Genomic DNA, 144179 nt, shown 5'->3' on the forward strand with positions numbered 1-144179 from the left:
AAAGAACCTAGGCAAAGCAATTAAATTATTTTTTTTATTGAAATTTGACCTCTGAAATTGCATAATTTTGTGTATGTGAGTAATCAAGAGATTTACCACTAGGATTAACGAAAAAAATCATAATTTCCAGGGGGGTGCCCTGGAAATTAGGATTTTATTTTACAGTATTAAAAAAAATAATACCTGCAGCCTTAACAATGTATGCATGTAGCAATTTTAATTCAATTTTTCTTGAAAATTTAACCTGTGAAAGTGCATAATTTTGAGCATATGAGTAGCCAGGTAGATTTAATTTTAGGTAGATTAAGTACAAAACAGGGAGACTTCACTTGGATCTTTTAGTGGTTAGGGTCGGTGTTGTCCTCCATCTCAAAATAGCTCATTTTTTTCTGTGTTATCGTCCTTTCACTTTCATGCTCTCGGTAAAAGCGAGACATTGTTCTTTGTTATTTTGAGGTCAGATAAGACATTTGTGGTTTAGCCTGTAAATCTGGCCACGAGTCCTGTCACTCGGCACATTCACACCTGCCCTGTTTGGTCTGGATCAAAACTAAAAAGTTGCGGTTTTAGGCTGGCGTGAATACAAAGCAGCAAACTGGTGCAGTCAAACAGCCACTCTGAGACCTCCTGGTCGCAAAGGTGTTGTCCACACTGTGTTTCAAACTAATTTTTGAATTACACACCTCTTAGCAAGTAACAGGTATCTATAGCCACAGACATTACAAATGTTTTTTCTGGTTTACAGTATGTCTGCTAACATGAGTTTGAGTCTGGGTTCAACATTGAGCTATAAAATGGAGGTTCGCATCAATACCTGCTGTTAGTCCCGCAAATGCTTGTTACCCTTCTAAGCACAAGTGCTGCAAGTGGGAGCTCCGTAATTGTTTACTTCCGTTTGACCTCGCACATATCCTTTTGTTCAATGATCGAACGATGTTTGCGAATGCGTAGGGTTGTTTTCAAATCTTAAGACCAAAATATATTTGGTCGGGACTACCAAAGAAAGCAGACTATGGACTTTCCTGGTGTGGACACGTAGCTAGTCATTTTTAACTTCTTGCTTTCTAAAGTTTCATATTGATGGACTTAAAACATGTCTTTTTAATCTTTATACAGTGGTACCGCGACATACGAGCAATTCGAGATGCGGGTAAAATTTTGGGCAAATATATTCATCTTGAGATACGTGACAAATTTTGATATACGAGCAGTCAGCGGACGCTAGATGCTTCTCATAAAAACATCATGGGCACTGTCTCTCCCCACAACTCCCTCATGTTATGTCTGGTCGCAACTCCCTCTTTGTAATGTCTCTGCGAGCAGTGTTGAAATTTTTCAGTGTTTTTTTTTTCCCCGTTTGCCCGTTAGCTTCCATTGGTGGAGTGATCGCTAATATGAGACTACTTCTCATTGGCAAGTGGTCGTGCATTAGCCTATTGTGAGGACATTTGTGTGCATCATTTTCGGAATATTTTGGAGGGAATACAAAATCAAACAGCCCATCGATAGTGAAAGTCAGGGTGGAGGCGAGGCAAATAGAGCCAAGAAGAAAGGTATGAAACTTAAAATTAGAATTAATTCTAGTGTAACGTTAGATTAAATTAAATTTTGTGTGTGTCTACATCGTAATCTATGTCCGTCTGTCTCTTCCCCCTTCGAAAACCGTATAATTTTAGTACTATTAAACACATTTAAGTAATATTAAACCACTAGTTGTGTGTTACTTTGGTAATAGTTGGCAAATTAGAACAAATAAAACATTTTTTTGAATCCAATATCCTGTTTTTGTTGTTTTTTCAGAGGGTTGGACCGAATTAACAAGCTTTTAGTTCATTTCATTGGGAAACATTTGTTTGAGTTAAGAGAAAATCGACATCTGAGCTCAGTCCCGGATTGAATTAAGATCGTATCTCGAGGTACTACTGTACATGGTTGGCTGGGTTTAAATAAATGTTACTTTTTTCAAATAGTCTTCTTTTAATATTTTTTCTTATTTTAACTTTTTACCTCGGGTGCATTTTTTATAAATTTTGTGGTCATTTTATTTATATTTTGAATTATTATTTTACTTACAATATTTTTAAATTCATTTTAATTACCTTTTATTTATCATTGTTAGTTTTTCAAAATCATCTCTTCCAATTAATTTAAAAAAAATAGACCAGTTAATTGATTTTTAAAATTGTTATTTTTATTTATTACTCATTTCAAATGAATAAATTTCAGTTTTTTTCCTATTCATGTTTTCTTTTATTTAAAAAAACATGTTGCAAATATTTATAGGTTTTTAAATTTAAAATTAGTCCCTGCTAGAAGATGAACAAGTCGCAAATTTAACAAAAATGCTGTTTATTTGTTGTTTTTAATGTTTTTTTCATGGGCAGTAAATGGAGATCCGCGAGTACCGTGAGGGCGACGGCCCCACCGTGCGGGAACTCTTCACGCTGGGCATGAGCGAGCACGTCCCGACATCCTTCATGTACGGCCTGAAGCAACCGTTGAGCCAGATGTTCTTGGCGTGCATCTTCTGTGCTCTGCTTGCCAGCTCCAAGTCTTTCCTGCTGCCCGTCTTGGCTGTCACGCTGCTGCTGGCTGCCGCCCGTCAGGTGCTGGTCCACAAGTTTAATGGCTACATTGACATGTGCTGTGCCGCTGACCTGTCCCACATCAGCGACATCTACATGTCCCCACCCAACGCCTGTTTCTGGGTGGCCGTGTGTGAAGGTCGCCTGTTGGGCATGGTTTCTTGCCTGCCCAGCCTTAGCCATCCGGACTGCCTGGAGCTCAAACGCATGTCGGTAAGGCGCGACTGTCGTCGAACCGGCGTGGCCAAAAATCTGTGCCGGACAGTGGCGGAGTTCGCACGCGCCCGTGGCTTTGCTGGTGTGGTCTTGGTCACTTCGGTGGTCCAGACAGATGCGCAGAAGCTATATGAAGGCCTGGGCTACAGCAAGGTGCGAGAGTTCGTGGAGTCTGACATTGCCGCCAAGCTCATGAACTTCTCTATTTTCGAGTACAGACTAGACCTCGTCCAAAAGTGAGTGTCAGTTTTAGTTTGTCGGAAAAGCCAGATTTTGTTTAGCATTCCCTAGGAAAGCGGTTGATCCTTGCTCCAATTTTCTTTTATATATATGTGTGTGTGTGTGTGTATGTATATATATATATAATTGTTTTAATACTTTTTTCAATTTGATGTCCTTTTATGAGCTTCATCATCTGGTTCAAAAAGCAGCACAATAAAAGTCCATTTAAAAATAGTCACCATGGAATGTCTTTACACTTTCGGATTATAAATGTTTATTTTGAGTGTCGACCGGTTATTTTTGCCATCAGTCTATTAGTCTTGTCATGGATTATCATTGTGTATATTTCTGCAATTGTGTTATCTTTTACAGTTGTTCTTTTAGATAGACTGAGAAATGATACAGATTAAAATATTTAATGTTTATTTTTTCCAAAGGTAGTGATTTTATTTATTAAATTACAAATGAATACATTCATGGGTAGCCCCGTGGCGCGAATGGTTAACGCGTTGCCTTAACAGCTCTGGGGTCCTGGGTTCAGGTCCAGGTGGGTCCACCTGTGTGGAGTTTACATGTTCTTCCCGGGATTGCATGGGTTCCCTTTTGGTAGTCTGATTTCCTCCCACGTTCTAAAAATATGCATGGTTGGCTGATTGGACACCAAATTGCCGCCTCTGACCCGGAGACAGCTTGGATTGGCCCCAGCACCCCTCACAACACTAGTGGGGATAAAGGGGTTCAGAAAATGATATTAGATGAATACATTAATCATTTATCGCTATGGAACCCTGCAAGTCCAATCAAATCAATGTCAATGGCAGCCAATGAGTCATTGTGCAATTTTGATCATTAAAATATCCTTGATACCTGCGTAGTGTGTATCTCATGCTATTATTGCATCCTGAGACCTGTTAGGAATGGTATTACAATACTAGACCGCTACGGACACACTTCCTGGTTTTACTGCTCACGTGACTTTCTTTTCGAATTCGTCCACACGCAGGCAACACTCTTTTGAAAATCCTGCAGACGATCCTTTTGATTCATACAGTATATCAGAAATACCACGTGCGACAAGTTTTCTTAAAATATTCTCAAAGTAACACTTTGTGCCCTCTATTAAAACTATGAATATGGAGGGGGAAATTGTGAAACAGGCGTCTTATACGAAACTGGCATCTTAAAGGAGAGATCGTAAAATTCAACAATTTTGAGGCAATTTCAAGGGTAGGGCTTATACGCATGTGAGAAAATACAGTAAACTAAATCAATTATTTAAAAATGAATAAGTACTAAAATAAAAATAAGTTGCAATATAATAAAATTGAATCAGTATTTTATTTTACTAACTGTCTACAATATATACTCCGACCTGGGCTACCAGTGAATGAGTTAAAATAGAGGTCAATACATGTCCACTGTAGTGACCCTTCACCATGAAAGGGTTACCATTTATTGTACATATGTAATATCAAGATGAAAAGTTATAATAATATGGGCCCATAACAGTTTTTTTAAAAAATCTGATCATTCATAATATTTAACTGATGTGCCACCATCGACAGTGTTAGACGTCCAATTGAACGCGTGGGCTGGTCATCAAGCACTTGCTCGGACTCCTGATTGGTTCTTCTCCGTGAAGGGCCGCTGAACCGAGTGGCATGCGACATTTTCCACATTAAAACATGTAGGCACCAGGTAGGTATTTTGCTTCATGTTGAAATAATGCTTGCCCTCACAAAACATAGCCACGGCTGTTTTAACTCATCTTCGGTCGTGTGTGCATTGAAATCGTGCATCTTTTGAAATGGTAAGCAAGGTAAGAGTAGCTAACCAGCTTGCCAATCGACAGTCGTTGTTTGACAGTCAAACTTGCTTCATGTCAATGAATTCATCCTAACAGATGCAACAAACCCATCTGTAGATGTAGACATACTGAGACTTAGTGTTGTTTTTCACAACAGCATGGCTTTAATGTCGGAGCGACAACTTCTTGATATCCAACTACTGCTTATAAATCGTTTTCCAGTCGGCAAAAGTGGGCACCAACTTGAATATTAGTTGGCGTGCTTCAGTCCGGAAGGAACTTCAAAACACAGAGCACCCCCACCCTTTATACCAACGTGTCCTATCACCCAGGCCTTGAGAATAATGGCATTATCCTTCAGGCTATAATTGAAATAGGTCCTACCTTCCTGGACATCCAGGACTAACCAGAAATAATTATGAGTCCCAAGATAAGGGTGGAATGTGTATTCTCCCAGGCCTCCGAGGACATACATTTTCAGTATATAATGACGTATTATAATCTGTTCTCTAGAGATTTCTTACGTTCAATGATATTTAAGTGTCAGGTCTCTAGTAATGCATGCTAATTCACTTTGATTCATATGTTTTATTATTGGCAATAATATGGGAGCAGTGTACCTCAGTGTTAATCATTCCCCAATGCAAAGTTTGCTGGTTTGATTGCTTGCCCCTGTGAGCCAAGTGTCCTTGAGCAAGATACTGAACACCAATTTGCTCATGATTACCAATTTCGTCATTTGCAGTTTCTGGGTGTGATGACAAGTAGGCTTTCGTTGTTGATGATGACGACAGGGCCTATGTTCAATTATTATTATTATGATGGATTGTTCATCAATCGGTCAATGACCAGTTTACCATCAAAGCACTTATAGTGTCATGAAGGTTAACAGCACTACGGTGCTACCTCTACTTATGAAATCTATTGGTTCCAGAAATAGTTTCATAACTTAGATTTTTTTGTAAGTTGAGCACTATTTTATATGAAAATTCTCAAATTCGTCCCATGGTGCTAAAAAAAACCTAACCAACTAAACTCTTTAAAACTGATGGTGTCCGAATTTTGTATGAAAGATTTGATTGGGGCCTAGGTGCTGAACTCGAATTCAGTATGGTGACAGCTTTTGGGAAGAAACTATCCTTGAGTCTGTTTGTCTTGGCAGTTATGGCTCTGTATCCAAAATGGTGGCTCATTAGCACATCATTGTGCAAAATGGATTGATGGCTGACTCAGCTGTGAGAGATGTTGGCACAAAAGTGACAAAATGGCCTCCAGGTTAATCTTAGCTTTGTGGCTTGACTGGCTTTTGTGTTGTGTTTGATGCTGAGCATGATGGCTTTTTGTCTTTCACTGATTCCACTTGATACCAGACGAAACTGTTTGCTGACAGTGTGACATACCTCATTGATCCCAAAACTATAGTAGTATATTTTCTGCAACAACTGAAGACTTTTTTAGCTGATATTTTTTTTTCTAGGAAAAAATTGAGGGATGAGCATTAACACCAAAAATGAGTATTGGATTTGATTAATGTGCAGGTTTTTCTTACGTTGATGGAAACAAAAGTCATTTCTACTGGTATTTGTCACTGCCACTGAAAAAAACAGTAACATCAGAGAAATACGTTTTACTGCTATTGAGGAAAGAACCACCCATGGCTCCTGAGCCGTGGGTTGGTTACTGATCTGTGGGTTTTAAACTTGATAAGGTTTTGGTCATACAGTATGAGAATATGATGTTAAACCTATTCAGGACCAGTGAACACAATATAATGATAAGAATATATACCTAAGAGATTTCCTGAAAATAATGACAAAATCACTAAGACAACAAATTTAGTTGTTTTATGTCACATAAACAATGATTTTAGAGATAAATGTTAAATTAGGCCGCCAGGCAGCTGACTGGTTAGCACGTCGGCGTCAAAGTGAGGGTCCTGGGTTAAGATCCAGATGGGTCCACCTGTGTGGAGTTAGCCTGTTCTCCCCGGGCCTATTTGGGTTTTCTCCGAGAGCTCCAGTTTCCTTCCACTTACCAAAGACATGCATGGTAGGCTGATTGGATACTCTAAATTGCCCCTAAGTATGAGTGTGAGTGTGAATGGTTGTTTGTCTCCTTGTGGCCTGTGATTGGCTGGCCAGCAATTCAGGGTGTCCGCTGCTTCTGGCCTGATGTCCTAAATTAAAGACCAGTAAAAATATTGCAAAATACAAGGTCATCAGATCATCTTGTTTGCATTCAAGAAATGGTTTGTTGACAAAAAAAGACATCATGCTCAGTTCCGATCATTAGTTGATTGTTTATTAGAAATGTAGACATAGACGAATGTATTTGCCAATTAGTTTACAGCAGACGAAAATCACAAAGGTGCTCAAAACACGTGAGTAATAGAATGGATTCTATCTTGTGACCAAATCTCATACTGTCCGATACTCCAAAAATAGTCAGTATCGGTGCTTGATACTGCATTTCGGAACAGGATATCATCAGTCGGAAAACAAATCAGGGATTGAACCTTCAATCTCATTACTGTGAGTTGGATGTGCTAAACACCTCCACCGTTCCGCCTAGCTTCATTCATTCTTCCATTTTCTGAACTGCTTCATTTAAACTAAGGTCCTGGAGGGTGCTGGAGCCTATCCCAACTGACTTCGGGCCAGAGGCGGGTGGACACCCTGAACCGGTGGCCAGCTGATCGCAGGGCACAAGGAGACAGACAACCATTCACTCCCACACTCGTACTCGTACTTACTTACAATTTTAGAGTGTCCAATCAGATTTCCATGCTTATATTTTGTGGGAGTAAACCGTAGTACCCGGAGAAAACCCACACACACTTGGAGAGATGCAAACTTCACACAGGTGGACTGACTTTCACTTTCAACATAAGCAACTTTTACTGCCAGAAACTGAAGGCTTTAGGACCACTCCTTTTTTTGTTGGACCATTGTTCATCCTGTCTCTCTCGCACAGACACATACGCACCACACAGTGATGCAGTGCTTTTAGCCTCTGCATTAACATCGCAGGCATTAAGCGAAAGTGGCGTAGTGTTTTGCTACTTTGCAGGGTTGGTAGTGGACTTGCTTGTTTGTCAACATGTCGCAAAGCAGGAGGGATGTGCTCGGACGGGTGAGTGGGCGACAAATGTTTTAACAGCCCTGGCTGTTTTATGTCCCATTTTGCTCATATTTTTTTTAATATTAGCGAGAGATAGGCTTAATCACTGATTATTTTTGCCATGAGTCAATTCATTAGTTCATACATACTAAATGACATGTTTTACTGATATTCTGGCCCTAACATTTCAGCATGTTTGATTCTTTACAATTTTTAAAATAATAAAAATGAATAGAGATAGAGATTCTACAATTTTTAAACACATCTCGTAATACAAAATAAGAATAAAAATTACTTTAGGAAGTCAAATTTTCAAGTGAAAAAAAGTCAGTAAGGAGGTGCAGAGGTAAAAAATTATCTGTAAATGATTAACCAATCAATCGTCAAATTGTATGATAACAATTAGGCTTTTGTCAAGTCAATAGTGATGACAATGCCTATGTCTGATTTTTTTTTAAATAGTAGACGATTAGTGTACACATATATGTGTGCGTGTGTGTATATACGTATTCATAGTCTAGTCTAGTCATACTTGAATAATGACAATAACAGCATTCAATTCAATATTTGTGTAATGTGGTTTAGCCTTTTAAGTTACCAGCTGAACATGCTGTCCCATTGTGGGTGTCTGGCAGCCATATTGAATGTGTCAGCTCTATGTAGTGATTCCCCCCCCCCCCCCCCTGTATTTTATATTGATTTGGTATTGGTGTATTGTATAGTGATACTTATTTTAAATAATTGATAATAAATGTTTGATTAGAAATGAAAATCAGTTTTGGAATTAATAATTGAAATGTAGAAAAAAATAGAATCTGGACAGTCATAAGCAAAATTAAAAGCAAAAGTAGCAAAACAGTGTCTCAAAAATAGTTCATTTATTGTCTAATTCCCCCAGGGCAATTTTTGTCAACCTAGTGATGTTGTGCAGCAGCGTAGCACTATTTTTATTTGATGGAAAGTCAGGAGAGTTAGAGTAAAGTGCTGAGTCACTATTTCCCAAATGGGCCACATCCTAGATTGGAAGTCAGTTGGACCGTGATGTCATAGCCAGACCCACGAGGAAAGCCTGACAGTGAATAATCATGTTTCAGTGCCATTGATTGCCCAGCCATTAGCTGGCCACCAATTTAGGGTGGTATCCCCCGCTCCTGGCCCAGAGTCAGCTGGGATAGGCTCCAGCCAACTGCCCGCGACCATGGTGACAATACAGTGGTTCAGAAAATGAGATGAGTGCCATTGATAGTCAATTTCCATTCCATTTTGTCTCAAGGCAAGCTAATGAATCAATGATGAGAGACTTAAAATATTAGTTTTTTTAAATGATTAATGAATTCAATTTGTTTTAACTTTATTCTATATTTCTTTTAAATTCACGTCTGTTTATTGTTTAAAATCTATTCAAATACATATGAAATATATTTTTCCAATGCAATAATATATAAGGCGATTCGACGGTCGAGTGGTTATCGCGTCGACCTCACAGTCAAGGGTTCGATCCCAGGTTGGTCTTCACTGTGTGGAGTTTGCATGTTCTTCCCGGGCTTGTGTGAGTTTTCTACGGCTACTTCCCCAAAACATGCAGATTAGACTGGTTGAAGGCCGGAGTCAGCTGGTATTGGCTCCAGCACCTCCCGTGACTCTAATGAGGATACAGCGGTTCAGAAAATGAAATGAGACATTGGCCACAGGGGGCGGCCCGGTGAATGAGTGGTTAGCATGTCGGCCGCACAGCTCTAGGGTTCTGGATTCAGATCCAGGTTGGTTCAACTCTTTGAAGTCTGCATGTTCTCCCTAAGCCTTCGTGGGTTTTGTCAGGGTACTCTGTTTTTTTCCCACATTCCAAAACACATGCACGTTAGACTCATTGGACACTCTAAATTGCCCTACTCTCCTTGTGCCCTGGGAGTGGCTGCCCACCAATTCAGAGTATCCACCGTAGTTAGCATTGATAGGCTCCAGCACCCCCGTGACCTTTGTGAGGATGTGGTTCCAAAAATGAATGTATATTATATATTTTTGTATTTGAAAAAATATTTAGTTTATTTGTCATATGGAAAAATGCCTTTTAATATGTATTTAGACATTTGTATTACTTATTATAGTTTTGTTTTTTAAAATATATTCATGCTGGCTTTTATCATTCGATCCATCCCAGACTTTGGAAATCTGTTTCTGTTAAATTAAGCCATAATTTGTTTTGCAAGTAACCTGTTGGAACCGCCTAATGGTGTAAAAAAAACACAAGGTTCAAAATGGCGGCCCACGGGCCAAAACTGGCCCGCCACATCATTCTGCAGTGCCTGAGAAAGTAATTGATGATTGCTAACTTTCGGTTTTATGATAAAATTCAAATGAAAATTATAAATGTACAGCAAATATATCCTGTTTCCCTTTTTATATCAATGATTGCAGACGATTTGCACTATAATTAGAATGTCCAAAATTGATCTTTTGATCAGCACCATCGGAAAAGCTGTCAATTAATTGATGAATTGATTTTGGCAGCCTAGTTGGAAGACATTACAGCTCTCCAGATGAAATTGAAACTTCGACGTGACATGAGTTTGACAACCCTGGTGTAAAAGTTCACTTGCCTGATTCCGGTACAGGCAGGCTTGTCTCCATTCCCGCTGGTGGCACTATGATTCTGAGTGTGAATGATCGTGCCCTATAGCTGACTGGCAACCAGTCTAGGGAGTTGTCTGCCTTTTGCCCCAAAGTCAGCTGGGATTCCTTTCAAAAACCCTTACGAGGATGCGTGGTACGGAAGATGAACAAATAAATAATCTGTTGGTTGCACTTGCCGTTTAATTTCAGACGGGCAGAATGAGGTCTGATGGTGGTGGTGGACGGATGCCCAAGGTTGGCTCCCAAGTGGAGGTGATCGGCAAAGGTCAGCATGGTATGGTGGCCTATGTGGGCGCAACCCTCTTCGCATCAGGCAAGTGGGTGGGTGTCATCCTGAACGAAGCCAAAGGCAAGAACGATGGCACTGTGCAAGGAAAGCGCTACTTCACCTGTCGCGACAGCCATGGCATTTTTGTTCGACAGTCGCAGGTACTTAAAAAAAAATGAATAACTATATTGTTATATTTAAGTGACAGTATTTTTCTGATACAGTGATACCTTGAGATACGAGCCTGATGTGTTCCAGGACTGAGCTTGTATGTCAATTTACCCGTATCTTAAATCAACGTTTCCAATAGAAATTAACTAAATACAAATTAATTCGTTGCCACCGTCTGAAAAAATTCAACAACCAAAAAACAGGATATTTCAATGGAAAAATATTTTTATTGGTTGTAATTCACCATCTACTAACAGAGTAACAAATAACTAGTGGTTATGATTTTTAATAACAAAAAGAGGCATTATTTTATACGAGTATTTCCTGGATGGGGGAGAGACAGAGAGAGTCACTTGATGGATGCGCTTGTAACTTAACTTTAAATTGAACATAAATTAACTTAAATTCCTATACACACTTTAAAAAAGTTTTAATCTTATGTTACATTAAATTAAAACCTTCTTGTGCAATAACCAAGGCAAAAAGGTTAATGTTTTCCACCGGCGGACTTCCTGCTTCTCCATACGTGTTGGCGAGCCAGCTCAGTCACGCGTACACTACTCATGCTTTTCGATTATTTTGTGCTTAATATCGATTATCATTAAACGCCTTTCCTTCGCACTACTCTTAATTGTACTAGCTTGCTTCGGATACACTGTGTTTCTCTAAATTCTGCACCGGCTAATGCAGCGATAACACGGAAAAAAATGCAACGCTCCGCCCAGTGCTCGAGATCTTTTCACGAGGGAAATGCGGCAAGAGAGACAGTGCAGTGAAATCATCAAGAACATCTTGCTTTCTGGCAAACTGGCTGTTTTAAATGCTCGTATCTCAAGGTAAACATTTGCTCGGAATTTTACTCGTATCTCAAATTGTTCGTATGTCAGAGCACTCGAATGTCAAGGTATTACTGTACTCAACTGACATGCAATATTGTCCACACATGCTTGCTTTGGAAAACACCAGAATACAAATTGCACTCTGGGACATGTCAACTTTACTTACGTAAAATCTTTGTTTAAAAAATATTTTAAATATTGTATTCAATTTTCACATCAGTCTAGAGGTGAATAGTGTGTCCGAGACTATTTTAAGCTGTAGATTTTGTGTATTACGGTGAACATTGTTAGTGTGCATGCTCTCTAAGGTAGGATGTGAGTTAGGGGAAAAATAAATTCTGGAGGGACTTGGATGAAGCGGTTAAGAACATTTATAGTAATGAGAGGGCATTGGTTTTAGGAGAACAATGTCCAATGTTCCCTCTAAGCTGCGCGCGTGCACAATTGCACACTAGTCTCATCTTCCCTGCGCAGCAGCAATCATATGGCGCGCAGTAAATAAAATCCAAACTTTTTATTTTTTGTTTTTTTCTACCCCTTACCCCATGATAGCGCCGTTTACGCGGGAGCTAGTGGAAGTAGCTCTGTCCCATCTTATGTTTTTGTGTTTTACAGCATGTTTTACATGACAAATTAGAGGGAGCATTGACATGCACCTGCTTATGGCATGTGTGATACTGGTGTGCCCTTAGCGAGCAATGTTGATGTCGCTCACACTGGTACTCAGTGCGCTCAGGGAGGTTGTCTTTCTGCCCACACCATCGAAAAATTAGAGATACTGTGTTCACACATTGCTGTGAAGAGTTTACACAAACCGATGGTCAAATAAAGGCAGGCACGTTGACCATGGTGAGTTCATTCCTGTCCCAGCTGACTTTCAGGCAAGCAGGAACATGCAAACTCCACAGAGGTGGACCGACCAGGATTTTAACCCCGGACGCCTGAACTGTGAGGCTGACGTGCTAACCATTCATTCACTGGGCTACCCCTGTAAGTACTCGGGTAAAATTATCAAAAATTGTATTTATCCAATATTACAGCAAGAAGCATAGGACTAATGTAATAATATCTAAATCTAATCTATATATAAAAAATGTAAATGTCTTAACCACTGTACTCAGAGTGAAAATAGTTCCTCTCCCCTTAATTTATTGAATGGGATTTGAATTGAATGCTTTTATTGTCATTAAACAAGTATAATGACATGAAGCTTTCACCATGTAGTGCACAAATAACAACAACAAACAGACGAACAAATAGGGTAAATAAATCGAATCTATAGTATATAAAAAATGTAAATACTTTAAATACTGTACTCAGGGTGAAAATGGTTCCTCCGCTTAATTAATTCAATTAAATTGAATGCTTTTATTGTCATTATACTATTATAATGAGATTTAAAGCTTTCACCACATAGTGCACAAATAACAACAACAAGCAAACAAATAAATAATCAGTAAATAATTAATAAATAAGTAGTCCAAGTGAGATCAGCAGAGTGGAGCGGTCTTGTTCCATTTGAAGTCCAGGGTGAGTTCCATGGTTTTGGAGAGGTTCAGCGCCAAGTTGTTTAGAGCGCACCACTCGCTGAGTCTATGGATTCTGCAACAGACAAACAAAGACAGATTATCAATATAAGTAATGATAAATAAGTAATCAACAAATAGAAATAGATAAATAAGTGCTCAACATAATAAATAAGTAGTATATGTAGTAGTAATAAGTCTTGATGAGGTCCTAGGTGCAGAACTCAAGTTGCATATGGTGACAGAAATTGTCCTCGAGTATGTTTGTCCTGACAGTTATTGCTCTGCATAAATGCCCTCTGTCTCCCAGAGGGCATTTATGATGCTCGCTGACGCTGATTTGGAGATGCTGGACAGGGCAGGTAGGGGGCAGTTGATCTTTTGGGCTGTGTTGATCATCGTCTGCATGTTGGTGTTCAGTTGCTCCTTCCTGAGTACTCAAGAAATGTAGCTTCTGCTGCGCTTCCTTGATCAGTGCTGTGGTGTTTGTAGTCCAAGTGAGATCAGAAGACATGTGGACTCCAAGGAATTTGAAAGTCTCGACTTGCTCCTCTTGAGAGCGCACCACTCGCTGAGTTTAAGGACCTCATCTCAGTAGGCCGTCTCTTTCACCCCTGTGATCATCCCCACCACCGTTGTATCGTTCGCAAATTTCACAATAATGTTCTCAAGCTGCGTGGGTATGTTGCCGGGTGTGTAGAGCGAGTAGAGTAATGGACTCGGCACACGGTGCTGAGCGTTCAGGCAGCTGACAGGTGTCGACCCAGCTCCACGTGCTGGGCTCGGTTCACCAGAAAGTCCTTAATCCAGGAGCTTGTGTAAGGTGGGAGCCCAGGGAATAAGAATGTCCGGTCTTATGGTGTTAAAGGCTAACTTGTAGTCGATGAAAAGCCTTCTGACATAGCTCCTCCCTGGCTCAGTGCAACATGGAGGGCGGCGGTTATTGCATTTTCGGTGTAGCTGTTCGGTCGATATGCAAACTGATGTGGGTCATGCATGAGGGGAAGACAGGCTTTTATGTGTTTCAGTACCAATTTTTCAAAGCACTTACTGATGATTGGTGTGTGAGCTACTGGGTGGTAGTCGCCCAGATTGTTAGCGAGTGACTTCTTGGGTATCGGAATGATGGTGGCCGATTTCAGACAAGCTGGGACGGAGGGTTGTTTGTGAAGACTGGTCCTAGTTGGTCAGCGCAGGCCGTAAGTAATTTGGTATTCCATGCGGTCCTGTGGCCCACAACAAGATGAAGCTGAGCATCAGTTCTAGTGCCGCTAGTGAGCCTCCACGGCAGACCAAGAGGCAGCGAAACGTTCCCTCATATAATTCAAGAGAATGATTGGTTATTTTCCGGAGCAAGTTTTTAACATAGATGGGGCAGACCCCTTTTGGAAGAGGATGTCTTCATGGACAATCTTATTTAAAGATGAACAGATTGTGCAGATCATCATAATGTGTGGGATTCCTGCTGGCTTCATGGTAAAGCCAGCCTTAATCTACAAGTTCGACCATCCTCATGCTTTAAAAATCAAGAACAAAGCCTTGCTGCCTGTCTACTGGATGAGCAAATGGAAAATATGGATCACAAAAGACTTCACTGGGTCTTAAACTGTTTCATCCCAAATACGAAGCTCAACCTCGCTGAAAGGGAGGTGCCTTTCAAGGTCTTCACTGTGTCAGAGGACTTGGACTAAAACTCACACTAAACTGTTTTTGGCGGATTAATATAAAACATAGACTAACAATTTTTTTCTTTGTGTGTACAGTTTTTAAAGTATTTAGATTTTTTTAATTTACGGATTATATTTATATTTAAATTCATAAGTCTTTTTTATATGCTTATAACTGTAGTTGTTACGACTCCCCCTGGGGTATGATATACCAGAGAGTCGCAACTATCACAGCAGACAGGTTCGGTCAAAGATGAGTTCGGACACACATTGCAAGTAGCCTTCAGTTATTTTTATTTACAATAAAGTCAACAAAACAGACTACGGGATAACATAGGGGAAGCACGAGATATTAAAGTGGCACCCTCAAATAAACACGGTAAAACCCCCTCCCAAACAGGTGTTCAAATGAACACCCACAAAATACAGGAAATCAGACCGAAGGATGCCACTGTTAAACTGATGTAATATAATCTAGACAGGGGAATAACTGTGTCTAAATGCACAAACTATATGTATACCCATGGGTGTCTAAACTTATCTCAAGTCCCCCTATGCAACCCAAAATCATTAACAACACATACAAAATATAACGGAGTAACATACTCACAAGCCTGCAACTCAGCAAGGCAAGGGCCAGGGCAAGAACCAGGGAAGAAGGCGTGAACTGACTACTGAAAAGGCTTTAAATAAGGGCAGGAGGGATGATTGGCGAATTAATTACAGCTGTGTTTGGCCTGGGCAGGGCTCGGTCACAGGGGTGGAGCCAGAGCTGGAGATAAAACACCTCCTACTGGTGTGTCCAGGCTGCCAGCCGTAACACCTCCCCCCTCAAGAGTCAACCTGTTGACGAAACCGAACCACCAACCTGCCCCAATCAATCAATACACTCCTGTTAAAACTCTCCTAAACTTGAGATAGGGCATTGTCCGGTGGGCGTCCGCGCCAGCCGATGACAAGGCGTGGCCGGTCTGGCGGGCGTCCGCGCCGGCCGGTGATGAGCCGTGGCCGATCTGGCGGGCGTCCATGCCAGCCAGAAACGAGACGAGGAAGAGGTCGGTCCGGCGGGCGTCCGCGCCAGCCGATGACAATGCCTGGCCGGTCTGGCGGGCGTCCGTGCCGGCCGGTGATGAGCCGTGGCCGATCTGGCGGGCGTCCATGCCAGCCAGAAACGAAACGAGGAAGAGGTCGGTCCGGCGGGCGTCCGCGCCAGCCGATGACAAGGCGTGGCCGGTCTGGCGGGCGTCCGCGCCGGCCGGTGATGAGCCGTGGCCGATCTGGCGGGCGTCCATGCCAGCCAGAAACGAGACGAGGAAGAGGTCGGTCCGGCGGGCGTCCGCGCCAGCCGATGACAATGCCTGGCCGGTCTGGCGGGCGTCCGTGCCGGCCGGTGATGAGCGGTGGCCGATCTGGCGGGCGTCCACGCCAGCCGAGGACAAGGCGTGGCCGGTCTGGTGGGCGTCCGCGCCGGTCCTTTAAGTCTTGGCCAAGCCCCCTTCCTTTAGGAGACACTAGAATTTTAGAACGGTCAGGCACCTTACCCTGGTTGTTCGGAGGGTCGCCAACTCCCTCGTCCAGGGGTGCCAGAGCTTTGCCGCTCTTGCAGTCGCCGGCACCATCATCCAGGGGCGCCGGAGCATTGCTACCACTTCTGGGCGGGCAGTCGCTGGCCAGAACGGTGCTGAGCAGAACAGTGCTAGAAAGAACTGTGCCTGGAAGGCCGGCCGGCACCGGAAGCCTGGTTAGTGGCTTCGGCACGGGTGCGACTGGCGGCCCCAGGGGCGACAGGAGTACTTTGCGTGGCCTCGGCACCGAAACTTGGGGTGCTTTCTGCAGGCTGATCTCCGCGGCGGACATTTTCTTCTTGCTTTGTTCTTTTTCAAGCCGCTCTTGCTCCAATTTTTTTCTTTCTAAATTTTCCTGCTCCAAAATATTTTCTCTTTCAATCAGTTCTTTTTCTTTTCGCTCTGCTTTCAAGGCCTTTTCTCTTTCTAGTCGATCTTGCTCTAAGGCCTTTTCTCTTTCTAGTCGATCTTGCTCCAAGGCTTTTTCTTTCTCTTGCCTCTTAAATTCCAAAACTCTTTCTTTCTCAAGCCGTTCTTGCTCAAGACGTGCTTTCTCTAGAAATGCTTTCTCTAGACGTGCAAGCTCCAAAGCTTTTTCTCTCTCTTGCCTCTTAAATTCCAAAACTCTTTCTTTCTCAAGCCGCTCTTGCTCAAGACGTGCTTTCTCTAGACGTGCAAACTCCAAAGCTTTTTCTCTCTCTTGCCTCTTAAATTCCAAAACTCTTTCTTTCTCAAGCCGCTCTTGCTCAAGACGTGCTTTCTCTAGACGTGCAAACTCCAAAGCTTTTTCTTTCTCAAGCCGTTCTTGAGCTACACGTGCTTTCTCTACACGCTCAAGCTCCAAAGCTTTTTCTTTCTCATGGCCAAACTCAGCCACGGCCTGTCCAGGTTTTAATTTGTGATTTCTGAACTTTTGGCGGTACGTCTCAGGCACCAGTCCGTAAACGCGCAACACTGCTCTATTTACCTTATCATATACCAACCTGTCTTCTATCGACAGTGTACTCAAAGCTTCGAGGCCTTTCCCTGACAGTTTCCTCTGTAAGACTAGAGCCCAGCCCTCTTCTGGCCATTTATTGGACAGTGCTATCCGTTCAAACGCACCAAACCACGCCTCGACGTTCGTCTCACTGAAAGGCTGTACAAGCGGAAGGCTTTCACTAACTTTAAACCCCCTACTTTCTACCATATTAGAACTCTTTGAGAGTTCAACTTCCCGCCTTTTTAGTTCAATCTCAAACTCCATTTTCTTGAGGGCCAGCTGATGAGCATACTGCAAATCAAACTCCATTTTCTTGAGGGCCAGCTGATGAGCATACTCCCTATCCCTAGCCTCATTTTGCATACGTAATATCTTTAGAGCAATGGGGGCATTTTCCCCAATAGATACAGCACCATATCCCTCTGGTTTTCCTTTTAAACGAGCCCTGGGGTTTATAACTAGAGCCTTTACATTCAAGGTGACACCATCCCTGCCTACCTCATCTTTCTCCATCCTGCCTTCACCGGCCTACTGCACATGCAGTCCGTACCACCAATGACCAAACTGCTGCTGTGATAACAGATCTTAATGATCTCCCGGACGAGCCCCCACTTGTTACGACTCCCCCTGGGGTATGATATACCAGAGAGTCGCAACTATCACAGCAGACAGGTTCGGTCAAAGATGAGTTCGGACACACATTGCAAGTAGCCTTCAGTTATTTTTATTTACAATAAAGTCAACAAAACAGACTACGGGATAACATAGGGGAAGCACGAGATATTAAAGTGGCACCCTCAAATAAACACGGTAAAACCCCCTCCCAAACAGGTGTTCAAATGAACACCCACAAAATACAGGAAATCAGACCGAAGGATGCCACTGTTAAACTGATGTAATATAATCTAGACAGGGGAATAACTGTGTCTAAATGCACAAACTATATGTATACCCATGGGTGTCTAAACTTATCTCAAGTCCCCCTATGCAACCCAAAATCATTAACAACACATACAAAATATAACGGAGTAACATACTCACAAGCCTGCAACTCAGCAAGGCAAGGGCCAGGGCAAGAACCAGGGAAGAAGGCGTGAACTGACTACTGAAAAGGCTTTAAATAAGGGCAGGAGGGATGATTGGCGAATTAATTACAGCTGTGTTTGGCCTGGGCAGGGCTCGGTCACAGGGGTGGAGCCAGAGCTGGAGATAAAACACCTCCTACTGGTGTGTCCAGGCTGCCAGCCGTAACAGTAGTATTAAATAGGTACATGATCATTTTACTTGCGTACTTGGACTTTTACATGTTTCATATCAATTATTTACCCAGGTGAAGTGTTAAGGCTTTCATGTTGTCCAAATCTTGTATTTTCATTATACCAGTATTGTCTCTGGAACATTAAATCATAAAAAAAATACTTGTAAAAAATATTATTTTCTTTTTCTTTTTTTTCTTAATAATGTATTTAGGCTTAAATAGTCAATTTCTGGCGACCCAGCGGCTTGAGAGGTTAGCATGTCAGCCTCACGGCTCTGAGGTCCCGGGTTCAAATTCAGGTCGGTCCACTTGTGTGAAGTTTGCCGGTTCTCCCAGGGCCTACGTAGGTTTTCTCCCACATTCCAAAAAAACATGAATGGTAGGCGGATTGGACACTCTAAATTGCCCCTACGTATGAGTGTGAGTGTTAATGGTTGTCCGTCTTTAACATATGTATCTTTATTTTAACTTATATACCTCAATGAAAACAACAATGATAAATTCAAGTAGAATGTAAAAAAAAAATGTTGTGTTGGTTTTTGTACGAGCTCCAAGTTTTAGAAGACAGCGGGGACACTCCATCTCCAGAGAATCCCGAGCTCGGCCTAACCAAGATGGCCAAGCGAGGTAACGAAAACCTCCTCATTCTGCCAGCCAATTATGAAAGAACTGTCCACGTGGTCACTTTGTAGGTTTATTGTTTGCCCCAGAATCATGAACATCCTTGTTCCTTTCTCTATCTCTGCAGACAACCTGGACACACCCAAATCGAACAAGCTGGTAAGTGTACACCCTTATATCTGACTAGTTAAGAGAGTTGTTAATTTTTAGGACAAGGAGGACTCATTTAATATTATAGAGTCATATGTAGCCAGCCGATAGCGGCATTTTATCTCGAAACAGACATGATGACATTCCTTAATACTGTCATCTTTCACCACTTAACGGCATCAACATTCAAGGCTTTAGTCTGTTGCAGTATTTTATATTAAGTACTCAGATTAAAATGTCATAATTCACGCTGATACTCGGAAGCTTTTTACAAAAGTGCGACCTCCGGGCAACCTTACGTCAAATGCTGTTTCCCTTATCTGATTCGCTCTGGACAGACTAGACGTCCGGGAGCCTTGGTGAGGGTAGATTTTTTGAGAAGTGCGAGGTCTGGGCAACCCTATGGCGGACCCTGTCACTCATATCTAAAAATAGAGTTCTCTGAGTGGACAAGATGTAGCGGGGTAGTGGAAATTAAGGGGGGATTTTCCCAGAAATGTTTCAAAGTACGAGCTATGGGCGACCTCACGAAAATGCCATGATCCTTATGAAAAAAATAGAGCGCTGCGGGCGGGCTGGATGTCCAGGAGCCTGACTTGAAATGGAGCTCTCAATTCATCATTTTCAATCCAGTTTATTCATACTGCAGAGGTCTCTCATCTTCATTTTCTTTTTGCAGAGAAGACCCATTGTCAGAGGTGAGTACAGTACTTAGAGTATTTATAATATATACAGTCGTACCTCTAGATACAAACTTTTATTGTTTCCAGAACTTTTTTCATAACGTAAACATTTCATAAGTAGAGCAATACTTTATATGGAAACTCTAATTCGTTCCACGGTCCTCAAACAACACCTTAAAATTGGTCAGTGTCCCAATTTTGTTTGAAAGATGGGAGAAATGAGAGAAAAATTATAACAAAATGATTTATTAATGTCTTAAAATGAATAACGGGCATACAAAATCTATTCGTGTTGAAGCATGATATGCGCATCATCATTTCCCTATGAGCCGATGACGTCAGAAAGCCGCCCACTTTGCAGTACACTTTAGACTTTTGCGTGTGCCCTTTGTGTGTGTGTTAAAATACTTGCCACCTTCCATTTGTACGTTTTTTATCACTTAATAAGGGGAATTGCACTCATCAATAAGGGGAGCATTTAGCCGAGGTTGACAGGGCATGATATGCGCATGCGCATTCTCCTTTGTCCCAGTTGCGTCAGAAAGCCGACCACTTATATACTTTTACCTGCCCCATGTGGGTAAATGTGTCCTATGTGTGTAAATATGTGCCAGGTTGATATGATATGTGCACACATTCCCCTTTGACCTGTCTGCGTCAGAAAGCTGTCCACTTTGTAGTAAATTTGAGACTTTTATAGTGAGGATGAAGCGGTTCAGAAAATGAATGAATCAATGAACATGTGCTCTATCTGCCCTATGTGTGTTTGTTTGTAAATATGTAATGCGTTGCATTGTAGGTTTTTGTATCGCTCAATGAGGGGAATTGCAATCATTAATAAGGAGAACATTTAGACGAGGTTGACAGGTATGTTAAATTAAAAGAGAGAATCTTGAAACATGGATAGTGGTTGTTGTGAGAGAGCCAATGAAAGCCCAGTAGAGTGTAGCGAGGTTCTTAAGTGAGAATCAATGCATCAGCGACAATATCTTTAAAATAAAATAACGGACAAGAAAATGCATTTACTTTTTGGGGGATTTCGTAGCTTGGAGATTTTTCGTATCTCGAGGCACTCATAACTTGAAAATTTCAAAATTAGAGGCATTCGTGAGTAGAGGTATGACTGTACATTCTATTTAAATATTAATATATTGCAGTATTTACATATGCATACATAACTTTTAATAACTACTCTCCTTGATATTATACTGAAGCGAAAACACGTGTGGTAGAAATAATAGTGCGATCCTACTTCACGTTTTTTTGATTATCGTGGCCATGTCTGCTGTACATGATCTGCACAAGTCAAGGGTATACAGTATACTGAATTTTGTCTGTGTATGCATTTATGGGCACATTGATGTCAAATGTAGGCTGAATAAATGGTTAACAGAGCAGAGATGAACAAAATTCACTTGAGAATGTTAAAAAATATTTTAGAGATGCATTTGGTTGAATATTATTAGCTGAATTGTTAGCATTTATTTGTGTTAAAGCCACTCGTAATGCTTGTCTGTGATTACCAATGACGGGCTTGCCTGCGCTTCTTCCTTTCCTGATTTCCTTCCCCCACGCAGCGAGCATTCAAGACCAAAAAGGTGGGACATGTTTCCCCGGCTTCACTCTACCGTCAAAACCGTCATGGCAAAAATAGACGGGAAGAGGCTGCACCCGCCGCTTTTGTCAAGTAACCACACCGTCACCTCTGGGCTGTTGACTTTTGCTTGACTTTGTTTCTTAGCTTACTTATATTTTTTATTTATTTTTGCGCTTTTACACAACTTGTGCTGTATATCACTCTTGTCTCATGGCCCCCCCACATTATTTTGAGTGGCTGGCAATAGTAAATCATGTGCATCAACTGGAATGAAATGCTGTAAATTCCACCCTTGTCAAGGGGTAGAGAGGGACATACTTGAAAGATAACCTAAAACAAGTTAAATTAGACAAAAACAAAATATTCCTCATTCTTGAACTTTTGAACCTTTGTCCACATTTAAGCCTTCAAACATCAAGATATGAAATTAAACTTTTTGTCAAGAATCAACAATAAGTGGGACACAGTCATGAAGTGGAACAACATTTATTGTATATTTTACACTTTAATAACAAACTAGCAGGGGGGACCTGCTAAGCCGGTCCCTCCTGCTTGTTTAGAACCAAAAGACAATTGTTGCGCTATTAAAAAAAACTCTTTTGAAAAGGGGTGTTTAACAAATAAAAGATTGAGTTTACACACTTAAGTAAAAAAATGCAATCGTCTATAAGGATCCGACAGCCGTTTCTGGCCACCACAAATGTTTTTTAACTTTCTACGTTGCACGTTTTGGATAAACAAAGCGAGAGCATCTCAACATACACACGCACACTCACACACCCATAAATCACGCTTTATAAGGATTATAGATTAAAAAAAAGAAGAATGTGGTGTGCAATAGTTCAGTGAGGATCTCTGAATGGTCCAATGTTGACTGAAAATGCATCTGCTCTGTAATAGTCTGAGGGTTCTCATTAAAGTGAAGAGAGCATCATGGAGATCAAGGAATCCACCAGGCTGGTTCTGTTGTGGAGAAGTTTGGATACAAAAAGATTTCCCAAAAGTCTCAATGAGTACTGCGCAAGCAGGGTTCAAGATCATATTGAAATGGAAGGAGTTCAGACCACTGCAAATCTACTGTGACCCGCCCCTCACCGTAAACTTTCACCTTGAACAAGGAGAAGCCTAATTAGAGATGGTCACTCTGGAGGAACTGGAGAGATCTAAAGCTGAGGTTGGGGAGTCTGTCCATAGGACAACAATCAGTTGTACACTTCCTTAATGGAAATGTGGCAAGTAGAAAGCCATTTCTCAAAGATATTCATAAAAGTTTTTCAAAGCCACCTCTGAGACAGTCAGCAAAAGACCTAAATCTCCGCCCCAGTCTTCCAACAGGACGATGATCCCAAACATAAAGCCAAATGTACAATGAAATGGTTAACATATAAACTTATCCTTGTGTTAGAATGGCCAGGTCAAAGTCCAGACCTGAATCCAATTGAGAATCTGTGGGCAGAGCTGCAGATTGCTGTTCAAAAATCCTTTTCGGAAGGAAGAATTTCAGTCCATCAGTGTGCAAAACTGATAGAGACATACCTCAAACGACTTGCAGGCAATGTTTCCTCTAAGCTGCGCGCGTGCGCAATTTTGCACGACTCTCGTCTTCTCTGGGCAGCAGAAATCATATAGCGCGCAGTAAATAAAATCCAAACTTTTTTTTTTACCCCTCTCCCCATGATGGCGCCGTTTATGCGGCAGCCAGTGGCAGTAGCTCTTTCCACTCTGATGTTTTACAGCATGTTTTACATGAAAATTTAGAGGGAACATTGACATGCACCTGCTTATGGCACGTGTGATACTGGTGTGCCCATAACGAGCAATGATCTTATTCTTGTTGGCATCGGTGAGGCAACTTGTAGTCGCCGGAAAATGGCGCTTAAGGCGGAGAGCTAACAAGTATGAATATGTCATAAATAAATGTCATAAATGTGTCTGGCCTGGGAAGACGAACTTGTGGAGAAGCACTATACAATTTCGTCATACGCTGCTGAGGGTATGATGACTACTGGGCTTTTTGTCAAGTCAATGATGACGACAATGCCTATGTCTGATTTTCATTTTTTTTTTTCATGATGATGTCGCTCACACTGGGACTCAGTCCGCTCAGGGAGGTTGTCTTTCTGCCCAGACCAACGAAAAATTAGAGGGAACATTGCTTGCAGGTGTATTTGCAGCAAAGGTGAGACTACGAAGTAGTAATGCAAGGGGGCTGAAGAAAATTCCACATCCCACTTTTCAGGTTTTTTTAATTGTTAAAAAAGTTTAACATATCCAATAAATTTCGTTAAACTTCATGATTGTGCCACCCTTGTTGATTCTTCAATATTTTCATCTTTATGGATTTGAATCCTAATTCTATCTCACATAATGTCAATAAAAGCATTCAATTTAATTAGCTGTCTCAAAATAACCACTATCCATGTTTCAAGATGTCCAATAAGCCTACCATGCATGCTTTTAGAATGTGGGAGGAAACCGGAGTACCCAGCGTAAACCCACATTTTGAGATCAATGTGTTTTGTTGAAATATCCCAGTCAGAAAATAAGTGCTGCACTCAAGGCAGATCAAGTTTCCACAGCAGTAAAAACAAAACAGATAACAGGAAGTCAGCATCGTGAAGAAGGAGCTGGGATTGGATCTTCTAAACAGGCAAAAGTATTGCAAAATTAATTTACCGTCCTTCATGTAAGGTCATGATTTCATAGAAAATGCAACAAACTCGCTTTTTTTGTTTCACTTTTGTTTTTTTAATACATGGTATTTATTTTGTGCAATATGAAGTTGGCAATAAGCATAGTGTAGTAATTCGAAAAAAGGTATTTGTTTGTCCTAAAGCTACCATCAACCATTGTGTACATAGTTGTCATTGGTTACGTCACAGATAATTCTTATCATTTAATAATTATAATCGGACATAGGCTTTGTCATCATCATTGACTCGACAAAAGCCTAATTGTCATCATACCTAGCTGCGTATGTTGAAATCGGTAGTGCTTCTCCATAAGTTACTTTTTCCCAGAAAAAAGCCCAAATAAGTGATAATTCAGACTCGTAATTTGGCATTCTGCCGTGATGGATACATCGCATCACCCCCTGAGCGGATCACTTGCCTCTCACTGTCTTTCACTTACATTCAGTCAGACAGTAAGAGGCAGATCACCGCACGTCTTTTCATGTTACCTCACCCCAAAGTTATTACGCAGAAGGGATTGTGTGTCGTGTTACCGCAAGTTTAGAGTCCTGATGGATGTGGGAAAAACTGTCATTAAGCCTATTTGTCCGAACTTTGTGAGACCTATAGCATCTGCCAGAGGGCAGCAGCTGGAACAGATTGTGACCAGGGTGGTATGGGTCCCCGATGATGTTCCTGGCTCTGCTGAGGTAACGAGGGCTGGCAATGTCTTCCAGTGAGGGCCGAGAGCAGCCGACGATCTACTGGGCAGTGTTAATCACTCTCTGCATGGCCTTTTTGCCTGCTGCCTTGCTTCCAGCGTACCACACTGTGATGCAGTATGCCAGGATGCTCTCCACAGTGGGTCTATAGAAGGTTACCAGAAGCTTAGTGTCCAAGTTGTTTCTCCTGAGTACCCTGAGGAAATGGAGTCGTTTCTGGGCCTTCTTCACTACTGCCGTGGTGTTTGTAGACCAGGAGAGCTTATCCGTGACGTGGACCCCCAGGAATTTAAAGGACTGGACCCTGTCTACACAAACTCCATTTTTGAGGAGTGGGGCCAGTTTTATCCTGTGTTTGCGAAAGTCCAGGATTATTTCTTTAGTTTTCGTGGTGTTCAGTGAGATTGTTCACCTGAGCACCACGAAGACAGTTTGTTGACCTCATCTCTGTAGGCCGACTCATCCCCTTCTGAGATGAGTCCGACCACAGTGGTGTCATCGGCAAATTTGATGATGGATTTAGACTGGTGGGTTGGTGTACAGTCGTATGTGTACAGGGAGTACAGAAGAGGACTCAGCACACAGCCTTGAGGGGAGCCAGTGCTCAGAGTAATGTAGGAAGAGAGGTGGGGAGCCAGTGCTCAGTGTAATGGAGGACGAGAGGTGGGGACCTAGTCTAACAGTTTGTGGTCGGTTGGTTAAGAAGTTCTTTATCTAGCACCAAATGGAAGAGAATAGTTCAAGGTGGGAGAGTTTGCCAGCCAGAATGTCCGGTATTATTGTGTTGAAGGCTGAGCTATCGTCAATGCAAAGCACCCTCATGTGGTGCTCCAGGTGGCACAGTGCTATATAGAGCTATGGCGATAGCGTCTTCTGTAAACTCTGATATGACATTTTCCATTAAATTTGCATTGGAAGCAATTATTATATGCTGAGAAAAGTTGGACTAGCAGTTTTATCCATTCATTTATTTTCCATCTCGTAACCGGATTCGCTAGCTCTCAAAATTATAATCAGACAGCTTGCCGAACAGACACATCGAGACTATTAGTATATTAATTGTAACTTCTTGTAAACTGTGTGTGTGTGTGTGTGTGCGAATATGTGACATGCTAAAGTGTTTAATTTATTATTTTATTAAACACAAAAGCCCGCGACGACGCCAGACAGCTCAACGAACAGACACATTGAAACTATTAGTATATTAATTGTAATTTCTTGTAAACTAGTCTAAAATGTGGGATGGGCACGGGCGAGGTAAGTTTGTCTACACACACTAGAACAGGACTTTTCGTTCGGTCACCCGGGAACACATATTGTAAAACATGTACACACACACCAATAAAATGTAACTTATTGATAATTTTCATATTAGATATTTAGGTACAGGGTCACCCAAAAAGATGCGTACCAATGGAAACGTTTTCGAAACTGATGGGTACGCATCTTTTTGGGTCACCCTGTATGATAAAGGTAACATAGTAAGCATAATCGACCAGAGGCGGTCGATCAGGTTTTTTATTTTGTTTTTGTGACTATTTTCCGTGTATGCTTTTTTTGCGGGAAAATCGCGTAGAATTACGTAGACAAATATTTTGTATCTATTTTTTGTAAATCTGCAATACTAAAAATATATTTTTGTACTCCCGTGATTGAGTAAGATTCCAAATTCCTAAAAAGAACCATAAACCAACAAAAATGAATTTTACGACGCGCACACGGGGCGCAGACACAGAATCCTAGCAATGTAAGAGTTCTGTAGATCGTCGATGCGATACCATAGTGAAGCAGCAGGGGGTGCGGACAATCTCACGACATTCGTCATCTAGTGATGTCATCTATTGACCAGCCAATCATGAATTTTACGACGCGCAGACGGGGCGTGTACACTTACAGAATCCTGCCTATCAACGACCTCTGGTCAAATAATTTTGAGGGCTAGAGATTACCTGGTTGATCACTTCAACAGTAAACTCTCTTTCTCTCTCGCTCTCTCTCATGATTGTAATTTTGAGAGCGAGCGAATCCGGCGACAAATTGTCCGTCCGACAAAATGTCCGACAGCGAATCCGGCGATGAATTGTCCGTCCGACAAAATGTCCGCCGGCGAATCCGGAGATGAATTGTCCGTCCGACAAAATGTCCGACGGCGAATCCGGCGACGAATTGTCCGTCTGACAAAATGTCCGACGGCGAATCCGGCGACGAATTGTCCGTCGACCAAACGTCCGTTCAACGAAACGTCTGGGGACGAAGTGTCCGTCGACCAAGTGTGCATCGACGGGTATGAATGTGAGCGTAAATATTTGTCCGTCTCCTTGTGCCCTGGGATCGGCTTGCCGCTGATTCAGGGTGTCCCCCGCCTCTGGCCCGAAGTCATCCAGCACCCTCCACAATCTCAGTGAGGATAAAGCGGTTCAGAAAATGAATGAATGTAGGAAAAAAAACACTTTATTCATATACTAGAAAGTAATCCTCCAATATGAACGGTTTTGTTCTCTTTATTTAAGTTTATTTTTCAAATGAATATAGATAAAAACAATATTTACTTTTTTCCATCTTAGAATAAAATTTTAAAATGACATTAAATTCTAAAAAATATGTATTACCAGTTCCATAATAAAAATAAATACAATTGAAGAATAAAATAACAGTGTAGAGACAAGATACTGTACGAGAAAATATACTTAAAACAAAGCCTTTTGCTCATATTTTGTGTTTTCAGCAACTCTGTTTAGTTTTTTTATCTAAATATTTATCATGCTAAATTTCATGTGTTCTTCACGTGGTGTCAGAAAAGACACACAGTCCATACAATTCATCCTTTGACCACAAAGAGTTTGTACATGTATGTATGAATATGTGAATGATTCCATCAAAATCTGGCTTAGCTTCCAAAGGCAGACAATGATTCAGGGGGGTAATGGGGTTGCTAAGAAACGGTGATGTCGCGCCTCATTTCTGCACTCTCCCTCCCTTCTTGTGTCTGTGTTTTTTTTTACATTGTTTGCATCACCCTCGGGCCCTGAGCATTTCACAGCACCGCCCTATCTAGTGATGGTCACCGCGAGGAAACGGTGGGGAGGACAGAGGGCGGTCGCATTGATGTAATGCGGGAGCGCAAGGAAGGTTAACGGAAGCAAAGTAGCCAGATGTCACAGTGTTGCTGGAAATAGAATCGCATTCGCTCAGTTGCGCCTCACCGTTTTCCCTCTGTCTGTATAGTCTCCCATCTTCCTGCCTTTGCGTTAGTGCAGTATTCTCTGGAAAATATGATGAGGGCGACGCCAACTTCCCGAAAGGTACAAACCCGTTGGTCTCGATGCTCGTGCGTTTGCCAGTGAGTTGTCTTGGATTCCTAATTTTGCTTGTATCAGGTATTCTTTTCCAATTTTTACTCATCAGGTTTATCTCTGTTGCTGTTTAAGAGGCTGTGAGCTCTCATTTTGCCTGGACTAAATTCCGCCCAATGTTTGATCTCACGCTAAATCAATAAAGCATCCCATGCGTAAGAAGCAAATGAGCAAGATGAGGGAAGTTTTATGTCAGAAGAGATTGGTTTGAGGAGATAAAGAAAAATACAAAGTTATTTTCTTCTTATTCCTCCTTTTATTTTGCTCTCAAGAAGAAGCAGATAGATATTTTCCAAAAGGATAACAAGTTCATTTTAACAATTTAAACCTCGATTGCTGTCAGCAATGCAATTATAACAAAAACACAAAATACTAGATTATTATGGAAAAATTGTTTATTGGCCAATCAAATGCATATGTCAATAACGTGAAAATTATAGTCCAATATTTCCCATTTAGCTCAACTCCCATATTGGACAAAACAAAACAAACCAGTTCTTTGACTTTTAACTAATGTAGTCCCCCAATCCACTGAGACTAGAAGCGTCTGGAACCGATTGTTCTATCACTACCAGGCACTTCCTGTCTCAATGGATTGGACTTCTAGCCCCATCAATGCAACTAAAACATTTCCCTAATGGATCAGCGAAATTGATGCAATATTCAATTTCTTTTCCGTCTATTGATCCATATAGAATTCTAGAAAATATCTTACCATCCATGACTAACCTTACTTGTTTATGTCCTTCCTTCCCCCTCTATCTCCCTCTTTCCACTCTGCATCTTCATCCTCCTCCTCAGACAACATTGGCCAAAAGGCCCAAGGTAAGTCAGTGTTTTATTTGGAGAAAACACAGCTCGACCTAGTCATTACTGTGATCCTTCGCCACCTCACAGCTTCAACTTTCGCTGTTTCAGTATATCACATTTCTTTTATATATTAATTTTTTTTTTAAAGTTTCTAAAATCGTCAAAATTCACCCTGAGACTTGGAAACGGAAAACAGGAGATGAAAATTATCAAGATTAAGGGCACCGCTTCTTCTACGGCGCTGGAATGGCATGCACTTGACGCAGAACAAGAAACGAAATTTCACCTTAGAAGAATGGCGTGCAGAATAATACAAATAGTCGAGAAGGACGTCGTGTTGCCTTTTCAACTTTTGCATCATGCACACAAAGATTGCGCTAAGCCTATGCCAGCATTGTATGGATTTTGAATCGCCATTTCAAATGCCTCCTTTTGCGTCCTGCGCCATCCAATAATAAATCTACCGAACGAAGGAAGAAAGGAAGAAGCAATGACAGCAGCACTTCCAGGAGTGAAGGTTATACTTCATTGCAAGCGAATGTATAATATTGTGCATCAACTTTTGGCGAAATACAGTATGTGTGAGAACAACATTGCTTTTCGCTTAATATTTGAAGATCTAAGTAATATTTGGAGAAAAAAGTTATATGATTCTGAGATTTAAAACATTACTACACTGATTTTTACATCACGAGAACCGGAATTTCTTTTACTGGCATTTGGTTTATGTGAAAAAGTAGATTTTTGACATACTTTGGGGGTTTATTTGTTCCCTGGAGATACATATTTGGTGAGAACGACTTTATGTAGTTACTTTAGGCGACTTAGTTTACAATTAGAAAACTTTCAACTTGTGGTGTGCCATGAAATTTTTTTCGACGCAAAAAGTGTGCCGCAGCCCAAAAAAGGTCAGGAAACACTAGTGAAGCGATTCATTCGCAGTTCTGAGATCGAGGGTTTAATCCAATGTTTGGACTTTCTTGTTTGGTGATTGCATGTACTCCCTGGGCTTGCATGGGCTTTCTCCAGTACTCTGGTTTCCTCCTACATCCCAAAACTACGAGGGTTACCCCTGGGTAAGAGTGTGAATGTGAATGGTTGTCCATCTCTTTGTGCCATGCGATTGGCTGGCCACCTGGTGCTCATAGCTAGCTGGGATAGGCTCCAGCACCCACCGCACCCTTGTAAAGATAAGCAGTACAGAAAATGAATTAATGTTTGACATCACAAAAAGCCATTTGAAACTCAGCAGTTTTTATGTGACTCAGGCTATTTTTCTTCAGGAGTCGAACCGTCTGGCAGGCTCCGTTGGGAAGGCACAAGGATCTGGCTTGGCCAGTGAGATGAGCAGCAGCGAGACCAGCACACCCGGAAAGATGCCATTAGCGCCACCCAACCCCAATAAGGTATCACTATACCGTCGGTCTTGGGCACTCAATATGGGATTTTAACAATGGTGGAGAAAGTACCAAAACATCTACTCTCACAATTCAATTTTACTCAAGTAAAAACATTTTTGATGAAATTTACTCAAAGTAAAAATAAATGGTAGTGATACCTCTACTTACGAATGCCTCCATATACAAAGTTCTTAGGTTATGAAAGACTTTTATATCAGAATAACTATTCCAAGTCACGAAAATCTGTGTTAATCTTGAATGCCCTCGCTGGACTTAGCTAGCTTGCCACTCACCTCATTCACAATATCAATGCAGTATAGGCTAATTGCCACTTATTACTTATACTTATTTAGAGTCATGAGTGCAGTACCCATCAACCCATGTCCAATCGAATGCATCACGGCACCACACACAAGCTGTAATACACATTTTATATCTGATATTATTCTTTATTTATTTTTTTTTTGCTGGAGTTAGTATATTATTACTGTCATCACTCACAAATTTGCGGCTTCAGTCTGTTGAGTTGTTTTCTATTTTAAGTATCCAAATCAAAGGTACCCATAAAATTGTCAAAATTGACACTGGAACATGTAAGCAAAAGACAAGGGATCGCCCAATGAACTCAGTGCTGAAGAAGAAAAAGGTCAACAAAGAAGAAAAATTCCTCTGAAGAAAAAAAAAACATCCATCAATTTAAAAAAAAATCCACCACAGAATAAGAATAGCCACGTGAAGGACAATGCCATTAATGCCGGGTGAACGCCGGGCAGATGCCGTTGGCCTTATTCAAAAATAAAGTTATCTGGGCGGACAGGATACCTGGGCGGACAGGACACCTGGGCGCACAGGACACCTGGGCGCCGCGGACGAGTGGAGAGAAAGTTAAATTTCCCATATGAGTGCGGGCAGCGGGCGTTTGCTGACACTCACCCGAGAATAGAAACCTCTTGGTGAACAAGACAGCTAGGCGCCGTAAAAGCAATGATGCAATGTATCCATAATGGCAGAATGCAAAATTATCACCTTTTTGGGTCTTTTGCCGGGAAAACGCACCTTATGGAGAAGCACTACCAATTTCGTCATACGCAGCTGTGTATGATGACAATTTGGGTTTTCTCGAGTCAATGATGATGACAAAGCCTGTGTCCGATTATTATATTATTATAAGTATTATTATTAGAGGTACCACTGCAAAGACTGTCAATCCTCCCAAACAAAATGGAATGGAAGCCTATTTTTCTACTATGGCATTTAATGTTAAAGATGCCTCAATCTGTAGTACATTAATGTAGTGCATTTTTTTCTGGATGTGATGGTGCTTAGGAGGAGGAGGCTCTTCGTGCTCAGGTGAAGGGCCTGGAGGAAAAGCTGGAGACACTGAAGTTGAAACGCGGCGAGGACAAATCCAGGTTGAAGGAGCTGGAGAAGCACAAGATTCAGCTGGAGCAGCTTCAAGAATGGAGGAGCAAAATGCAGGAGCAGCAGGCCGAGCTGCAGAAGCAACTCAAGGAGGCCAAAAAGGTACAACCCATTGTGATCTATTCACTTGTGTCTCTATGACAGTGCTACTCAATTGTTTTCTGTTGCGTCCCCGCCTGGAAGATAAAAACCGTATTTATTTGAGTGGATTGCACAAAATGTTGTACCAAAAAATCGAAGCGAAGTTTGTGTGCACGTTATACATGAGGTCTGCCCTCTGCTGGTGAAAAAGTCCCCTGGCACACGGTCTATTGCCCAAAGACGTTTATCTGACTGACGTCTGGGCGAGGGCCAACTCGCCGAGGGAGCATCTTGCCGAAGGTAGAATTAGCCGAACGACTAATTAGCCGACCGACCAGCCAGCCGAAGAACGTTGTGCCGAAGTGCTAGCCCCGGCCCCCGTCGTGTGTGTACATGTTTTTCAACCTCGGCCCCTGGGCCATATACGGCCCGGCCCGCGGGCCATATACGGCCAAATATTCATATCTAATATTCATTTAGAATAACAAGTACCAGATTCATTTAGAATAACAAGTTACAGATAACAACATTCGTTTAGAATAACAAGTTACAGATAACAACATTCATTCGGAATAACAAGTTACAGATAACAACATTCATTTAGAATAACAAGTTACAGATAACAACATTCATTTAGAATAACAAGTTACAGATAACAACATTCATTTAGAATAACAAGTTACAGATAACAACATTCATTTAGAATAACAAGTTACAGATAACAACATACATTTAGAATAACAAGTTACAGATAACAACATTCATTTAGAATAACAACATTCATTTAGAATAACAAGTTACAGATAACAACATTCATTAGAATAACAACATTCATTGAGAATAACAAGTTACAGATAACAACATTCATTGAGAATAACAAGTTACAGATAACAACATTCATTTAGAATAACAAGTTACAGATAACAACATTCATTTAGAATAACAAGTTACAGATAACAACATTCATTTAGAATAACAAGTTACAGATAACAACATTCATTTAGAATAACAAGTTACAGATAACAACATTCATTTAGAATAACAAGTTACAGATAACAACATTCATTTAGAATAACAAGTTACAGATAACAACATTCATTTAGAATAACAAGTTACAGATAACGGCCAAACAAAGTAGTTATAACAGTAAGTACTATAATGACAGAAGAAAAAAAAGAAGTTATAACAGTAGATACTGTAATTTACACCAGCATAGAAAACATTGAGATTAATCTTTGAATTAAGGTTCTGAGCAAATCATTTTGAATAAATATTTCCGAAAATAATGGGAAATTATTTAAAATTAAAATATTGTTCTTATTGGTACACATCACTAGAAGTAAGTGTGTTCAATAGCATTTTCATGTATTGTTCTCTAAGCCCTCTAGTCTGTATTTTAGTAAGTCCGGGAATCGTACTCCAGAAAATTTTAGACACATTCCCCGTGCAAAATGACCCACCAGAACCAAGTGGACCCGCTTTTAATACACACCTGTACGCACTCTAGACTGGTTTTGAATCAGCAGAACACTTCCACCTGATGGACAAATAATTTTACTGCATATGGGTCTGGTACCGGGTTAAAAGTGCCCTTTTTACTGGGGAATCAAGCACCCTGGGCTCGGTTCTAGTTTCTAAAAAACACCAGTACTTTTATTAATGCTGCAGTATTCGTCTTTTTTCATTTAATGCTGTTTTCGGCTGAATTTAAAGTCATTTTGTGCATTTTGGGGCTTTTCGCGGCCGCATTTGGACGTTTTGCCTCTCATGGCTGTTTTTTTGTCACGTGACTCTTGTCACGGAAAGAGAATTCAGGAATATTTTTATTAAGCAGCAGCACCATATTTGAACTTTGTAAGACATGCATTTGTCAATGTAAAAATAAAAGATATTTCCCCATCAATTTCTTTGCAATGTGGAATCTTCCTGCAGCCGTGAGAACAAATGAAGACAAAGTAGTAGTTGTTTAATTGATAACTCTTTGGAGTTCGAGATACGCAGAAATATATCGTAATTTTAAATAATTTCCCATTATTTTAGGAAATATATATTCAAAATGATTTGCTGAGAACCTTAATTCAAAGATTACTCTCAATGTTTTCTATGCTGGTGTAAATTTTCTGGATTAGCATTACAATTTCCTGTTATAACTCCTTTTTTCTTCTGTGATTATACTACTCACTGTTATAACTACTTTTTTTCTTCTGTGATTATAGTACTCACCGTTATAACTATACTTTTTTTCTCCTGTAACGTACTGTTCTGCGTGTGTTTGGCCGTGAATAAATGCCCTTGTTATTCTAAACAAGGCGGGCCGAGGTTGAAAAACATGTACACACACGACCGGGGCGAGTGCGTCGGCACAACATCCTTCGGCTGGCTAGTCGGTCGGATAATTATTCGATCGGCCAGATGCCCACTCGGTGAGTTGGCCCTCGCCCAGACGTCAGTCTTTAGGCAGGTAGATGGGCGAAGATCAAAAAGCATGTTTCTTTGTTTCTTGAGGCAAAATCTCCAAGGTATAGGGGCCCGCCCAACTATTTGAGAAGCACTTCTCTATCATGACCCGAGCTTTTGCCGACAGGAGGCTAAGGAAGCCCTGGAAGCCAAGGAACGCTACGTGGAGGAAATGTCAGACACAGCGGACGCGGTTGAGATGGCCACACTGGACAAGGAGATGGCTGAGGAGCGTGCTGAGTCGCTGCAGTTGGAGCTGGATGCCGCTAAGGAGAAGGTGGAAGAACTCACTGTCGACCTGGAGATCCTCAAGCATGAGATAGAGGAAACAGGTGTGTTCTCCGACCTCCTTCTGACCCAGCTCGTCTATTTACGACTCTCCCTGTCAGGTTCTGATGGGGCCGGGTCTAGTTATCACCTCAAACAGCTGGAGGAGCAGAACGGCAGGCTCAAGGAAGCTCTGGTCAGGTTCGTTCTCACAACTTCTATTTCTTTTTTACTCCTTTCGGATTTCAATCTCTGTTACTATTTCCCTTTTGTGTTAAATACCTTAACACAAATGAAAAATGTATATCTGATAAATAATTACAGTCATACCTCTTCTTACGAATGTCTCTAGGTGCGAAAGTTTCAGTGTTTTATATGCGACATACAAAAAAGATCGAAGTTACAAAATGTTTTGTTGACATTCCATTTAGCGCACCACGGTCTAATGGATGCATATTAACGTAACCCCAGCCTTTACTGTAGCGCCTTATAGTGCAGTGCGCCTTATATATGGAAAACATTTTAAAATATGTCATTCATTGAAGGTGCGCCTTATAATGCGGTGAACCTTATAGTGTGGAAAATGGGGTAATTTTAAAAAGATGCCTTTTTTGTCCACTACAATCAATTGCAACTTTTTTCCTTTAGATACTTTTTCCTCATATTTTATTGTTGGCTTATAATATATTTCAGTACATGCCACCCTAACTAAAACTGTAAACAATTAAAGTGTTTTTGAAAAATAAAATAAATGAAAAATAAAATTAACTTTTCTAATCAACTAATTTCACTCTAACCTCAAACTAATGTCTTACACATTCTCAATCTATAACGGACGGTCCTAGTTATTAAATAAGCATTATTGGGGTCACTTATGTTATGTTAACCAAGTGAAGTCTCCATGTAGTGTACTGTTCTCATGAATGCACGTGAGAAACAGTGCACAAACATTGATTTTTTTTTAACTGAACTTCACCAGGACTCTCACATCACAAAACACTAAGTACCCAAACCTCATTGCTCCCAATCCATTTGCCTTCTGGTAATGTTCGATGACACGACTGATTTTACAGACGTCTTTGCTGATTTCTGTATCTTTGGTGTTCTTTGCTGATTGCTTTGTGTACTTTAAACAACCCTTGTAGTCCACATGGCTCCTTTCACACACTTGAATACAGCAAGCATATCCCAAAATACGTTATTGATTGGCTAACATAGAGTAAGATGCCATGCTAAGCCAATTAGAGACAATCTAACAGTGTGGGGCAGTTCTTATTTGTATTATTGGCAGCTCTGTATGGAGAACAAAGGAGCACCTGTGTGAATACATACATGACTTGAGTGGTCATACAAACAAAATACAGACAGGCGAGAGTATACATTTTGAAGATGTAACAGTCTGCACTTTTTAAAAGTAACTTGAACCACATTCGCGGTCAACAAATTAAGTTTCACCCAGTCCTAATGGCTTTTCAATGGTGCTCAGGATGCGAGATCTATCGGCGTCTGAGAAGCAGGAGCACACCAAGCTGCAGAAGCAGATGGAGAAAAAGAATGCAGAGCTTGACGCTTTCAGAATCCAACGGGAGAAGCTGCAAGATGAACTGGCAGCCACTGAGAAGATCGTGGATGAGCTCAAAGAACAGGTCGCGCTCACCTTACCAACACCTCCAGTATTTCATTTGTCATTCTTAACATAGGCGTCTCATGAGCCAGCAAGAAACCACACATTTAAATCCACGATCTCAACATCAATAAAAAGAGCAAATCAACAAAGGACAGAGCTCAGAAACCACCTTGTTTTTAGGAGAACAAAAATAATTAACCCACAAATGCAGTAGTGCAGTGTAATGCATTTATATGTGCGGTACACATTTCAGCCAAAACTTTTAAATTGTCCATCTTTCAATATCTCGTGATCTCTCTACTTATAAAATTAATTTGTTCCAGAAGGGGGTTATGACTTATATTTTGCATAAGTAAAGACATATTCTATATTGAATTAGTGTAATTTGTTCCAGAATCATTAACTCTTACGCCATAATCGCTCTAAAAAAGTACTATACCAATTTTTATGGCATGTATGCAAATGTATGTATGTTTGCAAAAGAAAAAGAAACTTATTTATAAACCCATTAAAGTGAATATAAAATGTAAATACATTTTCCAATGGGGTGGAATTCCTAGTGCTTGCTAATTCAACATGCATACACATTCATGTAAACACACAATCCATCAAATTTATTTAAGTACTTGGAATTGGTGGCCTTATTACTGCAAAAAGGAAATAACCATACAATTGTAGCAAACTGTACCCAGAAAAAAACACAAATGTGAAGATAAGACATGTATGACAATGCTGATTATATTCAGGTGGACACAGCTCTGGGATCTGAGGAGATGTTGGAGACTCTGACAGAGAGGAACCTGGATCTTGAGGAAAAAGTCCGCGAGCTCCGTGAAACTGTGACTGACTTGGTAAATGGCTATTTGATGGAAATGTATGGGTTTTTATATCAGCAGTTAAAGTTTGTCCACCAATGGGAACCAAAGAATTAACCCCAAAAATAACTATCCTAACTAATTGGCTGCCATTGGTAGTGCTAGATGTCATCCCCACTTGGTACGAGAAGCTTCCATTTTAGTCCAAATAGTTTGGATGCCTAGTGCCTTCAATGGCATTAAAAGAGGATCATTGACTTCCAACAAGCTTATCGTTGCAGGAGGCCATTAACGAGATGAATGACGAGCTGGCGGAGAACGGTCGTGAGACAGAGCTAGAGCTAAGAGAGCTTCTGGATATGAGCGGTGCCCGAGTGCGTGAGGCCAACCAGCGGGTGGAAGCAGCGCAGGAGACAGTGGCAGACTACCAGCAAACCATCAGCAAGTACCGACAACTCACCGCTCACCTGCAGGTTACTGGCTCGGCCCCTAAATATGAACTGGGTGTTACAGTCAGGTGCTAATAAGGATGATTCTTGTGTTAATCCGATCGATAGGAAGTGAACCGGGAGCTAACCAGCCAGCAGGAAGCATCGGTCGAGCTCCAGCAGCAGCTGCCCGCAGAGATTTTTGACTTCAAAATCAAGTTTGCAGAGACCAAAGCCCATGCAAAGGTCAGGACTGATACATTTTTAACAATGTTTGAAGGCGTGTTTCTTATTACGTATGCTGTGCTCTTGTGGGTTTTTTCACTTAAACAAAATTACACTTGTCACTAGCATACAAATTAAATCATCATGCAGTTGGATACTGTAGGATGCTGTTGGGTACTATACAATGCAGTCCTATACAATAAAGTTACGAGGAAGTATAAACTGGAATGACATATTTATTCATATATTTTCCATTCGCTTATCTTCACAAGGGTTGTGGCACTGCCGGGGCCTATGAAAACTATTGTAGTAAGCTGGGGACACCATGGATTGGTTGCCAGCCAAATGCACGGCACAATGAGACAATCAACCATTCATACTCAATCTCATCCCTAAAGACGATTAAGAGTGTTTAATCAGCCTAGCATGCATGTCCTTAGGATGTGGGGGAAAACCTGGGTACTTTGATAAAAACTGGAAAACAAAACCAACTCCACACCAGGGATTTAAACCTTGATCTCAGAACTGTCGCCTCCTGTCTCTGCATGTGGTCACAGCAGCGGGGTGCCGGGATGGGCAAAGGAGCGGGGCACCGGGATAGGGGGCACCGGAATGGGAACACAGGAACAGGGCGCCAGAACGGGGCACCGAAATGGGAACACAGGGACAGGGCCCCGAAACGGGATCACATCGGCGGCTAGCTGGAATGGGAACACAGGGACAGGGCCCCGAAACGGGAACACATCGCCGGCTAGCTGGAATGGGAACACAGGGACAGGGCCCCGAAACGGGAACACATCGTCGGCTGGCTGGAATGGGAACACATGGGCGGCTAGCCGCAAAAGGAACAAACGGGCGCTAACCTCAACGGAAACATGAGCGGTTAGCCAGAACGGGAACACGGGAACATGGGAACAGGAACACGGGAACGGGAACACGGGAACATGGGAACAGGAACACGGGAACACAGGAACGGGAACACGGGAACACGGAAACACGGGAACACAGGGACCAGGGGTCACGGGGACTAGGGGTCACGGGAACATGGGAAAGGTAACACGGGAACAAGGGAACGGGAACACAGGAACATGGGGACACGGGGACACGGGAATGAGAACACGGGAACACGGGAACACAGGAACGGGAACACGGGTAAACCGGGAACGGGAACACAGGATCGGGAACGGGTACACGGGAACACGTCTATCTCCTTGTGCACTGTGATTTGCTAGCCACCAATTCAGAATGTCCTGATACCCATAGTTTGATAGGATAGGCTCTCATGTGTAAATGTCTGAGTGCTGGGCGGGCGGTTTTTTCAGTGTCCCCCCATTAGTCAATGCAGAATGGTGCTTGCTCGCCAATACGAGGAGTATACTACTTCCCATTGGTAAGTGGTCGTGCTATTGTGAGAACATTTGTGTGCATCATTTTCGGGATATTTTGAAGGAAAGACAAAAGCAAACAACCGTCGGTAGGTTCCTTTTAAAAACTGCATTTGAAAGTCAGGGTGAAGGCAAGGCAAATAGAGCAAACCCGGGAGGAGAAAGCTATAAAGATTTAAAACTAAATTAGAATTAAGTTTAGTGTAAGGTTAGATTAAATTTATTTTTCAGTGTGTCTGTATCGTAATCCAAGTTCATTTAAATTTGTTTGTTATTTTACGAGTACATTGCCGTGTAAAAAGTCTCTCTCTCTGTCTCACTGTCTCTCTCTGTCTCTCTCTGTCTCTGTCTCTGCCCCTCTCTCTCTGTCTCTCTCTGTCCCTGCCTCTCTCTCTCTCTTTCTCTCTCTATTCTGTCTCTCTCTCTTTCTGTCTCCCCTCCACAAAATCAGTCTAATTTTCGTACCATTAAACTTCATAACCACTAGTTATTTGTTGTTAATAAATAGCGAATAAGAGCAAATAAAATATTTTTCCATTCCAATATTCAGTTTTTTGGTGTTTTTTTCAGATGGTTAGAACAACCTAATTTGTTTCTATTTAATTTCTATGGTAAATGTGATTTGAACTCAGGCCATGGAGATGGAGCTGCGAAAGATGGAGGTGACAGAGGCCAAGCGGCACTTGTCCCTGCTCACATCCTTTATGCCTGACTCCTTTGTTCGGTGCGGCGGAGACCATGACGCAATCTTGGTGCTGCTGCTCCTTCCCAGGATGGTCTGCAAGGTAGCGAACCTTTGACACTTTGAATTACATTAAATCTTGCATGAATATTTTGTATGTACAAGCATTCGTAAGTGGAGACACCACTGTCTATATACACTAGACCAGGGGTCGGGAACCTTTTTGACGTAGAGAACCATAAAAAAATTCATATTTTCAAATGTTATTCCTTGAGAGCCATACTCAAAATTTTAAAGTAAAAATACACTAAAATGTTAGCTATTTGTAGTAATTTTACCACTTTTCATGTACAAATGAGATCTTTTGACAACATTGTCGCGCTGTTGCTAATCAATGATAATCAATGGGAGTAAGCATGCAGAATAATTTAATTGAAAAAAAAGTTTCAAGCTGCACTTCAGGTAGTGTCGGCGCCACAATGCTCACGCAATGCTCCTATTGATGCATTCAGGACTGTGCTTTCTCAATAGCGGTTCCCATATTTTACCTCACAGTTTAGCGGGGAGCCATATGCCCCTAGCAAAAGAGCCACATATGGCTCCCGAGTCATCGTGACTGGACGATTCGCCGAAATAGGTTTCGCCGACGGATGTTTGAACTAAGGACAGTTCGCCGAGGCGAAAGGATGGTTAGGGTTAGCGGGTTAGGGGGTTAGGGGGATTAGGGTTTAGGGGGTTAGGGCTTGGGTTTGGGTTAGGGTTTAGGGGGTTGGGGTTAGGCCTAGGCCTACCCCTACCCCTGAACTAGACCAAGGAGCACAAGCAAGTCTTTTCTCTGAGCGAGGAGGCACAAGGAAAAGTGTTAAACTGTTATGTATTTTGCTGAATCACAATTCCAAGATTACTATGCCAACCTGGGATGCCATGTCGTCCGGATTATAGCCTGTATTCCTGATGGTGCTGCATGAGCATGGTAGCATGGGTAGCCTGTGCACCTCGAAAGATACCATTACTGCAGAAAACTATCTTCATGTTATAAAACATTTTATGAAATGGACAGGCATGCAAGCTTTTGATGGACCATGCCTACGTGACAAAAGTTGCTAGGGTATATGATTGGTCAATGGGCAAATGAGGGCCAAAGGTTATTTGTCTTTTGGATGTTTGTTTAGGCAGAACTGATTAGCAAACAAGCCCAGGAAAAATTTGATCTCAAGGAGAATGGAGCGGTGCCTGCTGAACTGCGGGGGTCTGCAGGCGATCGCCTGAGCTTCGCTGCGGGTCTAGTCTACACACTGACCCTCCTGCAGGCCACCCTCCACAAATATGAACAGTACGTTGAATATTTAGCTGTCAAGCCGTCAATACAAACCCTTTGACATTGAGTGTGTGCGCACGTTTGAGGGCCTTGTCAGAATGCAGCGTGGAGGTGTACAAGAAAATTGGCTCATTGTATGCGGAGATGAGCATCCACGAACGCTCGCTCGAGTTCCTGATGGATCTCCTGTGCAAGGACCAGCTGGACGAGACTGTGAATGTGCAGGCGCTAACCAAGGCCGTCAATTACTACCAGCAACTCTACTCCGTTCACCTGTCGGAGCAGAGCGAGGACTGCACCGTGCAGCTAATCGACCACATTAAGGTGAGAGCCAAAAGCAGCTGACTAGCAAAGCTCGATTAATGTTAACCGGGACGACATGGTGGTAGTTCACACAGAATGCGCTGGACTGCGTGCGTGTGGAAGCCGGACGCCTAAGGTCCTTCCTACATGCCGGCCAGGAAAAGACAGACCTTAGAATGCTGTTGGAAGAACTGGAGACAGCCTGCAGCGACACGCAACAGTTTTGCAAGAAGATCCGACGACGTATGCCGGGAACCGACGCGCTGGGAATCCCGTCCGCCCTCGCCTTCGGGCCGCAGGTGAGTGTGCTCCCCAAAGCCACATTGTTTTGGTTCTTATGCCATTAGCTCTGGCAGCTAACCTGCAAGCTAAACTTCCAACACAGTTATATTCTACTCTCTGCTGTTTAGCCCAAAAAACAACCCAAGTCATTGGCCACACGTCATTTGTCATTGGTCAAAGCCAGTGGTGGGCCATGCATTTCACACCTAGGCCTTTAGTAGTGCGACATCTGAATCAATCCAAGCCTCAATAACTATTTTATAGCTACAAAACCTTAACTGTAGCATAAAACATAAAAAAAAACATCAATAATAACCTCATAAAATTGAAATATTATTTCGGAATAAAGCCACATTTTACTCACCAAAAATATTTGTTATTTGTACACAAAATCCATCCTCCTTTCTTTCCTCAAGAAGATTCCAATTACTCTGTCATACAGATTATCAATGCGTTTCAGTTCCATCAAGAAGTTATTTTCTATTGCCATCGAAGCAAATACTGAAAATCAAACCTGTCTTGTTGTATTTCTGGCACAAGTTTTTATTTGATTTAGGGCTAAAATATCCGTTACTGGTTGTAACAGGCTTGCTCACTACACCCTATCACTAGCCAATCATAGTTTGTGAAAACGCTGACGTTTCCCTATACCTGCGAGTAGGCATTGGTCTCGCCGACTCAAAATCTGATTGGTTAAAGCAACAGTTTTATTGACGCTTGTTTTATACAGAGGAGCCTGCAGAACTGATTGTGAAGGCTTCAAGGCAGATTTCTGACCCTGACAAAGAATAACAGCTGAAATGTGATTGGTTAGATGCTTAGATATAAAAACACATCAAGAAGCAGTGCAACCAAGGGAAAAGCAATGAAAGGAAGCTGACAGACAATTTGGAATTATTTAATAAATATTCATGGACAAAACAACAGTTTGTGATTCAGATTTTTTTTTACCCAGCAGAGAAGGTTTTGCATACACTGACAGTCCACCAATGGTCGAAGCAGTTTTGAGGCAAATATTTGGATTAAAACAACCGTATAGACTACTTACTGGCTGCTCTTCTTCCGTCTATGTGTTCAGTTCTCTCAGTTCAGCACTCAGTCGGACGGAAAAAACATTTATATCGGCAGTGTTTGTGTTGGGCCAGTTTCCTACACTTATTCACCATTTTATGATGAAACTGATTTCTTCGGGGGAAAAACTAAAAGCCACAGCCACGACCGTAATGAAACTAAATCAAAGAGGACATTGTGCGCAAAAAAACCCCATTTGCCAGTGACGTTCACTATGTAAGAACTGTATTTTTTTGGCCAACAGTGAAATGGGATTAAAACTGTTGTTTTGTTGTTGGTTTTTTTTAAACTTTTTTGTTTTTTTTCCCTTTTTTTGGGGTTAATTTTGCAAAGAATAAAACTATGGGTTGGGGCTCACCAAAGTCCAATATATCGCATTCAGTAAAGTGCCCCTCACAGGTGGCAGGCATATTAAATGTTATTTTTTTTGCCTTAAAAATATCCCTTTTCATTAAAACTTAACTTTTTCTTAAAAATGGACTGAATCATCAATTTTTTTTGTCTTCTCTGAGAAAATAATCTTGTAGACTATCTGTTTGGAGAGAGGGTCAGCAGTCAATTTTAGTCTTTTTTTTTGCACATGGCAGGTGTCGGAGGCACTGCGCGAGTGCCGCAAGCAGCTGACATGGGCAGTGGCACTTCTGCAGGAGGTGGCAGCGGCGGGGGCGCAGATGATGTCACCGTTGGGCGAACAGGAGGGAGGCCTACCAGCTGCCAAGCTGTACAATGTGGCCCTCAAGGCCGGAGAGCAGGTGCTCATAGGTCTTCTCCATCAGTAAAGAATTTTTTTTTTATTATTCTTTTCTCTCAAATTTACCTCGCTTCAGTTAAATTTTATATTTTCTTTGTGGATATCTTTAAGGTTTATGTTTTGACTCATTATTAACTCACTAACGAACTAAATTCGTACACGCATTCATGAATTTTTCATACAGTTTATCCTTATCAGGTTTCCGGGGGTGCTGGAACCTATCCCAGTCAACTACGGGTACCAGGGGACATCCTGATTTGGTGGCCTGCGAATCACAGGGCTCTAGAAGTTGGACAACTATTCCCGCTCACAGTTATACCTAGGATACTGTGAGGCGGCATCTCATCTCATTTTCTGAACCACTTTATCCTCATCAGGGCTGTGAGGGGTGCTAGAGCCTATCCCAGCTGACTTCAGGCCAGGGGACACCCTGAATTGTTGGCCAGCCAATCGAAGGGCACAAGGAAACAAACAAACATTCACGCTCACACATATAGCTAGGAGCAATTTAGAGTGTCAAATCAGCCTACTAAGCATGTCTTTGGAATGTAGGAGGAAACCAGAAAACCCGGAGAAAACCCATGCAGGCCTGGAGAGGACATGCAAACTCCACACAGGTGGACCGACCTGGTTTTCAACCCAGGTCCACCACTGTGAGGCCGGCATGCTAAGCAATTGTTTAGCTTTAAAAAGTTTACTTATAGAATTCAAGACAGAAATCACCTAAATTATTGTTGGGGAAAACTTGACAGATTTTTTTTCAAATCGTAACAATTAAAGAAAATTTTACTACAGAAATAATACAGTGTGATAACAGTGTTCTTATTATGTTTTTGTGCAGATTTACGGACAAATAGGCGCCCACCCGTACGAGTGCTTGCGTCAGTCGTGCCGCATTGTCATTGCGACTATGAACATGATGGCCACCGGCATGCAGGAGGGAGAGTACGATGCCGAGAGCCCCAACAACAAGGTGACTTGAGGTGACCTGTTTTTTTTAAAAGAGCCAACGCTGATTTAAAAAAAAAATTCTCATTAGAACCCACCTCCTGTGGTGCTTCGGGCAGCTGCTATACGCGCGGAAATGACTGACATGGAAGGCTTGGGGATTAAACTGGAAGACAGGGAAACCGTCATCAAAGAACTCAAGAAGTCGCTCAAAATTAAGGTGAGGATACACTTAAAGAAATGTTTAAAATCAGGCGTGTCAAACTCCCTTTGGTCTGCGGGCCGAATACAGCTTAATTTGAGATCAAGCAGGCCGGACCAGTAAACTCATTGCAAAATTACATAGAACTAACAATAAGCCCACTTTTTTACCTTTGTATTAGTTACTAATACTAATAATTAGTGCAAAGAATGAGTAAATTATCAAAATGTTTATTAACAGAATTTTCCTTTTACCTTATGAACAATATATTATGAACAAGAGAATAACATAAGAACATAAATAAAGTATGTGCAATTTTAACACCACTTTTACACAGTTAAACATATATTTAAGTGTGTTTAAGTGTAAAACACTGTGGATAATACAGGAACTACAAATTTTAAAGAAAATTCATATTTTTTTTATACAATGCAGCTTTCTTCCCCGGGCTGTACCAGACCACCAGACGGGCCGGATCCGGCCCGCGGGCCGTATGTTTGACACCACATGGTTTAAATCCTCGCAAATAAAAATATATTTTTTTAAATGCATTTTTTGGCAAACGTGGAATCAGATTTATTTTATTCTGTTTAAGAAGAATAGATGTACTATAATAGATGGGTTTTTTTTTTAAAGAGCCACTTACTTTTTTCATCTTTTATATTGATTTTTAAATGAAGTTTAATTAATATTTGTTTAATTAAAAAAGATAGTTATTTAAACGTTTTTTTCTTTCTAAAAGTTTTTTAAACCACAAATAATTTATTAAATTTTATTGAATCTAAGAAATAAGAGGAAATAATTTCTCTGGTTAGCATGTCGGCGACAGTTGGGGGACTTGGGTTCAAATCCACATTCGGACCTTTCTGTGTGGACTTTGTATGTTCTCCCCGGCCGGGCCTGCATGGGTTTTCTCCGGGTACTCCAATTTTCTCCCACATTCCAAAGAAATGCATAGTAGGCTGATTTGACACCTTAAATTGCCCCTAGGCATGAGTGTGAATGTGAATTGTTGCTTGTTTCCTTGTGCCCTGCAATTGGCTGGCTACCATTTCAGGGTGTCCCATGCCTCTATTATTATTTTTATTTATAAAAATAGATTTGTTTTGTCGATTCATCATTGCAGCAAAGTAATGATGGAGGTCTCTTTCAGGGCGAAGAATTAAGTGAGGCCATCATTCGTCTGAGCCTACTAGAGAAGAAGCTGGACAGCTCTGCCAAAGATGCTGATGAGCGTGCGGAGACAATCCAGACCATGCTGGACGAAGCTCACCAACTCCTCAGAAAGAAAGAGAAGTAAGATGACCTGGAATTATACTAAACCCGAGCCACCTGTCTCCTTCCGCCCACAGGGACTTTGAAGAGACGATGGACGCCTTGCAGGCGGACATTGATCAGCTGGAGGCAGAGAAGGTCGAGCTAAAGCAGCGCTCTAGTGTTGGCCCTTCGTCCCCACTTGACGCTCCAGGCTCAGTCGGGATGCCCGGTGAGAATGCCCTGTGTGTTACTAAATAGAATTTTCAAAATTCATTTTTAATAGCCGCCCGATGGCGCGTGTTGTACCTGTGTGGAGTTTTCATACCTGCGTGGTTTTCCTCCGGGTACTCCGGTTTCCTCCCACATTCCAAAAACATGCATGGTAGGCTGATTGAACACTGTAATTGCCCCTAGGTAAGGGTGTGAGCGGAAATGGTTGTTTGTGTACTTGTGCCCTGTGATTGGCTGGCCACCAATTCAGGGTGTTCCCGCGCCACTGCCCCGAGTCAGCTGGGATAGGCTCCAGCACCCCCTGCAACTCTAATGAGGATAAAGCGGTTCAGGAAATAAAATGAGAACAACTGAAGAGAAATAGGCTGTTCATTGCATGTGTTTTAAATAAATGCTGACACAATTCTGGAATACCAGCCAAGTGTATAGATAGAAGTGTATAGATAGTGTATAGATAGTTTTATTACACGTACAATGTACATAATTCCAAGGTTTTACAGTGTGGTGTGTAATTTAATCTTTAGTTGAGAACACTAACCCTGATGATAAATGCTGGGAGACAGCTGGGATAGGCTCCAGCACCTCCCGCGAGACTTATGAGCATAAAGCGTTTCAGAAAATGAATGAATAGTCCTTTTTAACCTGAATTTTATCAATTTGTTTGTCGTTGAAACAGCCCACATTATACAGGTGGTGGACTCACCGCTCATGACACGGCAGCTTGAAGCTCAGCGACTTTGTATCAAGCAAATGAAGAACCAAAACATGTGGCTGAAGGTAAGCTGGAATGTGTGTTCTAACTCATTGCCTGCGTTTGAAAAACAAGATCTTCTGAAAATAATTGCTGTGTGTGTGAATGCTTGCTTGTCTCATTGTGCCAAGTGATTGGGTACACACCCATTCAAGGTGTCCCCTGCCAACAGCCCAAATTCTGGTGGGATAGGCTCCACCACCCTCTCCACCTTTGTGAGGATTAGTCGGACAGAAAATTAATGAATAAATGAAAGCTGAACAGTCATTAAAATGTACTTACCCACTAAATAAATGGAACAACCAATGAATGTATTTAAAGTCGCCATAGTTTTTTTGGAAAATACACTGACCTTCATTTTTAGGCAGAATAATTGATAAAGGTAGGAGATGTTCTGATAGGTTCATTAATAATTACCCTTTGTAATTATCAATAACTGCAGGCAGATATCTTATTCAATCATTGACATTTAATTAAATAGATTGGATCACGGATAAGTAACCTTAAGGGAGGAGATCTTCCAAAGTATCCTCTCGAACAGTATTTTGCGTACAGCTTTAAGGCATTAAAACAAAAACAATCACGCCTTCATTTGACCTAACAATCATATAACAATTACATAAAGAAGCCCGAAGTGCGTCACGAGTGTTATGGACGTGGCAGAAACAACATCTTTGTTATGGAAATGGAAGATTTCCCGAGTCCTTGCCCGATCAACCACCCTCACAGCCCGATACTGGGTGAGATGTAGCGTCAACAATCCTTGGAGAAGAACATGTGCGAGTGGACTAGGTGGCAGTTTATGACCTCGAGACGAACAATATTAATGATTTAACAAAGAAATGAATTACTCCACATATATTTATAATAGTAACACAGAATAAACCCAACATGTTCAAACAATGACAAAAGTTCTGTGTCTCATGGACTATGAATTCACCAATTTCGTCATACGCAACTGGGTATGATTACAATTAGGCTTCTGATGGTGATAAAACCTTTGTCTGATTATTGGATAACTTTATTCCTCCCGTATTCGGGAAATTTCGATGTCACCGTAGGAAGAGGGTGACGATCCAAAAATAGGAAAGGCATTTAAGACATAAATAGATAGGTAACAAGTTAATAAATAAATACATGAATAAATATAAAAAAATAAATAACCGTGTTGCTGAAGTATATATGGTAGGTCCTAACATTATTATATGAATGATGATAACACTTAGTTGTTTTTTCTCTTTATAATTATTAAATCATCTTGAAACTGTTACCACTCGTCTGACTTCAGTGTAGGCATGCATTGGATGGATCCTGCCTGGTGATGATGTGATTGTGAATGTGAATAATGAATTGTCTGTCTCTCTGTGTGCCGTACGGCTGAGTGGCGACCAGTTGAGGGTGTAGTCTGCCTTTCGCCCAAAGCCATCTTAGATAGGATCCTGCAAATCTTGGGGGACATGAATGATGACTGAATGAAACCTTTGAGACGTCACTCTTAACATTAATCTGTTCGCCTGCCCTCCAGGCAGAAAAGATGCGTGACCAGCTGTCTGCGCTGCCTCCGCTACACCTTACCAAGCTGCCAATACATGGGCGTGGCCAGGATGAGGGGCCCTTCTCCGGAGCTCTCTATAGGAAGACAGAGCAGCTGCTGCAGACGCTGCTGCAGATGAGCGCCAACGTGAAAGTGGTCGACATAACTGGAAAATGTCCCAGTAAGAGTCACGCCAATAAAATCCATATTTTTATTGAGAAAATGTTTAAAATACTAAATTGTGTTATCTCTTCTTACAAATACTTCTACATATAAAATAATAAGGTTATGAAGGCTTTACTGTAAGATAAGTATTCCAAGTTACAAAACATCAAATATCATTTGAAGTATAAATTCTGGTATCTGTTTTTTTTTTTATTTTGAAATTGTCATAGTGGGGGATGGCGGATGAGTGGTTTGCACGTCGGCCTGACCGTGGGGAACCTGGGTTCAAATCCAGGTCCGTTCACCTGTGTGGAGTTTGCATGATCTACCTGTGCCTGTGTGGGTTTTCTACGGGTTTCCTCCATTTCATGCATCGTAGGCCGATTGGAAACTCTAAATAACCCCGAGGTATGAGTGTAAGCGGAAATGTTTTCTTGTCAACTTGTGCCCTGTGATTAGCTAGCCACCAATTCAGGGTGTTGTCCCCCGCCTCATTTTTTTATCCGGGGGGTGGGTGGGGACAATGCAGAAGTTGGAGAATGTGTCTACTCTCCTACTCTTCAAAGTTGTCCCCCCGCGCATCTCTGTGCCCGACAGCGTTTTATAAGCGGTAGATAACACGGCATAGACATCTCTCTAGTCACTTTTCTTCTCTTTCGGGGAAATGGCTTAATAGTAGCCACTGGTGGCAGTACGACAGCTAGACAAAAAAACTCTTTCTGGGCAGTTTCTTCAGGAACATGGCTAATTAGCTCCGCCTAGCAGTAAGTTCCTGATTTGTGTGTCTTCGTCATAAAGTTGTTAGTAGAAATTTTCGGAGTTTGAGTAACATCATTTTAAGTGTAAATTTTGTGATGAATCGGGTTCTAATTTTGAGGTTTTATTTGTATGCTGTTTTTGAGTGCCCTGTGTCCGTGATGAGAGAGCAAGACGTATGGATAATCTGGACGTAACGTTTTTGGTTTTGCTTTGGTTTGGCTCGGTGTTATTGTGGCGTCGGCACAGTGCACAGTAGCCGTGTTGTGTTTTTCAAATCCCAAAATGAATGGGTAAAATTTTGACAAAGCTGGCGACTTTCTACTCGATGTTACAATGTTTACTGAGCTGCCGTTTGCAATTCCATCCCATGACGATATGTTCTTGCATGTCTTATTATTCGACCAGAGGTCGTTGTTAGGCAGAATTCTGTAAGTGTCTGCGCCCCGCCTGCACGTCGTAAAATTCATGATTGGCTGGTCACTAGATGACGAATGTCGCGAGATTGTCCGCACCCCTTGCTGCGTCACTACAGTATCGCATCGACGATCAACAGAACTCTTAAATTGCTAGGATTCTGTAAGTGTCTGCGCCCCATCTGCATCTTAAAACTCATGAATGGTTCTTTCAATTGGTTCATTTTTAGTGGTTTATGGTTATTTTTAGGAATTTGGAATCTTACTCAATCACGGGAGTACAAAAATATATTTTTAGTATTGCAGATTTACAAAAAATAGTTACAAAAATATTTGTCTACGTAATTCTACGCGATTTTCCCACAAAAAAAGCATATGATGAAAATGGTCACAAAAATAAAATAAAAAACCTGATCGACCGGTCGATTATGCTTACCATGTTACCTTTATTTTAATGACTCAGGGGTTAGTATCAAAGATCATGAATAGTCACAAAAATAAAATAAAAAACCTGATCGACCGGTCGATTATGCTTATCATGTTACCTTTATTTTAATGACTCAGGGGTTAGTATCAAAGATCATGAAATAAATCATGCTAATTCATTGTAAAATATATTTCTCCAATTAAAAATCCAAGTTACGAAACTACTTCTAGAACCAATACATTTCGTAGGTTGAGCTACCATTGTAGGTACCGTGGAACAGCATAATAAAAGCACCCCACCTCGATATGAGCATTGTCACAAATGAAAATAGGTCTCATGATGTGAATACATTTTCACAGAGCCTCCATCCCAAGTGTCTCAGCATCTTTGCCACCAGTGGCATACAAACATATTGTATCAACAGAATCCGCCACCTACCCACCCTCTGCTCATCCTCGTTGTCTATTTTTACGTAAGTGCATTGGAATTTTTTGTAAGTAAAATTGAATATAAATAATTTCCCCCAGCTTCGTCACACCGAAAATGTAGTTGATGTTCGGCTAAGATGTGCATTAATTCTATGGTGCTTACTTTGGGAGCCCATCCTGTTGCTTGGCAGGCTCAATACTTTCATTGCATCGACTGATAGGAAGTGAATGACCAACCGTTCATCCCAATCAAAATTATTCAACATCTAGCATCTTCATTGTCACTGTAACCACAGCATTTTAAACCAGTATTCCTGGTTTGGGAACCTGCCTTATTTTCCACACTAGCCAAACAAATACACGATACGATGGAAAAATATACGTACAGGTTATAGATTTAAGTAATAGTAATAAAGCCAACAACAGACAAAATAAGCACCTGTAAATGTAACGTATTAACAGTTTTCTGGTTCACTATCGCCTAAAAAACAACATAAGCTGTCAGCGGTCAGAGTGAAAAAATTAAGACATAAACCAAACCTATGAAAAAGAGTGTAACATACAATCGGAGAAATACGATACTTTGATGACTTTGGGGAATTAAAGGTCACTTCCTAATACATTTTGGACATTCCGTGGTCAATTCTTATTCATTTCAGCATATTCCTGGGTCACTTCCTATTCAGCAAACCAAAAGAAACAGAAAGTGACTTGTAAATCCCCCCAAAATCAACAAAAAATGCGCTGAAATGCTATGAACTCACTGGCTACCATTAATGGTCACGTGTCCATTATATGCTGTCACAGTTGGGCTTGAAACATTCATTCATTTTCTGAACCGCTTTATCCTCACAAGAGTTGTGGGGGGTGCTGGAGCCTCTCCCAGCTGACTTCAAGCACAAGCCAGCCAATCACAGGGCACGGGGAGACAGGCAACCATTCATGCTCACTCATACCCAGGGGAAATTTAGAGTGTCCAACCAGCCTACCATGGATCTTTTTGGAGTGTGGGAGGAAATCAGAGTACCCAGAGAAAACCCACACAGGCCCAAGGAGAACATGCAAACTCCACATAGGTGGACTGACCTATATTTGAATGCTGAACCCCAGAACTGTGAGGCTGGCTTGAAACAACTACTTTGAATAGCATTGTGTTTGTTTGATTTCTTTCGGGCAGTGAGTCCAAGTGCCCAATTGATTGAGCAGACGGCTCGCTTGCAGTCATTGCGAGAAACACTGCACAAGCTCAAGGTGATTACACTAAATATCCGCATGCGCCATTCCCTCCCTCGCCCATTATCCCATTTCTTTTCTACTTTTCAGGACGAGGTGGCTGACCACATCATTCAGCGGCACCCTGGCGCTCGCATGCCGTCAAACTTTGCCACCTTCCCTACCGCCTCCTTTGTCAAGGTCAGGGCGTGCTCTTGCTTCCTCCTTGAAACGTGAAACATGATCCTGATCACAAAAGATATTTAGTGGAAGAAGTAACTTTTTATAATGTTTAAAATAATTTTCATTTGGTACACTATTTTTTTTATTGGTAGTATTGAAGGATAATAGTAGAATCAGAGAAACATAAATCCAATTGTATTTCATTTTTTTCCTCAATTTTTGGCGTCGGACGGCGTGCTCAGGCAAACCAGGAGAAGTACGACGACTGCGTGCTGGCGGGCCGCGTGCTAATCCCATGTCCCCGGGGCCAAGAGCGAGTCCACCGGCTGCTACTGACGCAACGTCAACTCCTCTATGTCCACGGACTCTTGCGTGCCTAAACCGACTGGTACTCTTCTTCAGCATTCTCGCCTGGGACGCCTCCAAGATATCAATGTGGATTTTAAAAATTTTATGTTGAAGCTAACTTTGCACATTACAGTACTGTATTTTTCGACTATAAGTCGCACTAACCAAAGAATGGAGAATGAATGAGAAAAACTATATATACACAGAGGTGAAAAAAATATAGAAGTCGCACTAGAATATAAGTTATGCAACATACATTTAAGTAATAGTAAGATAAGCAAATAAGCAACAAAGACAAAGTAAGAAACTGTTAATGTAACATATTAAGATTTGTTAATAACTACAGTCTAAAAATCAACGTAAGCTGTTGGCGGTCAGAGTGAAAAAAAATAGAAAACACAAGTTGCAGAGCCACCCAAGCCATTAAAAAAAAAGTGCGATTCATAGCCTGGAAAATACGGTAATCAAGTTGGTCAAATGTTGTCTAATAGTTTATTTGTGTACATTTAAGTAATAGTAAGATAAGCAAATAAGCAACAAAGACAAAGTAAGAAACTGTTAATGTAACATATTAAGATTTGTTAATAACTACAGTCTAAAAATCAACGTAAGCTGTTGGCGGTCAGAGTGAAAAAAAATAGAAAACACAAGTTGCAGAGCCACCCAAACCATGAAAAAAAAGTGTGATTCAAAGCCTGGAAAATACGGTAATCAAGTTGGTCAAATGTTGTCTAATAGTTTATTTGTGAGGCCACCAGTTTTTGCAGGATGGAAGAGTCAGAAAGGCAAAGTGGATGTTCTAATGCCGTTGGCACTTGGTCAACAATAGTGTTTTAAGTTTTTTAACTCACTGATTGACGTTAAACGTAGTAGACGTCAAACCAATTCAAAAACTGTTCAAACTAATTGGACGTTGAGGTCCGCAAATCTTCCAGCCATTAGTTTTTCCCGTATTTCAGAAAAACAGGCGTAACGCCCCCTTATAGATAAATTGGTAACATGAGGGTGGAGCTATTTTGTGAAATGTAGTTGTGAGCAATGTTCCCTCTAATTTTTCAAGTGTGGGCATATATCGTGACCGGACATCTCGTCGCCGGACAGTTCGTCGAACGGACAGTTCGTCGAACGGACGCTTGGTCGACGGATTCGCCGCAGGATATTTCGCCAAACAGACGAATCTGCAACCAAATCCATTTGTTTTTTTCCATCTGCCATTGTGGGTGGAGTTTGCGATCTCTGGCTGGCTCACTTTGGCTTTGGTCCGCTTACTAGCCAATCATAGTTGGTGAAAGCGATGACGTATCCCTCCGCCTGCGAAAGGGCCTTGGTGTCACCAAATCGAATTCTGATTGGCCGCAAAATCGATATAAAATGTAGGACAATGTAAATCAAACTGTTATCATGATTTTACATTAATTAAATATTGTGTTATTGCAAACTATTAAAAAAGTACAGCATTCTGAAAATAAGTTTATCTTTGTGTTTGGGTCCTTCTATGTGCGTTTTACAGTCAGTAATTCCAGCATGTGTCACGCTGAGGGATACCCGGTACATTTCGTCGCCAGACAGTTCGCCTAACCTTAATCACTATTAAAGAAGAAAAAAGAAAATCACATTCTTTATTAAAGAAAATAAAACAGCAAAAACTTGCTCGACAACACAAACACTAACATTTGGGTGTGTGCAAGTACTAAATGTGCTCGTCTCTAAACATGCTATGCATGAAACGGTTCCTACGTTAGGCGCTCTACGTTTGGAAAGACCCCAAAAAGAATCAACGTGACATAACTTACGATATAGGGAGACATCTTGCAACAGACAAGTTCTCAGTGGCACTTATTGACTCCACTAAGTTACTATTAACTGTTTGGTTTTTAATCGCGAATTAGCTACTATTCTGACTGGATGCTGATATTTGTTATGAAGTATGTCAAAAATACTGCATCTCTGACTTTGATACTCATATATCTGATTTTAAATCAAGCAATCTATTGTCCTTTAAAAGAACAAAATTCTATTGACACTGTTAATAGGAGCAAATGGGCCTGTTCTTAAAAAGACCAGACAAGCGACGACGTCTAGCTCCGTTGCCTCACAACGCGCATCGTAAATCTAGTCTGTATACACGATACTTATGGTAATACCAGAAGAAAAAAAAAAAAGGAAGACGACAAAGAATGTGAATTTACTTTGTCTTCTTTTTAATAAAATTTAGAATAAAATAATTTTATTTATTACCTTTTATTTTAAAAACAATCATTTGTGTATCCGGCGACGAAGTGTTCGTTCGACGAACCGTTCAGGGACGAAGCGTCCGGCGACAAAGTACGGTCACGACGCTGAGGTCGCACAAAAATGTTGCGCAATGTGCCCTTTTGGGGACGGCTTCAACATGAGTTGATATTTCGTCGAACACGAACCAAAAACTTTTGCGAGTGTCTGCGTTTCATATTACAAGTTTCATACAAATTGCCATCCGTTTTGTGCTTTAACCGAGCAGGCATATTGATAAGACTTACAAATTCTGTATACACCTACCTCCTTGACAAATGATGGGATTTGTTTAAAAAAATACTTTTGGTTTAGTCAGGCTTAATGATACTTCCCTTATGAAAAAAAACTAAAACGAAAATGTTAAAGCGACAGAGGCTACCTACGTAATAAATTCCAAATCAATTGCCCCGCTGAAGTCGCACAAGGCGGATCATTTGTCACAACTTGTAACTCGGATGATTCACAATGCACTCGTGTTACCAAATTCATTCAGTTTAAAATGCAGTTGAATCAAATGCGGAAGTCAGATGCGGACGCCGCAGCGATGGTGAGTTTCTCTTTTGATTGGCTCGACATCCGTCATTCAATGAATTACTGGGCAAAATTATATAGAAAAAAAGTTATATGCGCTGAGAGTGTGCGACCAGTGCGCAATTATGCAGCTCAGTGGGAATGTAGCTCCTGATTTTTTTCACAATCAGGTTGTTAATACCGTCCAAAACCAATGTTTGTTGAGTACCTACGCAAACTACTGTTGGTACCAGGGAGTGACAACACCATACCTGTCAACTGGTACGTTCTCGCCGTAATTGGTACAACTGAAAGCCCATTTTTATATTGGTACGCTGTACACATGAAAATGGTACGCTAAACGGTGATTTTGAGAAAAAAAAATAAATTAAGGCACTTTCTAGCCATTTTTCACCATCCGCCATTGTTTCTTCCCGGAAACGCATGTCTGCCAAGTGATATATGTACCGGCGCCTCTGATTGGCTAAAAAAAAAAGATCATGATAAACATTTCGTTTTGTAACACTTTCACCATGTGATTTCCGTTTCCTGTTCCCTTGTTTATGTTTACTTTCATTTTCACTTGTTGTTCGTGATTTTTTACAAAAAAGTAAAGTGGTAAGATTTTCCATGTATTTATACATATATGTAAGGGCGAAAACAAAATTTGGTAAGATCACAAATGGTTCGAGGTTGACAGGTATGCAACACTGTTGCAGCTACAAAATATTACAATTCTGTAACAGCAAACTTGGTGGAAAAAGTATTGGTCGTATTTCATTTCCTGACTTGTGTTCAATAAACGAATATTTGAAGAGCGCATTAAGGCTCACTTTTTGTTGTGAATTACCAATCAAGAAAGAGGAGAAAAATGCAATTTTTTATTAACACTTAAAATCCATACAGAATCAGGTTTGTTTTGCAAAAGTAGATGAAATAACGAATGGCTGAAAGTTGCATGGGTTCCATCTGATAGTGCTAAACTAAAAGTCAACCAGACAGCAGCTCAATAATGTGAAAAAAGAACATTCAAGCTGTTTTATTTGTTTTTATCCAGCGTGTGGTTAGTGCATCAAATATGAAACACTAATTATTAAAGTGTGGATTGTTTAAAAACATTTTGTCTTCCGATATGTTTGATTACATTAAAAAATGACAAACATGTGTCTTCTACAGTTCTCTATTTAAAAGAAAAAATCAAAGATATTGATGTCGGAGAGTGTCTTGCTTCTCCAGACGATGTTTGTTCATTCTCTGAAAATAAAATTGGATACAAAACATTAGTTGGACAAAAATCACACAAAAAGAGGTTGTTTCTGTCAACACTGTGGAGTTTGCATATGTATACAGTGTTCCCTCGGTTATCGCGGTTAATGGGGACCGGGACCACCCGCGATAAGTGAATTTCCGCGAAGTCGGGATTCCCCTTCAAAAATGCTTAATTTGAATTTAATTCCAAATTTTTGTATACCCCTGTATACAGTACACCATATAGAATACGGGTATAGAGAGTGAAATTCATGTTATGACAAAAACAACTGTAAAAGATGTTGTTTTAATGTAATATTTGTATTTTATTATTTTTTCCCTAAAAAATCCGCAAAGCTCTGAGTCCGCGATAGCTGAACCGCGAAGTAGCGAGGGAACACTGTACATGTACGTATACGTATACGTGTACGTATACGTGTACGTATACGTGTACGTATACGTGTACGTATACGTGTACGTATACGTGTACGTGTACGTATACGTGTACGTGTACGTATACGTGTACGTATACGTGTACGTGTACGTGTACGTGTACGTGTACGTGTACGTGTACGTATACGTGTACGTATACGTGTACGTATACGTGTACGTATACGTGTACGTATGCGTGTACGTATGCGTGTACGTATACGTGTACGTATACGTGTACGTGTACGTGTACGTGTACGTGTACGTGTACGTGTACGTGTACGTATACGTGTACGTATACGTGTACGTATACGTGTACGTATACGTGTACGTATACGTGTACGTATACGTGTACGTATACGTGTACGTATACGTGTACGTATACGTGTACGTGTACGTATACGTGTACGTATACGTGTACGTATACGTGTACGTATACGTGTACGTGTACGTGTACGTATACGTGTACGTGTACGTATACGTGTACGTGTACGTGTACGTGTACGTGTACGTATACGTGTACGTATACGTGTACGTATACGTGTACGTATACGTGTACGTATACGTGTACGTATACGTGTACGTATACGTGTACGTATACGTGTACGTATACGTGTACGTATACGTGTACGTATACGTGTACGTATACGTGTACGTATACGTGTACGTATACGTGTACGTATACGTGTACGTATATGTATACGTGTACGTGTACGTATACGTGTACGTATACGTATACGTATATTTAAGTTTTCTTAGTGCGATCCATTCCCTGTCCTCGCCTACTTCCCTCTGTTTGGGTCCTTCTATGCACCACGCTCCCTCACAAAACTTGACATTTGTGCCGCAATGGCAATTTACATGGTGGCATAGCATACATACATACTGCCGGTATTTAGCATATCTAGCAACTCCATTTTTTCGGCCACTGTCATCACTTTTCATTTATTCTTGGTCTGATTGGATGCCTTATATGGTGCAGGACACAGAGGAGGCGATCCGAAATTCAAACAAAGCTGGAATAGGCTCAGCGTCATCTTCCTCCATGAGGTTATGTGAGAAATGCTAAATCTAAAACAAGCAAAACTGCATTGTCTTCCATCACAAGGTGATAGGCACGATGCGAAATCCAATCCAAACAAAACTGGAAAAGGCAAGGCGTCGTCAGTCATTTATATTATTCGGCACAGCATTATTCACGGCAGGATTCTTCTTTGGACGGTCCCTGTCTTCCGCTAGCGCGTTTGGTGTCAATTTTGACATTTTTATGAACATTTTCTATTTGGATACTTAAGATAAAATATCACAATAGACTGAAGCTTCGAATGTTGAAGACACGAAGTGGTGAGGGATGACAGTAATATGACTTTAATCTTGTAATACGAGTGCTATAATATGGGAATATTATGACTTTTATTCCGTAAATTATGATTTTTTTGTTCTGTGAGAACATTTTTGTGTATATTTAAGTGAATATTTTCTTGCAATATTACAAAGTATGACTGTATTAATTCTATTACCATTTTTTCCCTTGTTTGAACAATACTTATATTTTTGGACACTGACACAAGAAATATATTCTTCTAAGGATTAAAAAAAACAAAATTCTGCAAACACTTAATGTTTTGACATTTGTATGAATCTAATTTCTGGCTTAATTTGTAGAGCATTTTTTAATATTGCTTTCAAACTTAAGAAATCATTAATAAATTTGGATGTGTGCTTGTACCTTGTTGTAGATCTGCAGGTTGAGTCGATTGAGCTGCATTTGCTTTTCCCTCACCTCACATTCCATCTTGTGGAGAACTTCTGGAAGTCTTTCGTACATTCTGAAAGACAAACAATTCAAATATGTTCTAGAACAAAACATAAGAACTAGGTAGAGCCGTATGAAAATCTGGTTACCGTTTGGTGCGCTGTATCATTTCCTTCCAAGGCACCGCCCGCCTCAAACCAACGCTACCTAAAAAAAAGAGGGATAATAAATCTTACTACAAAACGACTCCCGAAAATGTTCAAAAGGCTTTAAGGTTATCTAACCTTTTGTGTCTAAAGAAATAAGTAATAGATGCACAAAATATGTACTATATTTACGAGAACCGTCTGTCTCTGCCTGTCTGTCAGTCTGTCTGTGTCCGTCTCCATCTGTCCGTCTGTCTCTGTCCGTCTGTCTGTGTCCGTCTGTAGGTGTCCGTCTGTAGGTGTCCGTCTGTCTGTGTCCGTCTGTCTGTGTCCGTCTGTCTGTGTCCGTCTGTCTGTGTCCGTCTGTCTGTGTCCGTCTGTCTGTGTCCGTCTGTCTGTGTCCGTCTGTCTGTGTCCGTCTGTCTGTGTCCGTCTGTCTGTGTCCGTCTGTCTGTGTCCGTCTGTCTGTGTCCGTCTGTCTGTGTCCGTCTGGCTCTGTCCGTCTGTCTCTGTCCGTCTGTCTCTGTCCGTCTGTCTCTGTCCGTCTGTCTCTGTCCGTCTGTCTCTGTCCGTCTGTCTCTGTCCGTCTGTCTCTGTCCGTCTGTCTCTGTCCGTCTGTCTCTGTCCGTCTGTCTCTGTCCGTCTGTCTGTGTCCGTCTGTCTGTGTCCGTCTGTCTGTGTCCGTCTGTCTGTGTCCGTCTGTCTGTGTCCGTCTGTCTGTGTCCGTCTGTCTCTTTCCGTCTGTCTCTGTTCGTCTGTCTCTGCCCATCTGTCTCTGCCCGTCTGTCTCTGCCCGTCTGTCTCTGTCCGTCTGTCTCTGTCCGTCTGTGTATGCCTGCCTCTCTCTGTCTGTCTGCCTGCCTCTGTCTGTCTGCCTGCTTCTGTCTGTCTGCCTGCCTCTGTCTGTCTGCCTGCCTCTGTCTGTCTGCCTGCCTCTGTCTGTCTGCCTGCCTCTGTCTGTCTGCCTGCCTCTGTCTGTCTGTCTGCCTGCCTCTGTCTGTCTGTCTGCCTGCCTCTGTCTGTCTGTCTGTCTGCCTGCCTCTGTCTGTCTGCCTGCCTCTGTCTGTCTGCCTGCCTCTGTCTGTCTGCCTGCCTCTGTCTGTCTGCCTGCCTCTGTCTGTCTGCCTGCCTCTGTCTGTCTGCCTGCCTCTGTCTGTCTGCCTGCCTCTGTCTGTCTGCCTGCCTCTGTCTGTCTGCCTGCCTCTGTCTGTCTGCCTGCCTCTGTCTGTCTGCCTGCCTCTGTCTGTCTGCCTGCCTCTGTCTGCCTCTGTCTGCCTCTGTCTGTCTGCCTGCCTCTGTCTGCCTCTGTCTGTCTGTCTCTCTGCCTGCCTCTTCTGTTTGTCCGTCTGCCTGCCTCTCTCTCTCTGTCTGTCTCTCTCTCTGTCTGTCTGCCTCCTTCTCTCTCTGTCTCTCTCTCTGTCTCCGCCCCTCTCTCTCTCTTTGTCTCTGCCCCTCTCTCTCTCTCTCTTTGTCTCTGTCTCGCTGTCTCTGTCTGTCTCTCTTACGCTCTGTCTGTCTCTCTTTCGGTCTGTCTCTCTCTTTTCTCAAAAAGGGCAGCGGTTCAGAAGCATTTGGTGACCTGGAAGAGTTCCGTTGATCCTCCTCAGACTCAAGATTTCCGTGCGTCTCTGTGACTTCAAAATGAAGTCGGCTCGTCGTGCAGCCAGAGCATCCTAAAATTATATTTAAAATAATAATAATTCTCGCAAACTAACACATACATCACGTTTTTAAAAATACTTTTGAATAATAGTGTATCATATATTAAACATTCATGCAACCCTTGCTAACCTGTAGCGGGTTGACCTCATGGCTGCTTTCGGGAAGCGGGTTGACCTCAAGGCTGCTTTCGGGAAGCGGGTTGACCTCATGGCTGCTTTCGGGAAGCACATCGTCGTCATTTTTGTCTTGTTGTGGTCTGAGAGTTTCCCTTGTGGGGTTCTCGATGTCGTTGCTATGATACCACATGGTACTTTGCTCAGGTTCTGCTCCTTCCTTTTCTAGTTCAGGACGGTTCTCCTTAAAGTCATCGTTTTGGAGTGGGATGAACCACCATACTGCTAAAAACGGAACATAATCAACATTTAATAGGATTTGACAAATTATTGCCATTTAAGGATTTGATACATGGAGGGACCGGACCCCCACGTATCAGAAGTTCCGGAACCCCTCACCTGCCCCCACCATTGGAGCAAACTCACCGCACCGCCCTTCTCTTTACTTTAAGTAACCAAGCGCAAAAATCCAAAAACAGAACACCACTCGAGTTTCGATCAGGGGGCCCATTCTTCTCAATCACCCCACTCCAGGTCTCAATGTCATTGCTCACGTGAGCATTGAAGTCCCCCAGCAGAACAAGGGAGTTCTTTGAAATAGCACTCTCCAGCACCCCTTCCAAAGACTCCAAAAAGCCGTTTGTTGAATACACTCAAAACAGTCAGGTCCCATGCCCCGACCTGAAGAGGAAGGAATGACACCCACTTGTCCACCGGGATGAATCCCAACATACAGGCACCAAGCCTGGGGGGCAATAATAAGAGCTACCAATCCCATTTTCAGTAGTACCCTTGTTTAATTTCCTTGAGTATTTCAGAGGACAGAATGCAAAATTGATATACAACATGTAAAATACGTAGGACAATTTAAATCAAACTGTCATTATCATGTTTTACATTAATTGAAATATCTAGTTTTTGCAAACGTGTTTTAGTCAGTAATTCAACCATGTGTCACGCTGAAGTCGCACATGCATGTTGAAGACGGCATCAACATGGGATATTTAGGTGCATAAGAAGCAATATACTTCTGCTAGTGTCTGGATTTCATAATAGGTTGATCCAAATTTCGATCCATGTTGCGCTTATTCCAAGGAGGCAAATTGATAAGACTTATTAGTGCTGTGTGCGCCTAATTTCTTGCAAATATATTGTGTTGATTTATTGAGTTTTGTCAACCCACAATTGCTGGAGAAGAAATTTATTTGGTTGCAGATTTACTGTGAAAGCCATTTTCAAGACAGACTTCTAAAAAAAAAAAAAGCTGGATATCATTAAGAATGGTCGGACAACTCCGAAGCTAGCAATTCTGTTACAACCGGGAAAAGGCTCATAGGGTCCAAGGAACACTCGACTTTCCACGTCATGTTCAGAAGAACCTCTGCCACCGAGTTTCCCGGTGGTCCCCGAACCCCCCCCCCCCCCCCCCTCCCCCCTTGTTACGGGAAGACTCGGCGAGACACGATGCTGCTGGCTCTTTTTAGTTATAAGGTAGGACACCTATCCACATCATTTTCCGACAGCGAGTTTCTAGGTGCTCCATGGAACATTTTCTGTTGTGACGGCAGTTATAAAACATACACCCATCCATAAATCACGCTTTATGCATTCTATAATCCTTATACAGTGTGATATATGGATGAGTGTGCATCTAGAAACTTGCCTGCAGAAATTCTTCTGAAAATGACATTTGTAAATGACGTGAAAAGATGTCCCACTTTACAACTACAATGGGTCAGCGCATCTAGCACCATTGTGTCTCGCCAAGTCTTGCCATCACGACCGTAAAAAAAGGGTTTGGGGGAGCATATAATACATCAAGGGTGATTTATGGATGGGTGGATGTTTTATGTTAACATTCTCAGTCTACAATTGTCCAAACCATGCATCGTAGAGACTTGAATTGATGGTGGCCAGAAACGGCTGTGGAATCCTAAAATACGAGTGATTGAAATTTCTTTCCCTTCTTTATTTGCAGGAACTTAAGCTGAAATTTTCCTTTCTCATTTAACCCATTTTTCAAAAGAGCATTTTTAATATCGCAACAACTGTCTTTTGGTTCTAAACGAGCAGGTGGTACCAGCAAAGTGTACAAATAAAAATGATTTTTTTGTGAGTAAAATGTGGCCATATGCCTAAATAATATTTGAATTGTATGAGGTTATTATTGATGTTTTTTATGTGTTGCAGCTGTAGCAGTTGCCTTTTTAAAAACGTGTTTTTAGCGCGTGGGTGTAGCGTGCATTGGGTGCAAATAGCACCAAATTAGTGTGTTCGCCATCATCCTGTATTGACAAAAGAACTATATATCCCAGCAGTCACTGTGCACCAGAAATAGCACCTGGGGCTGCTTCTGTAGCCTGGGCTATTGCGGTACGATATTCATCCATATATAATATATATACGCCATGCCTGGCTGCGTCTAAAAAAATGGCATGTCCTTTGTGTGTGTAAAATACAGAAATAGCACTCGTTAATGACATTGCGGCTAAAAATACGATACGCTGTATAGTCGTGGAAATACGGTACTCTTTGACGGGATTCACTTAGTGTGTAAAGTCTCGCAATAGTGGGATTTTAAACAACGTTTAACTATAATCTCACCCTTTTGGCCAGTGGTTTCAATTTAACTTGATCAAATAACACGGATGGGTCTCAAAACAGGAGGTGAAGGCATCTAAACTAGCATTGAAATACCTTTGGGTTGCCGTGGAAGCACGGTCATCTTCTTATGCTTGGCTGAATTTAGGCTCCTCTGCGTATGTCCTGGCCGCGGCGGAAACATGGTTCCTACATCTCGGGTGTGAAGGCGCGTCACATCGTGCTTGACCTCCACATCAGCTGAGAAAAAAAAAAAAACGGGATGATGACACAAAAACCAACAACCTGATGAGAGCTTCAGCTGAGTTTATGTGTGAAACCTTTCCAACAACATTTACGAATCCCAGAGCCTCGGAAGGACAAAGAGCATCATAAAAGATAATACACATCCCAGCCTGCACCTCTTCCATCTGCTGCCTTCTGGCAGGCGCCACGAGACCGTAACAGCCAAGACAAACAGACTCAAGGATAGTTTCTTCCCGAGTGCCGTCACCATACTCAATTCGAGTTCTGCACCTAGGAGTACCCAATGAAGACTTACTCCTGGGTCACAAAAACACTAATACTTAAACCTTGGAGAAAATAAAAAAACTCTTATTTATGAATAAAATTCAATACCACGCAAATGGGAGAGAGAGACATGAAAGAGGCGCTCGTAATGTAACATAAACTTTAAATTTAACTTAAATGAACTTAGATTCCTATAAACACACTTAAAAAAGTTTTAATATTACGTTACACAAAATTTAAACATTGTGCAATAACCAAGGCAAAGAGTTTAATGTATTCCACTGTGGCTTTCGAGGCATCTCCATACATATTGGCGAGCCAGCTCAGTCACTACTTATGCTTTTTGATTATTTAGTGCTTAATATCAATTGTGATCATATACCTTTTCTTCGCATTACCCTTCATTGCAACGGCTTGCTTTGGATCCATTGTTTCCCTTAATTCTCTACTAACTAACACGGAAAAAAATGCAACGCTCCACCCAGTGCTCATAGAGATCTTTGCACGAGGGAGATGCGGCGAGGAAGACAGTGCGCTGAACTCATAAGCAGCCTCTCGCGGCCTGGCCACCTGGGCGTCCCGAATGCTTGTATCTCAAAATTTGTCTCGTATTCCAAGGAAAATATTTGCTCGTAATTTTGTAAGATGTTTTCCTAACATTTGGCAGTGTTGAAAATTGTGTTTTTCTCAGATACAATGGTACCTCGAGATACGAGCTTCAACCATTCCGGGACTGAGCTCGTATGACGATTTTCTCGTATCGAACGTTTCCATTGAAATCAACTAAAAACAAACTAGTTCATTCAAACCCTCTGAAAAAAGCCCAAAATAGGATATGGGATTGGGGAAAACGTTTAGTTTGTTCTAATTCGCCATCTATTAAAAAAGTATCAAATAACTACTATTTCATATTTAGTATCCTAAAATGTGTTTAATAGAACCAAAATTAGACTGATTTCGCGGAGGATAGAGAGAGGGACAGAGAGGGGTTGATGGGGGGGGGGGGGGGGATTTAGCGTTGCAACGCGCTCGTAAGATAACATAAAAAAACTTAAATGAACTTGGATTACGATGCAGACACACTCAAAAATAAGTTAGATCTAACCTTACACTAAACATAATTCTAATTTTGTTTTACATTTTTATACCTTTCTTCTCCCGGCCGGGTTGGCTCTGTTTTCCCCGGCTCAACCCTGAGTTTCAGATGGAACCTATCGAAGGTGCTTTTGTATTCCCTTCAAAATAATTTGGAAATTATGCACAAAAAAATCCTCACAATAGGATAACGTACGGCCACTTGCCAATGAGTAGTATATAACTCTTGTATTAGCGATCGCCTAGCCCAGGGGTGGCCAACCCGCGGCTCCCGAGCCGCATGCGGCTCTTTGCCCGGTTTCATGCGTCTCTTACGTCCATATCAAAGTTTGTATTTGTGTTTTATTTTTATTTGCGTGTGCGCTTCGCTTGAGTTCAATACGGTATTTTCGTCCAATGCGCATGTGCTTGGGATGAAAATACCTCAAAGTTTCCCAGTAGGAGCAAGGTCATTTGAGTAAACGTTTTTAACAGAGTGGGAGAGCTCCCGTGAACCAGAAGCGACAATGAACGGCGTCGCACACACAAAAAGTATCCCAAAAATCGAGCGTCGGCTGAAAAAGCCACACCCCCTGCGAGGCAGACCAAGGCGAGAGTGCTCAGTCGGGAGCAGCCAATAGGAGAGCGAGGTGTACACCCACGTGGTGGGCACGCTAGTTAAAAGCCATTCATAATAAATGACAGCTCACAAGGAGCGAACGTTGCGCAAAAATAGGCGCTGATTTTATGACAGAAGTCCCACTAAGTAACATGCATAGAAAAAGAAAAACGCTATTGTAAATTATTATATTTTTGTTTGTGGACTTGGTTGAACTGAGAGTTTGTCTGTGTGAGACAGTGCACACAATGTTCATTGTTGATAATGACTGGCCTGTGCTGTTAGTACTGTAGGAGTCAATTTATGTCATTGCTATGCTGGTGTGTGACATTTACAATAAATCTGTGTGATGTGGCTCTTTGCGTTAACACAGTAAAAAATGTGGCTCTTTGCGGTAACACAGTAAAAAATGTGGCTCTTGGTCTCTGACTGGTTGGCCACCCCTGGCCTAGCCATTTGCAATGGCCAACGGGAAAAAAACACTGATGGTGACATTACTAGGGGGAGTTGCGACCAGAGACATTACACGAGGGAGTTGCGGGGAGAGAGACAGTGTCTATGATGTTCTTACGGACAGCCTCTCGTGTCCACTGTATCTCAAGATGTGCATTTGTCCGAAATTTTACTCGTATCTCAAATTTCTCAAATGTCGATGAACCACTGTCTGGCAATCGCACTTTAAGCTAAACCACTTTTCAGTCGACAGTTTGAATTATATAATTTGGTGGTGTGCTTGATTCCGTAATGATCAGGGATATTATCATGAGTGACACTTGATATCAAGATGTTTGATAGACAATTATTTACTGATATCATTGTTCAGAATACTGTTTGATTTTTTGGGTATAATTTAAGATACTTGAAATTGTCAAACCAGCGCTTTTAAAGTGGGTCAACATCCCTTGGAAATGCTTTGTGTAAACACACGAACGCAAACACATGAATATTTGAATATAAAGAATGATATTAAATAAAGGAGTGTTTGTTTGACTGTCCCAATGCTTAGAACGGAAACATGCCTTCCATGAGCAAAGAAAATTGAAAGGTGCGATTGCATGATTTAACTTGCCTGCTTGGCTGCCTCTGTTGACAGCCATCCTGGAGGTGGAGACCCGAGGTGTCTGGGTGTAACAGCCTGCTGCCGACGACTCGCCGGTAACCTGCCGCACAGGATATGAGAACACATCATCAAGAACCGCCACCAGACCCCAAACGCGAGGTCATCCAGCATGCGTACGTCAGAGGCCTCAGCGACGATGTCACGGAAGCCACGTTCCTCCCAGCGCTCCCTCTGCTTGGCGACATCGCCATAGAGTTTTCGGAGGCGGGCGGGGGTTTTGATGTTCTTGGTCCCGTGGCCCCGGTTGGTTCCAAAGGCCCGAATCAGGCGATCCGTGTCCAGAGTGGAGGTGGTGGTGCTGGATTCATCTCTGTCAGCAGGGCACAGAGTGCGCGGTCGAGGAATCCATGTCTGAAAGTAAAGGTCAGTTTGTGAAGATGACAACAATGAGACGACCAGAAGATTTGGACTGAACTATTTAGCTGTCATTGTGAGCAATAGATGTTTGGACTGGGGACTAACATTCATTGCAGCGCAGAAGATGAAAATGCGTCACAAAATGGTCGCGCCAATGAAATGAAAAAAAAAAACATATGAAGCAATTGTGATTTTCCTCATTTATTTTACATTACATAATCAAACCGTTACCTGCCCTTTTGGATAGTTGTCAAAATGTAATTAGCTGCCTGAAAAGAGTACATAAGTAAATAAGAACACAATTCTAATTTTAAATAATTTCCCATTATTTTAGGAAATATATATTCAAAATGATTTGAGAGAGAGTTCAAGATGGCGGCGTGCTCGGGCGCAGCGGCTCATTGCTCTCCAGTTCGTTGGTTGAAAGGCAAGACACCCAATTTCACAACTTACTACGGACTGACTGTCGATATCCCTAAGAACATCCGGAGACCTCCAGGATCTCCGAGGATATCCAACCCCCCCCAAAGTACGCCGTAGACGGCGAAGAGAAAGGAGGCAGGGGAGCGGATGTCGGGCGGCCATTGCGGTTGGGCTACGACAACAACCACTCCGAGCCCCGCTTCCTAGTATCTTTTTGACAAACGCCCGATCCATTGCCCACAATTTTTGGCGTGGATCTGCCTTCTACAGGCGAACTGAGGGAGGGTAAGTAAGAAGACAGTGAGAGGTAAGTGATACATTTTATTCTTGTTAGCATCGGTGAGGCAACAAGAGGTGATGCGATGTTTCCATCGTGGCGGAGTGCTAACAAGTCTGAATATGTCAGTTAAGGGGTCTTGCCTGGGATGGCGGACCAGTGGAAAAGCACTATACAATTTCGTCATACGCAGCTGAGGGTATGATGACTACTAGGCTTTTTGTTAAGTCAATGATGACGACAATGCCTATGTCTGATGTTTTTTTTTTTTTTTTAATTTGCTGGGAACCTTAATTCAAAGATTAATCTCAATGTTTTCTATGCTGGTGTAAATTAGTGTCTACTGTTATGCTTTTTTTCTTCTGTCATTATAGTACTTACTGTTATGACTACTTGGTGTGGCCGTGAATAAATGCCCTCGTTATTCTAAATGAATGTTGTTATCTGTAACTTGTTATTCGAAATGAATGTTATCTGTAACTTGTTATTCTAAAATTTAGAATAAAAAGTTACAGATTACAACATTCATTTAGAATCTAAATGAATGTTGTTATCTGTAACTTGTTATTCTAAATGAATGTTGTTATCAGTAACGGGCTGGATATGGCCCGCGGGCCGAGTTTGAAAAACTGTACACACACACACGACCGGGGGCGGAGCGAGCACGTCGGCAAAATGTCCTTCGGCTGGATAGTCAGTCGGCTAATTCTATGTTCGGCCAGACGTCAGTCGGCTAAATGACTTGCGGCAAGTAGACCGTGTGCTCTAATAATGTGCTTTTGATTCATACAGTATCTCAGAAATAAAACGTGATCATTTTTCTTAAGATATTCCCTTCAAAGTAACACATATGTATTCCCTGATAAAAAATTGTGAATCTGGGAGAAATTGTAAATTTAAAAAATTTAAGGCAATTTTAAGGGTGCGGCCTATACACGAGTGCGGTTTATATGCGAGTAAATGCGGTACATAATTTCAATGTAAAAAAATAAAGTTTTTTTCTAAATCAATTAAAGATCCATATTGACAGGTGTCTATATTTATTTTTATTTATATATAATTACCCTAAAATGTAACAATGACATACAAAATTAGTGTATTTACTTATTTACATATTAGCCACCCGCATATAAGCCGCACCCTTAAAATTGCCCAAAAATTGTTGAATTTTACAATTTCTCAAGTACAAGCTGCCCCCTGATTCACAATATTCACCTCCATATTCACGATTTTAATAGGGAGTACAAATGTGTTACTTTGAAGGGAAACTCGAGAAGAATTACGTGGTATTTCTGAGATACTGAATGAATCAAAAGCACATTGTTAGGGTCCATATCATAAGGAAGTTAACATGCATGTCATCGTGAATGCAAAATATGAAATTATTCAATATGAAAACAAGAAATAAGTCTATCTTGATGAGAACCTGATGCTATTTGACAGAAATTGCAATTTTCTTATCAGAAGTTTAAGATGGTGTGGCCATATTGCTTCTAATGTAAAAATATCTCGATTCCTTCGATATTCATATTAGTACAATAGTTTTCACTTTCGAACGAGAAATAAAACGCAAAAAAATCCGAAGTGGAATTTTGTTTAATTTCAAAATCACAAATGTACAATCATGCAGCTAAACCTCCATTCAAAAGAAAATTCACTTGAGCGGTATATACAGGAGGTGTGTCCGTAGCGGTGTACTTTTCACCAGCTCTGTGGGTGGGTGCAATAATAGCATGAGATACGTACACATTGCGCAGGTATGAAGGCTGATATTTTAGCGATCAGCTGCAGGACCTTCGATCAGCCTTAACAACAGTTGGGATGTGTTGACATGGTAAACGAGCACAAATATCAAGGCTACTCGAGTCTGGCCAGTCAGACCACGTTTAACCAGGTTAGACGTCGGGGCTCTAGGTATAATAGCGGCACTCCACCCTAGCTAAGATGGCCACGCAAGCGAGCGGTGACAGGCACAAGTGAGTTTTTTTTTTTACGTTTTATGGAAGATAGTTATTTTTCTTGAATTCCATTTACTGACGTAAAAATACATTTTGTTCAGTGTTTTATCTGTTTCTATTTTCTCTATTTTGATATAAATGACTATCGGCTGCACTGTCTTGTGTCATGGCGTCATGGTGTTATGGCATTGCCACCATGCCTTTTCCTGCATGTCGTTTTTTTATACGCATATAAGCCGTACCCTCGATTAAGTCATAATTTTTCTGTTCGACAAATGTGGCTGTGTAAATACGGTAATCATGTTTCTTATGTAGAAACATTCCTAACTAGAGGTATGACTGTATAAAAAAAGTAACCTGGTTTTCGTTGTAATGCCTCCCGTAATGGGGAACATTGTCACCCCTAGTGGCAAGAATGAGATTGGAAAGGCGCTGCAATTGCTCCAGGAGCCATGCCTCTCTGTCGGCGTGTAGCAATGGCAATTGTTCCACTTGGGTGTTTGTGGCTCCGCCCCCTACTTGGAAGCCTGCCTTGACCGATGTCTCTCGCTGGCTCGCCTGAAAATGTTTTTCATCAAATGCCACAGTAGCACCTAGCGGAACAAGCATACATCAACACATAAGAGATCAGAAAGTATAAAAAATGAATTTTCTGATGAATGCTTGTTTTATGTTTTTGCTGCTTTTCAATCTTTTTAAATTGCATTTTAATATTTCTTAATGCTTCCCATATATTTTGCCTTTTACTTTGTCCTTTTTGCTTTGCTGTTTTGCGACCTTTGCTACTCGACCCCAACCAGTCACGTGGCTTGGGCTTTGCTTGCTATTGTCTTGCTACTGCAACTGGAAATTTCCCGAATACGGGATGAAATAACGTTCCAATCCAATATCTTTAAAGCGATTGCTGAACACTTTGATGGAAGAGACCTATTGCAATTTTTCAAAAAGCATTAGTCATACATTTCCAAATGTAATTACGCTTCAGTTTACATCGTTAGATGTTCAGATGTGACAGAAAGATTTTGCATGATTTGAATGAGGCAAATTAAAATGCTTTTTGTCTCAAACATATTGTTATAATGATTTGGTTTAGATGTACTTTAATTATTTTCTGTATAAAAATTTAATTTGGTGTTCAAAAAGTATTTTTTCAACTTGAGTTTTGGGAAAAAGGGTGTCATCTTATAATCAGGACCGTCTTATATTCGGGCCAATATGGGATTAATCATCAAATATTTTTTCTCAACAATAAAAAGAAAACTCGATCAAAGTGGATAGATAAATACTGAAAATACACCACCAGAATAACACAAAGGACAGGGACTCTACCCCCCGCGAAATCCGTCTGATTTTAGTTCTATTAAACATGTTTTAGTAATATTAAACCACTAGTGGTTTTACTTTGTTAATAGATGGCAAATTAGAAGAAATAAAACATTTTTTTCCAATCCAATATCCTGTTTTTTGTGTTTTTTCAGAGGGTTGTAGCAAATTAATTTGATTTTAGTTAATTTCAATGGGAAAAGTTCGTTCGAGTTACGAGAATATCGACATACGAGCTCAGTCTCGGAACGAATTAGGCTCGTATCTCGAGGTACAATTGTACTCGCTGAGATTGTGAATAAACCTCATTAGCGTTGAGTGGGAGGTGCTGTCCAGGATGGACATCATCCTGGTCAGCATCCTCCGCTCCCCCACTTCCTCCACAGAGTCCAAAGGACAGCCCAGAACAGAGCTGACCCTGCTGATCAGCTTGTTCAGCCTGTTCCTGTCCTTCTCCATGCTCCCACATCCCCAACAGACCACTGCATAAAACACAGTAGATGCCACGACAGTGTCCTACGTAGAAGGTCCTCAGCAGTGACCTGCACACTCCAAAGGACCGTAGACTCCTCAATAGGTAGAGGCGGCTCTGGCCCCTTCTGTACAGGGCATCTATGTTTGTGGACCAGTCTAGTTTGCTGTTGAGGTGAACACCCAGGTACTTCAAATTCTCCACGATTTCAATGTCTTTACCCTGGATGTTCACCTGAGTGGTCTGTTGAGGTGTCCTCCGAAAGTCGACGACCATTTCCTTTGTCTTACTGGTGTTGATGTAGAGGTTGTTTTGCCTACACCAGTCGACAAAGGCTGTGATGACCCTGTACTCCAGGTCGTTCCCGTCAGTCACTCGTCCAACAATGGCATTGTCATCAGAGAACTTCTGGAGGTGGCAGGTATCTGTATTATCTTTAAAGTCTGAAGTGTAGAGGGAGAAGAGGAGTGGGGAAAGCACTGTGCCTTGTGGGGCCCCCGTGCTGCAAGTTACAACATCAGACGTACAGTCCTGGAGTCTCACATATTGTGGTCTGTCGGTGAGGAAGTCGATGATCCATGCGGCTAGGTAGTTCCTTACTCCAGCCTCTTCCAGTTTCCCTCTCAGAAGGACCGGCTGAATGGTGTTGAATGCACTGGAGGTAAAAAAAAATAATTCTCACCGTGCTTCCCTAGTTCTCCAGGTGGGAAAGAGACCTGTGCATCAGGTAGGTGGTAGCATCTTCCACACCAATGCCTGGACGATAGGCGAACTGCAGAGGGTCCAGCTCTGCATTTATCAGGGGGCTGAGGTGGTTGAGGATGATCCTCTCCAGTGTCTTGATCAGGTGAGAGGTTAGTGCTACCGGGGCGGGGGGCAGGACTGAATCTGTTAAAAAAACTGATTCAGTTCATTGGCCCACTCCCCGTCTCCGGGCTTCTCCCACTGTTGCCTCCATGGCCCGAGATGGTCCTCAAGCTCCTCCAGACCTCTTTGGTGTTGCCTCTTTGGAGTTGCTTCTCTAGCCTCCCCACTGTAGCTGGTCTTTCCCCTCCTTATTTCTCTCTTCAGCTCCTTCTGGATCGTTTTAAGACTCTCCTTCTCGTTCAGGAGGGCCCTTAGATCCCTGGTGACCCACGGCTTATTGTTGGAGTGGAGTAGGCTGGTTGAACACTAGATTGATTCTAGTTACGAGTTTGAGCATGAATGGTTGTCGATGTGATTGCCTTTGTGATCTGACACCTAAGGTGCAGCACGCCATTGACTCATGATCCTCATAGTAGAGCGTCGACAGTGCCTTCTGTGTGAGAGCTTTAAAACGTTAATTTTCATTTATATGACTGAGGTGGTTGGAGAACGCGACTCTAAATTGCCCCTAGGTGAGTATGTTAAAGACAACACACTTAGAAACAGTGAATGGTCACACTTCAGGGCTCCTCTTTAAATGTAATAAACATCCATCGCAACGAATGGCAGCTTTTAAATGAATGTTACCTGGATAGCGTGTGGCCTTCGCGTTGGAGCTCTTCTTGCTGTAAATGCCCCTGGAATGTTTGATGGTCACACCACGATCCAGGCCTGCATCACATTGGCCGAGGACTTCTGGCGCGAACACCGGCGGCACTGCATCATCCAGACCTAGCAGGCAGGGGAAACATTGATGGTAATGTAAAAGGACTTCCTATTCTTTTTAAAGCGCATGGACATGGACATAAAGTGGTTGGGGACAATACTTCCCTCTGAGCTGCGTGCGTGCGCAATTGCGCACTACTCTCGTCTTCTCTGCGCTGCACCAATCATATGGCATGCAGTAAACAAAATCCAAACTTAAAAAAAAAAATGTTTTTTTTACCCTTTTCCCCATGATGTCGCCATTTACGCGGCAGCCAGTGGCAGTAGGTCTGTCCACTTATGTGTTTTTTTTTGTGTTTTACAGCATGTTTTACATGAAAAATTAGAGGGAACATTGACATGCTTATGGCAGGTGTGATACTGGTGTGCCCAAAGTGAGCAATAATCATGTCACTCACACTGGTACTCAGTGCGCTCAGGGAGGTTGTCTTTCTGCCCAGACCAACGAAAAATTAGAGAGAACATTGTTCGGGACCAATGTTCCCTCTAAGCTGTGCACGTGCGCAATTGCGCCCTACTATCGTCATCTCAGCGTAGCAGCAATCATATGGCGCGCACAAAATAAAATTTTAACTTTTTTTTTCCCTTTCCCCATGATGCCGCCGTTCACGCGGCAGCCAGTGGCAGTAGCCCTGTCCACTCTTATGTTTTTTGTGTGTTTACAGCCCTTCTATCTTTTTTTAATTACATTTTAATATTTGTTAATACATTCCTTTTTACTTTACTGTGCAAAAAGAAGAACAAGCGGTGAAATCGGGTGAGAACTGTCTAAATTTGCCGTGTGTGTGGTTGTGTGCGTGCATGCCTAGTATGTGTGATCATTTGTTTTCAACCTACACAATGGACTATAAATAGAAATCAGCCCTCGGCTACAATCTTACATATGTATGTTCATTAACGTGAATATTAATATGTTCATTAACATGTGCTATCCCTTATTAAATAAATCAAAGCAAAATCATGAAAAAATGAAAAAATAGTGCCTATAAATGTAAACTTGACTATCTCAAGTGATACGTTCAGCAGAGTCATTTTAACGAGAATGAGAAAGACAGATGTTCAAAACAAGGTAAAATTTAAGTCGGATTGGTGCATATTCTAATGGCATATATGAAGATGTTTTATTCATAGATATTTTTTCATTCATTTTCTGAACCGCTTTATCCACTTTATCACTCGCGGGGGGTGCTGGAGCATTTCCCTGCTGACTTTGGGCCAGGGGCGGGGGACACCCTTTATCGGTGGCTAGCCGATCGCAGGGCACAAGGAGACGGACAGCCATGCACACTCAGACCCATACCTAGGGGAAATTTTGGTGTCCAATCAGTGCCGACGCGCAAACCACTCACCGGCCGGGCCACCTATTCATAGATATTAATCATTACATTTTATTATTACTAAATAATTTATGTGTAGTAGACATGCACCTGAATGGCAGGTGTGATAATGGTGTGTGCCCATAGCGAGCAATGATGATGTTGCTCACATTGGAACTCAGTGTGTTCAGGGAGGTTGTCTTTCTGTCTAGACAAACATAAAATTAAAGGAAACATTGTTCGGGACTGCTTCGGAATTCCCCCTAGCTGAGTGTGAGTGAGCATGATTGGTTGTCTATCTCCTTTTGTCCTAGTTTGCTGGGATAAGCTCCAGCACCCCCTGCGACCCTTGTGAGGATAAGCGGTAACGCTGCAAGCACTTTGTCTGAATGGATTTAATGTCTACTCAAACACGATACCCCACTTCCAATCCTGTTAATGGTAATGAATGAGTTAAAGGTACTTCTCCATAGCAGCAGCTGAATGACTGTATAAAATATTCAGGGAAAGAAAGAGTGTGAAACAGGAAACGGCAAGCTGAGCATGCTTTGCTAACATCTGCGCAGCATGCTGGAAAGCCGATCCTATTCATAACATTTTCAAGAGTGCCTTTGCGCCAGGGGACCAGCCTGGTTTGGAGGCTTTACCTGTGTGCGAACTCTCCATGGTGGTGCACGAAGATGACACAGGGCCGCGGCCTTCCACTTCAGGCATGAAGAAGAGCTCGTTGGCACCACGAGGCTTGTAAGGACGCAGTGCCACTGCACGGTCATTGCCCTCATCCCTTACTAGCAAAGAAAAAACAAGATTTTTATTATTATATTTGTTCATGATTTTCTAATATCTAATTAAATATCACATACTACTAACTTGCTTAAGTGTAATAATGTCATTGGGTTAATATTTTAATTTCAGCAAACAAAACTTAGTATATAAAGGTGAGTCATAATAAACAGTTGCTCAAAATATTTGTATGCAAATAGAATTTTTTTTAGGACCTTTGATAATAATGTTGACAAAACTGACAAATTTTAAGAGCGCAGGCACTTTGTAATGTCAGTTAGCCCCACACAAATACATATACACGAATAGCCTTGATTAGGTTTGACAAGATGCTATTAAGATGTGTAATTTGGAATATTCACATTTGATCAGTTCAAATAGTACCGGCTGTCTCCATATAAATTAGCTGAACCTGGAAAACCTTTGAACTTTTTCTGAAATTCTGTGATTTTTTAATTTCTAAAAACAAGTTTATTGTAGCATGATTGTTCTCCTTGTGCCCTGCGATCGGCTGACTACCGATTCAGGGTGCCCCCCGCCCAGAGTCAGCTGGGATAGGCTCCAGCACCCCCCACTACCCTAATTTTGAATTAAGAAGTATTTAGTTTGTTTCTATGAGAAACGTTGAATTGAGATACAAGTAACTTGACATACGAGCTCAGTCCCGGAACCCATTAAGCTCGTATCTCAATGTATGACTGTACTCCGACACCAGTTGCCAAAGACATGGGGTTTAAATTAAATAAATAAATAAATAATATATTTCTAAATTGAATCAACTTAATCATTGCTGCCTAAGAATGAAATTAGACCTCCTTTTGACTAATACCAAGTAAAAAATTTTCATGCTTTAAAATAGGCATATTTAAAGATAGAAAATGTTCAACAGAGTTCCACATTTTATTTCATTGATGTCTTATGAATTTTGAACCTCTATGCAGTACTGTAATCTTAGCTACGCGGTTAATTATTTTTTCTATATCAAGTGCACAAACAAAATTGTTTAAAGCGAAAGCGGTATCATTTTATGTTGATGTCCAGATTTGTTCTTTCACTATAAAATGTAGTTTCATCTTAAAATTATTTCACAAAACTGACTGAAAAAAAGTTAATTAAATGTTTCAATTTACTTCAAAAGACTGTTACTTCTACTCTTACTTCTACTTTAAGGCAGTCTACTTTTAATACCTTCACAAAATCATGCAACACAAGTTTCCTTATTATAGTGGTTCCACTAAAATGAAGATGAAACTAGATACATTATTTATATGTTGACATTCAGATTTCTTCATTTAACTTAATAAAATTATTTAAAATACCATTAGATTAATCTTTTAATCATATTTATATGTATTTTTCTTTCAAAAAATGCAAGTATGTAAAAAGTACCTTTTAAAGAATCTGTTTTTAATTCTGTAACAAATTCATTTCTTTGAAAAATAATTAATTCATTTGTGAACATGAAAGGAAACATTTGAAAATGAGGATCATAATGAGTTACCTGGAGTTTCAGGTGTATAGCTCCTCATGGTCTTGCCTCTGAAAGACTGGCGCTGACTCGATGAGATGGGCTGACTCTGCAGGTCCCGCTCAGGTAGGGGGCCGGACAAGCCAACGCCCTCGTCTGCGCTGCTGACGACAGGCGAGGAGCGCTTCAGCGGGACAAACATGTCAGCAGGTGGCTCCAATGACGCTTGTGTGCCAGACGATGATGAAGATGACGGCGAACGGCCCAGCGGAACGGGCTTTGGCAACGGGGTGAGGCGGGTGCGCGACACATGGTTCAATGGAATTGTGGTGTCCTCGGCGATATTGGGGCGGTTGGACGGGTCATCTGACTCTGCCTCAGTTGCCATCTCTCTTTCTTCCTCCATTGGTGACTTTCTAACAACAGGACACCCACACAATAAGATTAATGAAAAAAAACAAGTATTCTATCCTCCTCCATTTCTATTCATGAGTTGCAAGGGTGCCAGAACCCTCTCTCTGCTAACTGCGGGCTGTTTCGCCCTAAATTGCTGATTGTCAATTGCAGGGCACATGACAAAATCAGTGTTATAATTCCAATGAGTCAATAAAAAAAGAAAATGATTGTTTTTTTGTTTTTTTTTACATGGGAACCAAATAAAAAGGAACTACAATTCATTTTATACCTCAAATGTATAGACATTTTCGAATATTAAAAAAAACTACAAAATTTCTATCCTAAAAATATTTCCAATTTTTTTTTTACCGCTTTTCCTTTTTTAAAGTTGTATTTTGAACTGTCTTTCCTTTTATAAGTCATGGGGGTCGTATTATTGTTGTTACGGCTGTCAGCCTGAGTACACATTATGTTGTAGATTATATTATTTTAAATTTGGTTTTGTTCTGCAGTTGCCTGGAACTGTGGCTCCACACCTGTGGCAGAGGTGTTTGTTCATGGTGCTGCCCTTCTGGTGGTCAATTAACGTTTTCATTTCAGCCCTGCCCAAGCCAACACAGCTGTAACGACTTCCCAATCATCCCTCCTCCAATCACGGTCCACATCCTGCCCTGATTTGAATCCGCCTATTTTTTTTTTTTTACCTTTTTCATTTAAGGGTGCCACTTTAGTATCTTTTGCTTCCCCCATGGTCCCGGTTTTCTGTTGACTTTGGTGTTAATAAATTATTGTTATTTGCCTGTCTGTCTCCTTGTTGGCACTGTATTGTGTGTGTTGAGCATTTTCTAATAATGTTAGATTAATCTAAGATTTTATTCTATAATTTAATTGGTTTTGAACATCTTTGAAAGTATGACTCTAAAAATGTTTTTCAAATCTTTAAAATGCTTAGAGTTTAAAACATCAGAAATTTAAAAATAATATTTACTGTTGAGGCTAAAAAAGAGAATGGAAACATCAAAATGTTTTCTTGCCAACAGTGCCCAAACTTTTTTAGATATACTTTTCAAGGACCAACTTCCCGCTATCTACCTTTTTTTTCTTAAGCCATGGACAAAGCTCATTTATGTACGTTGACATACCTTGTATCACTGCATGAGCCAATATAGGTTATCGCTTGATAGTTTACGGCTCACTGCAGTGTGGCATTCTAAAAATTAAATATCAAAATAAAACATGCATTGGTTCATGTTCTGGTGCGAGAAAGTAAGTTTTGGAGCATGGCTAACATGACTCAAGGGCACTCATATAAGGTACATGATTGGTTCCTGGCACGGGATTGACCAATGAGTGAACCAATGACCAACGAAACCACCAAAAAGAGTGGCCTCATCCCGTGAGTTGATTGGCTGCAGAGAAGCCAAATAGTAATAGCGTAATTGAGAAAACAAAACACTCGATCGAATTTTACTGTCGTTCAATCAACCAAGAGGATCTGTTGGTAAACCGCGATCAACTTTTTGAGCACTCTAGTTTTAGACGAACAAAACTAAATTATTTTGATAGTGGATGAATGAATCCAATTTAAAAAATCAGTTAGTTGGCTAATTTTGGCAGCCTTAGCTAGCAGTGAATGATCACACTGACAGCATCAGGAAAAGGAATAGTACTTTTGTCACTTAAAAACGGCTGCCAATGAGGTAAAACTTGCCTAGAAATAGAGGGAATGCACCCAACCTCCAGGAGGGGGGGCCCGGCCAGAGAGGGCTTATCAGGGCGTTTGCGGGCACCATTAGTAATGGACGTGGGTTCCTTGACGTTAGTGCTGGTCTTTTCCCGCACGTGGTGGGCCTGGTCAGCCTTGGTAAGGTCAAGGGGGATATTTTCTGCCACGCCGGACGCCATCGTGCTCTCCGTGTCTGTACTGCTTTCACTCTAGAGGAGTAATGAGGTGATAATGTCATTAAAGAAGAAGAAATTATGCGTTTAGTCTCGCCGCAACAACACAACACTTTCCTGCATTATCAAGGATGAGGATACAAAAAGTTATTTCAGATGCATTAAAATATCTCATCTCATTTTCTGAAAGGCTTTATCCTCATTAGGGTCACAGGGAGTGCTAAAGCCTATCCCAGCTGACTGCGGGCCAGAGGCAGGGGACACCCTGAATTGGTGGCCAGCCGATTACAGGGCACAAGTAGACGGACAACCATGCACACTCACACCCAAACCTTGGGGCAATTTGGAATGTCCAATCAGCCTACCATGCCTGTTTTTGGAATGTGGGAGGAAACCGGAGTACCTGGAGAAAACCCACGCACATGCAAACTCCACACAGATGGACTGACCTGGATTTGATCATTAAAATATATTTTAACAATTTTAACATTCATACCATGGGTTTTCCTTCTAAATATGAATATGTATGTATTAGTTTTTAAAACATGCAGTGCAAAATGTAAATGTTTTTCTAAGCATCCATCTGGTTTATTTTTCATAATAGCATCCATCTGGTTTATTTTTATTATTCATCTTTGGCCAATTTGGGGGGGAGATTATAATAACAACATAACAAATGTTTTGAATCAAATCATACGTTTAAAAATTTCATGATGTCTTTTTTTAAGAAGCACCTAGTTTCTAATTTCTTGGTGAAGAATTAACTCCAAATGTTTAGAATTTTAAGGCATACGTTTGTGGTGATATTTTCTTATCAGAATATCAACCAAAATTTCTAGCAATGAATCGCTACTTTTTCTCAAGTTACGAAAAGTTTTGGAACCAATTAATTGTATGGATTTATCTAATAACTTACTTATTACCTATCTATTTATGTCAATATTGCCTTTCCTATATCTGCATTCTTGTGACAATGAAATTTCCCAAATACGGGATGAATAGTTATCCAATCCAATTTAGTAAGTAGAGGTACGACTGCATTTAGACTCTAAATGCAGTCGTACCTCTAATTACAAAATTGGATTGGATTTATTCCTACTAAAATGGAAATTGCAGGTTTTTCCATTTTAGGGGGAATCGTGTATCTATAAATTTGGTGATCATTTTTTTGTTATTATTTTCAATCAAGTCATATACAAATTTGTTGGTTTGTTTTTGAAGATCACATTAATAAGTGCTCAAATTTTTAATAATGATATTACATTTTTTAATAATGATATATATATTTATATATAAAATGTGTGTTAATTTTGAACATTCATTCATATTCCGCAACGCTTATCACTCAAAGGTCACAGCGGGCGCTGAAGCTTATCCCAGCCAACTATGGGCAGCAGGTGGGGGACACTTTAAATGGCACAAGGATAAAGATAACCATTTACGCTCACATTCATACCTCGGGGCAATTTAGTGTTCAATGCATATTTTGTGAATGTGGGAGAAAACCCACACAGGCCTGCCGGGGACAACATGCAAACTCCCCACAGGAAGGTAAGAACCCATCAGGGATTTAACCCTCGATCTTAAAACTGTGGGGCAAACACACTAACTAAATTAAACTACATTTTTAAAGCATTTATCAAAAAATGATGTGAATTTTTTGCAGGTTATTTTTTCCAAAATGTCTCACAAAAATCTTTATTATCGAAGCATTTTCAAAATGTGTGTTTTTTTAAGCTTTATGAATGTTTTTAAGCTTTTTGGTGCAACTGGCAATAACGCATGCTTACAAAATACCACTCCAGAGCTAAATGTGCTTCTTGTCATCATTTGGCAGTGTATTATAAATTATTGTTATTAAATTGACATCCATTTTATTGAGGTGGAGGACTCGACAGTCCCGCAAAAGGATTGGACGTCAATCACAATCAAAGGAGGTGAATGTGTTAAGTAGGCCGGTCTAAGATTCTCACCGTGACAAAGTTGTTGGCATGCATGGCCGCCTTGATCTCTTCGACACGTTGCCGATCTTCTTTGCCCAACTCTAGAGAGTCAAACTGACCTTCTGATAAGTTGAAGATGAATTTCTCTGTGAGGCAAAGGCATTTCAGCACTTCGGAAACTAAAAATGCTCGGACACAACCACAAGGATCTTACTTTTGTTTTTGGGGTCAGACACACCGGCAGGCGGGGATTGAGCCCGCAGCAGCTCTTCAACCCTGAGGGTCAACGAACTCTCCACACTCCTTTCACTCATGACCGACTGATGATCTGAGACATCGAGGGCCATTTCATGATCAGCTGGTGGCAACGGCTCATCTGGCAAGACATGGGACTCCCCGACGTCGAGAGCTGACGACGGTCCAGTAGTTAGCGGCAAACGGGGGCCGGCGCTGCAGCCTTCGGGCTCAGCACGCATCGGTGAAACTGGATCCTCGCTTACAACGGTGACCTTTACCGACGAAGAACTTTCTCTGGGTTCCTCGGACTGGACCGGCAACAGCGAGGAGAGTGTTTGCTGATTGGAAAGATTACTTGAGTGGTTACTATGAGAAGAAGGAAGCTCCGGACTGATGCTATTGGTCGACAATGTGGCTGTCGCTGTCCCTTCCAGAGGTAATGCAGTAAGCAAGGAACCGTGATGGCCAGAAGCTGAAGATGCAATGCCATCTGAAAGATCTCCTTTAGAGGGGCTGCCAGCTGGAATGAAACAGGGCAGCCGTCAGTAACTTATTGGCTGCAATTATCGAAGTTCAATGTCCATTTTGATTGAAAGGGGCCAATCAACCACCTCCTAGTCAAAATAGAAAAGATGTCTAAATACTATGGCTCCTAGAAAAAAATTGGATGGTTTGATTAAAATTTTTGTCATGAAATTTGTGTCTAGCTTTGTTATTTTCCAAAAGATTTCTTTGCTTTTGTTCATGCATGCCGTCAAATTAGGAATGGATATGACACCAAGTGGTTGGAAGGGCTTCCCGCTTAAAATCCAGTTGAGTATGAGCCAGATCATTGATCATTTTTGTAGGCATTTTTTTTTTTAGGAAAATGGGAATTTAGTATCAACTTATGATTTTAGTTGTGAAATTAAGTGAATTCTTAAAATGACTTTGCAAATTACAGTGTTAACAATTGATCATAAAAAGAAAAGATCATCAAGATGGCGGCGCGCTCGGGTGCAGCAGCTCTATGCTCTCCAGTTTGGTGTCGTTCGTTATTCTACAGTCGCCAGGATTTAATTACTTTCGGAAGGAGATGCGATATATCCGTCACAACAGACTATGCAGAGCAATGCTTGCAATTTTAATCCATCTTTGTGAATAAGGTCAGAGATCTGTGCAGGTGTACCAACTCCTGTGTGAAGGACTCCTTTTTGCAGCAGCTTTATTTGCTTTTCTATCTTGATGTGTTTTGCAAAAAGCTTTACCACCTCTTATTTATCTTAAGAGACCTAATTTAATATATAAATGGAAAAGGATCTCCTGGTAGAGGGTGTGTTGATTTTTAGTTTGTATCATTACTTATATCTCCGAGGACATCTCAAGACCTCTGGGATATCCATGGATAGTCCACTCAGAATACGTCGGAGGCGGCGATGAGAGAGAAAGCAAATGCGCGGAGGCCGGGCGGGCTTAGCTACTAAGCTAAGGAAGCAACCACACCGAGAACCCCTTTCGAGTATCTTTTTGACCAATGCCAGATCTATCACCCAAAAAATAAATAAATGAGTTGGAACTTCAAATTGCTACCAACAGCTTTGTTAGGAACCGCAACATTATTGTCATCACGGAAACGTGGCTACACCCGGAAATCCCGACGCCGCGGTATCGCTAGCTAGCCGAATGCTATTTCAAAACGATCGTTCAAAAGATTCAACAGCAAAAGCAAAGGAGGGGGACTTTGGGTGTTTATACACAATGAATGGTGTTGCAATAGTAGGATCATTAACACTCACTGCTCCCCGGATTTAGAGCTATTGGCAATATGGTGCAGGCCCTGCTATGTACCTAGAGGGCTAACAGTCGTCATAGTAATGGCGATCTATATTCCTCCGGATGTGAACGTTAACACGGGACTTAACCTCCTGCTAACGGCTCGAAAGAAACAGCAGCTTGACCACTCGGATGGAGTCTTTATTGTCGCTGGTGACTTCAACAAAGCGTGTTTAAAGACTGTTCTGCCTTAGTTTGTTCAGTACGTGAAGTGTCACACTAGCGGAGACAAAACTCTTGACCATGTTTATTCTCTAATATCAAACATGCTTATAAAGTCACTTCCCTCCCTCACCTGGCTGGATCAGATCATCTCTGCCTATCCCTCACTCCCGCATATACTCCACTCCGGAGGCTAACAAGGCCACAAATACAGATAATAAAAACTTGGCCCGAGGACACCCTCTCTCAGCTGCAGGACTGTTTTTCCCACACCAACTGGGAACTTTACGAACACCACAACCTCCAGGACTACACGGGCACTATACTTTCCTACATCAAAAACTGCACGGACAACGTCACTGTTAATAAATGGATACAGGTTTTACCTAACCAAAAACCCTAGATGACAAAGGAGATACACAGGCAATCATCAAATGCTGTAACACCGCCTTCAGATCAGGGGACAAGGTACAATGCCAGAGAAGAGCTGAAGAGAGGCATTAAAAAGGCCAAGGCAGCATATACAAAGAAAATTGAGGAGCAGTACACTGAAGTTTCGGGAACAGGAAGTGAGACTGGTAATGCGGTCTGTGATCACCAGGAAGGCTGCTGGACTTGACGGATGACCTGGAAAGGTGTTCAGAGCCTGTGCTGACCAGATGGCTGGAGTTTTCACAAATATGTTCAATTGTTCCTTGCAACAGTCCATCTGCCTGAAATCTGCCACCATTATCCCTGTCCCCAAAAAGCCAACCAATGACAGCCCGAATGATTTTAGGCCTGTTGCACTCTGATCATGAAGTGCTTTGAAAAGTTGGTCGCCCGCCATATCAGGAATACAATCCCTCCCTCAGTTGACCCTCACCAGTTTGCTCATAGGGCAAAAAGAGTTCACTGAGGATGCTATCGCCATTGCTCTACAGTCTACACAGAGCACTGAGCCACCTGGAGCACCATGGGAATTGCGTGATGATGCTTTTCATTGACTATAGCTCAGCCTTCAACACTATTGTGGAGTATAGAATGTATTCTTTATACTTTCATTCAATATAGTCACTAGGATAGAATTGTGTAGCCTAGTAGAAATTTACATCATGACACCTATGAGTTAGGGGCGTGTCATATACCAAGACACGCCCATTTCTTTGTTCACCACTTCCCGCCTAAAGTTTGTACCTAGGTCACATGACCCTATGTTAATAAAACCAGCTGTTGGGGGTAGCCAGGGGATTCGAACTGGTCAGGCTGGGGGATGGACACATCTCCCACCGCTGGCTACTCTGACCCCTCCTTCAGCTGAAGTCTTTGAAATTCTCATCAAGCCGACTCTCCACGTGCCTCCTCTGATCCGAAATGATTGACTGTATATGGTTTTAAACCCGACAACTATAACCACCTTGGACTATCCTCTTCGATCTGCTACTGGATAAAGAACTTCTTAACCAACCGACCAAAAACTATTAGACTTGGTTCCCACCTCTCTTCCTCCATTACGCCGAGCACTGGCTCCCCTCAAGGCTGTGTACCGAGTCCTCTTCTGTAGTCCCTTTACACATACGACTGTACACCAAACCACCAGGCTAACTCCATCATCAAATTTGCTGATGACACCACTGTGGTCAAACTCATCTCAGGAGGGGATAAGTCGGCCGACAGAGATGAGGTCAACAAACTGTCTTCATTGTGCTCAGTGAACAATCTCCCACTTAACACCACGGAAACTAAAGAAATAATCCTGGACTTTCACAAACGCAGCACATATCTGGCCCCACTCCTCATAAATGTAGAACAGTGTTCCCTCGCTTATCGCGGATAATGGGGACCGGGACCCCCCGCAATAGCTGAATTTCCGCGAACTAGGCTTTATAAGCATGTTTGATGTTAGATTAGTTTTGTCTCCTCTAGTATTACATTTTACGTATTGAATAAACTTAGGTAGAACAGTCTTTAAACACGCTTTGGTGAAGTCACCAGCGACAATAAAGACTCCATCTGGGTGGTTAAGCTTTTGTTTGTTAACGTTCGCATTCCAAGGTATATAGATCGCCGTTACGATGACGACCGTTAGCTCTCTCGGTAAAATAATAGGGACGACATCGTATAGCCAATAGCTCTAAATCCGGGGAACAGTGAGTGTCAATGATCCTACTGTCACAACACCATTCAATGTGTATAATCATGCAAAGTTCTTCTCCTTTGCTTTTGCCTGTTAATTATTTTGAACGATGGTTCCAAAAAAGTGCCGCCATCTTCACACAAATCCTTTTCCATCCAAATAAAAAAATTCAAATCCAAAAGATTTCACCTAATGGCAAAAGGTGACGCTACAAATGCCCACAAAGTTAAACGAGGCTGAATACTTTCGCAAAACACTTTTCCCCCTTTAATTTAGCATCTTTGGCTCCTGCGACTTATTGCGACTTAAAAAATAAAAACATGGGTTTGAATTTTATGCCTATTTAACTTAAGGACATGCGGGAACCCTGCCATTGCACACCTCGACATAATGCCTAGTAATTAACTGAGACAATTAAATGTGTTTACCATGAGATGATTGTGTGCTTTTTGTGGGTGTCCCTCCTGCCGAATCCTTGATGGTGCTCAAATCGGTGGGGGAGAATTCGGGCTCTCTGATGGGTCCACTGGGCCCAAATGGGGTCAAGATTTCGGCGGGGGAACGGTGAATGCCCAAATTTTGGAGATACAACTAAATAACAGAAGTGGAATCCGTTGATGTTTCTTACATTAATACCTTTAAAAAAATTGTATGATGATGATCAGCTTGTTATTCCACGTACCGGATTCCTGTCTTCGATATTGAGATGTGCCTGTGTTGGGAATGCGGTGGATTTGGAGCTTGGGACCTCTGAACCCAACTTGATACTGGAGGACGTGTCTGATACCACTAACAAGTCACTGCAGGAGTTGGCGTGGTCAACTGAAAAAAAGAACAAAATAAAAATACTTGACTGAAACAATCTGTAGTTTTTCAGTTGCTAAATGATTAGATGCCATTGATGATAAAACGTGCCGGGTTAATTTGATGGCCGACAGCCATTGAATTATGTCAATTTAGTTCAATCTTTTACTTGTTGCATATTTTTTTAATGATTTATTAATCTGAGAATAACATAATTGAGTGTTTGAGGAAAACGTTGTCTTGACTCTGATTTTTTTCTCATTATTTTTTACTTCAATGAAATGTTTTCTTAAAAATAGCCATCAAATCAATTGGCAACAGTTTGATATTTTCTAAATATATATTTTTTAATGTAAAAAAGGAAATTTAGGTTTAAAACTAAATAAACAAAATTTGGTAACGTCTTTTATTATTTGATTTTATATTAAAAATCAATAAATTCCTTTACCTATGAGACACTATGTGAGAAGGGGATACAACAAATAACCAATAAAACAAAAAGGGACATATTAGACAGTACTAAGAGTGTCTAAATACATTAAAAATAGGTTTTGTAACAACCTTCTTGGTTATTTGAAGTAAGGGTGGGCAGCGTCTCTGATTTGATGGTAGACTTGGAACTTAGAACCCCTGGTGTGGATTGAGAGTGTGGCAGAAGACCATGGGAGGATTCTTCATCATCACCATCATCATCATCACGCTCCAATCCGGTGGCACTCGACGTTTCCACAGAGGATTTGCTGCCCTGCAACGTCAACTCTTGGTACGGCAACCCACTGACTGCGTCAGGTAGTGTGTCACTAGACCCAGAGGAGACATTCACACTGGTGGCCTCGGCGACCAGGTCAGCTTCTCTTAATGTTGTCACGGTCTCCTGGTCCAAAGGGTACTGAGACAAGGAGCTCTCATCATCCTCATGTATGGCTGAATAGTCAGGACACGCACTATGAAAAAAGAAATTTAACAAAAAAGAAAAGTAATTAATTATTCACCATTTGGATCATGTCCATTCATGGAGAAAAAATGTTTAACAATCTGAAAAGAAAAAAAAGAGAATTTAACTTTTATGCATGTGCAGTGGAACTGGGCAAAAAGCTAATATTTCCAGGATAAGATTTCTGTGAACTAACATTTTACAATGCCAGACCTGTTTCATCCAATCAACTGCGGGAATTTCAGACATTCCACAATTGTTTGTGCTATACTGTGATCCATCTTCACTTTGCGGCTACACTAGATCGCAATTTTTTTTCTCAAGGCAATTTTTTTCTGAACGCAATTTTTTTCTGAATGTATTTTTTTTCTGAAAAAAGAAAAGAAAAGAAATCAGAAAAATGGCAAAATCCACGCCGTAACTCGCAAGGAGACGCCACTTTTGCTTGCCGCTACGTAAATGGCGGAAGACAGAGGACTGTATCTCAACTGCGGAAAAATTGACGAGCAGGGACAATTTTAATTGATAAAAAAAAGACATTTCATATAAAATATTCATATGTAGAAACAATAAAACAAACTTGATATCGAGCTCACTGTCTACACTGGTGTCTGTCTAGCTCACAAGGTCTTTTTAAAGGCCGACTCGTGGTGTAAAAGCTCACCGGCCTGACTTCTGTGAGGAAAGTGTGCCCGTGACCGGACGTTTGGTCGCCGGTCTTTTGGTCGCCGGTCTTTTGGTCGCCGGTCTTTTGGTCGCCGGTCTTTTGGTCGCCGGTCTTTCGGTCGCCGGTCTTTTGGTCGCCGGTCTTTCGGTCGCCGGTCTTCTGGTCGCCGGTCTTTTGGTCGCCGGTCTTTGGGTCGCCGGTCTTTTGGTCGCCGGTCTTTTGGTCGCCGGTCTTTTGGTCGCCGGTCTTTTGGTCGCCGGTCTTTTGGTCGCCGGTCTTTTGGTCGCCGGTCTTTTGGTCGCCGGTCTTTTGGTCGCCGGTCTTTCGGTCGCCGGTCTTTTGGTCGCCGGTCTTTTGGTCGCCGGTCTTCTGGTCGCCGGTCTTTTGGTCGCCAGTCTTTTGTTCGCCGGTCTTTTAGTTGTCGGACTTTTGGTCGTCGGTCTTTTGGTTGTCGGACTAGAGACTAACGTAAACAAGAGAGCAGCAAGCTAACATGTTTCAGGTCAGGCATACTCACCGCTAATACTTGCAAATGGTCAAAGCTCGAGTTTACACAAAAGGTAAAGAAATTCAATGATTCAAAATTGTTCATTTAACCTTGACCTCCCATAGACTTTGCACCTCTACACAGAAGCCGCAATGAAAGCTGTTGCTACCCACATCACAGTGACTGCACTGACAGTGACAGCCTGTGCGTTTCTGAACGCCCATCCCACAGACTCCTATCACAGAGGAGAGTGAAGTGGTATGAAAAGAACAATCTATGTTTGATATAATTTCATGGTGTTCCATAAAAAAATGATTTTTGTGAATGAACGTTATGTGTGTAGTCATTTACCCATTTCCACAGGTATCCTGACATCCTGAATTCACTGGGACTAGACATCACACTTAAATCTGCAGTGGTGCAGATGGTCTGAGATGCATTCTTTTTAAGGGGAGTGAACGTAATAGTAAGAGATAAGGGATCAAAATCAGTGCAATTCAAACCACGTGATTCAATCTGGGGTGGCAATGTTCCTGGTGACCATAAGTTGTGCCCCCCCCCCCCCCAAAAAAATCATACTGTCACTACTTCCCCAACATGGAGTGGATAAAGTTATGCTTTGTGTAAAGACATTGAATTGTTACGAGTGTTCATTAACCAAACTGTCAAGGCCCTACAGGGTATAGCAGATGATTTAAAAGCCCTTATGGATGTTGCAGGACTGGATGGTCCAGGATCTTGTAACAGCCATCAACTGAAATCAACACGCATCGGAAATCTTGTCAATATACACGATGCCTATGGGAATGCCAAACAAAACAAAAAAAGACGACGACGAAGATTATGTAAATTTCCTTTGGCTTCTTTTTTTAAATGTAATCAAATGATTTTATTTTTTGCCTTTTATTTTAAAAACAATCATTCGCGAGTCCGGCGACGAATTGTCCGTCAACGAAATGTACGGTCACGTTAAGATGGTATATATTTGCCATGCCTGGCTGCGTCTTTAAAAGCGGTGCGTCTTTTGTGTGTCAAATACAGAAATAGCACTCCTTACTGACACTGCGGCTTTAAATGCGATGCACCATATAGTCGGGAAAATACGGTCATTTCTAATTCCTCATCATAATATTTAAACATTTTGAATGTCTGATTCATCATCATCATCAGATTCACCAAACAACAGATTTCATTTTTCTTGAATATTTTTTTCTAAGTGTGAGCACTGGTCAATAGAACAGGCTATCGTGCCCCATTTGGTGGACAAAGACAGGGTTTACGTCTCTGAGAGGACTTTTTCACAGGCAAAGGGCAGTTGAAAGCGAAGATCTCATGTATTAGTCGCACCCGTAGTTTGCTTCAGTTTTTTTCGTAAAAACGATAGGTATGTATCATTGTACAGTAATACCTCGACATACAAGTCTCCCGACTTTTAGGCAATTTGAGATACGAGTAAAATTTCTAGCAAATATTATTGAGATCTACTGTAAGACTTGGTCCCCACCTATCTTCCTCCATTACACTGAGCATTGGCTCCCCTCAAGGCTGTGTACTGAGTCTTCTTCTGTACTCCTTGTACACATACGACTGCGCATCGACCCACCAGTCTAACTCCATCATCAAATGGAGTCGATGACACCACTATGCTCGGACTCATCTCATGGGGCGATGTGTCTGCCTACATAGATGAGATCAACAAACTGTCTTCGTGGTGTTTGGCGAACAATTTCACACTAAACACCACGAAAACTAAAGAAATAATCCTGGACTTTCCCAAACGCAGCACAGATCTGGCCCCACTCCTCATAAATGGAGTATGCATAGACAGGGTCCAGTCCTTCGAATTACTGGGGGTCCAAGTCACTAAACACCACGACAACTAAAGAAACAATCCTGGACTTTCGCAAACGCAGCACAGATCCAGCAGCACAGATCCGGCACCACGCCTCATAAATGGAGTATGCGTAGGCAGGGTCCAGTCCTTCAAATTCCTGCCGTCCAGTCACAGACAAGCTCTCCTGGTCTACCAACACCACAGCAGTGGTAAAGAAGCCCCAGAAGCAACCATTTCCTAAGGGTACTCAGGAGGAACAACTTGGACACTACCATTCTGGTAACCTTCTACAGAGCCACTGTGGAGAGCATTCTTGCATACTGCATTACAGTGTGATTATAAGAAATATTTCCCTTCACTACTGTTACCGAATGCACTGTCACAGTGAGTCGAGGGAGGAAGGCCCAACAACAGACGTGTGGAAGTTTTGGACGAAGGTCTTCCAGATTTTTTTTTATACAGCCGTGTCATTTTAAAAGCCACCGTGGAGAGCATCTTGGCATAATGCATGACAGTGTGATACGCTGGAAGCATGGCAGCAGACAGAAAGGCCACGCAGAGAGCAGAGAGTGATCAACATCGCCCAGAAGAACATCGGCTGCTCTCTGCCCTCACTGGATGACATTGCTAGCCCTCGCTACCTCAGCATAGATGAGGTCAACAAACTGTCTTCGTGGTGTTTGGCGAACAATCTCACACTAAACACCACGAAAACTAAAGAAATAATCCTGGACTTTCACAAACGCAGCACAGATCTGGCCCCACTCCTCATAAATGGAGTATGCATAGACAGGGTCCAGTCCTTCGAATTACTGGGGGTCCAAGTCACTAAACACCACGACAACTAAAGAAACAATCCTGGACTTTCGCAAACGCAGCACAGATCCAGCAGCACAGATCCGGCACCACGCCTCATAAATGGAGTATGCGTAGGCAGGGTCCAGTCCTTCAAATTCCTGCCGTCCAGTCACAGACAAGCTCTCCTGGTCTACCAACACCACAGCAGTCAGGGAATAACAATGTGCAATATCTTAGATTGTGCAATATTTTAGAATTTACCTTGCCAGGATGTGACTTTTTATATTTGTATATTATTTGTTTTTTACTGGGAAAATGCACTTTGTGGAGTAGCACCGCCAATTTCGTTATACGCAGCTGTGTATGATGACAATAAAGGCTTTTGATTTGATTTGAGAGACATTTTCATATACGAGCATACAGTGGACGCGAGGCTGCTCATATGAACATCATGGGCACTGTCTTTCTGGTCACAACTCCCTCGTGTAATGTCTCTACGAGCAATGGGCATAGCATTGTGTTTTTTTCAGTATTTTCCCCCCCCGTTAGTCAGTGCGAATGGGGGAGCTTGCTCACTGATACTACTTCCGGGGCAAATTGGCAAGTGGTCGTACGTTATCCTATTGTGAGGACATTTGCGTGCATCATTTTCGGAATATTTTGAAAAAAAAGACAAAACCAAACAACCCTTGATAGGTTGCATCAGAAAGTCAGGGTTGAGGCGGGACAAATAGAGCCGACTCGGAGAAAAAAGGTGGAAAAATCTAAAACAAAATTTGAATTAAGTTTAGTGTAAGGTTAGATTTAATTTATTTTTGAGTGTGTCTGCATCGTAATCCAAGTGCACGAGCATGTGTCGTACAAAAAGCCCCCCCCCCCCCCATCCGTTTCTCCTTCTCTCTCCCCCCACAAAATCCGTCTAATTTTGGTACTATTAAACACATTTTAGTACTATTAAACCACTAGTTATTTGTTACATTGTTAATAGATGGCAAATTATAACAAATAGAAATGTCCTACATCCTACTTTTGGTCTTTTTTCAGAGGGTAGGAAAAAATTGATTTGTATTTAGTTCATTTCTATGGGAAACGTTCATTTGAGTTAGGACTAAATTGACGTACGAGCTCAGTCCCGGAACGCATTACGCTCGTATCTCGAGGTACCACTGTACAAAAAAAGTCGACCAATTGGCAATGTAAATTACAGTCTTGGAGTGCCCTCTTGTGATTTGGGGTAAAAATCACAGTTAGAATGAGATCATAGTGCAGGGGTCGGGAACCTTTTTGACGAAGAGATCCATAAACAATTCATATATTCAAACATTATTCCTTGAGAGCCATACTCAGAATTTAAAAGTAAAAATACATGAAAATGTGAGATTTATTATTCATTTCACCAATTGAAAAGTAAAAAAAAAAAGTCTGAATTGTTTTGAGAACATTAATTCACTGTTGCTAATCAATGAGTATCAATGAGAGGATGCATGCAAAAGTCTAATGAAGAAAAACTATGATCTAAAAAGGTGCTAGAGATAGTTTCGGCGCCACAGTGCGGGCGTGACACTCCCATTGGTGTGTCCGAGACTTAGGTCTCTCACCAGCGGTTCCCATATTTTACCATGCAGGTTCGCGGGGAGCCATTTACACCCATCAAAAGAGCCACATATGGAGCTGAGCCATAGGGTCCTTACCCCTGTCATAGTGTGTTTCATAATAATTTCATTAATTTCATAATTTCGCACAAGTCGCACTGGAGTATAAATCGCACCACCAGCCAAAATGTTAAAAAAAAGTGTCTTGTAGTCCAGAACAGGGGTCGGCAACCTCTAACTCCGAAAGAGCCATTTGATCTTGTTTCCATGGAAAACAAAATACTGGTAGCCACAAATACTTTTTGACATCTAAAATGAATTTATGTATGAATGCATCTATTACAAGGAAAAAGTATTTTTTTTTAAAACAAAAACCCAGCTGTACACTTATTAGTGTTTATTAATGTTTCTTGTTAGACAGTTTTTCTCCGCAGATTAGGCATCTTGGTAGGTCACTCTCATTATAGGTAAATGCCAATGAATCTGCACAGGCTTCATTGAATGCTCTATATTCTTCAGATATTTTTATTTTCTTTCATTTCTCTATACTTGGCCTTTATTCAGTTGAAAGTCGCGACAAATAGACAGCATTTTGGCGTATATACCAGATTTTGCGAGTATTACGTTTATTTTGAGCAACGACAAACAATAAAATATATTCATTCTAATATATAAATATCACAATAAGCTTCTAATTTCGAACAAAAATATCAAAGAACTAACAAATTAATTACACTTCAGTTAAATATTTGTTACACCTATGGCGACGTCGTGGCTTGGAAACGTGGAGTGGACACGAGTGCGTAGAAACAGGGAATAGACGAGGGAATGAGTGCTCAAACGAAACTTTAATAACTTAAACTGGAGGCTAAGAAAAGAACAAAAGACTTTGCGTCAAATTTTACACTCAAACCTGACAGAGAAAATACATGGAGGGGGACATGGAAACAACGTAGCGTAAATCAGACGGTCTGACAAATAACAAACAACCCGTGAACTTTAAATAGACAAGACCGGAAATAATTGTCAATGATGGACAGCTGGAAAGGAGAAGGAAGGGCATGGGAGGAGGGACAAACAATGGTAAAAAGTGAACATACGCACACATGAAAATGAAATAACAACCCAAACCTAACAACTATGAAAATGTGTTACTTGGTAGGAGTTTTAGTAAAATATGATGATAATTCATTTCTTACCTTAAAGGCATAAATTCTGCATCACTTTTTTGGAGTAAAGAGTATTCCGTCATATCGGGCTTTGTAGGTGACAGGGCAAGTGACGGAGACAAAGCACAATCCTGGAATTCTGATTGTCACCAATATAAGAAAATCAAATCAATATTTACGATTACAAAAAAAAAAAGAAAAAAATAACAGTCTCTCTTACCAAGTGGCGAATGCAGAGGAGTACCATTCTTGTGCGGGTCAGGCTGGGAACTACCATCTTCATCCACTTTACTTGTTACTGTTCCATAAGAACTCATGTCTTCATCGCCTGACTCCCTGGGACATTCCCACTATGCTATGAAACACACACAAAAATAGAGGATTTTTTTTTTTTTTTTAAAGACAAATCAGTTTCTGGATAAATAATAGGAGAATACTTTGTCTAACTGAACTCAACAGACATCGGGCGGTTTATATGTGATACATTACAAGGGGTGATTCAACTTTAGTCAAAAATCACACGACTCTGAATATACTGTAGTACTGTTATGCACCAAGAGGCCACGAGATGTTGTTGGAACCGACCACTACAAAGTACAATTTTAAACATGCTGATTAGTCTATATGTACTGTATGGCCACTTAGGTTGTTTGTATGAACTGGAGCCGTGTTAGCGAGTAATAATGTGCATAAGGTACCGAAAAGAGCCATCTTTGACAAGCTAACGACTAGCCTGAGAGCAACAAGTTGTTCGCAACAAGCAAGGGAAAGAAATGTCCAATCTGTCAAGCCAATTTAAGGCTTTGTGTAAGCCTCTTTAGTCAGAACTTTGTGACGCCAAATATGTTTTGGAGAATTTTATAAAAGATGCGACGCCTCCATGTGTCAATGTGGCGGCTATGCTCACAACAAAACTTCTTTTGAATGTTCGCCCGTCATTAAGAGGTGGCGTCGAGTATAGCTCGTTTGGTCGAAAAACACAAGATATCACATGGACAAATCTAAATAAAATGCATTCAATCCCATTTTATAGCCATTGAATACCTTTGAAACTAAAGCCTTTGATAGGCGGTCTTTTTTGTTTGTTTTCCGCCAAAAGACGCGCGCTTCCTGGCTCCACTTCGTCAAAACAGCGTTGCTAAGGACTGCATTACATTTAAGGCAAGTATAAGCGAACGCCCTGAACTCAATAGTCTAGAAATAATTATTTCATTCTTCTGTTTTGTTTAAGACAATTTGAATGCACTCAGTTGCATCTGATGTTACTTATTCGAACTTCCTTTGTTGACGTGTAAAGCCCTTCCTATTGGATATTAATCTTCTTCTATGCATTTTTTGGTAGACACAGCGGCGCGATGGCATATTGCTGCCTCTTTCTGGCGACGTTCTTTAATTCCACCCCTGGAGTTTACTTGTATATTCGGAGATGGAGTTGTGTTTACAAAATTATCACATACGCAAACCGGTTTTATGCTTTCAGGGGCTTTAACTTTTTTTTTAGATAGGGCGTGTGAGTTGCGTTTGGTGTAGCAATATTGGGAAGTAGTGACAATACTCGTTGTAATACTTATTTTTACATTAAGTCCACCAGAAGATTTTCGATGTTGTCAAACTTAAACTTGGTTAGCACGCCAGCCCCCTGCTTGGCTGGCCACTGATTCAAGGTGCTCCAGCACCACCTGCCACCATTTCCGGTTTGGAAAATGAATGGAAAAATAAATAAATGAAAATAAATACATTCTATTTAAAAAGGATGGAGCGAGTGGTTAATAAATTAGCCTCACAGTTGGAGACCTGGGTTCAAATCAGGATGGCCCACCTGTGTGGAGTTTGGATGTTCTCCCTGGGCCTATGTAGGTTTTCTCTGGGTACTCCAGTTTCCTCCCACATTCGAAAGACATGCATGGTAGGCTGATTAGACACTATAAATTGCCCCTAGGTATGAGTGTGAGCATCATTGGTTGTTTGTCTCCTTGTGCCCTGACATTGGCTGGCCACCAATTCAGGGTGTTGTCCCCCGCCTCTAAACCGGAGTCAGCTGGGATAGGTCCACCAACCCCTGGGACCCTAATGAGGATTAAATAATTCAGAAAATTAGATGAGATGATATATATTTAAACATTTTAAATGTCCATTTAATCTCCTTTCTAGGTTCAGAGTCACACTTCCTGGCATGCTAACCCTGACTGCTTTAAGGATATTTTCCGTCTTCCGCCTGCAAACAGAAGGCGCCCCCTGACCTGACTAATCCCTTTTCCTGCCGGAATGCACACCAACACAAGGCAACATTCAGGAAAACTCACAGTCGCTTACGGACAAGGTAAAACAAACGTGGAAACACCTCCAATGGGCCTCGATTCCCACTTTAGCGTTAAATGAGTTCCGGGAATTGTTTGGCACACATTTGGAGCATGCCGATGCTGTACGAGAGGGGCAGTGTTAAACGGCCTTAAATTTGCTTACAAAAGCAGCTCAGTGTGTTTCACAATGCTGGTATTAACCCTTTTTTAACTCACCAAATCATTGGTTGCGTTGACGGCGCTATGCATCCAATTCATTGGTACTAGGAGAAGCTAAATAAAAAAAAATTGTGAATGAAAATTTTAATAATGAAAAGGAAACCACCCATAGGGAAAAAAATATTTACATACCTCTTGGAGGGATGTCTCAAGTTATTGCTCACTCTTTCTCTAGTCCTGCTATATTTACACTACTGTACAGAGATACACCTATAAATATAACATCAACTCACTGTCCATATTACTGAATAGAGCTATAAGAATAATACAACATATGTGCATTTGGGATCATAGAAATAAATTATTCTCTTAAGATTCAGAATGTAAAAAATCACTGCCTTGCTTCCATTTCAAACAGTTAAGTCACTTCATGGATGTCACATTCAGCCATGGGAGGCAGTTGAGGCCTCTCATCTCATTTCATTTTCAAGACTGCTTAATCCTCTAAAGGGGCAATCCCGGCTGTCTACGGGCCAGAGGCGAGGGACACCCCAAATCGGTGGCCAGCTGATCGCAGGGGACAAGGAAACGGACATCTATGCACACTCATACTCATACCTCAGGCCAATTTAGAGTGTCCAATCAGCCTACCATGCATGTATTTTGAATGTAGGAGGAAAACGGAGTACCCGGAGTAAACCCACGCAGGCCTGGGGAGAACAGGCAAACTCCACAGGTGGATGTGACCTGGATTTGAACCCAGGACCCCAGAGCTGTAAGGCCGACGCGATAACCACTCACTCGCTCCACCGGGCTGCCCCCAGTTGTGGCACATCATGGAAATATAAAATAAAAATATTAAGTAGTCATATTTATTCAATGTTCTGCTTCTTTTTAATTTAACATCACAATTTTTTGATTTTTTTCCCTCCCTCCCAAAATCACAGAATTTTGACATACTAAGAGGCGAGCGCTCGCTGACCCTCACTGTGGAATCTCATCACTGTGCCAAGAAGTTTTTGTTATGCTGTGGCACTCCTAAGATGAGAAGGTTGAACTGCGTGCCTCACTCTGTAGCTGTGTGCACCAGTTTATTGACACTTAGCGCAAGAAAAACGTTACGCACATACAGTTGTTCATTATAGAAAAGATACTCTGCAGTTTACACACACCAACTAAACTCAATACATTTCATTCATATGGTAAAAGTCTTACAACAGTTTAATAGTGACACACAGAGACAGCAACATGGTCTCAATGCACAGCATATAATATATATTCTGATATTATATAATTTTTATAAACACAATTGGTGTTTCACATATTCTTGTGCTCAAAGTCAATAAACTGCTCCGCAAAAATGTAGTGTACCACGCAGATCTCCTGTCTTATCATCATTGATATGCGAACTATTGTTCCAAAATGCTGCAACCTCATTGCAGGAAGGAGCGCTTCCGCAGATCCTTCCTCCCATCAGCTGTCAGGCTCTTTAACAAAAAAAGTGGCTGTGTTAGGACCAACTGTATGTATGCATGTACATCTATGTGTATGTATTTATGAGGTTATATATGTATATATATATAAAAATATACACACACACATATCTATCTCTCTCTCTCTCTCTCTCTCTCTCTATATATATATATATATATATATATATATATATATATATATATATATATATATATATATATATATATATATATACACACGCACACACGCACACACGCATACACGCATACATGCATACACGCATACACGCATACACGCATACACGCATACACACAGCTCTTCCATCCCATCCCACGATGGAATGGTTGGTCAGAAGCGTTGCCTCTTCTCCCAGCACTTTTGTCCAGCTCCAGACCTCCGGCGGTACCGAGGTGTTGCTCCTTCTGCTGCGTATTGTAACAGCTAGTTCCATGTGTGTGACAGCGTAGGCATTGCTGGCTGGTTCCTAAAAAAAAAAGAAGTGGCCGAAAGATGCCAGGCTAACAGAACAAGGAAAGTTGTAAAAACATTAAAGTAAAAAGTATAAAGTACAAAGTAAAGTAAAAAAGTAAGTAAATGTATTAGGAAATATCAAAATGGCATTTAAAAAAAGATAGAAGGGCTGTAAAACATGAAAAACATAAGAGTCTGACACCCTTGGAGCAGAGCTACTGCCACAGGCTCCCGCTTGAACGGCGCCATCTTGATACACATTACGCAGGTATCAAGGCTGATATAGTAATCCCTCTATTATCACGGTTAATGTAGACCAGACAAGGCCGCGATAAACAGTTTCTGTGTTCTATTTTTTCTTTTGCTATGTTTTGTTGTCTTGTTTTAAAAATTCTGCTTCTGTCTACTTGAGAGAATTAAAGAATTAGCATTTAGATGCCGCCCTGGTTGTTTTTTGCAGCACACAAAAATTAGCATCTTTACACGATCTATTCCAAATTAAAACAACTTTTAAAAATCAAACCATAGTTGTAAAAATCTACCAAGTTAAAAAACGCCAAAAGATTGTGATTCTTAATATCATAAAATTCAACTGTGGTGTACTTAAATTCCCTTTATTGAACAATACATATATACAAGTTCAGCTTCTACAACAAAAAACCTGGCTGGATGTCACTCACCCAGCAGAATGCTGCAGAATAATGAGAAGGACATTTGCAGTGAGTACCTTTTTGGCAGGCAGCACTTCTATCTGAGATGTACCAATGAGAAAAAGGTACGTGATTGAGCAGAATTATTCGGAATTTCTGACAGGACAGCCTTGGCGCTGTTCCGTTCCTCCTTGCTGAGGTTGCCCTTCAGCTTCAGCAAAGCCGACACATGTTTCTCACTGAAGCAAAGGAAGGAAGGAGGCGGGAAAAGATTGTAAGTTTGGCATGAAGCCCATTTTAGGGCATATTTGTTTGTCATACTAATGATTAACTCATTCCTTATAGTCATAGATGGGCGGTAACATGTTAGATTTACTTCAGTAAGCTTTGCGGGAAAATGTACTTCTGAGACCAAATTTATATGATAGCTATACTTTTTCCTTATTTGAGATTTTTGGGTAAAAACACCACTCTTACTTTGCTACTTTGGGCTACACTAGAGTTGTTTACATTTTTCCTCTTCAATCTACATGTTAGATTTGTCTTTCTACTAACAGTTTCACCAATCTCATAAAATCAATCACATCACTCCATTATACCAGTCAGATGTAATAATAAGGTTAATGGACCACACAAGCTTGCAGTTGCAAGTCCTTTGATCATGCCATCTTGTTCGATCACACCACATGTTTATATGGCTGATAAAAACAAACAATTTCACATTAAGTGTTGCCATCAACACTACTCAAAAGCGGCGATTTCACTCTCCCAGTTTATTTAATAACGACAGACAACGGAAAAATATTAGTAGTAACACCAGATTTTCTTGGGGGTCTATAAATGTCAATGCCAATGGCGGTTGTAGAGGAAGTGCGAAATAAGAGGATGGTGGCCAAGATGATGTCCATCTTGCTGCACCCGCAATGCAATAAGCAGCGATTCCGCAAATTCTCCCCTCAACTGCCAGGCTCTTCAACAACAACAAAATGTCTGACTGTTTGCACCACCTATGTCCATTTTTACCTCTGTCATTATGCACTACATTGTTCGCCCAGACGAGTCATCACTTTATCGTGTTGGTGGGGTTTGTGTATCCCAGTGATCCTTGGAGCAATGTTGTCTAGGGCCTTGTACCCATGGTTGGGGTTTCCCATGCAAAACTGAGGTGAGGGATCAGACAAAGAATGGCTCAGATGACTTCTTATGATAAAATAGAACTATGGACTACGATATCGCTCGCCAGGAGGACAGATCCTTGGCGGTCGGATCCCCGGCTCCAGAAACTGGCTCATGGGACGTAGAATGTCACCTCTCTGGTCGGGAAAGAGCCTGATCTAGTTTGTGAGGTCGATAAATTCCGGCCAAGCAGGTGTGGGCATACTTATTGCCCCCTGCTCGGTGCGTGGATGTTGGGGTTTACCTCGGTAAGCCTGACCTCGGAGAAGGTAGCATATCTCCATCTTCGGTTGGGGGGGAACAGGACCCGACCGTTGTTTGTCTGCATGCACCAAACAGCAGTTCAGAGTACCCACACTTTTTGGAGTCCTTGGAAGGGGTGCTGGGGAGTGCCCCTTCAGGGGACTACCTCGTTCTGCTGGGGGACTTCAATGCTCACGTGGGCAACCACCGTGAGATCTGGAGGGGTGTGATTGGGAAGAAATGTCCCCTAGGGCGTGTGGTGGAAGGTTCTCCAGGAATATGAGATTTCTGCAACCCCTGATATGCTGGGCCCGGTCCCTTTATGATCGGTGTCAAAATTTGGGCTGTGTAGCCGGCAGGATACTCGAACATTTGGTCGCCGGACGTTTGGTCGCCCGGACGTTTGGTCGCCCGGACGTTTGGTCGCCCGGACGTTTGGTCCCCATTGGTCCCGGGTCTTTTGGTCGCCGGACGTTTGGTCCCCGGTCTTTTGGTCGCCGGACGTTTGGTTGCCGGGCGTTTGGTCGCCCGGACGGTTGGTCCCCAGTCTTTTGGTCGCCAGTCAAATTGTGACAGAAAGTAAGTGCTGTTGAAAACAGCTCTCAACAAGAGTTTAATATCTAAATATCTACTGTTGATTCATGACGGAGAGTTTAATATCTAAGTACTGTTTAATATCTAAGTACTGTTAAAACCAGCTCTCAAAATTATTTTCACAGGAGTTTAATATCTAAACAGTACTTAGATATTAACCTCTCTCTCATGAATCACCAGTAGATATTTAGATATTAAACTCTTGTGAATATAATTTTGGGAGCTGGTTTCAACAGTACGTAGATATTAACCTCTCTCTCTCTCATGAATCAACAGTAGATATATATATATAGATATTAAACTCTTGTTTAGAGCTGTTTTCAACGCTACTTAGATATTAACCTCTCTCTCTCTCATGAATCAACAGTAGATATTTAGATATTAAACTATTGTTGAGAGCTGTTTTCAACGGTACTTACTCTCCGTCACCATTTGACTGTCGACCAAACGTCCGGGCAACCAAACATCCGGCGATCAAAAGACCGGGGGACCAAATGTCTGGGCGACCAAACGTCCGGCGACCAAACAGCCGGTGACCAAACATCCGGCGAACAAACGTCCGGCGACCAAACGTCCGGCGACCAAACGTACAGCGACCAAACGTCCAGCGACCAAACTTCTGGCCAGGAGCCGGCAGTATACCAGATCTGTTTGCAGTGGGGGTTGGACTGCGCCATGGCTGCTCTATCACCTTTTATGGACAGAATATATAGGCGCAGCTGTGGCGTTGAGGTGCTCCTGAATTTAAGGTCGGGTAGGGCTTGGGAAAAAGATCTCACTTCTAATCTGAGAAAACATGTTTCTGCTTTGGAATCTAACAAACATTTACATGGTTTCAGTTGTATTTAAATGAACCAACGTGGCCAAACTTAACAGCCCCTCTAGAAATAACGTGATTAAATATGAACCAAAATAAATGGTGACTAATCGACGATTAAAATAATCATGAACTTCACTTTATAGTTACCAGATATCAGGGAAAGCACTGGCGAGTGAAGCCACCTGGCACTGGATGGCGGGCAGATCCTGGAGCTTGAGAACTTCTGCCATCATGCTAAAAACTTCTTCAAGCCACATCTCCTCTGAACCCTGAGCGCCAATCCAAACAGTAAACATCAATTTCCCGAGATCAGTCTGGGACTCACTGCAGCAGAGCAATAAAACACGCTTATTTTTTTGTGTCAGATTAGCAAAAAAATGCCTTACACGTGTGCTGAAGAAACAGTGCAGAGAGTGTGCATCATCCTCAACTTTGGTAGCAGCCTTCTGTTGTTGCTGCTTGTCCTTGAACCTGAGGTCACCCTCCAGAAGCCTGCGAACATACTCTAGCGACACTTCTTGGTGCAGCTGACTGATCAGCTCCTAAAAGGCGCAATCAGAGATATGACATGTGTTATGTGTTTGAAAGTGGGAGCCATCTTGGGACATGACGCATCATTTTTCTTTTTTTGCTACAAATTAAATAACACATTAGATTATGGAGAACCATTCTCTCTTCACTTTTAGTTGGATTTTTTATTAGGAACCTCTTCTTTTGTCTCCCCTTCAAAATATTATATATGTGTGTGTGTGTGTGTGTGTGCATATATATATATATATATATATATATATATATATATATATATATATATATATATATATATATATATATATATATATATATATATATATATATATATATATATATATATATATATATATATATATATATATATATATATATATATATATATATATATATATATATATATATATATATATATATATATATATATATATATATATATATATATATATATATATATGAAGAAAAAAAATATGTATATAAGTGTGTGTATGTGTGTGTATATGTGTATATATATGTATATATGTGTGTGTATATGTGTGTATGTGTGTATATGTGTATATATATGTATATATGTGTATATATGTATATATGTGTATGTGTATATATGTGTATATATGTGTGTATATATGTGTATATATGTGTATATATGTGTATATATGTGTGTATATATGTGTATATATGTGTATATATGTGTGTATATGTGTATATATGTGTGTGTATATATGTGTATATGTGTGTATATGTGTGTGTATATGTGTGTATATGTGTGTGTATGTGTGTGTATGTGTGTGTATGTGTGTGTATGTGTGTATGTATATATATATATATATATATATATATATATATATATATATATATATATATATATATATATATATATATATATATATATATGTATATATATATATGTATATATATATATATATATATATATATATATATATATATATATATATATATATATATATATATATATATATATATATATATATATATATATATATATATATATATATATATATATATATATATACGTACATACACATATATAATGTATTTTCACGACTAACATAAGTCTTAAAATTTCTCCAAAATAGACAGCGCGCCTTATAATCAAGTGCGTTTTATACAGATGCTCCCCTACTTACGAACATTCGAGTTACGAACAACAATACATACGAAGATGTCTGCAAATTGCGTTTATGTCGAAAAATGTGCGTAAGTTCGATTTTATATTGCGCGCCTTTTTCCGAGTGGTGCTCCTTTCCGCCGCTAATAACGCCGCCTAGCGCTGTGATAGCTCAGCTCACCCAGCACCCACCCTCCTCTGCCCAGTTCGTTGTAGTGCGGAAGTGCGTGAACATATCTCCAGTGCACAAAGAACCTTTTTCATTTCTATAATTTAAATATCTCGTGCATCCATTATTCAATATGGTTGGTGAAAAGTGAAAGGTTTCTAGTGAGGGAGGTGCAAGGAAGAGGCAAGCCATTTCATTTGAAACAAAAGTGGCAATAATAAAGAAGCTTGATGCGTGTGAGAAAGTGGTGAGCATTGCACGGGAATACAACTTGAATCGTTCGACCGTCAGTACCTGTTTTGTAAACAGAAAGATCGTATAGGGGAACACGTAAAAGGTGCAGTGCCGATGCAATCGACGATTATTAGCAAAAGAAGAGAGGGAGAAACTTCTCACCATTTGGCTCGAGGATCAGCAGCAGCGGCATAGTAAATCTCTCTCTCTAATGTACTGTATGTATTCCCCGATTTTATTTGTTCTTTTCAGTACAAACCAATGCTGGTTACTTATACAAGCCTTAAACATACAAATGCACTTATATTAACCATAAATATACTTATATAGGCCTTAAACATAAATTATAATACAAAATATAGCACTGAATAAACTTACGAACAAATTCAACTTATGAACAATCGCTTGGAAAGTAACTAATTCGTAAGTAGGGGAGCATCTGTATATGGACCAATACTAAAATTATTATCACGATAAAATAAAATAAATCAGTCGATAGGACAACTACGGCAAGCAGGCCCGGACTCTAGTATTTTCCTGTGGATAAACTATAGCGCAGTAACTGCTTGGATATAGACTTCTTCAATACACCCAGTTCTTCAATACACCCAGTATGACGGCGAGCACACTAATTTGGTGCTCGCCGTCATTTCGGCTATATTTACAAAAGAAATCCTGCCGCTAGATGTTGGCGTCAACAGAGCATTCAAAGTTAGACCGAAAACTATTTATAAATATTATTTATATAAACTCTGAGCTTGCCGTCATTCCCCGAGGCTTGAGAACTACAACCGCTGGACATCGGCATCAAATGGACTTTCAAAGCAAAGTTGCGAGCAGCATGGGAGCAGTGGAGAGGAGACCCGGAGTTTTGGAAGACTTATTTGGACAATTGTTTAATTCGGACACAGAAAATGAGGACTTTGATGGTTTTGTGGGTGATGATGACATGAGTACATTGTAAAATGGCTAAATAAAGTACAACCAAACTCAGTTTTGCTTCCGTTGCCTTTTTAAAAACGTGTTTTTAGCGTGTGGGTGTAGCGTGCATTTAGTGCATGTAGCACCAAATTAGTGTGTTCGCTGTTGTAGTATATTGATACTATTAGTGCGAAGTTATAACAGCCGTCAACCTGGGTGAATTGACAAAAGAACCATATATCCCAGCAGTCACTGCGCACCGGAAATAGCGTCTGGGGCTGCTTCCTGTAGCCAGTGCTATTACGGTTAGGTCTCAGGTTACCCTGAATGCTTGGTACTCGGACATTTCGATGACGGACACTTGGTCGACGGACACCTCGTCCCCGGACGTTTCGTCGAACGGACATTTGATCACCGGACAGTTTGTCGAACAGACTTTTTTTTGACGGACAAATCGTCGCCGGACTTTTCAAGTGTCTGTCGGCGAAACGTCCGGATACGGAGAGCCTCAGTCTGTCCCTGTTGTGTCTCCACCTATCTTCCAAAAAGCGTATGAGGTTGAAAAAGAGCTACGGCAATAAGGTTAAGGCTGGATTTTGATAATAACTCAAGAAATGTAAAGAATGAAGTCAAATGAATGCATCTATGATGTTTCTGTCAAAGCCTGCCATGACAAAATTGAACAATCTCTAGTTATCGTACAATCTAAGCTCTTTCATTTTGAGGTTAATTTATTATGTCCTAAATTGGCCCTCAAAGTGAGAACGGCCTGAGAAATCTAGAGTAAGACATCAATTTATGGGCTCAGTTGATTAACCATCCCCATAATATCACCTACTTGGCACGACGACTGAGGTGTTCCCCTTAGCCCAAGAATCTCCTGGTCCAGGCACAAGTGCAGCTTCTTCAGCGGAGGTTTCCTCAACCAATCTTGGCTGAAGAGTTTCCTGTAGTGGGGCTGCAAGGTGAAACCACACACTAGACAATGAAGACAAAAAAAATATCAAAACGCAATGAAGAGCGTGCGGTCACCTTGAGGTTCTTGCGTACTGGAGCCAGCAGGTACTCGTGCGCACTGCCTTTCATATGTGTTAATATGCTCAGGGAGCTTTGGAGCACTTCCTCCGGGAATAAGCGTTGCCTGATTTTCACAAAATTCCTGTAAGCGACACCCCCACGCAGGAACAGAGGAATGACTTAACATTCAACACAATAAACAAAGACAGACATCCAATCACATAACTTTTCATTCTTTGCTCAGAAGTGAAATGAGTTTGTAATAAGTATACATCCAATCCATTTGAAGTCAAACCATCTAATCTCATTCATTTTCTGAACCGCTTTATCCTCAGTAGAGTCGCAGGGGGTGCTTGCGCCTATCCCAGCTGACTTCGGGCCAGAGACGGGGGACACCCTGAATTGGTGACCAGCCAATGTCAGGGCACAAGGAGACAAACAACCCTCCACGCTCACATCAATAACTAGGAGCAATTTAGAGTGTCCAATAAGCCACCCATGCATGTCTTTGGAATGTGGGTGGAGAGCGGGGCACCTGGAGAAAAACACGCAGGCTCGTGGAGAACATGCAAAATTCCCACATGTGAACCAACCTGGATCAGAACCCAGGTCCCCCACTTTGAGGCCGATGTACTAACCACTCAATAGGTTATATGCCAATAGGTTAAGATGGCATATTTTACAGATGAGGGATAAATTGATTTATTTTAAAGGTTAATGGATGCATATTTACAGTAATCACTACATCACGTTTTTTGGGCGGGGATTTTTATTTATTTTCAATTACATTAGAGCACCTTCTGTTTTATCCATAATTCCAAATTATCTCATAACAAGTATTCCTTAGTTTAGTATCCACACTTCGTTTTACGATACATTTTAAAAACATTTATTTATTTATTTTTCAAAGTCAGCGAGAGAGACCACAAATGGTTTAAGTAGAGTGCTTTTTTTTCAGCAAGAGAGAAGCTAAGCCCAACCCAAAGTAATGATTGATATTTTAGGGGTCGGGGTTGGGCTGAAGATCTTACCTCCAATGTGCATACATTTCATACAAAACGTGTATACTTTTAAATTTTAATGGGTTTATAGAAGGTACTATTAAAGATTGTTGAACGAATTATGCTAATTCAATGTAAAATGCTACTCTAGTTACGAAAAATTATTGTTGCGAAAATCTTTTGGAACCAATTAATTTTGTATGTAGAGGTATCAATGTATATGAAATAAAGAATGCATGAAGGAAGAAATGAATGTATAAATGAATAAATGCATGGATGGCTGAATCAATAAATGAATGTTATATGGAGGAAACCGATGGATGAGTCAATGCAAGCCTGTGATGCCTCACCTGAAGTCCGCCACACAGCCGAGGCTGGCTTTGACAAAGGCCACGTTGTTAACTTTGTTGCATTTGATGACATCATCCTGAAGAGTCTGGAACCTGAGAAGGAGTTAGTGACTTGAAGTTAGTGGAGGGTTATGGAAGATCATATCCCAATCCAATCCAATCCAATTGTAAAAAAAAAATCAATTAAAAACACAATGATGATTTTATCATGATTCTTTCTTTAGATTAATCTTCATATGCCTGACAATTTCTGCATAAAATGTGTCTAGAACCCTAAAAGGACACCATTTAAATCAAATAACCTCTGATTAGGTTTAATTTTAAATAGTGCAATTTTTATCAAAATGTACAGTGAAAAACAAATAGCAGTTGTGTAACATAAAAAACTAAACATCCAAAATTTTATTTGGAGGCAACTGAGATCCAGATGGGCACATTAAAAAAGTCACAGGACTCAAGAGCAGTTTGTTATCAATCCCTGCAGGAGACGTTTATAAATGATCTTTCTGCGTTATGAAATCTTTTACAAGTTAAAGTCCCTTAAAACCTGGTAGGCTAATTGGACACTCTAAATTTCCCTTAGGTATGAGTGTGAGTATGAATGGTTGTCCGTCTCTCTCTCTGTGCCCTGCGACCGGCTGGCCACCGATTCAGGGTGTCCCCCATCTCTGGCCAAAAGTCAGCTAGGTTGGGCTCCAGCACCCCCCCCCCCCCCCCACAACCCTTGCCGGGATAAAGCAGTTCAGAAAATTAATGAATGAATCATATCCAACTTTTCTGAACACATAGTTTTTGTTTAGTTTGTGTTGTGTAGTTTGTTACATCCAAACAGCAACTCTTATTCCTGATCTACCTTTGCAGAAAGTTTTGAAGCTCACAGGTCAAAGGCTGAGCCTTCCTCAGGTCGCCCATCACCGTCTCGGCTGCACTCACCATACCGTTGATCATCTAAAAGTGTGTTATGATATGAGCGATATGATACCGCACAAGCAGCTAAGGCAGGAGTGTGCTACCTGAATGATGTCATAGGCTATGGGACTGACAAAATATCCATCCTCGACGGGCGGTTCCTCCCCTTTGTTCCAGGCCGCCCGGGCCTCGTCCAGGACACATGCCACGTACTTGCTCAGCTCCCTCTGGATGTAGGGACAGCGTGGAGATTGCAAAAAGGGATTGTGGAAATTATGAATGACGCCAAGGCTACCTGTTGTCGACTGAGGTATTGTTCCTCTAGAGGTGAGAGAAGTTCTTCAGGTAAGAGCGCCTCAAGCGCTTCCCTGTTGATCTCCAGCTGAGGATCTGCAAGCAATCTGACGTGGGAACAAAGGAAAAGTGTGAACGAATTAGCAAAATGAATTGAAGACGTGAAACATGCTTTCCAAGACAAATAGTTTTTCACTCAGTTTAACACAAGCTGGTCCATTGATGGCTTCTCAATGATTTCAAGTTACTTCCTGTAAATGGTAACTTGTATGATTCTGGGCCATGTCACTTTTTTATATCTGGACTTTTACATGTGAAATCTTGATTATGTTAGGCCACCTATAGTTTTTGCGACAATTTCAGTTTACTTCCTGTATTTTTTTGGTGAATTTCTGGGTCACTTTATGATTTTGATTCACTTTATTATTATTTTGATTCAATTTTAGGCCCAGCCGATGTTTCAGCCATTAACAGGTTCCTTTCCTGTTGAATTTGGGTGATTTTCTTAAGATTGTGGGTCATACACTGTATATTGTGTGCCAGGTTTGAGTTGAAAGTAAATCATTTTTTTTATTGAATGTCTTCATTGACTTTATGCAAGTATAAGGAGATTTAAAGTTTCACTATGAAGTGCACAAATACATAATCATAAATGGTAAGTATTCAACATAGATAGGTAGTCAACATGAATGAAGTATTCACATAAATAAGTAGTCAAGTACAGTGAGCAAAATGGTAAGCAGCCTAAGGAGTTTTAGTGCGAGTACAAAATAAGAAATTAATTTAGTTTAGGTCCTCCTAGGTGCAGAACTCGAGTTGAGTATGGTGACATTTCTTGGGACAAAACCGTCCTCGAGTCTGTTTGTTTTGGCTGTTATGGTCCGGTAACGCCTGCCAGGGGGAAGCAGGTTGAAGAGGTGGTAGCATATGATTATATGCTAAAAAAAAAAATTTTGCACCCAAAAAATAAATAAAAAATTGAGTCGATGTCAAAGTAAGCAATATTTTTGAATTATTTTTCTTCATTTATCAGAGACAGTGTGAGATGTATTGCAAATTTTAATGTGTAATGCGCCATTCAACGTAAATGTTTTGTCAAAATTTACTGGAATGGTACAATTTAGGCCAATTGTTAATACAATTTTGAGAATATTTTCCGATGTGGATGGAAATAAAGCTGTTGGACTTCATAGATTTAGATTTTTTTTGTCAAAAACCTGAATCTTGGGGAAAACTTTAAGTTGTTGGAAGGTAACTAGAAGTACATTTTGTCGTGTGGCCATTTTCTAAGTGTTGGGTTTGGAATGGTGTGGATCCGTCCAAAACATTTGGTCTTTCTGACATGTCAAAATACAAAGCTTTTATGTGTGGGCATTTACAGGGAAAAACCCTTTTGGGTAGAAAAAAGGGTAAATAAAGACCTGGGGTAGAAATCATTGACCCAGCGTAACAGGAAGGTGCAGTCGCGGTCGTCCAACCCGAAGTCAGCCAGCCTCCTCATCTTTAAGCTGATGCCATGATGGTAGGAGGCAGCGTAAAGCTGGCAAATGCAAAAGTGCTGTGGGTAGCATGCCTTGACACGCTCCGACACTATCAAAAGGTCGCGCCTCAGTCGCTGACCCGCCTGATACATTTCGGATTGAATGGACGACTGGCCCATTGGAGGAGTAGCAGGGGGTGTAATTAGAGCGTCCAAGCGCTCTTCCACCATCGTTTCTAGCGTATCGTCATGTGTTTTCCTCCAGCCACTGAAAGTAGAACAGCAGAAAGTTGAAAGTTGTTGAATTTTTGAAAATCTGCGAATGGTGTGGAATTGTAAAGGATCGGTCACTAAACATACTGTAACCTCGATCGAAGAAGTCGCCAGGTTTGTCAGGTTATGACTTCGAACCTTCGTTACTTTTCGTAACCTGAATATTTTATGTGTAGAAGCATTCGTATGTAGAAGTATCAATGTCGTGCTTTACCTCAGCCTCCAAGGGGGGAACGTGCCCCGGCGCCTCTCCCAGAGGCGGTCCTGCTCCTCTTCCTGCTGCACAAAGGCCACGGCCGATGCTAGCACGTCTACGTCCATCGTTGGCTCAAGGGATCTCCTAAGCATCTGCAGCACGGTCTCCTTTAAGGCCAGTCTATCAGCTTTCAGGGCGGCCACCTCCTCCATTTGCCATACTTCGGGGGACTCTCGGACAAAAAGCTGCTCCTCTCGAAGCAGTAGCATGCGGCCTGCTTCACTCAGAGCCAGCGATGCTAGGTGCTGCTCGAAGGTTGCTGGCGGTGCTGTGGCTGGTGTCAGCGGCTCTTTGGAAGGAGTAGTAGCACAGCACGATCAATTAAATCCAACTGAGGTTTTAATTTCTACATTTTTCAGACAAGATTAGGTTTGGTAGATAGACACATCAAAGTTGGCGACAAGAATAGCGTTTTAAGGCAGGGTTAAGGACGAAGGTTATGGTTTCAAGACTGTTTTACAGTTTTAAATTTAGATTTTAAATTGTGATTTCACACATAGGTTGTTATATCAAATAAGGGTTAAGTTTGAAAATAATATTTCATGACAGGGTAAAGGTTTTGAGGTCAGGTTCCAAAGACAGGGTAAAGGTTTCGAGGTCAGGTTCCAAAGACAGGCTAAAGGTTTCGAGGTCAGGTTCCAAAGACAGTGTAAAGGTTTCGAAGTCAGGTTCCATTGACAGGGTAAAGGTTTCGAGGTCAGGTTCCCAAGACAGAGTTGGGTTTGAAGGTCAGGTTCCAAACACAGGGTAAAGGTTTCGAGCTCAGGTTCCAAAGACAGGGTTAAAGTTTTGATGTCAGTTACCTGTTACGGCTGTCAGCCTAGATACACTATGTAGTAGGGTGTGTTGTTTCTTTTCATCTGCGGGTACATAGTTACATCCATCCCTGTGACAAAGTCCTGCCCAAGCCAAAACAGCTGACTACTTAACCATCATCCCTCCTCCAATCAAGGTTCACTTCCTGTCCTTATTTAAACCCTTTCATTTATCAGTTCACTCTTGATTCTTGACTTTGACTCCCTTGACTGCCTGTGATTGTAAATGCCTACATCGCTGTCTTAGAAATATTACCCTGTCTGCCTATATAAAGACTGACCCACTGTTCATTCGGAGAGAGAGTTGCAAGGACGACAGACTGTGAGCTCTCTCCCCATTCTGGAGTCTGGTAATAAACCTATTTCCTATTAAATTGATCTCACTCTTTCCTAACCTGTTCCTGAAGTTGTATTTGAGATCTATCAAATTGCAGCAAAAGGTGGCACTAAAAAGTATAAATGCAAGGGGGTGATTAAATCCCACACCCCACTTTTCAGCTTTTCATTGGCTCAAAAAGTTTAAAATACCTAGTAAATTTCAGTTTACTTTACATTTGTGCCCCATGTTGATTCTTGAGAAGAAAAAAAATATGTTTGTGTTGGAAATCTGAAATGTGGCAAAAGATTGAAAAGTTCAAGTCTGCTCAATATACTTTCACGAGGCACAGTATATACTAGAGTCGGATGTCGAATCCTATGCTTATTTAATTAAAATCCTTGCTTATGTTTCTGAATGCACTCTGAGGCTGTTTTCTTTGCTGTCCCCATTTATCTTCAAATTTTCAAATTGTCCAGAACAGAAAATGAATGCATTAAGGTTAGAGCTCAACGGTAAAAAGTGATTTCAAAACAGAGTTAGGTTTCTAAGTAAAGTTTCAAGTCTTAGAGCTAGGGTGGCTAGGTCCGGTTCTCAAGAGCGCCTATCCAGTCTGTTTTCCATATCTCCCTCCTCTACCACACTTGAATCAAATGATCAACTCATCAGCAAGATGTCCAGAAGCTTCATACCGAACCAGATTATTTGATTTAAGTGTGTTGGTGATGGGAGATATGGAAAATAGACCAAATAGGGGCTCTCGAGGACCGGAGTTGGCCACCCCTGTTTTAGAGCAGTGTTTCGCAACCAGTGTGCCGTGAGCGATGCTCAGGTGTGCCGCTGGAAATTACAAGGAGTCATACATTGTAATCCAAGAGAGAAAGCTCAATATTAAGAGATTAAAATAGAACTTTTACAAGGTTAAAATTAAAATATGAATTTATAGATTGTACTATAACAAGATTAAAATCGTAATAATATCAGATTTAAATCATTTTGGTGCTTATTTTTACATAAACCCTAAACTCACACACAAAAGCACAAAATGGCTTTTCTCGTAATGTTAGGTGGTTGAAGTCATATTGGGAAGAAAAAAATGTGGTAATATTACGAGATTTAAGTAATTTTCCTGTTTTCACGGTACGTGAACCAAAAGTTGTTTGGCTTCCGGAGCATCAACTTCTGGTGACGTAAAGTATCTGTGAGCAGATTTTTTTTTTTGCGTAATATAGGGAGAAAAAGTCAAACAATAAAATAAGGTTAAAAAACGTAGCATTCATTATTTTAACATCAGTCAAACTGAAAGCTGTTTGGGGTCTGTGGGCATCAACTTTGATGACTTAGATCAGTGTGAAAAAAAAATAGATTTTGGAATAATTGGTTGGGGATTATTTAATTCCTGTTAATAAAACTTTGATGAAAATGACTTTATAATGTAAATATGGGTGACACATTTTAAATGAGAAGATTTTCAGCCGGTGGTGTTCCTTGAGATTTTTTTCGAGAAAAAGGTTGGGGAACACCGTTTTAGAGGGTAGGAGTAAGAGTTAAAGTGAGGTTTTGAATTGGGTCTCATATTGAAATATGTATTTCTAGTCATGACTCCATGATTCTCAAGCTTCTCCTTAGGAGAGATATTTCCTGTAGCCAGATGTGTCCTTGAAGACTTGCAACATTGTCGTTATCTTCTATTTGCCGGTTCATTACAAATAGCTTCCTGTATGAAGTAGAGGAAAACCCCTTCCCTGTTCGGTTTCAGTACCACCCTCTTGAGATAATAAAAGGTGAATGTAAATTGTCTGTCTCTGCGCATTTGTGGACGACAGTCTTGCCTGTGGTTCACCTTTAACCGGAATATTCTGTAATAAAACATTCGAAGTAACGGTTTATCGCCTCCAACCTGTATTTGGACAACCAACATCTTCCACATCCGAAATTAATCGAATCCGAGAAGGAAGACAGAGCGCTCTTCCTTCAACATTTGGTAGAAACGGGCAAAATACACATTTCAATATGAAACCCACTTCAGTTTCAAGGCAAGATGAGCGTTTTTAGACACGCTCTGGTTTAAAATAGCGTTCCAAGAATGGGCAAGTTTCAAACGACACTGTAAGTGTAAAAAAAAAATTCAACATTAGCCCACTTTCAAGACTTTTCTCCACCTGTTTCCACTTTTAAGTGTGTTGTTGGTGCGTTTTCCTCCGGTGTTGAGGGGACGCTGCGACGCCTGACGTTGATTCCCAACAACTTCTGTCTTAGTTTAGATACCCTCCATGGCGACGACGAGGATGCCCCCCACTTGAAGGCTCCGTGTTTCTGTGCCGAGTCTGATTAATGGCATGCAAGGAAAACTTTTAACACTTTAAACACTAAAACACTTTAAAATCTTCAGAGTAGTTTCGTTTTCAAAACATCTTTACACTTCAATGGAACGTAAAATAATAGATACAGCTCTTCGTTTGATAAAACATTGCCATCTACATTTTAATAAGTCATATCCAAACAATTTATTAAAAAGAATTTTCACTAAATCAGTTTAGTGTCCTAATAAAACAAATAGAATATATATAATGGAAATAGTTGGAAAAGATTCAATCGGACCTCTTCAAATATGGTTTTGATAAAAATCGCTTACAACTTCATCTTGACCAGTTCTGTACACTTTCAAAATAAAATAACTTGGTTATATCTGAAAGTGTGGAAAATATTTTCTGTCTAATTTTTCCTATTAGTCAAAGAATCATAGAAACACCAAAACAAACACGATTACAAAAGTCAGGGTATTTTTTTAAAGTATCTGTTACTCCTTCAAACCAAACTTTTCCCACATACATCCACTTTTTACATTTAAAAAAGAGCACATTAAGTGTACGTATATGACTCACCCGAACTCATTGTCGCCACTCTAGGTACAATGTGTAGCTTGCTGGTTCCCGCTTATTGAACACTTTTGGGAATCTCCTGGACTATTTATATGTCCGTGTGTGTGTATGTGTGTGAGTGAGTTAATATTTGTGTAGTAATTGTTGTTAAGGCGCGGCTTGAGTTTGCCGTTGAATAGTGAGCGTTCGTGTTCAATAAGCGCCACCAGCAGGCTACATTTCAAATGGAAAGCATTTTAGAATATCGTATATTTAGGAGTATATGGTGATAAAAATAAATAAAATAAATAACATTTTGAAAAATCAATTTTTCTGGACTAAATGGGTAAGAATATAATTTTTGCCGATTAAAAAGTCTTCCCTTAAGGACAGTGCCACAACGTGTTTATTTTCATTTTCAGAATCACTTTGTTCATTAGCATCGCGGGGATGCTACAGCCTATCCCACCTGACTTGAGGCCATAGGTGAATTGGTGGCCAGCCAATCGCAGCACACAATGAGACAAACAACCATTCAGGTGCACACTCACTTAGGGGCACTTTAGAGTGTCCAATCAGCGTACCATCCATGTCTTTGGAATATGGGAGGAAACCCGAGTATCCGGAGGAAACCCACACAGGCCCAGGTAGAACATGCAAATTCCACACAGGTGGACCCACCTGGATTTGAACCCAGGACCCCCACTGTGAGGCGACGCACTAAGCACTCATCCCCTGGGCTGCCCTGCCACATACAGAAATTGCTCGAATATTACGGTTAATGTAGACCAGACATGGCTGTGATAATCGAAAAATCGCAAAGTGGGACACCCCAATTATATCTACCTTTTTTTTTCTTCAGTGCTGAGTCCAGGTAGCAAGCGGAAGACAGGGGAGTGCCTTCCACTTGCGAGTTTCAGTGTGGATTTTCACATTTTTATGAACTTTTTTTTTAAAAAGTAAACAATTAATAACAGAAATAAATCATGAAGAAGTTAATTCTCAAAAAGTGAAGTCGTGATAATCGTGAGAAAACTGTACTAGCATCATGAAATTTGGTAGGCATGCCTATCAAGAGTAAACTCACAAAACAAAAGCCTCCAGAAGCGATAACTGAAAACCAATGGGAAGATACCAGCAATTAAAACAAATAGAAACTAACAGGGACACCCTGAATTGGAGGCCAGCCAATCGCAGAGCACAAGACGGACAAGTATTCACACTCACACGCAGGAGCAATTTATAGTGCTCAACCAGCCTACTGTGCACGTTTTTGGAATGGAGGAGGAAACCGGAGTACCCAGGGTAAACCCAGAAAAGCCCATGGACATTCCTGTCAACTCGTACGTTTTATACGTATTTTATAAGTTTTTTTTTTTACCATTTTAAATCATGTACGCCGTACATCGACTTTTGTACGGGGATTTTTTTTTTTAAATTGCCAATATTTATGATAACCGATCTCCACAAGACCGTTTTGGCTAAAATCCAGAAAGTCTCGTAGGCTGGTAGCCAACGACGCTACTGTCATTAATCGATACTATTGTCACGGTATACCAGCAAAAATTATCCTCAATCGTATGTATATTTTTAGAGGTGCCTACGGCAATATCGATAAAGGATAACATGCACATGCTTAGATATACATGGAGTAAATATCGTGCAATATCGGCAAGCATGGAGGAGCCACCTAGTAAGAAACGAGTTATCGCGAGTAAGCATGCGTCGTACGGTGTTTGTAAGGTTTTTTGGGGGTTTGTACGGGGAATCATAATCATTTATAAGGGCAGTTATCAGCAGAGGTTGACAGGTATGCATGGAGAACTTGCAAACTCCACAAAGGAAGGTTGGAACCCACCTGGGATTGAACCTTCGATCTTAGAGCTGTGAGATTGGCAGCTCACCACTCGTCCGCTGAGCCATAAGGAAGGTTCAATTGGCCATTTTGACTCGATAGTGCCAACTAGAACCTAACAAATATAGTAGACTCACTAATCATTTAAAGAAAGAAAGAAAAAAAGGCTCACACCAAGGCGCTAACTCATTTTGGGTTGAAGTGGCCAATTTGGGTGGATATGGTTTTGCAGAATATATCAATAATAATCCAGCCCCCAAACCTTGTGTTATGTAGTAAAATGAGCTCAGGTAGACAGATTCATTATGAGTGGACCAATAAAAGTTTCGCTGCCTAAACCACATTTGTCAAACCGATTCCGCCGAGGACCGCAGTGGGTCCTGGTCTTTGTTCCAACCGATCCAGTGCCGACATTTTAACCAATCAGGTGTCTTACACTTATAAAAGGTATCCTCTTGTTGAGTTGGAATGAAAAGCTGCCCCCATTCGACCTTTTGAGGACCGGTTTGCCCTAAACCATGCCCAAAAATGTATGGCCATTCTGCTTTTAAAAAAACAAAAACACATTTTTTAGATCAATAGGTCTATCTCCTTGTGCCCTGCGATCGGCTGGCCAATGATTCAGGGTGCCCCCCCCCCCACCTCTGGCTGAGATAGGTTCTAGCACCCCCCACGACCCTAATGAGGATTCAGAAAATGAGTTGAAAGATTTTAGATCAATAGCTCCAACCCCAGGGGTTGCAAACTCTGGTCCTTGAGAGCTCCTATCATTCTGTTTTCCATGTCTCCCGCCACCAACTCACCTGAATCAAATACAGTGATACCTCGAAATACGAGCTTAATGCATTCCGGGACTGAGCTCGTATGTCGATATTCTCGTAACTCAAACAAACGTTTCCCATAGAAATAAACTGAAAACAAATTAATTCGTTACAAGCCTCTGAAAAAACACCCCAAAACAGGATATTATATTAGTCTTTTTTTTTATTTCTTCTAATTTGCCATCTATTAACAGAGTAACAAATCACTAGTGGTTTAATATTACTCAAATGTGTTTAATAGTACTAAAATTAAGCAGATTTCGCAGGAGGGGAGAGAGAGAGATGGACAGAGAGGGGGGGGACTTTTTGCACCGCAACGCGCTCGTAACATAAAATAAATAAATTTAAATGAACTTGGATTGCAATGCAGACACACTCAAAAATTCCTTTAATCTAACCTTACAATAATTTTTATTCTAATTTTGTTTTAAAATTTGATACCTTTCGTCTCCCGGCTTGGCTTTATTTGCCCCGCCATCTTAGCGAGAAGCTGACATTTTTCAAGGTCACAAATATTTGGAGCTATTTATCATGACATATGTGCCATGTTCTGTAGCCTGTCTTTTCAGCAGCTGATTAATCCATCAAGGTGGGGCAGGATCAGCACACCTGCAGCTGATTGACACATTAAAGGACACCTGCCACAGCCAGCAGTTTGTCAGGGGTATTGCATTCCTTGCCCTTGTTTACCGCCCTGCTTATCCAACACCTGTGACTTCTCCGAGACGTTTGTATTGTTTTTTGTACTTTGAAAACCTTAGTTCATTTCGCCGACTTAATCGTCCTTTTTTTGTTGTACTTCTTCTCCCTTAGTTTATTTGCGGACTCAAGTCATGCTGTTTCGTCACCTCCTTTTGATACTCCCGATTTTGACGTCCTCTTTTTGTCTAATAAATTCTAGTTTTTGTGAATATCAACCCGTTCCTTAGCTGTTGTGGATCCATCAGTTTGCAGATTCATAATCATATGTACAACTTCAGTGCATATGCTTTTGGTTTGGTGTTAGCTGAAGACATAAAATAGGGTCAATGGAGGGGAAATTCCATCATTTTGAAATCTGACAAGTTTTAGTGATTAACTTAACACAATTTAACTTTCCCCTGCACTCTAGAACTGAAAGAGAAAGCTACAAAAACAGTTATTTCACCACATGCCTGAGTCATTACTAACATTTAAGGGAAATGAAACATCTGTCATGGTAAGCAGAAGCTCATAGCCAACTCCAACCACTTGCATAATTTTTAAAAGGTGATGCTCGAATATGAGGCTGACCTGAATTTATTCACTAGTTTCACTTTAAAGTAAGGGGTGAACTCGATAAATACTCATGTATGTATTTTTATGAGAAAACGGGTAACAAAAAACTAAACATTTGTTGTATTTTTTTCCTTTTACATTTTATTGAGAAAATATTTGTATCCAGTGTTATTTTTTCTTATTTTGTCAGATTTTATAGATATTTTTAACAAAGAGACTGATATATGATCATTCACTCCCAACTCCTCAATTTAATTACTAGACAAAAGATCAATGGCAGAAAATTAAAAAGTTGTTATAGAATTTAAAATTCAAACTCCAGGTGGTAGGATTTAATTATAAATATAAACATTCTTTCAATTTAAAAAAAACATACTACACAATAAATCACAGCAGTTAAATAATCAAACGACAATTTTAAAAATAGAAATTTTGCTACAAAGTCAGCGTCAAGTCACCAAAATCAATTTCCTGTTGCATTAAAATGTAATGCCAATGGAAACATCTTAACCTTCTAAGACCCAGATTCTTGCAAGGCATGCATTTTATTATCTCTTTGATGTTTAAGATAAGTGGGACCTGATGACTGTAAAAAAAAAAAAGAATTGTCCTTTTATATGATGTAGTTTTTGAGAAAAATGATGTCCACATAATATGTGGACGCCAGGCCCTTGGAGTCCAAAATTTAACATTGTAGTCTTTTGACAACCAAAAATGAACATGTCCACACATGTCCTAGGAGGTCCTAGGAGGTTAAAGGTCAGACATTTTCTATAATTTATAAACACAAAAGGTGAAAAATAACCAAAATTACAATGACAGAAGATTCAAATATTTTTGCAATCTTGATAAAAAACACATTAAACTTCCAATGTTTCTTAGTTTGCTAAGGTTGATTACTAGATTGTGATTAGTCATCCATCAATCAAATAGGAAATTTAAATCACTATTATTTTACATTAAAATGTTTGTAACTCAAACTAAATCCCCCTAGGTGTGTGTGTATGTCTGTGTGAATTAGTGTGTGAATGAGATTCAAGTTTGGTTAGCTTTGTTATGAAGTTGTTCGACATAGCAGTCACACACGTCAATGCTTTAGTTAACGATCAAAAGGAAATAAACAACTAAGCAACTGGAATTTTGTGCCTCATGATCCTTGTGACGATAAGTTGTTTGGAAAATTAATGAATCTTTATAACTATAATAAAGAAAATATATTCAACCAACACACTCCCTGTGGGGTTTATCCTCCTGACTCCCAGTAGTTCAAATTTGTCCTCTGTAGAGGACCTTTGTGAACCTAAATATCTCTCACCCAGTGCATCCAATCACATGAACTCCTTTTGTGCTGTATAGAGGACATTTAGAGCTTTCCAATGAACGATACTTTTGCAGTTTTCCAATTACTTCACATAGATTGGGGACGTTCAAAATCAATGTGATTCTACAACATTTTTTTCCTGGTAATCAGGAGAATAAGGATATATAATGGGCAAATGTAATATTTAAACTCAGAGAGTAATTTTTGATCTGGAATTGAACATAATGTTGATAAAAACAATGCATAGAAATTCACCTTAGAGTTTCACCTATACATGTCTTTCCAAGCACTGAAATAGATTTTACGTCAGAACATTTTGCTTGAGAACAGAAAATACAATTTTAGAAGTCTTGAAAAAATGCACATGATGTTGAGAGATGTTGACCCATATTTTTGGGGTTTCAGGTGCTCTGTAGGTGAAAGGATGTATGGTAGAATTACCTCTGCCATTTAAGTTTGAATTACGTATTGCCATTAATTGCAGCCAGTGAGGAGGATGACAACAGTTAGTCAGCCGGTAAGACGAAGGTAAAGCAGAAGAGGGAGAGGTTGGACAAGAAGTTAGTCCGGACCGTGGCCTCCATGTCATGGAAGAGTGAATGTTCATCAGGGTCGCCGGCGGGCATTGTCCTCTTCAGCAGGTGGAGTTTCAGCAGGATGCGCTGATGCTCGCGACCGCGCATAATGCCGCGGAAGGCTAGTAAGGACACCAGGTGCCTCGAGCTAGCAGTGTCACAAAAAATAATTTTTTTAAATATTTTTTTTCATTAGTTTTTACATTTTGGTTTTCATTTGAAAACATGACTACAAACATTTTTTAAACTGTTCAGCGAAAGTCAAAAAAAAAATCATAGCTTGACTCATACACTGAAAGGTCAGGTTAGAGAGTATGTGTGAAGGTAGTTAGTAAAAGAGAGAATTTGGTATCAAAAAGACCTATTCACGTCAATAGAAATCCAATCTATTTAATTTATAATGGACTCGATATCTCCCATCCAACGAGTTAAGCAATGTCAGGTAATGGTCACACACATACAAAGATTAAAAAAGGAAAAAAAATATATATATATACACGCCCACACACACACATAAACAAACACATACACACATTCACGCATACACGCATACACGCATGCACACATGCACACATGCACACATGCACACATGCACACATTGTGAAATATATTTGTATACTTATATTTAGTCTTGCACCCTTTTCACTATGATGTATTAAGTTACTAGAATAGAATTCAATTTACACCTATTGGTTAAAATGTGCACTACACCTTTTGCTTTCCACCTCCTTCATTTGTATTAACGCCTCCCATTTTTATGACTTGTCTCTAATAAAACCAGGTTGTTTGTAGGGAGTCGCCAGGAATTCCAAACGGTCATTCAGGAAGATAGACTATCTTTCTGCTCTGGCTACACTGGCGTCCTCCTTCATATGAAGTGGTTTAAATTCTCATCACGACTGGCTCTGTGTTTCCTCTGCTCCGATATTATTGAATGTATATGGTCTTAAACCTGACACACATGCACACATGCACACATGCACACATGCACACATGCACACATGCACACATGCACACATGCACACATGCACACATGCACACATGCACACATGCACACATGCACACATGCACACATGCACACATGCACACATGCACACATGCACACATGCACACATGCACACATGCACACATGCACACATGCACACATGCACACATGCACACATGCACACATGCACACATGCACACATGCACACATGCACACATGCACACATGCACACATGCACACATGCACACATGCACACATGCACACATGCACACATGCACACATGCACACATGCACACATGCACACATGCACACATGCACACATGCACACATGCACACATGCACACATGCACACATGCACACATGCACACATGCACACATGCACACATGCACACATGCACACATGCACACATGCACACATGCACACATGCACACATGCACACAGACACACATGCACACAGACACACAGACACACAGACACACAGACACACAGACACACAGACACACTTACACACTTACACACTTACACACTTACACACTTTCACACTTTCACACTTTCACACTTTCACACTTTCACACTTTCACACTTTCACACTTTCACACTTTCACACTTTCACACTTTCACACTTTCACACTTTCACACTTTCACACTTTCACACTTTCACACTTTCACACTTTCACACTTTCACACTTTCACACTTTCACACTTTCACACTTACACACTTACACACTTACACACTTACACACTTACACACTTACACACTTACACACTTACACACTTACACACTTACACACTTACACACTTACACACTTACACACTTACACACTTACACACTTACACACTTACACACTTACACACTTACACACTTACACACTTACACACTTACACACTTACACACTTACACACTTACACACTTACACACTTACACACTTACACACTTACACACTTACACACTTACACACTTACACACTTACACACTTACACACTTACACACTTACACACTTACACACTTACACACTTACACACTTACACACTTACACACTTACACACTTACACACTTACACACTTACACACTTACACACTTACACACTTACACACTTACACACTTACACACTTACACACTTACACACTTACACACTTACACACTTACACACTTACACACTTACACACTTACACACTTACACACTTACACACTTACACACTTACACACTTACACACATACACACATACACATAGATACAGACATATATGTATACAGTGTTCCCTTGCTTCTTCCCGGCTCAGCCACCGCGGACTCAGAGCTTTGCAGACTTTTTTTGGAAGAAAAAAATAATAATAATACAAATAAATACATTGAAACAACATATTTTACATTTTTTTTGTTATAACATGAATTTCATTCTCTCTACCCGTATTCTATATGGTGTACTGTATACAGGGGAGTTAAAAAATACAAATGAAAAAAATATATATATATATATATATTTTTTTTCATTTGTATTTTTTATGTTTTATGTTTATTTTTTTTTAATTAAATTCAAATTAAGCATTTTTGAAGGGGAATCCGTACTTTGCGGAAATTCACTTATCGCGGGTGGTCCCGGTCCCCATTAACCGCGATGACCGAGGGAACACTGTATATATTCTGGGATAGGCTCAGGTACCCCCTGCAATTTTTGAGGATAAAGTGGTTCATAACATGAACAAATAACAAAACAAAAAATGAAAACCTTTGGAATATTCTTTATACATTTTAATTGGATTGTTTTTATTTATTTGATTTGAGGAGTAGGCATTTAACTGTTATTTCTGATTTTCTTTGTATGCCTATGTGAGAGTGTTGATATTTCATCTGCACTTCCTCCTCGGTTTTTAGTCATCTTTCAGCTGCCACAAACAGGAAGCAAGTTGCCTCATCTCTTCATGCTTGCAGTAATAATCTCAAACCCTTCCCTTTTTTTATTAGACAACTTCCATATTTTAATGGTCCCAGTACCAAGCTGGGATAGGCTTCAGCAGCCCCAACAAGTCTTGTGAGGATGTATGTTATGGAAAATTATGAATGAATGAATACTTTCAACCAAGTTAAGTTAATTAAAAATATTTTTTTAAACTTTTACATATTTTTTGAGATAATTTTCCCAAATATTTCAGCTTTGTTTTTGTGTATTTTACTGTAAGATTTGCCAAATTTTATTTACCGTATTTACCTACATATTGACTGCATCTGGGTATTATGTGCCTTTATATATAGGTGTACATGTAGGTGTATATGTAGGTATACAGGTGTGTTGCATTGAAGGGATTGGGATGTGCTGACATGGTAAACATTACAAACACATGTATCAAGATTACTCGTGTCTGGCCAGTCAGAGCACATTTATCTACCGGTAAAAGGTAAGATGGCGGCGCCCTGAGCGAGCAATGCCAGCCACAAGTAAGTTCGTTCATGTTTTATGCGAGATACGATTTTTTTTCATTCAATTTCACTAATAGACGTCAAAATTAATTTTGTTGGCCCGATGTCACCTGGGCTAGGCTCCAGTACCCTCCGCGACCCTAGTGAGGATAAAGGAGGTCAAAAAATGAGATGAGATGAAAGACCATATTGGCCACATTGTCTTGCGTTATGGCATTTAATCTTTGTCACCTTGCAGTTTTGTGCATGTCACGTCTAATTTGTGCATAAATAAGCCGTACCCTTGACTCAGTCATCATTTTTTGGAGTTACAAATACGGCTTATATGCGAGAAAATACATTATTTATTTTTGCACTTTCAACCTAAAAACTTTTTGAATATTATTTTAACCACAAAATAACATTTTCTTTGTTTTCCAAACTTAATTAATGTTATCTTTTCATTACTAACTAAGATTTCTTATGTCATATGAATTAATTTTAGTTGTTTGTTTTGTTGATCTTTGAATTTAGATTTAAAGCTCTTAAACGGTTAGCGCATCAGCCTTACAGCTCTGCATGGAGTTTGCATGTTCTCCCCTTTCCTCTAGGTCAGGGGTCTCAAACTCAATTTACCTGAGGGCCGCAAGAGACAGAGTCTGAGTGAGACTGGGCAGCATCAGTATTTCCACAAGAAAAGCGCTGATAAAACATTCCAACGTTATCAAATATCTTTATTTTTTAACGAAAAATAATGGATTAAATAAATTAACTTAAATATTAATAAAAAATAAATCAATAAGTAATAAAAAAAAATAATAATAATGAGAATACGGTAGATATACAGTGGCTGGCTAAGTAGAGAAAACTAATTATTTTTATTCCGTTTCAAATGTCTGTATTAACAGCTCTTTAGATTACACCCGAGTTTGGAGATCCTGAACCATCCAGTGAAGAAGAGAAAGATTGACTTCTTTCCCCACTGGATTACACATTGATAAATGTGATTAGCAAAATAGACCTTAAGTATTAAGAATTATTTGGTTGGTAATGATATGCAACATGAAAATAACAATTCGGAAATAGAATTCATGCAAATTATTAGGTAAATTGTACCTGGCTGGTTTAGATAAAATAATTAATTTAGGATAGGCATGATTTCCCTAGGACTGAAGAGACATGGAGTGTTTTCTGTGCACGGAAGGCATTCCCTGTTTTTTACACTTTAGATAACATTCTGAACTTGTATGGAACATTGAACATGAAATATTCTGGACACAGGTTGTCTTACTTCTTGCTGCTAGAGACCTGGCAGCGCTTCTTCTCACATAGCTGAGTCACATTTGGTTTAAGGGAGGAAGCAGTGGAGACCCTCAATAGAGCTTGAAGATGCTCATCAGTAAGTCTGGACCTATACTTGGACTTATTGAAGTTCAAGGTGGAGTAGAGTTTCTCACACAAGTTTGTGCTCCCAAAAAGGCACATGGTCCGCTTGAACATTTGGGAAAGTTCAGGGAAACTGGGGGTCAACTATCTCAAAAATTGCCCAAAATTGTCTGCTTCTCCACTCACCTCCCTGAACTTGGCTTTGAGTGCAGAGTTGCACTGCAGGTCAATGAGCTCAATTTGAAGCTCAGGAGGGGCATCTTGCACATCAAAGGAGAAGGGGTCCGCAAAAATTTGAAATGTGGCTTTGTGTGTCTTAAAGTCTGCAAATCTGTGATCAAATTCCTCCTGCAGCTTCGAAACACATATTTCTCACCACTGAATGGTGTGCCTGCATCCACAAGAGCCTTGCATGCCGGGAAATGGAAAAGGTTTGCCTGAGAGAACTGGGCTTTCCATAACAAAAGTTTAGTGCAGAATGCTCTCACGTTGTCATAGGCAGCACGGACAAGTTGCCCCTGGCCTTGCAGCTTCTTGTTCAGTACATTAAGCTCATGTGTGATATCAACAAGAAAAGCTAAGTCCATGAGCCATTTGGGATCACTTAGCACAGGAACAGCAACCCCATCTATCTCAATGAAGTCTTTTACTTCTGCTCTCAACTCAAAAAATATCTTCAATACATTTCCCCTGCAGAGCCAACGTACCTCAGTGAAGTAGAGCACATCCCCATATTCAACAAAGAAATATTGCACTCCCCACTTGTCTTGAAACTGTCTGTGCTCATCACTGACCTTTCTCTTCACGGCAGGCTTTGAAACAGACATCTCTGGGGCTGTAATATGTGTTTACACTAGGAATGAGTCTCGGATTGAATTTTTAACTTTCAGTCGCGTGGTTCTGTGGCACATGCGCACTTTCGATTTGACCGTTTAACTTTCAGTCGCGCGGGTCTGTGGCGCATGCGCACTTTTGCTCTCTGATCGTATTGGATTACGGCAGCTCTCTGAACCGAGCGGAGTGAGCGAGGCACTGGACAGCCCGGCCAATGTCCCACCCTCCAGAGCCATATACTTCACCGTGATTGGTTCATCCAGCTTTGAACATGTCATTCATATCAATCTTGCGGGCCGCACGGACATTAATCTTGCATATTAAGACGCGGGCCGCAAATTATTGTCCCGCGGGCCAAATGCGGCCCGCGGGGCGCGGGTTTGAGACCCCTGCTCTAGGTACTCCAGTTTCCTCCCACATTCCAAAAAACATGCATCGTAGGCTGATTGGACATTCCAAATTTCCCCTAGGTGAATCATTGTCTGTCTCGTCGTGCCCCGCGATTGGCTGGCCACTGATTCAGGGTGTCCCCCGCATTTGGCCCGGAGTCAGCTGGGATAGGCTCCAGCACCCCTCGTAACCCTAATGAGGATGAAGCGGTTCAGAAATTGAGATGAGATTAGTTCTAGTAAGGTCAAATTAAAAGGAATATATTGGAGTAAAAAGCTGAGGTTATCAACATAGAAAGATTTGAATGAATAAAAAAATATTTAGTACGTGAAATAAGACTTTTAAATTAGTACCTTGTACTATCAGTGCTATGTTTTTGTAGGTGTGTCCCTGCCATAAGTCAATCACCCGCCCAGCGCTCACTTGCAGTGAAGCTTATGCATTAGTTTAGCTTAGCATGTTTTCTCTGTCAACTCAATTGTGCGAGTTTGAACCATCAGAGCCAGAATATCATTTAATGAAAGAAAGACACCGTGTTTCTGAGTATGACCTACAGAATCCTATTCATTTAAATTTGTCAGGGTTCACAACAGCTTTTACTTTACTTGCCCAATCCAAAAATGTGACTTTACTAGACGTTTGCAGGTTTCTGTTAAATGTATAGTATCAAGGCATCTATTTGTTTGACGGCTACTACGCTAATATTTTTTTAAAAAATGCCTCAGGCCGCAGATGATGATTTTGCCTCTTAAGCTGTCTTAAGTCGTTGGCTCTCATCAACGGCAACCGACATCCAATTCATCGGCTGTGGGAGGGCTCGCAGTAAATGAACAATTTCACTTCAATTGAATTGGCTGTCTACTAGCAATGAACAACTTCCAATCAAAGCAGTAGAATGAAATAATACACACGATTGGCCATCTATCATCATCTGTAGCAGTCAGAGTTAATGGCGCTTACCTAAAATCAGGGTATTGTTGGATTAGCGGCTGCAGGTGGTCTTTGATGTCACCTTTGTTCTTCTGGCCCACGATGTCGCTTAGGTACTCGCCGACCGGGTCCAGCCACTCTTCACATGAGCCCTGCCCAACAACATGCAAAATTGTCTGTACAAATTGTCTTGCCGACGATCAAGTCAGAGCTGTCATACCATGCGCCGGAAGAGGTCTGCCAGCCTGGAGCTTTGGGTTCGGATTTTCGCGGCTGCCTTGTCGTGTTGATGATTTTTACACGAAAAGTTGTTTTTCATCAGCTGGCCTACGTACTCCTTCACCACGTGGTAGTGCGCCCGGCTCGCCATCTCCTGTCCAAAACATGGACTCTGCATTTGTAAAACAGCATCCCTCCAAAGTTGGCAAACACGTGGCACGAACTGCAGATAAGGCCAGGCCAGCCACAAATTTAACCTTCCAATAAATGAATTTATATTCAGTACTTTAACTATGATAAATATCAAATCCATTTGTACATGCAAAAGTTAATTATTTTATTCATTTTAGATTATATATTTTTCTTCAAAATTTATGTCTTCAGTTTTAAATTAATTTGAGGTATTTCAAAATAATATTTTAGATTAAAAAAAATCTTTAAAATCTTAAAAAAAAAATTGAATTTAAATTTAGCTATTTTAATTTAAAAAAAAAAGGACAACCACACCTCTGTTGACAATGATGCACACTTGGCAATGTATGATCATGTTATCAATGCCACAGATGGTGATCAATGGTCAATCCATTTTGAATGGGAGGCCTTTACAGGCCAAATGGATTGGATGGTCCACCTGTGTGGAGTTTGCATGTTCTCCCCAGGCCTGCGTAGGTTTTCTCCGGGCACTTCAGTTTCCTCGCACTTTCAAAATGCATGCATGGTAGGCTAATTGGACACTCTAAATTACCCCTAAGTATGAGTGTGAACGTGAATAGTTGTCCGTCTCCTCATGCCCAGCGATCGGCTTGCCAGTGATTTAGGGTGTCAGCTGGGATAGGCTCCAGCACCCCCTACTATCCTAGTGAGGATAAAACGGTTCAGAAAATGGATTACATAAATTTTTAATCAAAAACATAATATTTAGTTCTTTGCAGTATCTTTTTTAGAAAAAATATTTTAAAAAATCGCAAAGGGAACAATTAAAACTGAATATTTCTCGTTTTCCACTTTGAGCTTTTGAAAATCAATGGATTAAAACATAAAAATTTAAAAATTCTATCTTTTCCCGTTTTACATTTTGAAAAAAATGTTTAATCTAAAATCAGAGTAGTCATGGGGTAATTGCAACGTTTTTTAAATCCTCAAAAATATATTTTTTAAAAACTAACATTTTTTTAAATGTAAAAATAGATGATTTCTCCCTTTTTTGTTAAAAAATACATTAAGTCAAACATTAAAAACACAACTGAATATTTTATTTAATGGTTTTCTTTTTTAATAAAAAGAAAATATTAAAAGATAGTTATTTATTGTTTCCCATTTTTATTTAAAAATTGCAAATGGAGGAAAAAACGGAATATTTGCTATTAAAAAGATCAAAAAAGAGGATTAAGAGAATATGTCTATAAACGATCTAATGACTATCAGCTAATGCTCTCAATTGATTAATTGTGGCTGGCTAGTAGGGAGACAATGGTTCTTGAATGAAACCGTGACAACGTGGACCAAGAAAAAAAAAAGGGTTCGACACCCTAATGTTAAAGGGTTCACCTGGCCATGTGGTGGCCGCATGGCTTGGCAGTACTGTGCCAGAATCTCGGTGCGAGCGGCAAGGTTTTTAAAGTCATCGTCATTAGTCAGCCATTTTCTCGTCATCATTCTCCGTAAGAATGGCTGCAACAAAAAAGTACGACACATTTGTCATCACAATATTTGAAGTTCAGTCTTTTGATATTTTCCAAAATGTCCCATTTGGTAAAACTCATAATTGTTTTTGATTTTTACCAAAAAATGATGTGCCTATATCTAGTTTTACAGAGCAACACGAGTACTGCTAAAATGACTAAAAAAGAAAATATATCGTTGAAATAAAAATCAACCCTTTCTTTAAAATAAGAAAAGATTATACAAATAATAATAATACTGACAACAACAATAATAACAATAATAACAATACCAATAATAACAATAATGAAAACACCAAAATGTCTTAAGAAAATAACAAGGAGTTATAAATCAATTTACAAAATAAACCCTGATGGGAAGACACGGGAAAAAGAGGAACTTGAAACAGAGCATGGCACGAGAACTTGCCATGATACAAACAGAGCAGGGTAAATCAGACAAAGCAGTCAATCCTATAATGGCTAAAGAAAACAGGGTTTAAATGGAGAGACAATGAATGATTAAAAAGTACACGCAGCTGGTTACAAGAAGAAGGAAAGCCTGGAGGGATACTAGAGGCGAAAAGCAAACAAACCAATCAAAACACCAAATAACCCCAACACATCTTCAGTTATGAGGATTAATTTTTTTAAAGTCAGACTTTAATAATAATTAAGATCCTAATTTTAAGTGTTTTCTGTTACTTTTTTTTCCGAATGATTGTCCCTCAGAAATATGTTATGCTATCATTTTAAAGTCATTTGCTGTAGCTGTGGGGTAGACCTGCCAACTAGCTTAATAATTGTTTGTTCATGTCGAGCCATGTGGCCAAAGTGGTTTTACAATTGTTTGTTAAGACAGTGGAACGTAGGATAAGCTAACTAGCTGGCCTTGCAATTGTTTGTTCACCTGACTAAATGTAACATAGGCTGGCTAACAGGGTTTGCAATTGTTTCCTTGTATTTTGGAATATGGCCAACTCGCTTTAGAATGTTATAAAAATGAGCTATAAAAATATCTGGTTTGCATACAACCTAAACCTGCAAATGTCTAACCATATTAGCCTAGTTTTTTGTTTACATAAACTCTGTCCTACATCCCTGTCTTATAAATTTTACCCTGTGTTCCTATATAAAGACTGACCCAGTGTTCATTGAGAGAGAATTGCGAGGACGACAGACTGTGAGAGGTTTACAGCTGTTTGAGCATTCTCCAACCATCTTGCAGTCCGGTAACAAATCTATTTCGTATTAAAATTGATCTCACTCTTTCTTAACCTGTACCTGAAGTAGTATTCTCAGATCTACCAGTAGCACCATTAACAGTTCATAGGGGACTCATTTGGCTGCCATTGATAGTGCTAGAGTCATATCTAGATTCAGACCTGTGTAGCGCCGTCAATGATGCCAAATAGATGTCCATTTAATAAAACTGAATTGGATGTCAATGACTTAAACAACAGCCAAACACCTCCAAAAAATCTCGGAAACCAGGGACTCCAAACAAGCATGGGCGGTGGTCAAATCCCTGACGAGACCACAATCGAGCAAAGGCAGCAAGACGCTCATCTATAACGATCGTGAGTACGCATCTGCAAGGCCAAGGCAACGGCTTTCGTCATTGAGTACGCAAAGGTGAGTGGGCGCAAGAGTGATAAGTCGAGTAGGAGGACCGTACGAGAGCTTCGAAGGGATGCTCGTAGACTACAGGGTTCCCCTCGGAAATCACCCGAGTGTCCATTCTCCGAAGATGAACTCTGCCGAGCTCTCAACCAACTGAAACCAGGCAAAGCTGCTGGCCCAGATGGAATCGCCCCAGAGATGCTGAAGTACCTCCCCCCTGAAGCACACCCTATTCTGCTCCAGATCCTCAACATCAGCTGGACCACCCAATGGTGTCCCCAACCCTGGCGCTCGGCGGAGATCATCCCGATCCACAAAAAAGGCAAGGACCCTCAATTAGTCGGAAGTTACCGCCCAATCGCCCTTACTTCCACTATTAGCAAGACCCTGGAAAGACTCATAGTAAACCGCCTGTCCAACTGGCTGGAGGAGAAGGGCATTCTTAGCCCGTGGCAGGCGGGTTTCCGTAAGGGCCGCTCCACCACCGACCAATGCCTACGGCTGTCCCAATTCGTCATGGATGGGTTCCAGTCTAAGCAGCGTCATCGCTCCATTGCTGCGTTCTTCGAGTTTAGCAAAGCGTACGACAAGGTGTGGCGTGCCAACCTACTCCAGAAGATGCTGGCGATCGGTGTTCCTCTCCGGTATGTTGAGTGGATCAAAACCTGGTTCACTAACCGAACGGCACGCGTGAGGGTCAACGGTACTACAGGACGCTGCCGCACGTTCAAGGAAGGCCTTCCCCAAGGATCGGTGTTGTCACCGCTTCTCTTCACCATCTACATCAACGACCTGCTTAACTCCTTTGAGTCTACCACCCTCGTCTCCGGCTACGCTGATGACTTGGCGCTGGTCTGTAGCGGTCGTAACAAAGAAGAAGTGGCGACGAGATTAGAATCCGAGGCCGCCAAAGTCCACCAATGGTCTGCGAATAACCACCTCACCCTCAATACATCCAAGTCGGAGGTAGCGTTCTTTACAATGGACGCTGCCGAATCCTCATGGTGCCCAAACATCACCGTCGGGGGTGCCAGACTCAAGCTCAGCCCAACCCCTACCTTCCTAGGGGTCCGATATGACCGCCGTCTCACATTCAACGAACACATACGGCACTTGAGTCAAGTCATGAGGCAACGCACCAACATTTTGCGACAACTGACGGGGACGTCTTGGGGATGGCGACCTATGGACATGCGGACGATCTACATCGCAACCATCAGATCGCTCGCAGAATATGCAGCTCCTGCGTGGGCACCATGGGCTTCGTCAACCAACATCCAGAAGCTAGAGAGGGCACAGTCGGACGCGGCACGGACCGTTACGGGTCAACTACGCACAACTCCCATTGATGCCGTCCTCCACGAGGCCCAGCTCCCACCTCTATCCAACCGCCTAAGACTAGCCAGCTTGAAAAAGGCGGACGACTGGTCCCACCTCCCCCCCAATGATGACAGGAGAGTGTTCTTCGAAACACCCTGCCCTAAACGCTTTAAGAGGGGTGAGTGGCGAACTCTTACCACCCCTACACTCACCAACCTCAACCTCATCCCGGCAGGCGCGGAGACAGTACACAACCCTAATATCTCGTGGCCACCGCCCCTCCCTCCACCTATTCATTTTACACCCACACAGAAATCCTCATCCCCCACCCAACAGTTAGACGCAGCCACCAAAACTATTGCGGCACTAGATAAAACGGACTTATATATCTACACCGACGGCTCCACCCACAACGGTACGGAGAATGGAGGAGCAGGAGTAGCAGTCTTCCGATGCGACGCCCTGATCCACTCCTGGCACGCACCAACGGGGTCCCTTAGCAGCTCTTACCAAGCCGAAAAGACTGCACTGAACGCAGCCATTGACTGGCTCGGGCAGAATGACAACTGGACCTCGGCCCCCGTCTCTCCGCAAGTCTCTCCTCCTAGCCCTCAATAACCTGAACAACCTTGACCCCCCCACCATTGCCCTAAAATCCAAATTTGCGGCCCTTCCCCCATCCAAAAAGATCCAGCTAATCTGGGTCCCTGGGCACTGCAATCTCACAGGCAATGATATAGCAGATGAACAGGCGAAACTTGGTTCCACCCTCCCCCAACCAACGGCTCCGCTAGAACAACAAACACACCTAGCTATTATTCACAGGAGCTGCAAACCCCCCTCACCAACACATCCCCGCGTCATCTCCCTCACATCCTCCCGTCCCAATCCGGAGGAAGAGTCCCAGCTATCCAAGAAAGACCTTCATGACCTTATTCGATTCCGGTCCGGCCACCATCCCTCCCTCCGAAGATGGCAACATCTGACGGGGAAGTGCGAAAACGATCGGTGCCGTCTCTGCGGTGAAGAAGAAGAATCGGCCGAGCATCTCTGGCTGCGGTGCCCAGCACTTCAGAATGCCCGTTACCACCGCCGGCTGGGACTCTCCTTCGGAGAACTACGGAGCCTCCCACACGCGAGTCTAGCGCTTCTGAGGATTATCCTCAGGCGCCTTGGGTGACTCAACAACAACAACAACAACAACAACAACAACAACAACAACAACAACAGCCAAAAAACATTCACAAAACAAAATGATTATATTCACGCACACATGCACACACACTGGCATCCATATACGTATGTGCACGGCGGGCACAATTGTCGACTAATTGTTAATACGATCAGGTCGGAGTTAATTTTTTTTCATTAATAAAAATAGTCACTTGCAATCTTAATGACATTTTATATTTATTGATTTCATTTCGTCAGACATCGTCCTTAACAGTAAAGGTTACACAACAATAACAGTTCAGAGTTTTGGTGGTACGGCGCTATTTCTGCCTGATGAGTAGAATACGTATGTTTAACATTTCATTTACAATTATTTAACATCCATTATTGAAAGTTGAATTTGGGAGTACCTAGACGTAATTCTATCAGTGGGTAACTCTAGCTCACAAGTTGCACAGTAGGGAAAAGGGGAAGTCCAAAATCAATTCCTTCTCAAAGTAGGAATTTCCCTTTTCTGCAAACTTCCACTTTTATTCCTCTCTAAAAACAATTTACTCTTGTGACATTTTCTGACTTCTGCTTCTTCCAAAGCATACCTGTCAAGCTCGGCCAATTGCTCCCCTTATTAATGATTGGATACACGTGCGCCTATCATGCTTAAAACATGACGATATGAGTAGTCGCTGATGACGTTTTCTTCTGCTGCCAGTGACTTTGACGATCCGGATTTGAACCAGAATGGGTAAAACGAGATCGGTTTTAGAACGTACTTTAAAAATCTCGTACAAAAGTTCATGTATGGCGTACACAATTTGAAAAGATCAAAAAACGTATAAAATATGGGAAAAACTTGAGTTAAGTTGACAGGTATGCCACAGTAAAAATATAATATGGCCACGGTTGTAAATTAACTAGTAAAGAGGAATGAAAATGGGGCGGCCCGGGGCGTCGGCCTCAAACTGTGGGACATGGGTTCAAATCCAGGTCGATCCCCCTGTAGAGTTTGCATGCTCTCCCCATGGTTTTTCTCTGGGTACTCCGGTTCCCTCCCACATTCCAAAGACATGCACGGTCGGCTTATTGGACATTCTAAATTGCCCCTAGTGATGAGTGTGAGCATGAATGGTTGTTTGTCTCCTTGTGCCCTGCGATTGACTGGCCACCAATTCAGGGTGTCCCCCGCCATCGTGACCGGACGTTTGGTCGCGGGTCTTTTGGTCGCTGCTCTTTTGGTCCCCGTTGGTCCCCGGTCTTTTGGTCGCCGTTAGGGTTAGGGTTAGAGTTAGGGTTAAGGTTAGGGTTAAATAACTAAGTACATTTGACAACCATAACCCTAATCCTAACGGCGACTAAAAGACTGGTGACCAACAGCGAACAGAGAGCGGCTCCAGCACCCCCCAGGACCCTAGTGAAGATAAATCGGTTTATGAAATGAGATGGGAGAGATCAGAGGAATAAAGTCACCTCAAATCCCTCCTTGCTACAAAATCAAGCTAAAATTGAATTTCCTCATTGACTGATATTGATGGTGGTCGATATCCAATACAATTGGCCAGGTAAGGTTAGCAGCAATTAAATAATGCCATCAATGTCCCCAAATGAGATGAAACAGTTTTCTTTGGAGCGTTTGCATAATATTTGTGTGACGTCATCTGTCATCAAAGGCCGCCAATGAGTTTACAATGTAGAGAAAAAAATAATGGTTACAAAATTATTTAAAAGGAAAATCGAAAACAAAGTTTATTTTTAGGGATAGCAATTAAATAGTTTTTAATATAAAAGCAAATAAATTCGATAACATTTCTTGCAATAACGAAAAATGAAATAAAAGTGCACAGTATATACTTTAAATAAAACTGCACTAGGACCATTTTCTTGAAGTAAAAAGCCAATTTAAACAAAATGACTACATTAAAGCTATTGCAAAACAATGGGAACAAATAAACTAGAAAAAGACGCTGTTGCACCTTGACGTCATCCTTGAACTGATGTTGGACACTTTCCAGGAGACCAAGGATGAGACGCCGCACCTCCTTGCCCACCTCTTCTACCATTAGCGGGGTGGACTCAGCGTACACGTCCTCCAAATGGCGCCTAACGAACATTAGATTAATTTCAATGTCACAGGATTAAGAGGGTAAGAATACAGACACAGGAAAATACATTTTAGACATACATACATATGTAATAAATATGTTAATAAATAAATAACCGTGTTGCTGAAATATATATATATATATATATATATATATATATATATATATATATATATATATATATATATATATATATATATATATATATATATATATATATATATATATATATATGTATGTATGTATGTATGTATGTATATATATATATATATATATATATATATATATATATATATATATATATATATATATATATATATATATATATATATATATATATATATATATATATATATATATATATATATATATATATATATATATATATATATATATATATATATATATATATATATATATATATATATATATATATATATATATATATATATATACATATATATATATGCATAGATGCACATGTATACTGTCAAATAATCTTAAGTAAACAAAAAGAATGTTTCAACACGTGTCATAGCCTTCAACCTGTGTCAGCCTTCAACCTGTGTCAGCCTTCAATCCGTGTCACAGCCTTCATCGGTGTCACAGCCCTGCATCTTAGTCATAGAGACTTTGTATGTCACGCAATCTTGCCCTAATTAACCTGTTGATGCAGAAAGCAGTCAGAGATTGGAGAACGGAAACAGTCAAACATTGACCGGAGTCTTACGCAGAGTAACTTTGTCTGTTCTCCCTTTGGCTCTCCATTTGCAGAAGCATCAAAATTTCACTCATCTGTCTTGGCGTGCTTACTTGGCGACCTTGTTGAACGTTCATCATGGAATGGACATTTTTGTCCTGAAATCCGGGATTCAAGATTTGTGGCATCGGGGCGACGGGGAATCGAGAGGCCAAGAAACTGATGTCAGCCATCCTGTCAGGCCTCCGACGTGACTGGTGGCTGGGTGTTCCAGTTCGACCAATCACAGGCCCAGCCCCAACGAGCAGAGTGGCGCCAGGTGGAGGCCATCAACGGTCTGCCAAGTTATAAGGCCACCGGAGACTGAACCAGTTGCCGGATCGTCATTTCAGCACGCTGAAGTACCTTCACGTAAATGACCATTGTTCCATGTTTAATTTCTATGACCCATGTATGCCCAGGAATCGCCAAGCAAGTGACCAGGAAAGGAGAAGGACGACCCAAGGATATTGACCAGGAAAGGAGAAGGACGACCCAAGGATATTGACCAGGATAGGAAAAGGACGACGCCAAGATACTGACTAAGAAAGGAGAAGGACCCGCCAGGATAGTTACCAGGACACGGACTGAATATTGTTGCTGACAAAGCATATTTCAATAAAGGTGCACTAAGAACTCGACTATCTATCTCGCCTGCTTTGGGGCCATTACCCAGGATCATAACACATCCCTCATTGAGGGAAGGGGCCATTAGGGATTGGTCCCCGTCGCCCGAGGTTCAGTGACGAATCTCATCACACCAGGACAAGACTTACCTAAGACGTCATTAGAAAATGCCTAGTAGAAGGTTATTTTCTCTAATTCACTTATTGTAGATTTTAATATTGGTAACATTTAGCTACAGAAAATGGCTCTTCTCTTGAGTAAACAACGTCTCCTTGGTGAGGGTGAGACGAATTGGTTGCAACAGGAATTCAGCCAGTGAATTTAGCTATCCTTGGGTGGGTTAGCAATATGGTGGTGATTAGCAAAATAGACCTTAAGTATTAAGAATTATTTGGTTGGTAATGATATGCAACATGAAAATAACAATTCGGAAATAGAATTCATGCAAATTATTAGGTAAATTGTACCTGGCTGGTTTAGATAAAATAATTAATTTAGGATAGGCATGATTTCCCTAGGACTGAAGAGACATGGAGTGTTTTCTGTGCACGGAAGACATTCCCTGTTTTGTTTTGAGCGGGTGAAATATGCTTTGGCGTGGGTCATATTGATGACTAGTAGAATATTACGGATTGCATAAACATCGAACAATTGATGTCAACCAAATGAAATTGCTTTTTATTGCTTTAAAGGCATACAAATTACAGATTTGGCAAGTAAAGAGTTAATCACAGTGCCCTCACACGGCAGTCGCTCATGCTGACCCACTGGGGCATAGAACTTGAACTTCCAAAACAAATTTCAATTTGTAGATGTGTGGCATAAATATCTCATATGGTAATTACCTATTTCCTTTGGGAATTATTATTCGTGATATGACAGCAATAAGCGGTGAGCTGCCAAGAAGCCCCACTGGGGATGGCGGTCTCCACTGGTGATGAAAATTTGCAGACCACTGATGTCTGATTATGAGTGTGAATGGTTGTCTGTCTTTTTGTGTTTTTGATTGACTGGCCACCAAGATATAATCAATCGATCAGATATCAAAGTGCTTACCCATATTTTATAGAATATATAATAATAGAATAATGGAAATTTTCATGGGTACGGATCTTTTTGGGTCACCCTGTAGTTTTGTAAGTGAATAGAAAAGTTTTGTAAGCATGATGAAAAGATTATTGTGAGTGCATAGAAAAGAAAGTGTGGGGAATGCAGCTGAAAGAGTGACAGAGAGACAGAGAGACAGAGAGAGAGAGAGACAGAGAGAAATTGTGACAGAGGGGCAGAGAGAGACAGAGAGAGAGGCAGAGAGAGAGAGAGAGTGATAAAGAGAGTTGCAAGGACAACAGACTGTGAGCGTGTTAACAACTGTTTGAGCTTTCTCCCCATCCTGCAGTTTGGTAATAAACTTATTTCCTATTAAATTGATCTCACTCTTTCATAACCTGCTCCTGAAGTTGTAATTCAAATCTATCAAACCCGTTGGCACACTTCCTGTCTCCAGACTCTGGGTCTCTCTTGCTGTTGCCTCCATGGCCCGAAATGGTCCTCAAACCTCCCAGACCTTGTTGCCTCTCTGGGGTTGTTTTTATAGCTTCCTCATGTAGGTGGCCTTTCCCTGCCTTACCTATTTCTTCAGCTCCTTCTGGACCATTTTCAGACTCTATTTCTCCCCAAACCCAAATACCCTCTTCTTTTTGTTCAGGGCGGTCCTTAAATCTCGCGTGACCCATGGCTTATCGTTCGAGAAACAATGGACCTTCTTGGAGGGTACAATGTTCTCAACACAGAAGTTTATATAATCCGTGATGCAATGCAGTGGGTCAAGCTGTCAATGTCTTCAACATGTGAATTGCACAGCACCTCCCAGTCAGTGTCCTCCTTTGTGTTGGCATACAGCAGGTCCAAAGTTTTGTGTTCCCTGGTTTGGCACTTCACATACTGAGTGAAGGTGGGGAGAGTAGAAGCCAAGAAAGCATGGTTAAAATCCTCGGAGATAAGGAGAGACTGGGGGTGTGACATCTGCAGCCGCAACACAGTAGCGTGAAACAGCTTGCGAGCGACTGCCGCATCGGCGGAAGGTATATACAGACCCTCCCCTACTTACGAACAGTCAAGTTACGAACAATTGCGTTTATGTCGAAAGATGTTCGTAAGTTTGATTTTGTATTGCGCGCCTTTTTCCGAGTAGTGCTTCTTTCCACCGCTAATACCGACGCCTGGTGCTGTGAGAGCCCAGCTCACCCAGCATCCACCTTCCTCTGCCCAGTTTGTTGCAGTGTGGAAGTGCGTGAGTGTATTTCCAGTGTGCAAAGAACCTTTTTCCTTTTTATCATTAAATATCTTGTGCATCCATTATTCATTATGGTTGGTGAAAAGCGAAAGGCTTCTAGTGATGGAGGGCCAAGGAAGAGGCAAGCCATTTCATTTGAAACGAAAATGGCAATAATAAATAAGCTTGATACGAATGAGAAAGTGGTGAGCGTTGCACGGGAATACAACTTGAATCGTTCGACCGTCAGTACCATTTATAAACAGAAAGATCGAGCAGCAGGACCCAAATATCGGACGTTGCACAAAGGTTGCAAATCAATTGAATGATGGCATAAAGTGCTACCGCACTGAAAAAAAGAAGAAAACTGCAATCGTTATTAGATAGCTTCTTTCGGGCAGTTTCTAGTAAATCTCTCTCTCTAATGTATGTATACAGTACTGTATGTATTTTCTCCATTTTATAAAAATAAATTTCACTACAAACCAATGCTGGTTACTTATACAAGCCTTTAACATACAAATGCACTTATATAAACCTTCAATATACTTATATAGGCCTTAAACATAAATTATAATACAAAATATAGCACTGAATCAACTTACGAACAAATTCAACTTATGAACAATCGCTCGGAACTGAACTTGTTCGTAGGTGGGGGAGCGTCTGTACGTAGTTATTGTGATAATGCCCGGGGGATGTAAAACGTCCTGACGCTAACAGCCACTAGCTGGATATCTCGAGTGCAAAGTTGGTCCTTCACGGCAATATGTCTGGGGCTACACCATCTGGTATTACTAAAAACAGCTATTCCCCCGTCTTTCTTCCTACCGCTCTCCTTGGCTTTTTTCTCCACCCTTACCGGCTGAAAACCATCCAAGGAGACAAGAGTCCGCTGTCGGTTCATTTAGCCAGGTCTCCGTGAAGCACATTATACAGCATTCCCGATAATCTCGTTGTAGTTTGGTAAGCGCTGTTAGCTCTTCCATCTTATTGGGGAGAGATCTTACATTCCCCATAATAATAGATGGAATGCTGGGTCTGAAGCTTCACTTTCTCTCCTGAATTTTTTGTCCAGGTCTGCATCCTCTTCTCTTCCTCTTTAACTCCACGGGGATGTCCAGGGACAGCCAGGTGTTGCACAGCGCTAACAGCTGATCCCTTGTGTAAGACAGCAGAGGGATGGCTGAATGGGTCCAAAAATGTACAGAATTTGCAGAAAGAAACTAAATTTAGAAGAAAAACTGCCTGTCAGGTTTATTAGTCTTACATTATTATATGTTTGCTTGCAATGAAGAAAAAGCTTTGCTTATTACATCTAAAATGCCTGCTTGCAACAAAGTAAATGCTTTACTTCTTATTTAGACTAAACAAAAAAGGAAGCCGAATTCGTTTGGACTGCTGGAATGTGGAGAAGATCCTTCGGCTGCACATGACTTTCAGTTGTTTTGACTATTTGATGTCTCACTTCTGTTTCTCACCCCTCCCTTGAAAGTTGAGACGTCCATTGTAACTAGGGTAAAAGAAGCCTGACTTCAGTGCGGGCAGTTTGGGTTCCACTCCCACTCAATGGGGATTGGATTGTGAGAGGTTGTCCGTTTCATTGGATTGGATAACTTTATTGGATGTGCTCTGTAATTGGCTGGCAACCGATTCAGGGTTTCCCATGCCTTCTGTCCATAGTTGGCTGTGATCGGCTCCACCACCCCCGTGTCCCTTGTCTGGATGAGCAGCTTGGAATGTGAATGAAAGAAAAAAGCAAGCAACGCTATTTTGACTTTTTTTTTTAACTAAAATGTTTAAGAGCTGGCCCAACGGCTGAGTAGTTAGCGTATTGGCCTCACTGTTCTGAGGTCCTGGGTTCGATCCCGGGTTGGTCCTCCTGTGTGGAGTTTGCATGTTCTCCCAGACGTGGGTTTTCTTCGAGTACTCCGGTCTCCTCCCACATTCTCAAAAAAATGCATGGTAGGCTGATTGAACACTCTAAATTGCCCCTAAGTTTGAGTGTGAGCTTTAAATATTGTCCGTCTGTCTCCTCATGCCCTGCGATTGGCAGGCAACCTATTCACAGTATCCCCGACCTCGTGCCCAAAGTCACCTGGAATAGGCTCCAGGTCCCCCCTTGTGAGGTTAAGCGATTAAAAAAATGAATGAATGAAAAATGTAAAATACACACCCACGAAAATTCATTGGCTGCAATTAACAGACAGTCAAAGAAAGCAATATACCTCCAATCGGATCCAAAATGGATTAGACGCCTATATCCATTAATAGCAGATAATTCATTAAGACACGACTCCCTCCTTGAATGATGTTCGCAAATGTGTGCGCGTGTCATGTGATTTACTGTAAGGTGTTGAAGGAGTTGACATAGGAGACGCAATACTCGCTCCAGAGCAGGTCTCCGAGGCGCATAGGCGAACAACAGCGTCGGAACTCTCTGTCGAATCTGCAGAGAAAAAACACAAGTCTTTGAACTGAACAGTGCACACATAGTATTGCCTTGCTTCTTTCTCCTAATTTTTTTTCATAAATATGATGCCATTTGGGATTAAAAATCTCATTAGCATTAGACCCTGCCTTGTTTGATATACAAAAAACTTATATATTTGAATGCATCACCTAATTCAATGAAATTAATATATATATTATATATATTATATATATATATATATATATATATATATATATATATATATATATATATATATATATATATATATATATATATATATATATATATATATATATATATATATATATATATATATATATATATATATATATATATATATATATATATATATATATATATATATATATATATATATATATATATATATATATATATATATATGTATATATATATATATATATATATATATATATATATATATATATATATATATATATATATATATGTATATATATATATATATATATATATATATATATATATATATATATATATATATATATATATATCAGAAATGCGCTTATTTATTTATATATTTATTCATGTATTTATCTATTAACTTACTTAATACCTATTTATTTATGTCTAAAATGCCTTTCCTATTTCTGCAACCTCACCCTCTTGCTACTGTGACAGCAATTTACAGAATACGGGCTGAATAAAGTTATCCAATTCAATCCAATCCAATCAGCGTGAGTGAGAAAAGCACACAACCTTCTGGGGAAATCCTTCAGTTGGGCCAGGCAGGATGTCATCACGTCTCCTTTCAACTCAGCATTCACATGGCTTGCGTTCACCACGTTTCCTCTCAATTTCTGCCGACACAGGCGGATGACGAACTGCAGCCCTTAACTGGCCAATCAAGATTCAATTGATCTGGCTCACCGTGCAGATGTCCATGTTGAAGTCAGAAGTGAACATGTGGTCGTCATCAATGTCTGGGTGCTTTCTCACACTCCAGAAATCCTTGTTCTCCAACTCCAATAGGCAATCCAAAAACGCTCTCATGTCTTCCTGAGTATAGAAGAAAAGAGTGACAATCCCTTTTAAAGCTCCTCCACTTGAACATTTAAAACACATGGAGTCAAATTAGTGCCAGAAACAATGTGTTCGTTAAAAGAGGATAAAGATAATTTGTGCTATGACAAAAAAATGAGCAATTGCAAAAGGTTTTTGTACTACCCTAAATATTTTTGTTTTTTTAAAATAGTTATGTTGCGTTTCAATTCTTTTGCATATTATTTTTTGCTGCAGGGGATGACAAGGAGACGCATCTGCCACTGCTCCGCCAACAGGAGATGTTTCAGGACTGAAGAAGGAAAATATAAATGAACGGTGGTTCCTGGCTAATAACCCTGTAGCTGACTAACAGACCACATGGAATCGACTATGGCAACGGAAAAGGAAAATGAGCACATCAGAACTCCAGTTAATAAGATCCTCCGAAAGTGTGCTTGCGGATGGGAAAAGGTGACCACGTACAGGGGACTACGAATACATCAAGGCCACCTATAGGGCCACTGTGGAGAAAATCCTGGCATACTGCATTACAGCTGGAAGCACGACAGCCGACAGAAAAGCCATGCAGAGAGTGATCAGCACCGCCCAGAAGATCATCGGCTGTTCTCTACCCTAACTGGATGACATTGCAAGCCCTCGCTACCTCAACAGAGCCGGGAACATTCTTAGGGACCCATACCACCATGGTCACAAACTGTTCCAGCTACTGCCCTCTGGCAGACGCTACAGGTCTCACAAATCATGGACAAATAGACGTATGGACAGTTTTTTTTCCCCCACAGTATTCAGTACTCTGAAGTTGCGTTAACATGACACACAATCCCTTCTGGTCAATAACTTTGGGGTGTGTAATAACAATGTGCAATATTTGATTGTGCCATATTTTAGAATTTACCTTGCCAAGGTGTGACTGTTTATATTTTCATATTACTTATTTGTGTTTTGTTGTTTTTACTAGGAAAACACAATTTGTGGAGGGGCACCACTAATTTCGTTATACGCAGCTGTGTATGAAAATAAAGACTTTTGATTTGATTTTAAAAACTTAGGGAAGCAGCATCCCACAGAGCTGCCTGATAAACAGATGGAGAGGATCATCATGAGACAATTTGAGAAAATTGACCAAAGCCAACTCCCAGGAAAGTTCAAGGTCTGGTGCTACCAGTTCATACTCTACAGAAGGGTAATGTGGCCCTTGAAAATGAGCTCATCCACTGTGAGCAAGATGGATGGAAAAGCCAATTCATTAATTAGGAAGTGGCTAGGTCTACCACCACCGTGACCGGATGCTTTGTCCCCGGATGTTTGGTCCCCGGACGTTTGGTCCCTGGGCGTTTGGTGCCCCGGCGTTTGGTCGAATGGACGTTTTGTAGAACGGACGTTTGGTAGAACGGACGTTTGGTAGAACGGACGTTTGGTAGAACGGACGTTTGGTAGAACGGACGTTTGGTAGAACGGACGTTTGGTAGAACGGACGTTTGGTAGAACGGACGTTTGGTAGAACGGACGTTTGGTAGAACGGACGTTTGGTAGAACGGACGTTTGGTAGAACGGACGTTTGGTAGAACGGACGTTTGGTAGAACGGACGTTTGGTAGAACGGACGTTTGGTAGAACAGACGTTTGGTAGAACGGACGTTTGGTAGAACGGACGTTTGGTAAAATGGGTTCGCTCGCTGTCAAATTATGAGAGTTCACTGTTGAAACCTGCTTTCAAAATTATAATCATGAGAGAGAGTAAGTTTAATATCTAATATCAAAACATTAAAATATCAATAAGAGCACTCATTTAACACATTGGCTGCTGCCTATCAATAAGAGCACTCATTTAACACATCAGCTGCTGCCATTGATGGCGATAGGCGTCCACTGAACCTTCATTCTCTCTGGGAGAACTTGCAATGCAGCAATGTTGAAATATAAAAATTATCAATAAGAGCACTCATTTAACTCATCGGCTACTGCCATTGACTGCCATTGACAGTGATAGGCGTCCAATGAGCCTTC

At 41.0% G+C, this 144179-nt stretch overlaps 5 protein-coding genes across 10 annotated transcripts in view; 2 read left to right on the top strand and 3 right to left on the bottom strand.

Annotated features, from left to right (window-relative positions):
- Nucleotides 1–3448, top strand: part of LOC144206866 (putative N-acetyltransferase family 8 member 5) — a 4338-nt gene extending 890 nt beyond the window's left edge. Inside the window, exon 2 of the mRNA XM_077732065.1 lies at nucleotides 2385–3448. Within this exon, the coding sequence (XP_077588191.1) occupies nucleotides 2388–3041 (654 nt within the window). The 5' untranslated portion in view covers nucleotides 2385–2387 and the 3' untranslated portion in view covers nucleotides 3042–3448. The remainder of the gene's footprint in view (nucleotides 1–2384) is intronic.
- Nucleotides 3449–7813: 4365 nt separating this feature from the next.
- Nucleotides 7814–55882, top strand: LOC144206570 (dynactin subunit 1-like). The gene is made up of 27 exons (XM_077731606.1): nucleotides 7814–7962; nucleotides 10771–11010; nucleotides 19406–19484; nucleotides 19606–19637; nucleotides 29457–29480; nucleotides 30749–30871; nucleotides 32192–32389; nucleotides 34953–35157; nucleotides 35215–35293; nucleotides 36579–36738; nucleotides 37466–37570; nucleotides 37816–38007; nucleotides 38092–38208; nucleotides 40205–40357; nucleotides 41427–41587; nucleotides 41659–41896; nucleotides 41962–42174; nucleotides 43816–43980; nucleotides 44821–44952; nucleotides 45019–45147; nucleotides 46283–46425; nucleotides 46482–46615; nucleotides 47294–47394; nucleotides 48894–49083; nucleotides 52272–52345; nucleotides 52418–52507; nucleotides 52732–55882. Exons 1-27 carry the CDS (start codon nucleotides 7930–7932, stop codon nucleotides 52867–52869), a joined length of 3648 nt encoding a protein of 1215 aa, XP_077587732.1. The 5' UTR covers nucleotides 7814–7929; the 3' UTR covers nucleotides 52870–55882.
- A 591-nt stretch (nucleotides 55883–56473) lies between these two features.
- Nucleotides 56474–95042, bottom strand: LOC144206053 (uncharacterized). Of its 2 annotated transcripts, none has more exons than XM_077730744.1 (21): nucleotides 94803–95042; nucleotides 93979–94113; nucleotides 93789–93897; nucleotides 86839–87221; nucleotides 86156–86295; nucleotides 85902–86064; nucleotides 81361–81903; nucleotides 81177–81292; nucleotides 79016–79239; nucleotides 76942–77324; nucleotides 75305–75445; nucleotides 73204–73347; nucleotides 70272–70507; nucleotides 67017–67250; nucleotides 66849–66939; nucleotides 63673–63816; nucleotides 60992–61257; nucleotides 60780–60873; nucleotides 59204–59261; nucleotides 59028–59127; nucleotides 56474–56875 (listed from the first exon to the last, which is right to left on the bottom strand). In XM_077730744.1, the coding sequence occupies exons 2-21, from the start codon at nucleotides 94073–94075 to the stop codon at nucleotides 56819–56821; spliced, it is 3723 nt and encodes a 1240-aa protein (XP_077586870.1). In that variant the 5' UTR covers nucleotides 94076–94113; nucleotides 94803–95042; the 3' UTR covers nucleotides 56474–56818. The 2 variants fall into 2 exon arrangements, with proteins under 2 accessions (XP_077586870.1, XP_077586869.1); XM_077730743.1 differs by having other exon boundaries at nucleotides 56479–56875; nucleotides 60992–61260.
- A 2975-nt stretch (nucleotides 95043–98017) lies between these two features.
- On the bottom strand, nucleotides 98018–114370 carry LOC144206409 (tumor necrosis factor alpha-induced protein 2-like). Of its 3 annotated transcripts, none has more exons than XM_077731386.1 (14): nucleotides 114222–114370; nucleotides 113499–113663; nucleotides 110164–110494; nucleotides 109618–109944; nucleotides 108198–108303; nucleotides 108007–108129; nucleotides 107847–107941; nucleotides 106994–107086; nucleotides 105658–105784; nucleotides 105464–105583; nucleotides 102031–102186; nucleotides 101792–101913; nucleotides 98889–99050; nucleotides 98018–98208 (listed from the first exon to the last, which is right to left on the bottom strand). In XM_077731386.1, exons 1-13 carry the CDS (start codon nucleotides 114229–114231, stop codon nucleotides 98909–98911), a joined length of 1917 nt encoding a protein of 638 aa, XP_077587512.1. In that variant the 5' UTR covers nucleotides 114232–114370; the 3' UTR covers nucleotides 98018–98208; nucleotides 98889–98908. The 3 variants fall into 3 exon arrangements, with proteins under 3 accessions (XP_077587512.1, XP_077587513.1, XP_077587511.1); XM_077731387.1 differs by having other exon boundaries at nucleotides 98024–98174; XM_077731385.1 differs by lacking the exon at nucleotides 98018–98208 and having other exon boundaries at nucleotides 98836–99050.
- A 3935-nt stretch (nucleotides 114371–118305) lies between these two features.
- Nucleotides 118306–144179, bottom strand: part of LOC144206551 (exocyst complex component 3-like protein 4) — a 40011-nt gene continuing 14137 nt past the window's right edge. For 2 of the 3 annotated variants that reach the window (XM_077731579.1, XM_077731578.1), the window contains exons 8-15: nucleotides 142039–142167; nucleotides 141868–141968; nucleotides 141025–141126; nucleotides 134911–135037; nucleotides 128715–128837; nucleotides 127168–127320; nucleotides 126978–127099; nucleotides 118306–120174 (exon numbers count right to left, since the gene is read on the bottom strand). In XM_077731579.1, the coding sequence (XP_077587705.1) occupies nucleotides 119958–120174; nucleotides 126978–127099; nucleotides 127168–127320; nucleotides 128715–128837; nucleotides 134911–135037; nucleotides 141025–141126; nucleotides 141868–141968; nucleotides 142039–142167 (1074 nt within the window). In that variant the 3' untranslated portion in view covers nucleotides 118306–119957. Of the gene's footprint in view, nucleotides 120175–122204; nucleotides 122320–126977; nucleotides 127100–127167; nucleotides 127321–128714; nucleotides 128838–134910; nucleotides 135038–141024; nucleotides 141127–141867; nucleotides 141969–142038; nucleotides 142168–144179 lie in introns of those variants that run through there. The other variant, XM_077731580.1, reaches the window with a different exon arrangement.

The sequence above is a fragment of the Stigmatopora nigra genome, chromosome 13 (assembly GCF_051989575.1).
Source record: "Stigmatopora nigra isolate UIUO_SnigA chromosome 13, RoL_Snig_1.1, whole genome shotgun sequence".
NCBI classification, from domain to species: domain Eukaryota; kingdom Metazoa; phylum Chordata; class Actinopteri; order Syngnathiformes; family Syngnathidae; genus Stigmatopora; species Stigmatopora nigra.

Bases quoted from the DNA above. Each gene is read 5' to 3' on its own strand.
- LOC144206570 (XM_077731606.1), top strand. From the start codon at position 7,930: ATGTCGCAAAGCAGGAGGGATGTGCTCGGACGG. The intron at 11,011-19,405 runs GTACTTAAAAAA...TTTTTGTACGAG, and splicing joins TTTTTGTTCGACAGTCGCAG to CTCCAAGTTTTAGAAGACAG. The intron at 52,346-52,417 runs GTGATTACACTA...TCTACTTTTCAG, and splicing joins AAACACTGCACAAGCTCAAG to GACGAGGTGGCTGACCACAT.
- LOC144206053 (XM_077730743.1), bottom strand. From the start codon at position 94,075: ATGAGTTCTTATGGAACAGTAACAAGTAAAGTGGATGAAGATGGTAGT. The intron at 86,296-86,838 runs GTTGTTACAAAA...TCTTTTTTTCAG, and splicing joins TACTTCAAATAACCAAGAAG to TTGACCACGCCAACTCCTGC. The intron at 73,348-75,304 runs GTAAAGCCTCCA...CCTGCCTGCTAG, and splicing joins CATGGAGAGTTCGCACACAG to GTCTGGATGATGCAGTGCCG.
- LOC144206409 (XM_077731386.1), bottom strand. The intron at 109,945-110,163 runs GTAAAGCACGAC...TTCTACTTTCAG, and splicing joins TTCCCCCCTTGGAGGCTGAG to TGGCTGGAGGAAAACACATG. The intron at 101,914-102,030 runs GTAAGGCATTTT...ATTGGCGCTCAG, and splicing joins ACTGTTTCTTCAGCACACGT to GGTTCAGAGGAGATGTGGCT.